Raw genomic sequence first — 118,340 nt, 5'->3', positions numbered from 1 at the left:
TCTGCAATATGATACATGATTTTAGCCTTTTGTTTTTATTTATTAAGTAAACATTTATTTGTAATATTTTAGATGCTAAACTTGATTGTATTTTGTAATTATAATGGGGTTTTTTTGCAGCACAATCAGAACAGAACAGTAAATCATTCACAATAAACAAGTGTATCGGTAACAGGTGAGGGATACTTTGGTATAAACAAGGATCGTATTAAGGATTAATCTTAACAGGCAAGAATGGGATGTGGCTCACCATTTTATGCCTTTTTTAATGCACAACTGCAAATAATTAAGGTTCCACTGTCAATCGTACATAATATTGTAATAAGATCCAAAGAAAATCTCAGTCTGTGTATAGAGCAAGACTGGAAATTATTGTTAAATGTGCATGACCTTTGAGCCCTCAAATGGCATAAGGAAAAATCATACTACTCTAGTAAACATATCCCATGGTCTCAGGAGTACCTAAAAAAAAAACATTGTTACTTAACATAGTACGTCTTTGCATCTGAAAATGCAACCAATATATCTATCATGCAAGTAGAAAATACATTAGTTCTATGCAGAAATGCTGCTGGGTTCTCTGGGCCCAAGCTCATCTCAAATTCCCAACTTGTTTTTGGGATGCATGGTTGTCAAGTTCTTTGTGCCAATGACAAAAAGGACCAGACAGACTGATACCAGCAAAAGGTGTAAAAGCAAACATCTGTCATGGTATAAGAGCTGCATCATTGCTCATGGCCTGGGTGACTTGCATATGAAGGTACTAATGACATTGATATGTATATTGGGAATTTAAAGACATTTGGTCCAATCAGTGTTATGTATTTTTTTTTTAGAAAGTCCATGTTTATTTCAACAAGACAATGCCAAGCTTCATTCTGGACATGTTGCAACACTGTGGCTTCATGGACACTGAGTGTGTGTGCTTTACTGGCCTGCCTGCAGTTCTAGTTCTATTTCCTATTGAAAATGTATGGCAAATCGTGAAGAGGAGAATCAGACAACAGCGACCACGAACTGTCGAGCAGTTGAAGTCTTGTATCAAACAAGAAAGGACAAAAATTACACTTGCATATCTGTAACAATTAGTATTAACAGTTCCCAAATTATCAATAAAGGGTCATTAAAAGGAAAGGTGATGTAACATAGTGTTAAACATGCCCCTGACCCAACTTTTTTGAGTGTTGCAGGCATTAAATTCTGAAAATTTTTTATATTTACAAAATACAATAAAGTTGTACATTCTTTCTTTATACTTTTCAGTTAAATACAATCACAATCACAAATTCTTGTTTTTACAAAATGTCCCAACTTTTCTGGTTTGTAATTTTAGTGGATATAAAACCTGCTGTTGAGTGGCTTTTGGCAGACTATTTTTTTGTGGTTCTTGGAATACATCTAACCAAATTTCCTCTTAGTATAAGGTGACAGTATGTTTTCTGTCCAACCATGCAGAAGAGACTAACAAGTCTATGTAAACTTTTAAATCAAACACTTCCAATACCTCAACAAAAGCCATTGCTGTTTTGCCAGGTGGTTCAAATTTGCCAGTTTATTTTTTTCTTGTGTAGATTTTTCAATTTGATCAGGCTAAATTACCAAAAGGCAAATTTCCAATAACCCTTTTTACTTTTCTACACAGCTTTTCCAGGTTTGCCAATAATTGCGGAGGGAACTGTAAGTCATTTACTGAGGGCAAAAAACATGTTAAGGATGGAATAAGAAGACAGACAACTCACAGACAAATCTGGACTAGATTTCTCAGTTCTTACGTGCTGAGATATATACTATTAGTCTTTTAGTCTCTATCTCATTTTCCTGCTCTCTGCTTTCTATCCATCAGCAACATCTGTGTCTTAGCCATTAGAGGTCATCACTGTTGCCTGGCTCTACATGGAACCTGCGGTGCATTCCTCAGATAGAAAATACATTAAAATTTGACATTTAAACAAAAAAAATACCTTCACATGTATGAATGAGTGTATTTATGTACACAATCAGATAACAGCATGACATCAGATTATGAAGTCTCTGAGTTTACATGTTTCAGTCAGTTATCTGATTTTTCAAGGTAACAATCTGTGCGGCTGTAATTAAAGCAAAAGGTGGTACTACAAAGTACTAAACCAGGGGACTGATTACTAGATATCTGTTTGGATGCCTCCCTACCAACTTTGCATACCTAGATCGGAAAATACTTGCCCATTCTTTCTTGCAGAATTGTTTGAGTTCAGTCATGTTTTGTGGTGACCGGTAACACACTGCTCTTTTCAAGTCCACCCAGAGCTTCTAGTGACTTTAGGCCAGGAATCACTTTTTGATTGTTTGGGAACTGTTACAAAAACATTACGGCAGCATTGCGATGTCTAGCAGAGGGCCACATGTTTTACTTAAGATTATGAATGTACACTGTAGCATCCATTTCCCTTACATCCTGGACAGTTGCCCAGTTTCCTCGGAAAAGAAACATCCCCATAACATAATGTTGCCACCACTATGCTTTAAGTTCAAGAGTTCAAGTGGCTGTTTTGTCATTTCAGCTATATACAAGACATATTGAAGCATAACATTCCTCCAGGACCATAGTGTAACACAGAACACAAGTGCAAAAAACACTATATACACAGTGCCAACAAAAAGGAGTGTAATAAATACAAGGACTGACAAAAAATACAAGACTTTGGGACTTTGGGACCAAAAGACAAGTGTGATGATTGGCCAGTACATGATACTAAATAAATGTACAGTAGAGTGAGGTCAATAATATATACCATTACTTGATATGCAAACAGCAATTTAGAGTATAGCAGCAGAAATATTTGAGAATAAAAAACAAAAATGTGATAGTGTGTAGTAATGCAAGTTATGTCAGTGCACCTGTATAATATACTGTACTTTTGGGGACAAATGTCAGACTAATGGGGACAAATATTTTCCCAGTCATTATTTATTTATTTATTTATTAGAATCTCCAATTTACCTCACTTGGATGTCTTTGGCTGTTTGAGGAAACCGGAGCTCCTGGAGGACACCCACACAGACACGGGGAGAACATGCAAACTCCACACACGGAAAGGACCCAGACCGGTTGCTGTGATGCAACAGTGTCACCCACTGAGCCACCGTGCCGCCACCCCCTCATCATAAAACACCATTGTGACTGACTGACTGAAATGTCACTTGTTCTCAATCTCAATTGTTGCCTGATTTACAAATAGTGACTGACAAGCACAACATCACAGAACACAGAGTGGTAGCAGAAAGAGAAGAGGCTACATCCCTCTAAGGTAAGTTCAATGCAGGCTACACATTGTTTCCATTTCAGAACACTAATGAATAATGGAGCTAAAATGTAAAAATCAAGCCAAATAACATGCTAAAAATGGATTTTTAACACTGAAACTGTTTGTTTGGCCCATGCAGAGTGCCTGATGCTAAAACAGGTTAGTGGTGCCCTGGTTCAGCTAGTCTTTGTTGTCCTGGAAATTTGTCAATGTGAGCCCCCTGGGTCCGGCCTGTTGTGGCAATGCATATGGGCTCCACCTGGGCGGGCAAGGGTTATAAAGGTGCCCTATAGCATTAGTTATTCTGTACTGATGTCAGTGTGATCCTTCTAGTTAATACCCCTTCATTTCAGTTCTTTTGTTCCCTTGCAGATGGCTACAAACCAGCAGAAAATAAGGCGTCGGCCCATAGATTTGCCATACATCGAAGTAGCTGGTAAAACATTGTGGAAAGGTATATAAAAAGTTGTAAGACAAACTTGCCGCTGTTTGTTAAAATGAAACTGTGGTTGCAGAGGTAATCATGCAACCCAGAACTTTCAAAGAATGCCAATTGCACTTATATCTACTCTGAAAGGAAATTTGCACACAATATAGAGGTAGCCTGAGACGTGTTTGAGATGATGGTTGCTTGTTCTCGGCCAACCCAAACAAAGACAGCAAAGGAGTTCATACACTGTATCTGCCAAGACAGTACACTAGGTCAAGACTTGAATAAAGGTTTAAAGGATGTTCTTAATTGCATGACCCGTGATGAAGTCTCTCTTATTGTGAAGAATGACAGATGCATTTTGCATCTGGGTGAACATTTATTAAGGTGAATAGGATCAGATCAAAGTAAACATGACTATATCCGGCCAAAGTTTAAAAAAGTGCCAGACCTCTCTAATAAACAAGAAAGAGGACCTCAGTATAGAGAGAGGTGAGCCAGAAGATCTGTTTTTGATGTTACAGAATACAGTCCAGTATGTTTCTTTATTACTGTTAACTTCTGTTCTAGGATATCTCAGTGCAACCAGTGTCCCCAGGGTTAGCTGGTCACCAGGCATAGGAATGTTTGCTAATATAGGGTAAGTGCCCCTTTATCTTTTGCTCTCCAGTAATACTAGGATGATAAAGCCCACTTTTAATTTTCAATTTTAAGATAGCAATTAAGTGTTGCCCATAGAACTCATACTTATGATATGAATATTTTCTAAACATAAGGAAATGAAGCAGACCAGATGGCAGATTTCTTAGGACATGGCATGTGTATCCACAGGGAATATTACAGGCTAAAGTTGGTAAATTACTGATGGTCACTGATGTTATTAATGCTGTGTTTATTGTGATAATAATGTTATTATTAAAACCTTTAATATCAGTACAGGGTGATGAAGCCACACAACCAAATGGAAACTGTTACCCATTAAAATCTTGTAATAATAATTTATTATACTCCTTTTGTGATTCAATTTTGGTACAACATTAATTCAGAAAAGTTAGGACAGTAACAACAATAATTTGCTAATCCTTTTGACCTGTATTTAATTAAATTAATTTGACTTTTTGCTCTCAAATTAAAGCATATGTGCCCCTTCACATAAAAACATGATGTGACAAGTTTGTTTTAAAAGAACTCCAGTGGCCTATGCAGTGCCCTTACCCTGAGATTGTAACGTCAATTGCAAACCACGCAAACATCAGTGCCCGATTTCACAAAAGCTCCTTTGAATGTATGGCCACAAAATCCCACAGACACGCTTCAAAATATTGTGGAAAGCCTTTGGTCATATTGGTAGTAGAGTGCTGCTCACTTTTGGTTGTTTTAGGGCAGAGAAAATGCGGGTACTTTTATGTAAATTTAGTATCATGTTGTGAGTACACACTTGAATTGCCTATCTAAATTAGTACGGCCTTTTATGTTCTCGTTGGACATGGTGAGGGTGGGAGGAGCAGTAATTGGTCGTGTCTAAGAGACTGAGAAAGAGCTTACAGTCCGGATTTAGTGCCATCTGATTTCCACCTTTTTGGATCGCTCAAAGAAGCTTTAAGGGGAAGATGATGTTCATGTGATGATGATGTGAAAGCAGGAGTGCATCAGTGGCTACACGCTCAACCAAAAACATTGCTGATGGCACTAAAATGTTGGTATGTGGCTGGAAAAATGCATCGGAAGGTGACTGTAGAAAAGTGATGTCATTTGATTTGACTTCCGAATAAAATATTCAAATTAGTCTGACAAGCAAAACCAGAGACAGAAATGCATACAGTCCCAAACGTGTAAGGACTTGTAAGTGTGCACATACATAATGGTAAAAAAAAGCAGTAATGTAATTTTACAGTGTAAACTGTAATTTTACAGTGTGCAGGTCACCTTTGACCCTTCAGACTTTCTCTCTTTCTGTAAAGATGAGCATGTCATCATGAAGTGTGTTACTAAGTACTTTCTTAGAAGTCCAAATGTTTTTACCAGCCACATTTTTAAGTTTATTAAATATAAGGGAACATTAGGTAATTACATATAAATAAGTAAATAAATAAATAAGATGCTTTAAAAAAGTACAGCCCAAACCCATGTTTTAGGTGATATTTTCTCAAACAGCTGGGCTTCATTATGTTATTCTGGTATTTGTACCTTATTTGTAAAAAGAAAAACAGTTGAAGAGAGACACAAATGCATACAATCCCAAATGTGTAATTACATATACAGTAAGTGTGCACAAGCTAGCAGAAAGCTCACCTTTGACCCTTCAGATCTTCTCTCTTGCTGTGATGATGAGCACGTCACCATGAAGGAGTAAAGGGTAAACAGCTGTCTTATCTTGTCAGGTGTGTGAGTTACATTAGCTGTGAGTTAAATAGCTTTGGCCTTGACCCAGTCAAATGTATATAGCATCTTCATACCACCATAAATCTATTAATGTGCCATCAGTTTAAAACACGTGTAGAGAGATAAGTCTTGTGGTTTGATGAATCTAAAGTGGAACAATTAGACTTGAATTCTTAGCAGTATGTGTGGAATGATTTTAACAAGGCAACCAGGCGAATGTAAATTGTAAATTGTAGTGTTAGCATTATGTTCTGGGAATCAGTGTTGCCACTCTTCATTTTAAAATTCCCAAGATCTTGCCACAGAAATCCCAAGATTGTACTAAAAATTCCAAGAAACTGAAAACTGAGAGAGTGTCCTGTCATTAATTGTTTCTGACTGCTGCTGCTGTCACTACACTACGACGATTGACACCGATTTATTCATACAATCTATCACAACAATGGCCAAAAAACAGAAGTAAAATGCACGGATGTCAACAGACGTGACGTCATGTTCTCGCGTCCGAGAAAATGTAAGTAAGTAACGAAGTAAATGTACAGTAGCCATAGAAATGGCCAGGGACAACCAAAGGTTATTATTTAGTAGTAGTACGCTTTGCCATTCCGTATTTATCACTGTAGACCATAAAATCGCATGCAGATTTTAATTGCTTGAGTGCAAATTAAAAATCGCAAGATTACTTGGCAAAGTCTCCAAATCCCAAGTCAATCCCCTGGCAATGATAAATAATAAATAATGCACATTACAATGAAATCGTGTATTAGACCTGTATTTCATTTAACAAAGTCTGTCTTAAAGCAAGCCAACAGCCCAAAGCACCCTGCCAAGCAACATTAGGTTTAATTAAGTGTAATTTAAAAAAAAAGATTCATTCAGATTATGCTTGTAAACTTAAACAGATTATAAAAATACAAATTATATGTGAGACGATGTCTCCACATTTTTTAGGTTTGTTAAATATAAGGGAACATTTGCCAAATAAAAATTAACTAAGTAAATAAATAAATAAAGTGTTTGCTACAGAGGTTGTTAACTTCTCTTCACCTATAAAACGTACAAAAATTTGGCAAGGGGTGCCCAATATTTTGCATACAAATGTATACATATATTGTGATTGCCTAAATAAATAGAAATGCTTCTAAAAAGTACAGGCCAGACAACTGGGCTTGATTATGTTTTTTCAGTTACAGTATTTGCACCTTATTTGTAATAGATGACTCTTAGATATTTTAAGTGTCTATATACTTATAGTGCTGAACTATTTGACTTGTTTTGTCTATAGAAGTGATTTTAGGCTGCACCTAATAATAATAATAATAATAATAATAATAATAATAATAATAAAAATAATAAAATGAAGAAAAGGAAGAAAAGGAAGAAAAACATAGTAAAAAACTAACCATTGCACCTTCACCAACTAGATGTTATATTTATTCACTTATTTCAGTTGATTCAGGTCGATTTTTACCTAGAATGCAACAATTCTGTAACAGCCACTTGGAATTTTTAACTCAGCCCCCACTAAAATCCCTCAATGCTCTTGTTAGGCCATGCTGTGCGAACTGTGGTTAATCCATTTTAACCTTCCATAGGGACTATTAATGACTGACAGGTTATGGAAAAGCCCAGACACATTTTTCCCAACATAATTCGACCTGTCATTTCATAGTATAGATTTCATAGTCATCTATGGGGAATATTACTTCCTGTTTCTTTTAACACTTCAGGGATTCTTTTACAATATTTTACTATTTTAAAGAAGCAATGACTATTGTAATATAAAATCATTTTAGGGTAATAAAGATAAACTAGGGCAGATAGAATGCCTTTATTTGTCATATATACTGTACATATACACATGTAGTACAGTGCAGTAAAATTATTTTTCCGCAGCTTCTTTGAAAGCTGGGGTCAGAGCGCATTTTTATATCTACAGTATATTGTCCATCTAGAGATTTAAATGACATTCGTCTTCCTTTACTGGCCTATCTTGGGATATGACTGTAACCTTGTAATGAAGAAAAGGCAATGAAATGAAAGTTCTCTTGGCAGTCCTCTTGAAACTTTATGAAATTATCACAGGAGAAATATTAAACATGACTATTTGGCATACTAATACTGAGCACATCACACAAAGTATAGTTGCCATTTGCTAAAGCTTCATGTGAAAACCCAAATCCTGAATGCACAAATGCATGAATTTATATTCAAAAAGTCAAGAGGACTAAACACTTTCTGAATCCATGGACAGATAAACAGACAGGTTACAGCAATTCTGTCACAATAACCAGGCATATCAATTCACCAACAAACACCTTTACCCACAAGTGTCATTAAATACGTATACAGCTTGAGCAGGTAATACCAGATGAGCATTTCCAAAGCAGAGGTAAAGGGTTAATAAAGAGTACCAGCATGAGTAAAAGCCAAAGTCTGCATAGACTTAAATGTGGTATAACGTGCAATCACACAAAACCCTAACTCCCCACCCTTCACTCTGGCTGTTGCTTTTCTTAGGATGAAAAATTATGTTTTTACAGATGTAGTGCAATGCGGATGCTGTCCCTGCCTGGCTGGAAATCACATACATCCTTTTCTTTATGTAACTTTTTTAATGTAGGCCTCACTGCAGTCATTCAGAAGCTAGCAGTCTGGTCATAATGACCTGTGAAGCCAACATATAAGCCTTTCCATCGCCAACTCTTTAAGTTGGATTTAATGACTGGTCTGGGTTTCAGGATGTGTTGACTCTTGTGTTGAGTCTGAGTGGCTGAAATGCTAAGCAGACCCTAGGTAATCCGTGTGCCTCAGACAAGGGAATTACATTCAGGATACATTCAGACTAATTGCATGACACTTAAAGGCCTGCGAAAAGGCTTGGAATTTTCTCACACAGTCACTCTCCATTAGACGTACCTACCGGTGTTCATACAGTAAGCTTCTTTTTAAAGCAGCAGAAGAAAAGGTTGAGACAGAATAGAGAGAAAGACGGATAGGGAGAAGGATAACAGCTGTTCGGCCGTTTACTCCTCCAACGTTGCTGCTTCTCCAGATGTTTTGAAACACACACACACACACACACACACACAGGAATGGCAAGCAGGAAGGGGAGTGGCTTTGCCAGGACGGGATCATCATAGAATTTATTTTATGTTTTTCACATGTGCTATGCAGACAGGGACGAAGGATCGTCACTCAAGCTCCTCATAATTAACAAACAACAATCAGCCTTGACTTCTATACATAAATAACTTTTATTATTGTCTAGATAATAAATTATATTGTCTAAATAATAATTTAAGACAAGCAATAAACCTTAGGGAATGCTTAAAGCAACCAGTAAACAACCACTACAACCTATCGCACACATCTGCAAGAGTCAGTATAGATCTAGATCTAGATAGTGTATAGATCTAATTAGATTTAACTGATAAACCTTTCAGAAAAGCACACACTCAGAGCTGCCCAGTCTCTATAACACAGCATCTTTCTGACCCTTCAACCATAGTAGCCTAGCAGCTTTGTTTATGCTCCTTGTCACCTACATCAGGATGTTTCCCTATAGCTGCACTTAATGTTCTAATTTCTGCCCAGTTAACTCTTTGTTTGAGATATCAAATATGTCAAAGATCATGTTTATTTAAGTAAAGGGGTATATCACACAAGACATTCCACAAATGAGAAAATGAGGAAATAAAGTCCTATACCAAGCTAAGTTATTTTAAGATGGTCATGATTCCATCAATTTAGTACAAATCCAAATCAGAAGATTGGTACAGTCTGGCAAATGCAATTGTGTCCAGAAATGTCCATGACATCCAGCAATTCCACTTTATCAGCGTTGGTGGTATGGCATTTTCAACTCGAGTCCAAGTCGCATGTAAGTCACACACACAGCGACTTCAGACCCGACACGAACTTGTTTCAAATGACTCGGCCTCGATTTGTGACTTGCAAAAAATTACTTGTATACAACCAAAGTCAGAATGTGTTAACATTAGTTACGTGTGACAATTATATATATATATATATATATATATATATATATATATATATATATATATATATATATATATATACAGTGGGGGAAATAAGTATTTGATCCCCTGCTGATTTTGTAAGTTTACCCCCTTACAAAGACTTGAACAGTCTATAACTTTTATGGAAGGTTTATTTTAACAGAGACAGACAGAATATCAACAAAAAATCCAGAAAAAAAACATTAAATAGAAGTTATAAATTAATTTGTATTTAATTAAGGAAAATAAGTATTTGATCCCCTACCAACCAGCAAGAATTCTGACCCCCACAGACCGGTTATGTGCCCATGAGGCACACAAATTAGTCCTGTCCCTGTATAAAAGACTCCTGTCACAGAATCAGTTTCTTTCGTTCAAATCTCTCGACCACCATGGGCAAGACCAAAGAGCTATCTAAGGACGTCAGGAACAAGATTGTAGACCTGCACAAGGCTGGAATGGGCTACAAGACCATCAGCAAGAAGCTTGGTGAGAAAGAGACCCCTGTTGGTGCGATAATTCGAAAATGGAAGAAATACAAGATCACAGTCAATCATCCTCACTCTGGAGCTCCATGCAAGATCTCACCTGGTGGGGTAAGAATGATTCTGAGAAAGGTGAGGTCAGTCCAGAATTACATGGGAGGAGCTTGTCAATGATCTCAAGGGAGCTGGGAGCAGAGAAATGCTGGATATGACCCCAAGAACACCATCCTCACCGGGCATTTCTCTGCCTCCAAACACGGCGAGTGGATTTGATGCCAAAGAGCTCAATTTTGGTCTCATCTGACCATATCACATTCTCCCAAGCTTTCTCTGAATCATTCAGGTGTTCATTGGCAAACTTCAGACGGGCCTGTACATGAGCCTTCTTGAGCAAAGGGACTTTGCGGGCACTGCAGGATCTCAATCCATTACGGCGAAGTGTGTTACTAATGGTTTTCTTGGTGACTGTGCTCCCAGCTCCCTTGAGATCATTGACAAGCTCCTCCCATGTAATTCTGGACTGATCTCACCTTTCTCAGAATCATTCTTACCCCACCAGGTGAGATCTTGCATGGAGCTCCAGAGTGAGGGTGATTGACTGTGATCTTTCTCACCAAGCTTCTTGCTGATGGTCTTGTAGCCCATTCCAGCCTTGTGCAGGTCTACAATCTTGTCCCTGACGTCCTTTGATAGCTCTTTTGTCTTGCCCATGGTGGTCGAGAGATTTGAACGGAAGAAACTGATTCTGTGACAGGAGTCTTTTATACAGGGACAGGACTAATTTGTGTGCCTTTTGTGCACATAACCGGTCTGTGGGGGTCAGAATTCTTGCTGGTTGGTAGGGGATCAAATACTTATTCCCCTTAATTAAATACAAATTAATTTATAACTTTTATTTAATGTTTTTTTTCTGGATTTTTTGTTGATATTCTGTCTCTCTCTGTTAAAATAAACCTTCCATAAAAATTATAGACTGTTCAAGTCTTTGTAAGGGGGTAAACTTACAAAATCAGCAGGGGATCGAATACTTATTTCCCCCACTGTATATACAGTATATACAGTATATACTGTATATATATGATCCAACATTATTCTGATCGTGTCATTTTCTGCTCTTTAATAACACTCCAGCCAATTTAACCTGCTACGCATGCAATGGGTAAATGTTACAGCCAGCTTCCGACTTGATTGGCTTCTAACGGGTTTGTGTTTTACTTCACAAAAGGGAAAAGTTTGGAGGTTTTTAATTATAAGCACACATTTACAAAATAATGGATTATATTCCTAATGGTACAACACACGGTTATAAATTTAATAGCATCTGGAAGAACATAAGCTAAGGTAAGCAGTGGTTATGGATTTTTTTTGCTGGGTTTTGGATTTTGGCCGCTGTGCCGTGATTTATCGCGCGCTTTTGTTTTGTGATGAAAACAAAATGTTATCAGTTTAAGCTTTTAACTGGTACCTTCTTGTTATGGAAATTACAATCATTTGCGCAATGACTCGGAAAGTAAAGGCATTAGGTAAAACGGCAAAATACAGTTGCTCTTCTGTTGTTGTTTTTTATCTGAACTTACATATTATTTGTTTATTTCTATGCTGCATTTCCAATATATGTTTTGTGTAGATTATATTGACTCGTGACTTGACTCGGACTCTAGCCTAAAGACTCATGACTTGACTCAGACTCGTATTTTGTGACTTGTGAACATCTCTGTTTTCAACCCCCTCAATTTAGCCTAAGTTGTGTGAAAAGGTATAAATCATAACCACCAAAGAGTAAAAAAAAAAAAGCATTTAAAATATGATTTGTGCAACATAAACAATAAGAGAGCACCAGAAGACGCCACAGCCACAAAGGCTCTCTCGGGACATTTGTGCCCTCATCTTCTATTGTCAACAAACCTGAGTAATTATAAGTGAGAGTCAGAATGACAGCAACCCAACATCCCTGTTTACTGCAAATTTCTATGATTATAAACCCCTAAGTTTTGTGTCTTCTTCCAAAGCTGGGGTGAACATTGCATTAAAACAGCCCAGCAGGTGAAACTCTAGACAATTACTTAACTAATGCATTGTCTGGAATACACACAGTCATGTTCTCAATCTTTAGTACCTTTCCAAAAAGTGTTATTATAGTCCCAGAGAAGACACCAATTTCATAGTAATGGACATAGTTAACGGACAAACACCACATATGGACACAGTTACCATAATCTCCCAGTGGGTGGTCCCATGTATCCTTACTGGATCTAAGCAGCATTCTGATTTTCCAAAACATTAAGTACTGTAAAAAATTTTAATGAGCACCCACTTCCTCTGCAACTGGGCTTGCTGTCACTATATTTCAATGTAGCTACTGTATCCCACAGACTTTCCATTTACAGTGTATCACAAAAGTGAGTACACCCCTCACATTTCTGCAGATATTTAAGTATATCTTTTCATGGGACAACACTGACAAAATTACACTTTGACACAATGAAAAGTAGTCTGTGTGCAGCTTATATAACAGTGTAAATTTATTCTTCCCTCAAAATAACTCAATATACAGTCATTAATGTCTAAACCACCGGCAACAAAAGTGAGTACACCCCTAAGAGACTACACCCCTAAATGTCCAAATTGAGCGCTGCTTGTCATTTTCCCTCCAAAATGTCATGTGATTTGTTAGTGTTACTAGGTCTCAGGTGTGCATAGGGAGCAGGTGTGTTCAATTTAGTAGTACAGCTCTCACACTCTCTCATACTGGTCACTGAAAGTTCCAACATGGCACCTCATGGCAAAGAACTCTCTGAGGATCTTAAAAGACGAATTGTTGCGCTACATGAAGATGGCCAAGGCTACAAGAAGATTGCCAACACCCTGAAACTGAGCTGCAGCACAGTGGCCAAGATCATCCAGCGTTTTAAAAGAGCAGGGTCCACTCAGAACAGACCTCGCGTTGGTCGTCCAAAGAAGCTGAGTGCATGTGCTCAGCGTCACATCCAACTGCTGTCTTTGAAAGATAGGCGCAGGAGTGCTGTCAGCATTGCTGCAGAGATTGAAAAGGTGGGGGGTCAGCCTGTCAGTGCTCAGACCATACGCCGCACACTACATCAAATTGGTCTGCATGGCTGTCACCCCAGAAGGAAGCCTCTTCTGAAGTCTCTACACAAGAAAGCCCGCAAACAGTTTGCTGAAGACATGTCAACAAAGGACATGGATTACTGGAACCATGTCCTATGGTCTGATGAGACCAAGATTAATTTGTTTGGTTCAGATGGTCTCAAGCATGTGTGGCGGCAGTCGGGTGAGGAGTACAAAGATAAGTGTGTCATGCCTACAGTCAAGCATGGTGGTGGGAATGCCATGGTCTGGGGCTGCATGAGTGCAGCAGGTGTTGGGGAGTTACATTTCATTGAGGGACACATGAACTCCAATATGTACTGTGAAATACTGAAGCAGAGCATGATCCCCTCCCTCCGGAAACTGGGTCGCAGGGCAGTGTTCCAGCATGATAATGACCCCAAACACACCTCTAAGACGACCACTGCTTTATTGAAGAGGCTGAGGGTAAAGGTGATGGACTGGCCAAGCATGTCTCCAGACCTAAACCCAATAGAACATCTTTGGGGCATCCTCAAGCGGAAGGTGGAGGAGCGCAAAGTCTCGAATATCCGCCAGCTCCGTGATGTCGTCATGGAGGAGTGGAAAAGCATTCCAGTGGCAACCTGTGAAGCTCTGGTAAACTCCATGCCCAGGAGAGTTAAGGCAGTTCTGGGAAATAAAGGTGGCCACACAAAATATTGACAATTCAGGAACTTTCACTAAGGGGTGTACTCACTTTTGTTGCCGGTGGTTTAGACATTAATGGCTGTATATTGAGTTATTTTGAGGGAAGAATAAATTTACACTGTTATATAAGCTGCACACAGACTACTTTTCATTGTGCCAAAGTGTCATTTTGTCAGTGTTGTCCCATGAAAAGATATACTTAAATATCTGCAGAAATGTGAGGGGTGTACTCACTTTTGTGATACACTGTATCTCCAGCCAATTACATGAGACAGAAGATGAGGAAGATGAAGAAGCTAGCCAGGAGTGAACAGATATTAAAACTTTCCTATGTAGCCAAGCTTCAAAAAAGGTGGTTTAATATTCCAGGAATATCTCTCTCTCTTGTTTGTATTATTGAAACAATGTCCGTGTAACCATGAGGTTAATATATTTAGATATTTATAGAGGTGGTTGAGTGAGTATAATTACTTAAATTACTAAGCAGCTATAAATGAGAGTTCATCAAACTTGATGTACGATGACAAGGGGTGTCATTAGAAAATAAGCAAATCAAATCCAATCAGTTGTTTTTTCATTTATCTTCTCTTTCCTTTCCGTGACTATTGAAGCCATCCCTTGGATTTCCCCCATCCTCTCTGTAATCTACTCATTACATTTGCACATGTCCCCCCTTTTTAAAAACATGCTAACAGGCTGATGAATAAGTGCAACTGATCAAGCAGTGCAGGACATGATGCTCTTGAGGAATATTAAAGAGCATTTTATCCTTTCCAAAAGAACTACAGGAAAGAAGGGGAAAGAGATGAGGTGAAGGAAAAGAGGAAAAATGGAGGCCTGGCAAAATGATTAGATTAGCACTTTTAAAACATCTGTGGATTTGTCTGGTCCAAACAACTGCTTCTTTGCAGATTACTACATCTCACAATTCCTTAACACCCTCATCTCTCATCAGCGTTAGCTTGATCATTTTTTATCCTTGCTTTTAAGTTTTAGCATCTATTTATCCATTTTAAACTAATGATACTGAAATCCAAAAATCCAAAAATAACATTGTTGGTATTAATGTGGTTTTATCTTAAGGAAAGAAAATATGTGACAATTTATTATTCTCTCTCAGTTAATATTATAATATTAAATATTAAAATGCTTAGTCTGGTTTCTGGTTCTGTCAGGTTATTTTTGGTTCTTTCAGTTTAAGGTTTGCATAATATAGGTTCATTCCTTGATGCAGCAGTGGACTGTGTTAAGTACTCCCAAGCCCATGTGGATATATTTATCACAGTAGCATGGTGGTTTCTCAAAAAGTCATACAAATTCAGCGGTGGACTCCAGCCTTGCTATTACCAGTTTTTTTTTTTTCTGAGCATGTTCCCATATTGTGACAACACATTTTTATTTCTACTCTATTCCTTTTCTATCCACTGTCTCCATTGGTGGCTGCAGATGTATTTTTTGTTAATTTGTTTACATTATTTTAGCTACCTCTTTATTTTCCAGTACCCTTTTGTTTATGTCTTTTCAGCCACAATATTGTTTCACCTTGGTTCAGCATCCTGCAAATGTGGTTCATTTTTCAATTCTTGTAGGTTTACTTGCTTTTGCATCTTCGCTGGCTCTTGCATTGAAAACTCTGGTAATTAAAATTAGATTTTGCTTGGAAGTCACTGCAAATTCACATTCAATCAAGTTTGACAGTAGATGATGTGTAACACTGGATAATAGCCATATCTATTGGCTTTGTGACAAATGTGGCTGATATAACTCTGTTCAACATGGACATTGGCACAAACCAGCTACAGCTTATTGCCACAACATCGCTTTACATAGCAGCTAAAATGGGGGTAAGTAAATTATTTTGCCATTGTTTGTAATGGATTTTAAGTAAATGTGAAACCAACTCTTAATTCTCTTAATTTCAGGACACCAGGAATTTATGCATTTGCGATGGCGTCTGTAACGAGAGTGAGATACGGGACATGAAATGTGTAATTCTAAAGGCACTAAACTGGCATCTGTTTGCACAAACAGCTGTCTCCTGGTTAAAACTGTACACACAAGTGGATGCTCTGAGGGACTGCCATAGCTTCCTTGTGTGTCACTAATTACAGTGCTGTGTAGCCAGTGTTCTTAATGGAATCCTCTCTTTACAGTTGCTGGATCTGTGTATACTGGACACCAACTCCTGGACATCAACTCCAACTACTAGTACTAGAGTTCTGGCTGCTGCAGCATTTTATTACTTCACATCAACTGAAACAGTGGAGAGAGTAACTGGTACGTTCATCAACCTTTACTATTACAATAAAAGATAGCATCCAGCTCCTAAATAGTATTCTGTACTGTCATAAATACAGCACACAAGGGACTGTAGTCAAGACCACTTTTGACCACTTAAAATCAATTTTAAAATCATTTTTTTTAATTGCCAGAATTTTGCCAGAGTAAAGAAGAATCACACATGATAGAACTGGACAATCAATAGGCTATTAGCATACTGGAGATTTCTTGTAATGTCATGTAGATCTATTTTACACTGCCTGTAGTCTATGTTGGGTCTTGGAGAGTGGACATATATTTGATTTGCCCACAGAAGTGCAAAGATCAAGCGACTACGAAAGATGCCGGTTCCGTGTTTGATGCAGATCACAACACATTTTGTCATCTTTGCTGAAAGCTTAACAATAATAACACAAGGGGGTCTAAGAGAAAAAAAAGGTTGAGAACCGCTGCCCTAAACTGTTGCTTCACACTCCATTAACCTGCAAAGAATGTTTAGTTTTACTGTATCTATATTATTGTATTTCTGCATTTTTTTCTGAGCCAGTATGTTACCTAGCTATGTTGTGTCATTGAAGAAAACACTAGGTGGCTAAGGCTAGTTAGCTTGCTACCAAGCTTAATTACATCTAAATAATCTGAAATATTCACCCTATCTTCTCGGAACTCTTGTCTGACTCCAGAAAAGACATAAAGTTCTTTTTTAGTTTTTTTCCAGTGACAATAACAGACCAAAGGTACATGTACCAAAAACACACCAGCAAATTTCCAGTCACACCAACAAATGTAAAAACACGACAGCCAATTTAACCACACCAGCAAATTTAAACAAAGCAACAAATTTAAAAAACAGTCCAACAAATTCAAAAACACACTCACAAATTTGAACACACCAGCAGATTTAAACAAAGCAACTTCGTGGCTATGGTTCCTATCTGGTTTGTGTTGTGGTTTCTTAATGCTACCACTCACAGTTGATGGTGAAATATTAAGAAGAAGAAAAAATCACAAACTGATTTATTGCAACAGTGGCATTCTGTTGCAGTATCACACTTTGTTGCAATGACACTCAACGAAACTCCTGAATTAGTAATATGTGTCCCCAATTCCATATAATGTTTGTTAACAACAAAATATGACCTAATGGTGCATTACAGTTTTTCAGTTGTTCTTTTACTTGTACATGAGGGCTGACCTACAGGCAAGTAAAATTCAGAAATCAAAGAGGTGAATTCACTGAAAATACTCTGAACCAGAGCTGGAAAATGCATTATAAGCATTATCGCACCTTTCCTTAGTATTACTATGTAACATAATATTTGGACTGCTGAAAAATGGCCTGGCGTTTCCTCTTTACCGCAGTACCACAAGTGGGGGAAACCACATTAACCTGGCTGAAATGCTTTTCATTTGGATCTCTAAATCTTAATATTACAGGATATTGCAAAAAAAAAAATCCCAGGGTAACTGCTGAGGATCTTCCAGCTTGTCCGTTACTGATGTTTATATGAGCATGAGCAAAAAAGCAATAAATAAATACAAAGAAATTGTAATAAAGTTGGTGTAAGGTCAGATTTTCAATGTTCTAACAGTTACATTGACCTCAAATCTTAAATGTCCAGGAGACCTGCTAGTCACCAGCCAAGCAGTAGCAATTGGAAGTATATTCAGGTTTAGTGTGTATTTACTGATTATTAAATTTCAACCAAATAGATACCTCTAGGCAGTAGATTATTCAAAAAGAAATAAAGAGAATGTGTGGAGAATTTTGTGGAGATGTGTGGAGAAAAAAAATGTGTCAATGACAACCCTGTACCGCGGCACACCTTACGACATGTCAAGGATCGTCAAGGTACGTAATGCATTCTCCATCAGCCTCTCAAAAGTGGCTGGGCTCGAATGGAAGAGCATTGAACTCCCATAGCCCTTTCCCAGTGGTGGTAATCTTGGGTGCAGCATCAGGGGACAGAAGTACCTGCAACTCAGATCCAATAAAGAACTGAATGACTAGAGACCAATAGCACTGAAATCACATGTGATAAAGTCAGTGGAAAGGCTTGTGTTAGGTCACCTTAGGACACAGGTGGGAACTGCACTGGAACCCTTGCAATTTGCCTATCAGTCACACATAGGGGGTAAGAATAGTGTTATCTACCTGCTGCATACACTTTACTCGCAGCTGAAGATAGCAGGGAGCACTGTGAGAATCATGTTCTTTGTCTGTTCCACTGCTCTTGTTGAGGGACAAGCTGAGTGTGGCACAGTCAGATCCAGCCCTGGTGTCCTGGATCACTAACTACTTGACTGGCAGGCCCCAGGATGTGAGAAGTGTTTGTCAGAGCAGACTGTGGGGACTGTTCTTGTTCCCTTTCTTTTCACGTTTTACACCTCCAGTTTCAAGTATGCATCAGATACGTGTCATCTACAATAGTTCTCAGATGACACTGCTGTTGTGGGATGCAGTAGTGAGGGGAATAAGGAGAAATACAGGAGCCTGATGAAAGAGCAACCATCTCCAACTTAATGCCAGGAAGACTAAGAAGCTGATGGTGGATTCCAGAAGAAGAAATCTTCTCCAGCACCAGTCACCATCCAGGATGGGAACAATGAGGTAGTTAACACCTGCAAGTATGTGGGTTTCCACCTGAGTGACAGGTTGGGATAGGAGGAGAAGGTTGATAGGCTGTATAAGAAGTGCTAGCGCCAACATTACATTTAGGACCTCTCAGGTGGCACAGCGGTAAAAACACACGCTGGAACCAGAGCTGGGATCTCGAATACATCATATCGAATCCTAGCTCTGCCTGCCGGCTAGGCTGAGCGGCCACATGAACAACGATTGGCCTGTTGTTCAGATGGGCGGGACTAAGCCGGATGGGGTCTCTCTCTCTCATAACTAATGCAATTACAACCTCTGCTGGCTGATTGATGGCGCCTGCACAGAGATGAGAAAAGAGTGCTTTCAGGGTGTGTCTCTCTGTACACAGTGCTGAGCTGCACTGCACTCGTCAAAGTGTAGGTGATAAGATGCATACGGCATGCTGCCCACGTGTCGGAGGGGGCGTGGGTTAGCTTCGTTCTCCTCAATCAGAGCAGGGATCGGCATTGGTGGAGAGGAAGCATGACGCAATCGGGCAATTGGATGCGCTAAAAGGGAGGAAAAAGGGAAGAAAATGCATAAATATACACTGTATATATAAAGACAATTACATTTACAGTATATATATATATATATATATATACTGTATATATATATATATACTGTATATACTGTATATACAGTGTATCACAAAAGTGAGTACACCCCTCACATTTCTGCAAATATTTCATTATATCTTTACATGGGACAACACTATAGACATGAAACTTGGATATAACTTAGAGTAGTCCGTGTACAACTTGTATAGCAGTGTAGATTTACTGTCTTCTGAAAATAACTCAACACACAGCCATTAATGTCTAAATAGCTGGCAACATAAGTGAGTACACCCCACAGTGAACATGTCCAAATTGTGCCCAAATGTGTCGTTGTCCCTCCCTGGTGTCATGTGTCAAGGTCCCAGGTGTAAATGGGGAGCAGGGCTGTTAAATTTGATGTTTTGGGTACAATTCTCTCATACTGGCCACTGGATATTCAACATGGCACCTCATGGCAAAGAACTCTCTGAGGATGTGAGAAATAGAATTGTTGCTCTCCACAAAGATGGCCTGGGCTATAAGAAGATTGCTAACACCCTGAAACTGAGCTACAGCATGGTGGCCAAGGTCATACAGCGGTTTTCCAGGACAGGTTCCACTCGGAACAGGCTTCGCCAGGGTCGACCAAAGAAGTTGAGTCCACGTGTTCGGCGTCATATTCAGAGGTTGGCTTTAAAAAATAGACACATGAGTGCTGCCAGCATTGCTGCAGAGGTTGAAGACGTGGGAGGTCAGCCTGTCAGTGCTCAGACCATACGCCGCACACTGCATCAACTCGGTCTGCATGGTCGTCATCCCAGAAGGAAGCTGACGCACAAGAAAGCTCGCAAACAGTTTGCTGAAGACAAGCAGTCCAAGAACATGGATTACTGGAATGCCCTGTGGTCTGACGAGACCAAGATAAACTTGTTTGGCTCAGATGGTGTCCAGCATGTGTGGCGGTGCCCTGGTGAGAAGTACCAAGACAACTGTATCTTGCCTACAGTCAAGCATGGTGGTGGTAGCATCATGGTCTTGGGCTGCATGAGTGTTGCTGGCACTGGGGAGCTGCAGTTCATTGAGGGAAACATGAATTCCAACATGTACTGTGACATTCTGAAACAGAGCATGATCCCCTCCCTTCGAAAACTGGGCCTCATGGCAGTTTTCCAACAGGATAACGACCCCAAACACAACCTCCAAGATGACAACTGCCTTGCTGAGGAAGCTGAAGGTAAAGGTGATGGACTAAACCCAATTGAGCACCTGTGGCGCATCCTCAAGTGGAAGGTGGAGGAGTTCAAGGTGTCTAACATCCACCAGCTCCGTGATGTCATCATGGAGGAGTGGAAGAGGATTCCAGTAGCAACCTGTGCAGCTCTGGTGAATTCCATGCCCAGGAGGGTTAAGGCAGTGCTGGATAATAATGGTGGTCACACAAAATATTGACACTTTGGGCACAATTTGGACATGTTCACTGTGGGGTGTACTCACTTATGTTGCCAGCCATTTAGACATTAGTGGCTGTGTGTTGAGTTCTTTTCAGAAGACAGTAAATCTACACTGCTATACAAGCTGTACACTGACTACTCTAAGTTATATCCAAGTTTCATGTCTATAGTGTTGTCCCATGAAAAGATATAATAAAATATTTGCAGAAATGTGAGGGGTGTACTCACTTTTGTGATACACTGTATATACTGTATATAGTATATACTGTATATATATACTGTATAAAGACATTTACTGTGTATATATACAGTATATATATATATATATATATATATAAAGACATTTACATTTACGGCATTTAGTAGACGCTTTTATCCAAAGCAACTTACAGTACTGTGACAGTATACAATCTAAGCAATTGAGGGTTAAAGGCCTTGCTCAAGGACCCAACTGTGGCAACCTGGCAGTGGTGGGGCTTGAACCAGCGACCTTTCAGTTACTAGTCCAGTACCTTATTCACTAGGCAACATCTGCCCACGTTCAATGAGTCTGTGGTGTCAAGTTTTTCCTTTAAGCTATTGGGTGCTGGGGCAGCAGTATCACATCTACAGACACCAATAGACCATTAGGAAGGTTGGCTTTGTACGGAGTGTGAAACTGGACAGTGGAGATTGTGGTGGAGAGGTAGATTATGGCAAAGGTGCCAACAATCATGAAGAACCCTTCTTACCCTCTTAGGAAAAATGAATTAGCTCTGGTAAAAGAAGTGCTGACGTAGGACCAATGCAATTTGCATAATATTCAGCGTGTTAACATTTATACACATGACGTTTTGTTAAAGAATAATAGCATTATTTATTTATTAGGATTTTAATGTCATGTTAAAATGTTTGACACACTGGTTACATTCATAACAGGACAGGTAGTAACTCGTTACACAAGATTCATCAGTTCACAAGTTTATTGTCAAACACAGTCAAGGACAATTTAGTATGTCCTCGCTTGCATGTCTTTAGACTGTGTGAGAAAACCGGAGCTTCTGTAGGAAACCCACACAGACACGGGAAGAACATGCAAAGTCTACACAAAAAGGACCCGGACTGCCCCACCTGGGGATGAAACCCAGGACCTTCTTGCTGTGAGGCAATAGTGCTACCCACTGAGCCACCCTGCTGCCATAAGAATAATATTAAATCGTAAGATGTATATTATGACAGTGTAAAACCATGTATATTTATACAAGAAAAGGAAAATCAGTCTGATAAAAACTGGCCTCTCTTTAGCCAAAAACCTGCCAAAACAAAATAATTTTGGTCTGGCTAACCAGACAGTAACAACATACTCAGAGTGTTTTATATCAGTAGCTGAACGTCTGAGAGCAAGTAATCAACGACCTTCCTTCCGTTTTTGGATACAACAACACCACAAGATAAATCACAGAAGATCCATCAGCACAATGAGAAAACCAAACAAGTACTTCTAGACCAGATCACACACACACACACACACACACACACACACACACACACACACCACTCCTCAGACAGATTCTAACTCACTCTTTCATGGATGTCTTTTGCTCTCTAAACCACAAACACATTGATGCATCTGTGGACCTTGGACTGTCAGCAAGATATCTTTGTTTGCACTGAAAGTTATTTTTAAACCCGAAGAGGCGGGGGAACATGAGCCATCCCAATTACCATGGTGACCTGGGACATTTGAAATAAACCTCCACATGGCTGCTCAAAGTAGCTTTGCAGTCCTTCCTGTCAGTCTCTTTATTTTCCCTCCACCTTTCTCTTAGCTGGATGGACCACCTGGGAGAGGATGCACTATGGCTACAGCACATGTAGCATAGCAACAAAAATAAACTGTTTAGTATGGCAGATACATGAAGGCAGTCACCTGCAGCATTAGATGTGCCAGTGTTTTCTTTGATTCGGGTACAGCCCTGAATTTATAAACAGTAGAAATGTCACTGAAAAACAAGCTCCAGTAAATCTGTTTATTCCTCACAGCAATATTAAATATTTCTTCATTTATTCATTCATTCATTTATTTTTATGTTTTACCACCACATTATCTCGATCAGGGTCATGGTGGGTCCAGCTTCCGCAAAAGCACTGGGCGCAGTTCAGTAACACACACTGGGCAGGATGCCATTCCAGCACAGGGCCTCAACCACCTTCCCAGACACAGCCAATCATGTCTGTATGTAGATGTCCAACTGGCCAACAGCATCTCTGGGGATTCAAACTTTGGACCAACTTTTGATCAATTACATTCATCTTATTTTCTGACCTTAAATGATATCTGAGTTTGATATTTGATAATTAATAATAAGCAGTTGTGGCTCAGCGGTTAAGATACGGGACTAGTAATCAGAAGGTTGTCGGTTCAAACCTCACCACTTCTAAGTTGCCACTGTTGGGCCCTTAATTGCTTGATCTGTATTCAATCAGAATTGTAAGTCGCTTTGGATAAACGCGTCTGCTAAAAAGCTTGTAAAATATGAGGCGGTCCTAGCAATCATACGGCAATTAAGTTAACAGACTTGTCTGGGGTGTAGTGTGCTTACAATGTTTGATGTATGTGTTTACGTATTAAGTGTATTATGTCCCTTTGAGGATTCCATAATCAATGGAAAAGTGTGCTTCTCTACACACGTGACAAATTTTCCTGTGAATTTAGTAGGGCCCTACTTATAAATTATTTAACACACTTTTGTGATGTCAGAAGTTAGAAAATAATTCTTATAAAACGTATAGTCCTAAAATCTGATTGGCTGAGCCGCGTTCGAAGCCGTTGTAAAATCCCCGATAAACGCACACCTATGACCACCTCACATCATTCCATATTAATACGCCACTGAAAAGAAAAAGTGAATGTTATGTTCGCCCTCATGTTGCCTAGCAACACTGTTAACAGACTACGTGATTTCGCGGAAGAATGCTTTTTGTAAGTGTTTTTGTAAATAAAAACATTTATTTATTGAACATTGTTGTATTTTATTATAAATAAAATTGCAGTCTCTCGTGGCTTATTGCTGTAATATTCATGTTTTGCTGAAACATGTAATTCATGTTTTGCTGCATTGTGATTTATTTTCAGCCAAATTAACGGCATTCACCAGACACTATATACAAAGCATCTTGCAATTGTGACAAAATGCAAGCTATTAAGGGTTTAGGCCCTTGGTAAGGGAACAAACAGTCCAGTGACTTAACTGCAGAGTTACCACTGAGCTCAAAATAAGGAGGGGTGTCCATTTACTTTTGCCTGTGAAGTGTATAATCAGTTTCCCTGCCGTTTTTAAAAATAATTAATAATCACCACAAGTGCTGACACAAGCTTTAAGATTATTATTTATATTTATTTTAGTCCCTTGCTTGAGAAATATAGTATGTATAGTAGACAAGCATTTTGGACCCAACACCAAACACTAGAATCTCAAAAACATCAAGCATGGTGAGCTGCTGAGGTTGTGGTTGCTGTAAATGTAAAATACTTAGATAAATCCAAAAACCACAGCAGCAAAGGCAAACCATCTTTATGAGAGAAATCTCTCATTAATCTGAAAATCAAAACCTCCACCTTCTTTCTCTGGCTTTATTTTAACTGCACTTGAGGCAAAAGCAGACAGCAGATCGCATGGACAAGGTCCCATGTAAGCATGTCTGGTAGAGTCAGGAGCACTAATGATGGCAGTAATGAGACTGTGATGATGGTGAAAGGTAGGTGGTGGCGGATAAGTTGCACTGTGCTGTAGCCCCCGAATGACACATATCTTCCTACAAGCATTTCCCATAAGAGCCACTGAGACCAGTACAAAACGTACTATGCAATCTAAGACAGAAATCTAAGCTAAACCCCTAATATTTTGTGTTAGAATAACCCACTTAAAATAGTACTAAAACTGAAAGAATATTTAACAGATTTTTATGTTCAAAAATTTAATAGCTTAACTGGTATCCTTCTTAACAAAACGTAAGAAAGTCATTTTTAATCAGGTAAGTAGTTTCCCATCAATTAACAGCTATTGTTTAAAAATCATTTAGCTATTACTATTATAATAGCTATTATTAATATAGTTATTATTCAACTCGGGTTGAAGTATCCATCCATCCATCCATCCATCCATCCATCCATCCATCCATCCATCCATCCATCCATCCACCCACCCATCCACCCACCCACCCATCCATCCATCCATCCATCCATCCATCCATCTGTCTATCTGCTTTGACATTTTTGGTCAGGATTCCAGCCCAACTATAGACTGAAACCACTGAGACTATTGCTTGATTCTTTATTCATTCATTGTCTGTTTTACCACTGCTTTGTCCTATTCAGGGTTGCTTTGGGTACAATTTACCAGACAAAAGGCAAGAAACACCCTGGACAGGTTGACAGTCCATCACAGGGCAAACACACACACACACACACACACACACACATTTACACCTAGGGCAATTTTAGTAACTTCAATTAATGTGACTGCATGTCCTTGGACTGTGGGAGAAAACCAGAGCTCCCAGAGAAAACCTACGCAGACACGGGGAGAACATGCAAACTCCACACAAAAAGAATGCAGGACCGCTCCACCTGGAAATTGAACCTTTTTGATGTGAGGTGACAGTGCTACCCACCAATCCACTGTGGCACCAATTCTTTTCTTTTTTTTTTCCCTTTTTCTCCCACTTTAACACATCCAATTTCTACCTGTCAATCATCCTCTTACTAATGCTGGCCCCTGCTCCAGATTGGGGAGGACGAGGCTGCTCCATGCCCCCTCCGACACATGCACAGCAATCGAACATCTTATCACCTACACTTGACGAGTGCAGTGCGGTACAGTGCTGTGCACGGAGGGCCACACCCTCTACCGCACTCCTTCCCCATCTCTGTGCAGGCGCCACCAACCAGCCAGCAAAGGTAGTAATTGCACTAGAGAGTCCCCATCCGGCTTAGTCCTGCCCCTTATCTGAACAACAGGCCAATCGTTGTTCATGTAGCCGCTCAGCCTTAGCTGACAAGGCAGAGCTGAGATTCGATACGATGTATATGTGGTGAACAGCGTGTGTTTTACCGCTGTGCCACCTGAGCGGCGTGGCGCCAATTCTTCATTTTTAATGAACAAAACATCTAATTCAGCACTTGACTCCACTGATTATTAAATACTTGAAGTAGATTAGACATTCAGTCATTCTTACAGAACAGAGAAATTGACCTACTTTGTGGATACAGACAAATATGTACTCAATATGACCAAAAGTATGTGGACAACTGACCATGAGCTTGTTGGAAATCCTATTTTAAAACAAAGGGCATAAATAGCTCTCAGAGACATAATTGCTTTTTATAGAACTACAAAACAACCGCTCCCATGCAGGACTGTTCTGATCTCGATCCTCCCCAATCCATGACCACTGTCCTTTTAGTTTATCTAGCCACCATGCCTAAGAAAGTGGGGTCCTTACCACCCTAAATATCAGTATGTATGTTAGTTTGTTAGTCCAAGTTGTAAAGTTTTATGAACATATCAATATGTCCCCATAATTATTGTTTCCACTATAACAAACTTTACTCTGCTGGTAGAGCTTTCTACAAGATGTTGGACTGTGACTGTGACTGTGAGAATCTGTGCCCATGCAGTCAAAATAACATGTCAGATCAGGCACTGTGGTTTTATATAAACACCTGGATCCATCAGATGTTTCAAAGTTAGAAGCATGTATTTATTTTATAACATTTTTAATTAACAATTGCTGTGGCTAAACCCTTGAGCTTAATAATTAGAAGGGGTGTCCACATACTTTTGACCCTATTGTGTACCAGAATACCCTAAGGGTTAAAATATAAATGCCTTGACAAAAGGAATGGGTGGAATGAGTCAAGGGCAAAACCTCTGTTTTTCGTTTTGTTATGGACACTGGTAGTATCAGTAAAATAAGACAGAGAGAGAAGATGAAAACAGATGGTCAGGAGGAAAGGGGGCCGACGAGCACAGGTGGAATGGGTGTGCGGACGGCGAGAAGAAGAAGAGGAGGAAAAATGAGCCCTTCCTCTTTGAAGGACGTGGCAGAGGAACAGAAAGCTGGCCAATTCTCATCAATCCCCACACACAGGTGCTTAGTGACAGATTGTATCTGCGTCCGCCTTTTATATCTCCCCGGGTCCTCAGTGCTGCTACTGCTGCTGCTGCTGCTGCTACTTTTCCAATGTTTTAAGAAGGAGCAACATTTGTTTGATTAGAAAACCTTGCAACCATATGGAAGCTATCAGACCAGGGCTGGCCTGTCACTTCTTCCCCTTCCAATCACCCCCATGCTGTCTAAGGGCTGCAGCCTTCCTGTTTCCTGCCCTCCCCAAAACCAGAAAATAGGGGAGAATATTAAAGGGAGGACAAAATATGAACATGGATTAATGCCCAAAAGTGCCAAAAGCTGCATGGACACTTCCTAAAGGTGCTTTCCCACACGGACGCTTGGCACCAGGATGCAGATAAACGTGGTAAAAATAAAAGGATAGGTGGGTTAGAAAGGGTGACAAAATGTGTGGAAGTGTTATCAGTTCTTAAATGTGTGATTGATGCCTGAGTTTGTCATGTTGGTGATTAATCGTGAGCCTCACTGAAAAACAAGTTCTGGGTACTTTATTTTACACACACACAACACAACACATTACAACAAAATGCCACATGTGCTCGCTTCAGATATACTGTACAACACTATATACAACCCCAAATCAGAAAAAGTTGGGACAGCATGGAAAATGCAAATAATAAAAAAACACACATACACACACTTAAGGCAATTTTATCTTCAATAAGGCGGCATGGTGGCTCAGTGGGTAGCACTGTCACCTCACAGCAAGAAGGTCCTGGGTTTGATTCCCAGGTGGGGCGGTCTGGGTCCTTTATGTGAGGAGTTTGCATGTTCTCCTCGTGTCTGCATGGGTTTCCTCCGGGAGCTCCGATTTCCTTCCACAGTCCAAGGACATGCAAGTGAGGTGAACTGGAGATACGAAATTGTCCATGACTGTGTTTGACATTAAAGACTTGAACTAATGCATCTTGTGTAACCAGTAACTACCTGTCCTGTCATGATGTTAAAATCCTAATAAATAAGGCGCCCAGGTGGCGCAGCGGGATATTCCGCTTGCACAACAGAACCGAGTTTCTGAACTCCCCGGTTCGAAACTCAGTGTTACCACCGGACAGCTGGGCGCCATCTAGCGGGCATAATTGGAAGTGCCTGCAGCAGATACTAATTGGCCACCGTATCTGCAGGGTGGGGGCCGGACTATGTGACTGGGTGGGTCTTCATACGCTGTGTAAGGACCATGATTGGCATTTTGGCATGATTGACCATCTGGCATTTCTCAGCAGCGGAAGACAAAATTGAGTGCGCTAAATCAGGAGGAAAATGCATTAAAAAAAAAATACAATAAAAAAAAATCCTAATAAATAAATGTTTCCAATTAACTTGACTGCATGTCTTTGGACTGTGGGAGGAACTGAAGCTGAAGAAACCCAAGCAGACACGGGAAGAACATGCAAACTCCACAAAGAAAGGACCAGATTGCTCCCCCTGGGAATCGAACCCAGGACCTTTTTGATGTGAGGCAACAGTGCTACCCACCAAGTCACTATGCCACCCGAAACCAAACTTTTTTTTCTTTTGTTACAGGTAACGGGCATCCGGGCAACTGGATTGGTTAAGGCTTGGATAAAAATTGCTACTAGTACTGTTAGCCAGCTTGTTGGGCCAAGGAGAAGAAGGAGAAGGTGAGGGGGAAGGCATGTTAGATTTATGGATGTGGTGAGGGAGGACATGTGGGTAGTTGGTGTGACAGAAGCGGATGTTCAGGACACTGCAAGATGGAGATGAATCATCTGCTGTGGCGACCCCTAACAGGAGCAGCCAAAAGTGGATAAAAACGTTATTATTAATAGATATTTTTAAATGTACACTGTACTGTTATTCTGGAATATTTCTTCTTTAGACTGCAGCTTGCTCAAATCTGGAGAAAAAGCCATCATTCAACATATATTTCGAAGCACTCCACAGAAGCACTCTCCACTGTGTGAAAACATCAACGACTGCCGTTTGGATCCAGTTTATTTAGAAGATTAATTCCCTCCAAGGGACCTAACGCTAGCTCCTCAAGCCTCTCCCTGACGTCGCCATAAAACAGAGAAAATAAAATAGAGCAGATGCGAAAGGAACAGTGAAATCCTCTAAGTCGACATGTTTGTGGATTTACAACACTACAGAGAATAAAGACTAATAATACTGGAATGGGTAAAGAACTCACACCATGATGTTGCAACTGCTAAAATGCACCTGCACACACACACACACATAAACACCTTGACAGTGCCATGAACCATTCTAATGCCAAATCTTAGTCCTCCTTGTTTCTACACTCACTGTCCATTTTATCAGCTCCACTTACCATATAGAAGCACTTTGTAGTTCTACAATTACTGACTGTCGTCCATCTGTTTCTCTGCATACTTTTTTAACCTGCTTTCACCCTGTTCTTCAATGATCAGGACCCCCACATGACCACTACAGAGCAGGTATTATTTAGGTGGTGGATCATTCTCAGCACTGCAGTGACACTGACATGGTGGTGGTGTGTTAGTGTGTGTTGTGCTGGTATGAGTGGATCAGACACAGCAGCACTGCTGGAGTTTTTAAATACCATGTCCACTTACTGTCCACTCTATTAGACACTCCTACCCAGTTGGTCCACCTTGTAGATGTAAAGTCAGAGACGATCGCTCATCTATTGCTGCTGTTTGAGTTGGTCATCTTTGAGATCTTTATCAGTGGTCACAGGACGCTGCACACAGGGCGCTGTTGGCTGGATATTTTTGATTGGTGGACTATTCTCAGTCCAGCAGTGACAGTGAGGTGTTTAAAAACTCCATCAGCATTGCTGTGTCTTATCCACTCATACCAACACCATGTCAGTGTCACTGCAGTGCTGAGAATGATCCACCACCCAAATAATACCTGCTCTGTAGTGGTCCTGGGAGAGTCCTGACCATTGAAGAACAGCATGAAAGGGGGCTAACAAAGCATGCAGAGAAACAGATGGACTACAGTAACTGTAGAACTACTAGAAGTTCTAAATGGTAAGTGGAGCTGATCAAATTGACAGTGAGTGTAGAAACAAGGAGGTGGTTTTAATGTTATGGCTGATCAGTGTATGAAGAACATCTTTTTTTGCCAGGTAGTGTAATTTCTCAGGACTGCCAGTATAAAGAGATGTTTTTGATTACGAGCTTCACCAAACAGCTTTAAACTCCACACATTAGTATCATGTCTTATCTTTCACCACGCAACAGATACATCCCAGAAACCTTCAGGCCATTGTCAGCAAATGGATCTCCTGAGAAGAGCAAAAAAGCAATGGACCCAAGATAACCTGAAGCAGATCATGGTCAGATCCGCTTTCTTTTCTTGTGGCACGAAAAATAAATCAGGCCTGGATGATGTAGACTGTGGGATACACTCTGGGAACTCCTCGGCCCACCTAACAGGAAGTTCATTCATATCTGCACCTACATATTTTCCTCTTGATGGTGTAAGCAGTCAGGTAGAAGTAATAGGATTTGAGAGTCATAATATTCAAAATGGTATTTCAATGAACAGTGAACGTAAACTCAACCCCCAATGCAACACTTGACCTTAGTTCCTTGATCTTAGTTTCTGACTCATCTCAGTCTCTTTATTTGGAGGAAAAGAAAAAGCAGGAAGGAAACTGTTTTATTTTGTACTTGGCATCATGGAGACTGGACACAATAAAACGAGCTATTAATAATCATGAAGGAAATGCAGAAGATTTTTTGTTAAGATATTTTTAAAAGGTGCTGGTTTTGTTAGGATTCTTTTTTAAGGGTCCAAGCACCAACAATGCCGGAACCCTATTGTTTTTGTTAGGATTTTCTCTTCTTTATTACTTGTTCTCACAAATCTTTACACAAATTCTTGAGCACGAACTAGTCTTTGGATTTTCACCCCAGATACACAAATGTTGTATCAAAGGAACCCTAACAACTTCAACTGTAATAATTATCAAACAGTGTTGAAATTTTTAGAGGGTCTTTGCCAGATGCCAAACAAAAACATGGGTAAAGCAAGCCATACATAAAGCACACATACACCGATCAGCCATAACATTAAAACCACCCCCCTTTCTACACTCACTGTCCATTTTATCAGCTCCACTTACCATATAGAAGCACTTTGTAGTTCTACAATTACTAACTGCAATCCATCTGTTTCTCTACATACTTTTTTTAGCTTGCTTTCACTCTGTTCTTTAATGGTCAGGACCACCACAGAGCAGGTATTATTTAGGTGTTGGATCATTCTCAGCACTGCAGTGATAATAACATGGTGGTGGTGTGTTAGTGTGTGTTGTGCTGATATGAGTGGATCAGACACAGCAGCGCTCCACTCTATTAGACACTCCTACCTGGTTGGTCCATCTTGTGGATGTAAAGTCAGAGACGATCGCTCATCTATTGCTGCTGTTTGAGTTGGTCATCTTCTAGACCTTCATCAGCCAACTGCCCACAGGGCGCTGTTGGCTGGATATTTTTGGTTGGTGGACTATTCTCAGTCCCGCAGTGACAGTGAGGTGTTTAAAAACTCCAGCAGCATTGCTGTCTTATCCACTCATACCAGCACAACACACTCTAACACACCACCACCATGTCACTACAGTGCTGAGAATGATCCACCACCCAAATAATACCTGCTCTGTAGTGGTCCTGGGAGAGTCCTGACCATTGAAGAACAGCATGAAAGGGGGCTAACAAAGCATGCAGAGAAACAGATGGACTACAGTCAGTCACTGTAGAACTACAAAGTGCTTCTATATGGTAAGTGGAGCTGATAAAATGGACAGTGAGTGTAGAAACAAGGAGGTGGTTTTAATGTTATGGCTGATCAGCAGAGGCGATTTAACCTGTCTGTGGGACCAGGGTGTACAGCTGGTTGTGGGCCCCCACATATAGTTTTCATAAAATCAGTACACAACGCAAGACAACAGAGTTCAGTGGCGTAACTAGAAGCTCATGGGCCTGGGGCCCTATACAGTGTATCACAAAAGTGAGTACACCCCTCACATTTCTGCAAATATTTCATTATATCTTTTCATGGGACAACACTATAGACATGAAACTTGGATATAACTTAGAGTAGTCAGTGTACAGCTTGTATAGCAGTGTAGATTTACTGTCTTCTGAAAATAACTCAACACACAGCCATTAATGTCTAAATAGCTGGCAACATAAGTGAGTACACCCCACAGTGAACATGTCCAAATTGTGCCCAAATGTGTCGTTGTCCCTCCCTGGTGTCATGTGTCAAGGTCCCAGGTGTAAATGGGGAGCAGGGCTGTTAAATTTGGTGTTTTGGGTACAATTCTCTCATACTGGCCACTGGATATTCAACATGGCACCTCATGGCAAAGAACTCTCTGAGGATGTGAGAAATAGAATTGTTGCTCTCCACAAAGATGGCCTGGGCTATAAGAAGATTGCTAACACCCTGAAACTGAGCTACAGCATGGTGGCCAAGGTCATACAGCGGTTTTCCAGGACAGGTTCCACTCGGAACAGGCTTCGCCAGGGTCGACCAAAGAAGTTGAGTCCACGTGTTCGGCATCATATCCAGAGGTTGGCTTTAAAAAATAGACACACGAGTGCTGCCAGCATGAAGAAAGAAAGCCTGCAAACAGTTTGCTGAAGACAAGCAGTCCAAGAACATGGATTACTGGAATGCCCTGTGGTCTGACGAGACCAAGATAAACTTGTTTGGCTCAGATGGTGTCCAGCATGTGTGGCGGCGCCCTGGTGAGAAGTACCAAGGCAACTGTATCTTGCCTACAGTCAAGCATGGTGGTGGTAGCATCATGGTCTTGGGCTGCATGAGTGTTGCTGGCACTGGGGAGCTGCAGTTCATTGAGGGAAACATGAATTCCAACATGTACTGTGACATTCTGAAACAGAGCATGATCCCCTCCCTTCGAAAACTGGGCCTCATGGCAGTTTTCCAACAGGATAACGACCCCAAACACAACCTCCAAGATGACAACTGCCTTGCTGAGGAAGCTGAAGGTAAAGGTGATGGACTAAACCCAATTGAGCACCTGTGGCGCATCCTCAAGTGGAAGGTGGAGGAGTTCAAGGTGTCTAACATCCACCAGCTCCGTGATGTCATCATGGAGGAGTGGAAGAGGATTCCAGTAGCAACCTGTGCAGCTCTGGTGAATTCCATGCCAAGGAGGGTTAAGGCAGTGCTACATAATAATGGTGGTCACACAAAATATTGACACTTTGGGCACAATTTGGACATGTTCACTGTGGGGTGTACTCACTTATGTTGCCAGCTATTTAGACATTAATGGCTGTGTGTTGAGTTATTTTCAGAAGACAGTAAATCTACACTGCTATACAAGTTGTACACTGACTACTCTAAGTTATATCCAAGTTTTATTTCTGTAGTGTTGTCCCATGAAAAGATATAATAAAATATTTGCAGAAATGTGAGGGGTGTACTCACTTTTGTGATACACTGTATATACGTGTATATATATATATATATATATATATATATATATATATATATATATATATATATATAGAGAGAGAGAGAGAGAGAGAGAGAGAGGTTACACAGATTCCCAAAATCTTTTGCTGTGCACTCACTGTGTATTGTGATTACAAGGGCGGCATGGTGGCTCAGTGGGTAGCACTGTCGCCTCACAGCAAGAAGGTCCTGGGTTCGATCCTCAGGTGGGGCGGTCCGGGTCCTTTCTGTGTGGAGTTTGCATGTTCTCCCTGTGTCTGTGTGGGTTTGCTCCGGGTGCTCCGGTTTCCTCCCACAGTCCAAAGACATGCAAATGAGGTAAATTGGAGATACAAAAAAAAACTGTGTTTAAAACATGATGTTAAAATCCTAATAAACAAACAAACAAACATGTATTCTGATATTTCATTGTCTTTTAGTTATTTTTATATAATATAAATATTGTCGTGTTTTTACTCTAACACGTTGCTTAACTGAAACCACCAATCAGAATTACAGCAGCTCGTTAGAGGCCAATGAACTGTCTGAAATATGAATAACGTGTAAATGATTTACAAAATCATTGGTTTGTAAGCTTCCCCGTTCTTATTAACCAAAATAACTGACAAAATAAATACAAAATAAAACAGCCAATCCGGGGCCCTCAATTATTCAGGGCCCCTGGGCTGAAGCCCAGGTAAGCCCGTGCATTAAATCGCCCCTGCTGATCAGAGTATACTGCTCTAACTCACAAAGCAAACAGCACAGGAGGTTCATAAGCTATGGGAAAAATATGGTGTCACTGTAGTGCTAGGTGGCGCTATAAAATATAAGATGTTGTTACACAAACAAAGATTGCCAGATTGACATCAAATTTGGCACAGTGCTTCTGTGTCGTATCCTCACATCATATTCGGAAAAAAAGGCTGCAATTGACCAATCAGATTACAGGAAGTAAATGACTGCCAAAAAACTGGCCTATCACCACAGAACTTAAAACCATCTCCAACTATGAACCCTCTGAAAGCCTTCTAATAGTTTTTTTTAATATATATATTTTTTTTTTTTGTTTATGCATTTTCTCCCCTTTTTCTTTTAGTGTATCCAGTTACCCAATCGCATTACGCTTCCTCTCTACTGATGCCGATCCCCACCTTGATTTAGGAGAGTGAGACTGACACCCCCCCCTCAGTTGCCTCAGTTATGAGGAGTTCCCTCTCCGGCTCCCACCCTGTATGAACAACAGTCAATCGGCCAAACAGCCAGATAGCAGAGCTGAGTTTTAAACCGACAAGTTCAAAATGTCAGCTCTGGTGTGCTAGCGTGTTTTACCGCTGTGCCACCTGAGCGCCAAAGCCTTCTAATAGTTTGAAAGACATCAGCCTCTGAGAGCGCTACACATTTTTTCAAACACTAAAACATATCTTATATCTTTGATTGCATACTCATGCAGTTACACTCTACCAATGTATCACTTAGAGCTTGACAAATAGTCAATAAAAGTCACTTTGTAATGTTTACCATTTTCCTGCTGTCACTTAATGTAAAAAAAATAAATAACCAATAAATAAATACTCCTAGAGTTAATATTCTATCATTCTAAATGTCATCTAAAATTAATACATGGACAATGCAGGTCGATATTTATTTAAAATATATCTATATATCACTTTTAAAGTAAGTGTAGCTTTAGTAAGTCAAGCTTTAGTAACTTCTAAAATTCTATAGGTAATAACTCAGCCATACTTTGTCCAATTGTGACCAAATTTAAGACTTAAAAAGATTGTCACTTAAAAATATGAATCTGAGATGGTTTGGCAAATTTGGACTGTATTGGTGCTCATTGTGCTAATTGTGCTTGGATTCCAGTAATCGCCACTTGTGGCTATAATTATTATTATTTCTAAAACAGGAGTTGTGAGATTAAAGGCATGATGCCAAAGATGTTCAAAGGGTTAATATTTATCTGAGCAAGCCAGTAGAGTTTTTCTACACCATACTTGGTAAACCATGTCTTTATAGACTTCCATTTATGCACAGTGGGCATAGTCATGCTGGAACAGGAAAGGGCCGAAGTTGGAAGCTTGCAATTTATATTTATGATTGATTTTGTACACCATACCTGTTAGCAGTTGTAACACCAGTAGGTAGGGTTAGTGGGGGAGGGGGTGATAGTAAAGCTATGTGCTAATGTTAGTTATATAAAACCTGTTGTATTTTGATATGGTGGTATTAAATAAATAACAGAGAATATGAATGAAATAAACCACAAATTACCACTAAAATATTTACCTGTAAGCTAGCTGACTTGTTGCATGGCTAATAAACTATTAGCTAAAACAATTACATATAAGTTAAGTAGTTATAATGGCAGGCAGTGACCAAACTTTTATCATTGTTGCAGTTACTGTTCTTCTTCTTCTTCTTCTGTTTGATTTAATGGCGGTTGGCAAACCAATGTAAAGATGCATTTACCGCCACCAACTGGACTGTGTAATACGAGATATCGGGAAAACATTTTTAAAAAAATTTTATAAATAAAATAAAATACATTAAAAAAAAAATATATATATATATATTTCTATTTCTTTTAAAAACTTGATAATTAAATGATATAGCTGCTCCATCTTTATGGAATGCTCTCCCCAAACACCTACGAGATTGTCCTGACCTGTCCAAATTCAAGTCACTTCTCAAAACTCATCTATTCAAAATGGCATTTAACTTGTAACAACACGAAATAAATGCTTTTATTTTTGCTATTCTTTTTAATAGTTTTTATACTTAGATCACGACAGAAATGTGAAGTCCTAGATCCTAAAACTTGTAAAGTTTTCAGTTTCCTGATTGCATGTGAATCTGTCCTGTTTCTGTCTAATTTTAAGAAATTGTTCTATATTTGTTGTTCTCTCTCATAATTTAGCTAATTTTTAATGAACTGTCTTATGCTGCTCTCTTTGTTTTTATCTTAATTATTCTTGATGTTGATGTACTATTTTGATTTTGTACTATGATTTGTATGGTGTATGTATTTGTTTTGATTATTTGTCTTATGTAAAGCGTCTTTGAGTATCTTGAAAAGCGCTATATAAATAAAATGTATTATTATTATTATTATATATATTACTTGGTGTTTTCCCTAATAATCCAGCTAGTGTTAAACTGTGTTGTTGAGCCATTTCCAAGGATTGCAAAAGGTTATTTCTTTCTTGTTCATATTTTTTACAATGTAGTAGTACATGTTCTACAGTTTCTTCCTGTGTACAGTGTATGCAATTTCCTGTACTATGTTTATTGATTATCTTTAGTGTGTGATTTAGACCTGAGTGCCCTATTCTTAGACGTGTTATTATGGTTTCCTCCCTCCGTCTCCTGCCTGTCCTTCTACCTGAGTCTATCTTTTTTTGTATTCTGTATAAATGTCTTCCTGTTTCACTTCTATCCCAATATTCTTGCCAGGCTGTTTTGCCATACTTTTTAATGTAGACCTTTGCCTCAGTTTTGTTCAGTGGAATATGTAGATCTATGTGTTTGTGTTTTAAAGTTTGTTTTGCTATTTTATCTACCTGTTCATTCCCCTCTAACCCAACATGAGCAGGAACCCAAAGAAAACTTACTGACCTACCTTTGATATCTATTTTATGTAATATGATATAAATTTGATTTAAAATATCTGTTCTTAGTGATCTGCCTGACTGAATGCTACTAAGTGCTGAGTAGCTATCTGAAATGATGACATTGTTACTTAACTCCTGTAACCACTGTAGTGCCAGTAATATTGCCATTAATTCTGCGGAGTATACTGACAAGTGATTTGATAACCTTTTCTTAATATCATTGCTTGCTGAGACATAAACCGCTGAACCTACTTTTTCTTTCTCAGGATCCTTTGAGCCATCTGTAAATATATGAACAGAATTCAAAAAGTGTTTATCTATATATTTCTGTACTATGTCTTTTTTAACCAATTAATTTGATTTATTCTCCAATATATTTCGTATACTTAAATCCACATCTGGCATAGAAAATAACCATGGGGGGGTTGAAGATAATGGGATTGTATGGCAGTACTGGAGTTCGTGTAATCCTACACTTTCAGCTTTAGCATTACCTATCCACCCAAAACTTTTTATATTTGAGCCATAATGTTCCCAGCAGTCTAGTAGTACCTTTTTGGTAGGATGAGTATTATCTTGTCCCTGAAGATTGACCCAATATGTTAACATTAGTTGTACCCTTCTGATCCTTAAAGGCATTTCTCCCATTTCTACCTGCATTGCTGATACTGGAGAAGTTTTAAAGGCCCCACTACATGTTCTTAATGCTTGAGCTTGCAGCACATCTAAGATTTTCAAATTTGATTCTGCTGCAGACATATAGGCTATGCTACCATAATCAAATACTGATCTCATAAGTGCCCAATAAATGCTTAGTAGTGTCATCCTGTTTGCTTCCCATTCTTGACCAGATAGACAACGAAGAATATTAACAATCTTTTTGCATTTGTTTTTAACTTTTTCTAGGTGAACCTTCCATGTTAATTTTTCATCAAACCAGATCCCAAGAAACTTTACTGCCTTGACTTGTTCAAGAGGTTTTTCATACAATTTTAAAAGGATAGGTGTATTTTTCTGCGTTCTAGAAAAACAAATCACTTGTGTTTTTGCTACAGATAATTAAAATCCCCATTTGTTTGCCCATTTCTCAACTGTTGCAGTTACTGTCTGTGTGGAGTTTATTATGTTCTCTGTAAGGTTTTCTCCATGTACCATGGTTTCTATCCTTTTATAAGCAATCCAGTAATAAATAATAACAAAGTAATAGATATAGTACTTTTTTGTTTTGGTTTATATTTTACGATTCTTTGAAATGATTATTTTAAAAAGAAAAAACGTTTTTACACTTGCATTGTGTAGTGATCTACTGCCCTCTACTGGTAAGGGGTAGCACAAACATCCAAAAATATTTTAAAATAATATATTGTTAATCGTTTTAATGCATTTTCCCAAAATTTCCTCCCAATTTAGACATGTCAAATTCCTGATTACGTTTTGACCTCCACTCCTGACCAAGAAAGTAGGGGTGGGCGGATCGATCCAAATATCGATATTATCAATACCAACGTTGGTATTGGAATCGGATCGATACTAGTGTGATGGGATCAATGATTTACTTTTACTTTTCTCCGCAACATTCAGTACGTTTCTCCCGTTTCATCAGAAAGTAAAGATCATGTGTGTACAGACAGTTGCAGCTCCTCTCACATCTTACATGCGCACTCTGCTCCTCCCCTCCTGCTCTGCTTTGTTGTGGTACCATCATGTTGTTATGTTGTTAAAATCCTAACAGACATCAGTATGTTGGTAGCGATTGGAAGATTGTAAGTTTTTGAATACTTTGCTTTGCACATACAGGAATAGGAGCAATTTTATGGAGATAATAGTGTAATCTATACGTACGTAAAGTACGGACGCACCTTACGCAAATGAAGCGCATGCGTAGTGAGGCTCTTATCCCGCGTGTTTGTGTTTTGATGAATAAGAGCTCTTTTCTTTTGACGTTGTGCTTATAAATGTAAACAGAATAGCATCTATTTTTATTTTAAATGAACAAGGACACATGTATTTGGTCACTATTAAAAATGTACACATTTATTCACCCAGCAAACACAACTACAACTACAGCTAACAATAGCGACTAAGCTAACAACTCACAGCTGTAATGTATTTCGTATAGGTAGTGTACTGCACACAGTGCACAAGTCTTTATCTTTCATAATAATAATAGTTATGGTGTATGAGTTATTTTGGGTTTTAATCAGTATCTCAGCTGTGAACTGAACAATATTGTACGGCAGTAAATAAAAAAAGAAAGTTTAAAACATTTGTTCTCCAGTGATATTTTGTTTACTTTATTTTTGTAAGTATTTAGACTTAATGTAATGGTTGAGCAGACCATTAAAGGGCTAAAAGTACCACACATTTTGTTAAACTTTTGAGTTTTGCTTTAAAGTAATTTCGCCAAAATTCAGTGGTTATAGGATGTTAATAAATATATATATATATATATATATATATATATATATATATATATATATATATATATATATATATATATATATTATATTGATATTAATAATTACTTGAATGTACCACCCAAATGAGAAAAAATTGGGACAGTATAGAAAATGCAAATAATATAGACACACTGTTTCTTACATTCACAATGAATCTTATTCTATCTTATATGAACCCAGTATATTTTATGTTTTGTCTGGTCAACTTCATTTCAACTGTTAACATACATATTAGGGGTTGGCGATATGGCCTTTAAATAATATCACGATATTTTGGGATATTTTTGCGATAACGAAATTCACTAGCGATATATAAGAACACTTCTTTAAAAAGTTTATTTTAAAAACACTTTTGTTTAGCAGACAGTCAGGAAATCTAAGGTACAAATGTTACTAAATGTACATTAAATTATGCATCACTTCCTGTACAGTAACCTTCAAATGAAATAGAATATTCCCTGCTAAACAAAACCCTATAACATCAATGCCAAAACTAAATACAATGTGTACATTGAGTGCAAATGAAAATGTATCCTTTAAGCGTGGAGTGGAAACGAAATTGAGTCGATATTTATACAAGTAAACACTTTTGTTTTTACAACAGCAGCAATTTCTTTGTCTAATCAACAAATCTTCAATAACAGTCAACAGGAAAATATTTGTACCTTCAAATCTGTTTCAACTGTAACTTAAAATTAAATAGAATTTTCCCTGCTAAATAAGCCCCTAATTGTAAACTCAATGCCAAAAGTGAAAATTCTGTATACATTTAGTGCAAATAAATATTACATATACATGCCTTTTAGGCCTACAACCCATTCCAAAATAGTTGTAACAAGAGCAATTTAGGGCTAGTAATGAGATTTTAAAAAACTAAATAATGACGTGATATCAAACAGGTAATGTCACCTGCTGATTATATTCAGAGGGAAGGAAGGAAGGAAATGTATTTTGTTCTGTAATTTCTTATATTGTGAAGACCTCATTTTTCTGTATATGTACTGTAAGGTCGGCGTTATTGTTAAGGTGGTTTACAGGCTTAAAAGAACAATCTTTTGTGCTTGCATTTTTATTAGCAGCATTTACTTGTACTTTTACTTTTCATACTTAAGTACATTTCATATTACTTTTGATAATTAAGTACATTAAACATCAGATACTTTAAGACTTTTACTCAAGTAATATTCTAAAAGGTGACTTTTACTTCTATCAAAGTAAATTTCTAGTAAGATACTTGTACTTTTACTCAGTTATGACTTTCAGGTACTTTATACACCACTGGTTTCTTGTGCTCACCTTCACTGTTCTATTTGACAATGAAACGCTTCTTTTCCAAGATCCACATGGAAACGTTTCAAGATCCACATGATGGCGCAGAAACACCACAAAACATTCCATTAACGGTAAATTTGGTCAAATTTCCATTTATTATCAAAATTATTATCTTCATATATGGAATTGCAATAAATTATTTCATTTAAATGTAAATAAGTAAATAATATTATAATATGCATTCAAATGAATGATGTGTTGGTTTAGTCAGTGATTCATTAGTGCATTACTAGTTGCTCATAGGTCTTTTTCAGTCACGTGTGTTTAGCGAGGTGACGTCAACCACGCGCCACTGTGTAAGTATCGTTTTGTCAAGACTGCGTCCGGAATCGCACACTTACAGAGTACATACTAGATTGGAGGAAGTATGCACTACTCGGCCGGTAAAAAAGTACATACTTTCAGTACAGAAGTATGCAGTATGCACTAAACACCGCTACGTACTACATGCGCCATCTTGCCAACGTCAAGTGATGACGTGAGGACGTGATGACGTGATATCACCATAGTTACAGACTCATTACAACCTCCACTCACCAAATTTTTGGATATTTATCGTCTTTTTGTTATTTATTTGTCTTTAAAAAAATTAATTTTATTTATCTTACTTACACTTGTGAACAGAGGACTCCGTTTTCCGCTATTTTTCTTGTTTCTTATTCCGCTTTGAACGCCTACGCAGCTCCAGTTGCATTATGGGATACATTAGCGAACCGCAAGTGTGCATCGCTTGCATACTCAAACATGGCTGCCCAATAAGTACGTCATCCGGGTACTTCTCGCGTACCTCTTTATTTATACTATGTATTCGGACATACTAACTGCTCTCGCGTACTCATTTCGCGTACTATTGAGTATGGAAGTATGCGATTCCGGACGCAGCTAAGATGTTCTATGGGAAATAAAACAGTTGGTAACTAGCGTAATAAAATCAGGGACAAGTATAGCATTAAGTGTTGTGCCGAATTCCCACTCCCCTGCAGAATCCGGCTCCCATTCGCGTCCAACGGCCAAACACACTTTCACTGCTTTTATAGCTAAGACAAATCTAGAAATGAGGGTACACTGTACTTCATAAAAAAAGTTGGCTATAGTTGAACATGGTACTAACAACAATTGTAGTAATGAGTATTTTAATTATATATAATAATTAATATAATAACTATCAGATTAATATGGGTGGAAATGTCAGCAGCTTTTATATAGTCAGAAGGAGTATTTTATATGTCTCTATTTGTGGAGTATGAGTTCGTCTGTTATTATGTTATTATGACGCCTGCCGAAATCATACGTCCTTACTAAATCCCCCCTGTTAAATGTAGGGCAAAATGCTTTTCAGGACACAAAATACATACCAAGACATGCTAGAAAAATAAATGAGATGTGATTCAGACTCTGCATTGCTGAGATCATGGGGGAAGTATGATTTCGGCAGGCGAATGGGAGTCGGATTCTGATGGGGAGTGGGAATTCGGCACAACAAGTGTAACAGGCAATGAGTGTGCAGACAAATATACAAAGCAAGCAGCAGGAAAGGATAAGATAGAAGTTGAGATAAAATATAGTAAAGCAGAAATTACAAGTATTATTAAAGCTAAAATCAAAGAGAAATGGCAAGAGTTATGGGACACAGCACGGACAGGAAGACAATTCTATAATATTCAAAGAAGAGTGAAAGGAAGAAAGGGCAGGAACACAAGCAGAGGAAAGCAAGAGGAAGAGTTGTTTTCAAGAATGAGATTTGGACACACAGGGCTAAATAGCACACTGGTATTAATTAGTAGAAGTATGAGGATGGTAACTGTGAAAACTGCAATAGTCCTGATACTGTAGAACATGTACAGTAACTCTTCAGTCCTAGGTATCATCGCTACATACACAGACTAATTCAGCAACTTGAAGAAAATAAGCTTACAGGACAGTACAGGAAAAAGGGTCAGGGGAAATTGGTTTTAAGTTTCTTTTTTTTCTTTTTGAAGGATACAGGGTTAGTGAACAGAGTACAGTAGACCTTTGAGTTACGAACGGTTTACCATACGAACATTTCGGGTTACGTGTGATCTGTTTCAACTTATCGTATGAACAAATTTCGGATTACGAACCGAAATTCGCAAAACACATGATGTCACGAACACGTTGACTCTGACTGTCTCTATATATACAGTATATATATACAGTGAGCGAACATTTGGACAGCAGACAGTGTTTTTCTGGTGTTTTCTTTATATTTTGTAAAATTCAATATTAAAATGTCCCCAAAGAAGGTGCAGAGAAAGCGTAGTGGTGAGAAAATAAATCTATTACTATTTGGTGTGTTGTATAATTACTCCTGCCAAGTAGCTGTCACTGTGTATCAGACAGAGGGGACAGTGAGTGAGAGAAGAAGGAACTCGTAAAGTATTTTTTCTTTCGTGCAGTTACACCTACAAAATGCAACACTATATAATAAAGGAAATAATAGAGAAATGTGAGTTATTGTTGTTTCTGGTAGATACATTTTATAAAAAAAAGGAAATTTATTATGGTGTATGATACAGAACACGTACTGTACTGAATGTGTTTTTTATGTACAGTATTACTGTGAATTGTTTAGTATTGTTTATTACATGAATGACTATTCTATTATTTAAGATTTAAGGGAAAATATACTTGTTATGTAACAAAAAAGACCATTTAAGACATTAGAAAGGTTAGGTAAGGGGGGTGGTGTGTGAGGTCTGGCACGGATTCATTGTGTTTACATTATTTCTTATGGGAAAAATAGGTTTAACTAACGAACATTTTGACTTAAGCGAAATAAGAGGAAACCATACAGAGGCAAACTCAGCTAGGATGCCAGGGATCGTTGTTTGTATAAATGATAATTTAATCACAGCATTGATAAGCTAAGTTGGTTGCAAGCGTGTGGAACAGTGACCATGTTGCGGTTGTAGTGGTAAATGTTTGTATTGTTCATGCTGCTTATTTTGCACAAAGAGTGTTTAGTTTTTGTCTGTGTCTGTTTACAAGTACAAATAAAGTACATATATTTGAAATTGTACATAACTGTTCTTGATTACTGTCCTGATTTGCACACACTGGTTCTTTACAACAATGGTTCTTTAGTCGAGACGATGGTTCATTTGTATAATTAAAGGCTTCTGTGCAGTATGAAATGTAGCCTAATTATCATCAGAAACACAGATAATGCAAACCACATTTAATGTTAGTCCATGATTTTGTTTTTGTCTCCTTGATGCCACTTAAAGCTAGCTAAAGCATGTATCAATCTCCCTGCTGAAACTTTCTCTTGGATCTAATTAATATATAATAATTAAATTAATATTTTTTTATTTCTGACAAGATTGTGAGTTTTTGAATACTTTTCTTTGCACATACAGAAATAGGGGCAATTTTATGGAAATTATAGTGTAAATTACACATAGATAAAGAACAAACACACCTTACGTACTTTGCGCAGCTTACGCAAATTCACGAAACTATCCTGACACGTAGGTCAGTTTCGTGAATCGGAGCATGCGTAGTGAGGCTCTCGTTCCGTGTTTGTGTTTTGATGAATAAGAGCTCTTTTCTTTTGACCTTGTGCTTATAAATGTAAACAGAATAGCATCTATATTTTATTTTAAATGAACAAGGATACATGTATTCGGTCACTATTAAAAATGTACATATTTATTCACCCAGCAAACACAACTACGAGTTAGCCACTTGGTGATAGATACTTTACTTATCCCGAGGGAAATTACACCATGATGGTAACGTTGTGAGAAAGCGAAGCACCCAAAAACAAGAAATCTGAATAAATGTATGTATTACAATATTAATATGATGAAGAGTTATAAATACAGAGTGCTTATAGAAACAGAAATCACTGCAATTAGCGTAGCAGCTAACACTAGCGACTAAGCTAACAAGTACCTGTATTGTTTACCTTGGATATTCTCACAACTGTAATGTCTTTTGTATAGTTAGTGTGCTACACACGGTGCACAAGTCTTTATTGTAGATCTTTCATAATAATAGTTATGATGTATGAGTTATTTGGGTTTTAGTCAGTATCTCAGCTGTGAACTAGTTGGCTAGGCTAGGTATTGACACATTCACATGGCTATTCTAACCTTATTACTAGGGATGGGCAGATCGATCCAAATATCGATAGTATCGATACTTCAGTTTTACTTTTTCTCCGCAACATTCAGTACATTTCTCCTGTTTCATAAGAAAGAAGAAACCATGTTTGTAGACGCAGCTCCTCTCACATCTTACATACACACCTCACTGCTCCTGCTCTGCTGTGTTTTGTTGTGGTACCGTCACGTGACTAAGGGCACTGAGAGACCTAACTCGGATGTGCTGTGTGGGTTATTTTCAGAAAAGTGCAATGAAAGGGATAAATTATGTTTTGATATTATATAATTGGTTCTGAACAAAAACCTCAGACTTAGTTCATTATAGTAATAAATGCCCTACTCATAAATGATAACACACTGCTCTCCCCTACATAAAAGTAAACAAACTGCTTTTATAAGTGAAAAGTATCTGTATGGGTATCAGCGATACTGGCCCTGTATTTACTTGGTATCGGATCGATACCAGATTTTGCAGTATCGCACACCACTATAAGAAAGCCAAGCATGAGGTGGGTTCGTATGGAGATCTGTATCACACACGAGAGTCATGCACCATTCCGCAGGCACCATGGATCCGCCAGCAGAGGTAGTAACTGCAGCAGTCATGAGGAATCCCCTTCAGCATTCCCACACTCGCATAAACCAATAATGTTCAGTATAGGAGCCTGGTCTGCCGGTAGCAGAACTGAGATCTATTTTGAGCTTGCATGTTTTACCGCTGCACTACCTGAACACCCATCTTTGGTAAATCTAATGTATAAATAACTCACAATTATCTATTCTTTATATGTTTCACCACTTATCTGTCTACCTATATGTATAAAGTTGAAGTCAACATTTACATAAATACATTTTGGGATTTAAGTAATTTTTGCAGCTGCCGTTTTTTATGACTTCTATGAACAAATGGAAAGTTGATAAAAAATGTTTGATATTATTGTGGTTTGGAAATAAGACAAGATCCTCTGGGTCAAAAATCTACAGGGGATCTTCAAAAAAATGTTTTAAATTTTGGTTGGAAACAGTGAGGGCGGGAGGAGTAGTAATTGGTAATGTCTGAGAGAGAGCTTATAGTCCAGATTTAGCACCATCTGATTTCCACCTTTTTTGGACCGCTCAAAGAAGCTTTAAGGGGAAGAAGATTTTCATGTGATGATGAGGGAAAAATGCATCTAACTATGTAGAAAAGTGATGTAATTTGTTTTTGAAATTCTTAATAAATAGACTTTTAGACAAGTGCGGAAACTTTTTGAAGAACCCTCATACATATAGCATATACAGAAAGGTCTTTAATTTCATTCAACTTCTCTCTGCCACACTGAAACACTGGTATCACTGTCCACAGTCAACAACTTTACATCATGAGCCCCAAAAGCTGCCACTCAAGAAAGGAGCACTTGCTCAAAAAACAACACTCTACATTTTTGCTGATCACATTGACAAAAAAGCAAGAGCAAGCACTTTCTTATTGCACAGCAGCCTCTAAGTCCATAGTCAATTTGAAGCACCCTGACAGTGGACACTGACATCTATCTATCTACTTACCTTCCGTTTGGGTCAGGAGTTTGAGGCCACTACAAGTGTAATGTAATGTTTATCAATACAAATCACAAAATCTGCATAACAAATTAAGTGAAAAGGTAAATCTTGATGTCTAAATATTTGCACCCCTGACAAAAATCAAATACTTTATTTAAGAAGTTCCATTAAAAACATTACTAAAAATTATTTGTTAAAATTCAAATAATTAAAAGAGGTCACATTTACATGTCTTGCAGTTACATGCACCATTAGAAGTGAAATTTAAGATTGGTTCATTCATTAATTCATTAATTTTCATGTTTTACAACCATTCTATTCTGGCAAGGATTCTGGTGTGTCCGGCTTCTGTGGAATCAGTGGGCGCAAGGCAGCTACACATCACGGACAGGACACCAATCCATCACCAAACATTAGTATCTTCACTTTTTATTTTTACAAGTAGGAACATAAAAATGGTCAGCCTTGACTTCCTATTTAACTGGGTTAAAATATAACAGAGGGCTAACTATTGTACTCATTTTACTAATTTCTATTAATTTTTTATGTTTGTCGATTTGTAACAATTATTCATTTTCTTCACTTTTATACCATTATTTATTAATTTTGTTCAATAACAAACTTTTCTTGTCATCTCCATTTTTTTATTATTCATCAAAGGTTTTCAAAATAAATGTGTAAAGTCCTTAAACATGCTAATTACACATGCAGCAGAGTACACCATTGCTTTATACAAATCAAAAGGGTCAAATTTAAGTAAGTCTTTGGCTTTACTGATTTCCCAACCCACCTGGGCTGAGCTTCTAAAGTTCTTTAGGTAAATTAGCCATACTTTGTCCAATTGTGACCAAATTTTAGACTTATGACTTAAGTGATGGTATGGCACATTTGGACTGTATTGGTCCTCATTGGGCTAATTGTGCTTGGACCCCAGTAATTGCCATTTGCGGCCATGGTGTGATTTCCCAACTGGGTGGCCTTTCTGTGTAGAGTATGCATGTTCTCCCTGTGTCCGTGTGGGTTTTCTGCGGATGCTCCAGTTTCCTCCAGCCAAAGACATGCAGTCAGGCTGCATGCAGTCAAGTGGAGCTACTAAAAATGCCCTTAGTGTGTGTGTGTGTGTGTGTGTGTGCCCTGTGATTGACTGGGAACCTGTTCCTGCCTGAATAAGACCCACCGCGACACTGACCATAGTAAAGCGGTGGTAAAATAATGAAAAATAAGATGAATTATTTATTTACTTATATTTTTTACAGTCCATTTTGGTTATAATTTTCCGTTTTGGCCAATACGTATTAAAGGCACTGTACATAAAATACCAAACGTTTTTTTTAATTATTATTATTTTGTTTGTTTTTTCCTGTCGAAAAACTGTGCAAACTGACAGCAGTTTCGATAGTCATCAAGTCATTGCAGTAGACATGAATCATCAGACAAAAATCAAAAATCATTGTTGTGTCCCGAAGGTGACTGCTTTAAATCTCTGTTTATTATATAAATACCTTTTTTTTTGTCATGGCTTTTGTATCAGAGGTTTAGTTATATTTTTATGAAGTGTCAAAGAGATTGTACACCGCGAATGTGCTTTACTGAAACATCACCTGCACTTAAAAATCCTCATTCGATGTGATGACGTTTCGGCGAATAAACAACAAAACACTGGTCGGGTTCACTCCTAAACAGATCTTCCTTGGAAACGAAGTGCAGCAGTTACAGTTTAGAAGCTATTATATTACGCCCTAGGTAGTGAGCTTATATAGGGAGTGGACTGTTATTTGAGCTTTAACCTTAGACTTGAGTAAGCAGTACAGGTAGAATTTGTGCTGGCTGGCTGGCTATACGTTCACGGCGTACGGTGTCGAAGTTAACCGGAATATTTTTCTTCCTCTGGGAACAAAATACGGCGTTAATTTGAGTAATTGTGTAGTTTGAACAGTGGTTAGTGTCGTTTGAAGTAAGTGTTAGCCGGATAGCTTGTAGACGTTAGCAGGTCTGTAGCACTGCACTGAAGTAACGACCTTAAGACGCCCGTATTTTTTCTGTACTATGCGACGCGTCTCGATAAGGCAAAGTAACAGATTATTGTCGTTTTAGAAGCGGACAGAGTCGAATTAAAACATTTTGTAAACCCATGTATTGTGGCGTGAGCTTTTTCGGCTCATATGGATTGTTTATTCAGTACTTTCCATGCAAATTAAATGGTGCTGGTGCAAGCTAGCTATAGCTAGTGTTAACGCAATGGAAGCACCCTGACTCCTTACTTCCCGATATACCGACCTATCTATTATCGTGGATAGTTTATCTGTTGTAATACTTTATCCCGTTCTATTTCATGCCTGACAAGAGTTAAGGCAAGTCTTTGAAAAACATTATATGATGTTAAATTAAATGTAGTTTTTTCATGCACCCGGCAGAATATAATTGCTATTCGGGGTGTGCTGGGTGTGTTTATTTCTCAGTTCGATTCCAGTTATCAATATTAATGTATTTGCACATCGAGGAATAGACAAAACATCTCTGTTTCTATTTTGAGTGGCTGGTGAACTTGCCTGCGTGGTCTACAGTTCAATACAGAATCTCATTAAAGCAGCAGTACGTAACTTTTAAGGTGTTTGAAAAATGTTAACCAAAGCAGATCAAGGATAAATACACAATCTAGTAGTGTTTCAGTAGTGTCTAACTTGTGGAGTCTTTCTGTGATAAATTGTGATTTATAAAACTGGGGAAAATTTTAAATCCAATCCAAAACCACAGCTCCAAATTGTTAGACTTTGTAGACAGAAACACAAGATATTTGTTTTCTTAAATCTTACTCAATGTAATAATTCTACTTAGCAAATAATTTGCAAAAAAAAGTTATATACTGCAGCTTTAAATCTCACATAAGAATCCAAGAGTCTTTATAGAGAAAATATTTTAAAATGTTGCTCTTATACGCAAGTCTCTGAACTGTTTTACCTAGATTGAGAAATTGCACTAGTATTTATTTATATAGTTAGTGTTGCATCCGTTAAGCACCAGTCAGGGTTGTACGGCGGCTTTAATGAGATGTGAAGATGAACAGTGAGAATCAAGCACTAGATTTATGCAAGGATGCCCAAACTGCAGCACTCACCACAGAGGAAATTATTCCACGTAATAGTAGTCTTCAATTCATGGACAGGGAAGCAGGTAAGGTGGACGATATGGATATTGAAGCTACTGACAATGCTGTTCCAGCAGGACTAACGGACTGTCAAGCAGGACACAAAGATAAGGAAGGCCTGTTTAGTCAGAACAACAATGGAACCGCCGTTGCACCTGCAACAACTGTTCCGAACATTTCTGCAAAGCAAAATACCACAGTGCTGGAAATGCAGGGATCACGTTTTTCTCTTCGTAACGCAGCAGACGACGAGGACATGGACATTGGTGTGGACTTGAGTTTGGATGAAAGCGGAGTTCTGGAGCCAGATCCAGCGGCCGTGCAAGAGGACTGTGTTTCTGGCTGTGCCAGTGCGAAGTTAACCTTCCACACACACAAAGATTTGGGCAGGTCTTTAGAAACAGGTGCTGATGGGATGCACTTGAGTTTTACAAGCGCAGAGTTGCCATCCCCAGCTCAGGAAGCAGCAGCAGTACATAAACCGGGAACCAAGAGGGTCACATTTCCCTCGGATGAGGATATTGTGTCTGGATCGGTTGAGCCGAAGGACCCCTGGAGACATGGTAGGTTTTACTTTTGTGTTTTACATAATACGCCATTGTGTCTAGCTTTTCATGCTGTGATGGGGTTTAGAACATCATGCAGTCTGGTAGGGTTGTACAAAAGAACCAAAATCCTCTTACAGTGTATGCAGTTGTTTGTAGAAATGTTATAAAAAGCTGCTTGTGTTATAATTTTTGCCTGGTGTCAAATTTGGCTCTGTAGTAACATTAGGGATGGGCTGTCAGTGTTCGAAATGTACTTGCTTGGTGGAAAAATGACTCAGTAGGCAGCTGTATAGAGTGACCATTCAGAAATATCTGCTCCTTATTGGCTTAACCAGCTTAATATAGATTCAGATGTATTTACTATTGTATGTTTTGCATGGCAGTGGCTTTACATAAAAGCCTTTACTAAAAGCCATAAATTTAAATATATGATGCGTTTGAACAGTTGGTTTACAACCTGGATATAAACTAGCACACTGGAGGGTTCTGCTCGTGTGCTGGCTGTTAAATTTGTTATTTGTTTATTTTAAGCATTCATATAAAATGTATTATTTAAAAAAATATCCAGGATTCATTTAGTAAATCATTACCAGTGACTACTGTCCTTAATCACATGGCTTTTAGAGGACAAGTGGGTACCACCCTATCAAAAAACACACCCCAAGGCTATCATCCTTTTCAGCATCAAAATAAACAGAATCTCCAATCTAAATGTGCAGCCTTAACAATGGCTTCAAATTCACTAAAACAAAACAAAAAAAATCATGCACTTGCCAAAGAACCCTGCGCCCAGAATCGGAACTATTTCTAGGAAAAGGCCTGATCCACAATTTCTTGGACTTATCATGGACAACAAATTATTCTTCATGCCACACATAAAAGGCAAAAAAAAACAAATACCTCAAAACATTTGACATTATCAAACTATTAGCAAGCACCAATAGGGAGCGGACTATGATATTCTTTTCAAACTATACAGAACCCCGATAAGATCTCATGTGTCCCCAGCATAATTTACGGAGCTTCCCGAAAATCCTACATCTTAACACTGTATCCCATCCATCACCTCGGTCTCCGTCTAGCCCTGGTAGACTTCAGAACCTCCGCAGTCCATAGCTTCTACTGCGAAGCCAACGAGCCGCGTCAAGAAAACAGACTCCTTGAGCTGGCTATTAAATATGTGGTCATCGGACAAACACAACCCATAATACCTACCTACTCTGCCCCAAAATATAGCCACTTTCATGCATTAAACCCTTTTGCATTAAACACCTTATGCATTAACTTATGGATAGACCACAATCTCAGGAAAATAAACTGCAACAACCAGCTTTTTAATGTCAGCTAGAATTTAATGATTGAGACAGGTATATATATACAGGGGTTGGACAAAATAACTGAAACACCTGTCATTTTAGTGTGGGAGGTTTCATGGCTAAATTGGACCAGTCTGGTGGCCAATCTTCATTAATTGCACATTGCACCAGTAAGAGCAGAGTGTGAAGGTTCAATTAGCAGGGTAAGAGCACAGTTTTGCTCAAAATATTGCAATGCACACAACATTATGGGTGACATACCAGAGTTCAAAAGAGGACAAATTGTTGGTGCACGTCTTGCTGGCGCATCTGTGACCAAGACAGCAAGTCTTTGTGATGTATCAAGAGCCACGGTATCCAGGGTAATGTCAGCATACCACCAAGAAGGACAAACCACATCCAACAGGATTAACTGTGGACGCAAGAGGAAGCTGTCTGAAAGGGATGTTCGGGTGCTAACCCGGATTGTATCCAAAAAACATAAAACCACGGGTGCCCAAATCACGGCAGAATTAAATGTGCACCTCGACTCTCCTGTTTCCACCAGAACTGTCCGTCGGGAGCTCCACAGGGTCGATATACACGGCCGGGCTGCTATAGCCAAACCTTTGGTCACTCGTGCCGATGCCAAACGTTGGTTTCAATGGTACAAGGAGCGCAAATCTTGGGCTGTGGACAATGTGAAACATGTATTGTTCTCTGAAGAGTCCACCTTTACTGTTTTCCCCACATCCGGGAGAGTTACGGTGTGGAGAAGCCCCAAAGAAGCGTACCACCCAGACTGTTGCATGCCCAGAGTGAAGCATGGGGGTGGATCAGTGATGGTTTGGGCTGCCATATCATGGCATTCCCTCGGCCCAATACTTGTGCTAGATGGGCTCGTCACTGCCAAGGACTACCGAACCATTCTGGAGGACCATGTGCATCCAATGGCGGTGCCGTGTATCAGGATGACAATGCACCAATACACACAGCAAGACTGGTGAAAGATTGGTTTGATGAACATGAAAGTGAAGTTGAACATCTCCCATGGCCTGCACAGTCACCAGATCTAAATATTATTGAGCCACTTTGGGGTGTTTTGGAGAAGCGAGTCAGGAAACGTTTTCCTCCACCAGCATCACGTAGTGACCTGGCCACTATCCTGCAAGAAGAATGGCTTAAAATCCCTCTGACCACTGTGCAGGACTTGTATATGTCATTTCCAAGGCGAACTGACGCTGTATTGGCCGCAAAAGGAGGCCCTACACCATACTAATAAATTATTGTGGTCTAAAACCAGGTGTTTCAGTTATTTTGTCCAACCCCTGTACACTGTAAGTCAAAAAAGGATCTCTGTACCTTTGCCCAAATTTTGGCAAGTGTTGATAAATTTTCTAAATTCTTTTATTGTTGTAGTGCCAGATCATATTGAATAATTAGGACTGACAAAGTCAGGTTTTCATGTAAATTTGACATGTTGACCAATAGATTTGAGGTTTGTCCTCCTGACTTGCACTATTCTATCATAGGTTCACACGCTCTTGGTTGCCGCTTCTCTTTTATATTTTGAAGCTACTAGTTTCTCATCTTATGCAACAATTTTTAAGTCCCCCTTTTTTTCTGGAAATTCAGCAAGTAATCTCAAACCTTTTTTTATTACCTTTAAGTTATACAATTCTGTCTTCAGTGGTAAAATTTTATCTAGTGTTACGATGTTGTTTGCTGCTGGTGAGCAGAAACACAAATTGTTTTTATGATAACTAATATTTTAAATAAGTAAAATGACCTCAGTGTGTCCAATAGTGAACGAATATTGAATGTTGGTTTGATTTGAAGTTATGGGCAAAGGTACAAAGGTTCCTATTTTTTGACTCAGTATGCACATCAGTGGAGGACGTTTTCAGGAAAATGCAGCCTGTAGCCTGATTTAACTTGAGGCTGTGTGGTTTGTTTAGGCCCATAACATTATGCTGACTCACAGACAGCGAAAAAAAAGGGGAATTTTCCATGCATTATCTGTGTAGCTCTAGGTTTTGTTTTCTTAAGGGTTGTCTGCTCTTTCACTCCTTAAATTGGGACATGACTGTAAGAGTCTGTGAAACTCCAGACCTGATTTCTTAGCTTTGAGACACTTGGCTATCTGCCAGTAACAGGATGTTCTTTACAAACTCTGACAAAACAATTTCTGCAGTTTAACATAATTTGTTCATTATTGCTGGTAAATGCTTTGAACTTTTATTTTGAGTCTGAAACGTTAAGCCTGATAGTCAGTGTGCTTTTGTTGTCTTGCGTGCCCAGTTCCTCTGAAAGACACATGGGAATAGGTTTAATAGTTTATGCAAGTATTAGCCCCAAGGTAGAGCAGATGACTCTGTTGGAAGCTGGTTCGTAAATCACGTGGTTGGACTACAGACTTGTTTGTGTTTGCTCCAAGGTCAGATTTTGAGAGTTGATGCATTAGTGTTCTGTACTTCTCTTGTCAGACAGTAGCAAATAAATGGACTGTTCTTTCTTGAGTTTTTTGAGTTGTACTATTCAGCCAAAAATATTTAGACACCCCCCCTAATAACTGACTTTAAGTGTTTTAGCCACTAGGGATGTAACGATACACTCTACCCATTAGGGCTGAAACAATTCCTCGAGTAAATCGATTACTAAAAATCATCGATTCAAATTTTTTGCATCGAGGAATCGTTTAATCCGCACAACCATATACAGCTCACGGTGTTTTACACGGACGACTTTCACTTTTGCGCAGCGTGTTTAACGCTGTGTGCAGGTGACGTGAAGAATCTGAGGGCTGCGTCCCAAATATCTTAAACATAAACAGAACTTAACAGGACTTAATCCGGGTTCTTTTTGCGGACAGTTTAATGAACACTACGTATTTGGACACGTTCGCCGCTCCTGCGAACTGAACGTATCAGTTTAGGACGCAGCCGAGATTTGATAGCGCGGACTGCAAAATATAGAGAGAAAATAGCGAACAGGAGGAGACTGGACAGAGAAAACCACAGAAAGTTTGAGATCATTTTAAGCTGATAAAACTAAAACTCAGTATAACATCCACACCATCAGAGCGTCGTGTTTACTTTACTCATGTTTACTGACTTTACTTCGTTTCAACCACCACAGGCTTTTATGAAGATTTAGGCAAACACACACACACACACACAAACACCAGATCTACCTCATCTAGAGACACAATCCTGACAGATTTTTATCCCCCTACAAACACCACAAAACCTCCCAACAAAATATTAAAGCTTTATGTTCTGCGTGAGCTGTAGCTGAAACTTTAAGTTTTGAAAGTTGCACAAATTACAGGCTTATGTTCATGTATTTTTGTTTATTATTATTTATGACTTGATGACCTGATGTTTCAGGTTGCCTGTTTACATTTTAAAAGTAAATTGATTTATTTTTTATTTATTTATTTTTGCATTTAAAAAATGTTAAACTGTCCTGTATGCAAGGAATACAAATGTACAGTTTGGTTTAAGAAACATGTCTTATTTAATCTAATATGTATTTGTTTTTGCTCTTTGTTAAAGCAAAAGTATTTCTTATCCGATTACTCGATTAATCGCTGGAATAATCGATAGAATACTCAATTACAAAAATAATCGATAGTTGCAGCCCTACTACCCATGATGCAATGCGATTCTTAATACTGGCTTCACGATACGATTTCCCCCCGATTTTTTAAAGCAAAAAAATCCTTTATTATTTCTCTTTTAAAAAATTAAATAAAATACTGTATTTGTGATTATCTTTTATTTATCTAAATTATGAATGCCCCTTATATCTAAGGTAGGTACAAACTATGCAAAACAATTCTGCACATTTCCTTTTTTGTGTAAAAAAAAAAAAAAAAAAAATGAAGTGAAATTTTAAAACAAATCCCACATCATATGAATGAATAATACAAATAAAGAAAGTATCCTCACATGAATAAATTTGGCTGAAAAACTCAGAACCTGGCAACTCTGTGTAGTGCCGTCAGTCAGGCGAGTTGAATAGCGCCAGTTCCCTCTGCTGTTTAAAGTTAATATCGATTCATTGTACATGTAAACCGATTTGAATCTTTCCACATGTGAATCGATTTGTAACTGTCCTGTGGTGCATCATTACATTCCTATCAGCCACTCATCCCTGCGTCTGCGGTGGTTTCCTCCGGGAGCTCTGGTTTCGTCCCACAGCCCAAAAACATGCAAATGAGGTGAACTGGAGAATCAACATTGTCCATGACTGTGTTTGACATTAATGACTTAAAATGATGAATCTCGTGTATCCAGTAATTACCTGTCCAGTCATGAATGTAACTAAAGTGTGTTCAACATGATGTCATAATCCCAATACATAAATAAATATATAAAATTCACAAATGTATAAAATGATCCTTATAAATAATTTAGATGCTTCGGCACTTGTGGCAACTCTTTCATATCATTTTTAACAGTTTGGGAAATGCCAGTTTATCATATAGCATGATTGCTTCTTTGCAGACCTATAAAGTGAGACATTAAAAACATTGTTTGATGTTTGATGTGGAGGAACTTCAGTGGCTTGCACAAAGCCTTGACCTTAACCCCATTGTTCACCTTTGGGGAAAAAATAGACCATTGTTTTCTTGCCAAGTCTTCTTATCCAACATTAATGCCTAATCTTACAAATGCCTCATGGGGAAATTCCATGGAAACACTTCAAATTCTTCTAGAAAACCTTAGCAGAGTAGTGGAGGGGGCAACTCCATATTAATGCATGTGATACATTTTGTTAGAATATAATGGAATGCCATTATTTGTCATTTATACATATACAGGTGTACAGTACAACGATTTTTTTCTCATGTCCCAGCTTGTTTGGAAGCCGGGGTGAGAGCGCAGTGTAAGCCATTGTACTGTGCTCCTGGAGCAGAGAGGGTTAAGGGCCTTGCTTAGGGGCCCAACAGTGGCTGCGTGGAATTCGAATCCAAAACCTTTAAATTAATACTCCAAAGCTCAATCCACTAGGCTACCACTGTCCCTATATACTACAAACATTATATAAACAATAATATAAACAATAATAATAATGTGGTGTATATAAGCTTTATTTTGCCTCAAAGTCAAGACCAAACTACTTTATTCATAGAAAGTAGTAATGCATGCGCTTGTGTTGTACGGTCGGATGACAAGTCTTGGGGGACCACTGGCCTGATGTGGTGCTCCACAGTCATGATTGGCTTTGTCTGAGGGGATAAAGGCTGTATAGATATGCCAACTGACTGGTCTAGTAGCAGAAGACAGCCTGGCATGATCCTCTGTATGTTTTGAATCTTTCTGATGCAAAGACGTGGACTGCAGCTGCACACATGTTAAAGGAGGCACGTGCTAGCCTGCGGCCCTCCTCAGTCACAGTGGGTGTTGTGTATGTGCTTGGGGTTGTGAGTGCAATTGGGAAATAAGTATGTCTTAATTAAAAGAAAAAATATATTGAAGTTATTGAACTTCACTTTTTTGTAGAAATTTTACTACAAAATAGTATACACTACCATACCATGCCAGATGTTGGCTTTTGCTGATAACATTGTGGAAGATCCTTTTTGTCTTTTGCATGCAGAATTCAGTCAGTTTGTTCTAAGAACAAGCTGAAGTGTCGACTCATTTGACCACAGCACATGTTTTCACAGGATTTTGGTCTTAGATGACCTTAAACCCCGAAAACTTGGCTGTGTTTCTGCTTAGACTTGATGTATGGGTGCAACTGCAGACAGTGTTAAGTGACACACATCTTGCATTAAAAAATGCTCTTTTTGAGCTGATTGTCAATTCTCGATGAGCCATCTTTTCTTGCTTATGCCTGGTTCACACTACACGATTTTTGCCCAGGTCACCGCTAGATGTGGTAGCTCGGAGGCACATCGGTATTCGCTCGGGGCTCGAAAATTGGCTCTCGATCACTGTGTGAACTGTTCAACAGCTTGGTCCAAGCGACTCGCTAATCGCTCACAGACTCGAGAAAAATATCTAGCATGCTAAATATCTGGACCTGTCAGTGACTCAGACATGTATCCTGAATACTCTAGATACTTTTCACTCTTATTTGACCCCATTTGACCTCAACTTTTCAAGATTACTGCAGACATGAAATTCAAATTCCAACACCAACTGGGCCTGTGTGTAAAACATATTACTTTTCTAGTTACTCAATCAACCAGTCACTTTATTGATGTCCAGAAGTTGAACGACCTGCTGGTAATGTCCTGGTACCAGATACCACAGACTTCCTTCAGCTGCCTTGTAGAGTTCTCGTCTCAGCTCAGGTTATAGCATATTAGGCAGGTTGTTAAATTCATATTTATTAAACTTTCAATAAATTCATCTAGTTTGTGTGGCACATTCTAAGCACCCACTTAGCTTTTTGAGCGGTATTTAATTAGGATTGTTTGCCAAAGTGAATCTGTGCCCCACATGATGGGATTTGTCAGGATCTGGACATTACTTTATCACCTATTAATAACAGTAGGGGGATCAGATCAGATAGAGAAGTAGTTATTTGTAATCTTTTTTTTTTTTCATTTTTACTTATATCTGTATTGAATTTTGATGACTATCCATATTGCCTACATGAATGTAGGTCAAATGCAAAACAAAGACAGAACAAGTGTTAGCTGATGTCTGTTGATCACTTTTTTTTTTTGCAAAATGTTTTCCATATTCGTCCTGACACACTGAATCACCGGGTTCGATGGTGCTTGTGCTTATACAGCAAAAAGTTACTTCTGTTTTCCCAAGTATCATGCAAACCTTCAGTCTGACCCGATCTTTCACTCTCATTTTGGCTATAGTGAGGAATGTTGTTTATAAAAGGAGCACATACTTTTGGCATGGATGTCACTGACTTTAAGTGAGAGGATACAAGTTTGTACTTTACCATATTAACTGGCTTAGTGTTCATGAGTACTACAGTACGGGAGCCTATGCCATACTTATAGAGAATCATGCACACTAGTACACCCTGTTATTAATAACATACAAAGATTAATCAACAAACTTATCAGATCTGGAATATGATATAAAGGTATGCTGGGTACCAGGACACAGCAAGATGGCTGGGAACAAAAAAGCAGATCAACTAGCCAGCAAAAAAAAAAACCCAAGACAAAATATAAAATCAAAATTCCAACATATATTAAACCACTAATAAATATCTACATTAAGGAAAAATGACAAACTGAATGGAACACTCAGACCACCAACATACTCTGTGAAATGCACCCAAACATCAATGTTAAACCAGGAACACACCAAGGACTTGGTAAACCAAGTCATACACACCATTTTACCTAAACTTTTTATGGTAGACCAAGTCATACACACAGGGTGCAGAATTGGCCACACCAAAGTAACCCAGCAACATCTGATAAAGGATACCTGTGAAATCTGCCAAACACCTGTTACGATAAAGTACATTTTGATAGAATGCCAAGGAAAGACAATAAATGAAATAAAAGTGAACAAATTCGTAGATTATGAACGCAAATACATTTAACTGGTATAAAAGTGGACAGTAAGGCAATCCTCAGACTGTCAGCTTGATTCATCCATTGTCCTTGTATTTGACAGCAATTGAGAGTAAATAAGCACACATTAGAATTTCAGCGGTGTATTTTAAGAAGTTTTAGTCATTGTTTTAGTCATTGTCTTCATGGTAATGTCTCCTCAAATATCATGACTTGCCTCTGTCATTTCAGTATCTTCTCTGTGCTGCTCCCATTTTCAGATCCTTCCACAGCAGACAGGCCATGTTTGTTATTCAAGTGTTTATAGATGTGGTTTGCACAACTTCGGACAGTAAAATCACACTGCAGTTGGCTGTTGATTTTGATTCATGTACTCAAGATCAAATTCACCTCTCAGTTGATCTCTTTCTTATTAAGATGTTAAACTTCTTCTTAGTCCTTGTTCCACCCATCATTACTCATCTTACTCAGTGCAGCATGCATTCATCTTTTTAAGGCGTAAACACTGCAGAGCCTTAAGCTTTTAAGGCTTCCAAAGAGGCATTAATTTAATTTAATTAATGAATCAGAATCTTTATTATTCGCCAAGTACCTGATGTACAAGGAATTTCTCTTGGTGTCAACATATACACTGATCAGCCATAACATTAAAACCACCTCCTTGTTTCTACACTCGCTGTTAATTTTATTAGAAGCACTTTGTAGTTCTACAATTACTGACTGTAGTCCACCTGTTTCTCTAAATACCTTTTTAACCTGCTTTCACCCTGTTCTTCAATGGTCAGGACCCCCACTGGACCACTACAGAGCAGGTATTATTTAGGTGGTTGATCATTCTCAAGCACTCCAGTGACACTGACGTGGTGGTGGTGTGTTAGTGTGTGTTGTGCTGGTATGAGTGGATCAGACACAGCAGCGCTGCTGGAGTTTTTAAATACCGTGTCCACTCACTGTCCACTCTATTAGGCACTTCTACCTAGTCCACTTACCTGGTCCACCTTGTGGATGTAAAGTCAGAGACGATCGCTCATCTATTGCTGCTGTTTGAGTTGGTCATCTTCTAGACCTTCGTCAGTGGTCACAGGACGCTGCTCACTGGGCACTGTTGGATGGATATTTTTGGTTGGTGGATTATTCTCAGTCCATCAGTGACAGCACTGCTGTGTCTTATCCGCTCATACCAGCACAACACACACTAACACACCACCACCATGTCAGTGTCACTGCAGTGCTGAGAATGATCCACCACCCAAATAATACCTGCTCTGTAGTGGCAGTAAATGAAGTATATCAAACAACAACATCAGACATATTTCATTAGTCTAACTGACCACACACACACGCAGGTTTATTGTTATCCAGTTCAGTCTGAAAAAACCTTAAAAAGAGCCTCACAGTGAAGATAAACCGGAGCAGTGTGTGTGTGTTTGTGCCTTTAAGAGAAATGATCTGTTCACTGTATCGCTTAAAGTGATTCACGAGTCGATTCATTTTCCGCGAAGTGTAAGTTTCTCTTCTCAGTCATCTCTCCGTGTTTACTGTTATTAATTAATGTCGTGGTTTTCAATAAACACCAACTACTACAGAACATTTTGTGTGATTCTCTTACATTAAAAAGCTTAATTAAAAAGCTTAATTAAACTGCTATTACCACAGATCTGTAACCGAGTCAGACTCGTTCCGTCTAAGGAGCTAAAAGTTTTCTGATGATCCTAAAAGTTCAGCAGATGATCCTGAACTAACGAATTTGGTAATGAATAAACTTTTGCCTCGGATTGGCTCTGTAACGTTTTCTGTTCTCATCTACATCACAAGCAAGAACCGCTTCCGATTTACCAAAGTGAACCACGAGTTTATATAACGTGCTGATAGAATCGACTCAGATTTGACCGTGTTGAATTATCTTTTTAAAGTAAATATTTCAATCAGCAAAATTACATCGTATGTATGATGCACAACGTTAATGATGTTATTTTAGGTCATGAAGAGCTTTCACGATGGTTTCTGTACGATTGTTGACGAATTTTGCGATGGTTGGTGCTTTGTAGCTCAAAGTCTGGATCAATCCACTGAGCTGTTAAGCTTAACGTGATCTTTTATATATCACACGATCGGATCGGCTACATTTAGGAAATATCGGCCGATCGCCGATAGCATATTTTGATTAAAAATCGGCCGATACCGATTCATAGCCTATCGATCGTTCCATCTCTAGTAAAAACACATGCTGTAGTCCATGTTTCAGCTTGTTTTTTGGGGGAAATGTTGAGTTCTGCATACCCAAGATAAAAAGGACCATCCAGATAAGTGAAAGGTGCAAAAGCCAACATCTGTCATGATATTCGCATGCATCAGTGCCTACTGCATGGGTGAGTTGCATATGTATAAATGCAACATTAGAGGTGTATATAGGGTAGGGTTAGACTTTTCTGTTTTGTTTTTTTAAATGTATTGTTTTATTTTGTTTGTGCATTGTTCCCACAATTTTTTGTAATAATCTAATTGCAGAATTTGTATTTTTGCCTCTACCGCTGCAGACCTCCACCCGTGACCTTGAATGCACTGAACTAATCCATGACACATGCGCAGTAGGCGACCACTTCTTTTCACAAGATGTGTTTGTATGGGGATATGTTATGCGCATGCAGGGGTCATGCACCAATCCCCATTACTAAATTGTATCAAGCAAAAATTTCACTTGCAATAATTAGTATCCTCAGCTCACAAAAAATACGAAAATGTGGAAATTAGAGTCCCAGTAGCATTGTACATAAATCAAATACACACTATAAACAAAATTACAACAATATAATTTCGAAAAAGTACAAACACTTCCACAGATTGAAGGTAACCTGAGTTTTACATATATTGCATAACTACAGAGCAGTTATTTATTTATGATGTGGATGGATTAAGTGTAAATAAACAAATGGAATGGAATTAAAAGTGCAGGAAGGTGCAGTTCCAAGTATACAGTACATGGTCCAGATTGAATATAGATTAAATATTAAATAGAAAGTGATGAGTATTGCACATTGGATTGGGCCAATATAGCCATATATACATTAGCATACATATGCGTGTGTAAACACAGTTGATGAAACACAGTAGGCAATATTTTTCTGTTGCAGTTTTTTGTGTGTGCAGGCATGAAATTCTAAATTAGTTTATATTTACAAAATACAATTGTACTTGAATGTAGAGCTGGGTGGTATGACAGTACATTCGGTATACCGTCTTTGATTCCTCGTACCGTATGGATTTTTGATTTACCGCCATGCCGTAGCATAGTTCATTTTTAACAGCTGTAGGCTTCAATAGGACGTCATATAATCATATAATATTGTTTGCCGATAAAAACACAATGCAGGATTGTGCAGATTAGATACATCTCACATTAACCAGGTAGAGTTAGCATAACAGTGTTTACAGATGAGAGAGGTTTTCTTGATATGGTGGGAAAAAAAAAAAAAAACAGCAAGGAAATGAGCTGTTGGTAGTTTAGAAGTTTTTTTTGTTCCAACACAGATTTGTCGGGGCACAATAGTTGCAAAAAAGCAAACGGTGGAGCGACATTACTACCGGGGTGAAATTTTAATTGCTATACCAACGTTATTCCAACAACACCGAAGCAATCTGGAAGCGTAGATGTATCAAGTCGTCCTCTTTTCTACAACAGACCTGTGATCAAGTTGTACAATCAGTGCAGTCATACCTCAGTATAACTGCACTTTATCAGTGGTGACTAGGAGACTGCAAATGTCATTATATTTGTTAAAGGGAGAGCTATCGGTAATTGTACAATACTTAAATATTATACTGTATTATTAATAAACATTGTATATTTTGCAACTGTTTCACACTTACTGATTTAATCACATATTGTCATTTTGTGGGGACCAAGCAAAGCTTATAGTACTTAAAACCTTCATTATATACATGGTGAAATGTAAATGATTTATATTCTATGTACTCATGACAGTAAAATCAGCCACAGACATATAAAAAGTCCCAGTCATACAAACAATAAAACACATAATGATAAACCGTGAAACCATCAGAATCTTAAAAAATACTGTGGTATACATTTTAAAAATGATAACATGCTGCAAATGGCCCGCGGGCCTTAATTTGGACATCCCTGTTATAAACAGTAACTCCTATTGTTAAAACCCAGGTATGGCAGCAGTTTTTAAGGTTTTCTTAAACTTTTTCATGACACATCACTGCAAAATAAGAGCTAAATTGAGCAAGAGATTGAAGCTGTAAAGCTAGGGAGAGCTATCGGTAATTGTACAATACTTAAATATTATACTGTATTATTAATAAACATTGTATATTTTGCAACTGTTTCACACTTACTGATTTAATCACATATTGTCATTTTGTGGGGACCAAGCAAAGCTTATAGTACTTAAAACCTTCATTATATACATGGTGAAATGTAAATGATTTATATTCTATGTACTCATGACAGTAAAATCAGCCACAGACATATAAAAAGTCCCAGTCATACAAACAATAAAACACATCATGATAAACCGTGAAACCATCAGAATCTTAAAAAATACTGTGGTATACATTTTTTGTCATACCGCCCAGCCCTACTTGAATGCATTTTCTTTTTTGAGTAATGGTCATAAAGCTGTTAAAGTTGGTATCAGCATGTAAATGGTGCACTGTTTCTCCCTCCTTTGAGCTGAGAACACAGGACAAACACACACACAACATTAACATCAAACAGCCAGCCAATCCCTGTTTTTATTGTTCTGTTTAACATCTGGAGACCTGTCTTTGTTCCAGAGTCTTGTCTTATCTCTGTAGGTTTTTGTAGTCTTCCGTTTGTTGCTCTTACACTAAGTCTATGAGAGGTAAAAATATAATTGATCATAGACTGAGAGAGATTGGAACAGGTGCTACTCTTTGGGCTCTGAACCCATAAAGTAGACTTATTGATTAAGACTGAGGCTGCTTTCTTATAATCCACTGCAAAACTGCTTTTAAGCTGGCTCTGCCAGTGTTTCCTATGGAGTAAGGCGGTGCTGCTTACCTTCCCGCTGCGCTACCTTGAGTGTTATGCACCTGAGTTTACCTCCTGCACAGGTTTTACCGCTTATCACTGCTTTCAAAGTTAAATATTGATGAACTTTGAGCTAATTTGCAGGTGACCTATTCAAAGTGCTGCCAATGAGGCAGATTGTTTATATGACCCACATAACAACCAGAAACTAATTCTCATCATTTCACAAAACCCTGAACTGTGTCATTTAACCTTAAATAAAGCATGTGAGGAAAAGCTAGTGAGCTGTGAAATGTGGAGACTGGATTTGCATTATAGATGGCAAGTTAACTCATACTGGAGGAGTGTGATTTGTAGCTTTTCAATAACGTTTAATTTGCTCTTAGATTAACGACACAATAAGGTTTCATTAACCCATATTATTCTTTTGCTGTTTTTCTTTCATACAAAACTACATAAAAATAAACTGTCAATACCGTCATTGCTATTTTTTATTTGATGTTATAAACCAGGGGTGTCCAAACTTTTTTAGTTGGGGGCCAGATGGAGTAAAAAATGTTCAAACACAGGCAACAAACTCTTGTAATAAAAAAAAAAAAACAGACCTACTTGATTACTAAGAGTTACACTTCCTTTTTATTTGAGTGACTAGTTATCTGTCTGACAGTGTTGTCCAAACTAAGATTTTGCCAATTTCACGCAATAGTTGATAATCCTAATCGGAAGATTATTATACATATTTAAATTAAACTCTAAACTCAGTAAAATAAAATAAAATTCCCAGCATGCCTGAAATCTTCAGCATTCGCTGTCTAGTTTTCGTTTCTTTAGAGCCACCATGTTTATCCAAAAATTCATGAACATTAATGTAGGTGTAATGTAATGTTTTGCGTTGGGGAAAAGATGATGTGGAGCTTTTTAGATTTAGAGTGTTTAATGTGATAGCAACACCAGAGTTCAGACAGTTCAAGCTGTTTTTTTTTTTTTTTACTCCTGTTTTATAGCAGGTCAGCTATAATTTTGTTTCTAAAATACCTCGTGAGCCGTTTAAAAAAAAAAAGATAACATGCTGCAAATGGCCCGCGGGCCGTAATTTGGACATCCCTGTTATAAACAGTAACTCCTATTGTTAAAACCCAGGTATGGCAGCAGTTTTTAAGGTTTTCTTAAACTTTTTCATGACAAATCACTGCAAAATAAGAGCTAAATTGAGCAAGAGATTGAAGCTGTAAAGGGATAACTTGCTTGTGTCATCTACCAGTCACTAAAAGTTTTCACTATTAAACTCTATTAAACCCTTGCAACTCATTCAAAATGCAGCTGCTGGCCTGGTTTTTAACCAACCTAAACACTGCCACATCACCCCACTGCTGCGTTCTCTTCACTGGCTTCCTGTAGCTGCACGCAATCAGTTAAAAATACTGATTCTCGCCTACAAGGCCAAAAATGGACCAGCCACAAGCTACCTTCGATGTCTAATAAAACCCCGCTCTCTACCACGCAACCTCAGAGCCACTAGTCTTGTTCGACTTGATCCTCCACCCAGAACTTGAGGAAGACAAGCATCAAGGCTCTTCTCTGTTCTAGCACCCAAGGGTGGAACGAGCTTCCATTGTCTGTCTGAACGTCCGAGTCTGTCAATGTCTTCAAAAGACAATTAAAAACCTTCATCACCTCTTTACTAAACACTTCAGTTTACATGTACTTACTAATGCTCTTATTTATTTGTTGCATTAATAAAAAAAAGGGTTTCAGCAGATTTGTATTCTTTAACTGTTCTCTACTTAAACTAGAGTAAGGTAATGTTTACTATGAAAGCACTTCTGTAAGTCGCTCTGGATAAGAGCGTCTGCTAAATGCCAAAAATGTAAATGTCACTTAACTATTTATGCCTAATGTAAGTGCATTTGGAAAAATCTGAATAGTGCCACATGTTGATTTCACTTGATTGCAACTGTGTCTTGCTTTAAGACTAAACAGGAGATGATTGGTCTGTGGAATCTGTGGGGTAGTTTTGACTTGGTGTATGGGAACGAAGACTTTTCAGGGAGAAAAGAATTGTGTAAGTTAGTGTGTGCCTCCTAAAGGCTAAGCTGAATGTTTTATTTACAATAACTACGTTTAAAGTGGTTTTCCAAATGACACACACTTGTACTAAATATTGAGGCTAATTAGTGACACACTGTGTGTGTTTGTTTGTGTGTGTGTGTGTGTGTGTGTGTGTGTGTGTGTGTGTTTTGCAATGGATTGGCTTCCTTTTCGAGGTGTGTTACTGCATTGCTCCCAGTAATTTTAGGGAAACCAGACCTATCATGACACCACCCAGGATGAAGTAGTGTTAAAGCATGACAATGAGATCAAATTTGTATATACAGGGGTTGGACAAAATAACTGAAACACCTGTCATTTTAGTGTGGTAGGTTTCATGGCTAAATTGGACCAGTCTGGTGGCCAATCTTCATTAATTGCACATTGCACCAGTAAGAGCAGAGTGTGAAGGTTCAATTAGCAGGGTAAGAGCACAGTTTTGCTCAAAATATTGCAATGCACACAACATTATGGGTGACATACCAGAGTTCAAAAGAGGACAAATTGTTGGTGCACGTCTTGCTGGCGCATCTGTGACCAAGACAGCAAGTCTTTGTGATGTATCAAGAGCCATGGTATCCAGGGTAATGTCAGCATACCACCAAGAAGGACAAACCACATCCAACAGGATTAACTGTGGACGCAAGAGGAAGCTGTCTGAAAGGGATGTTCGGGTGCTAACCCGGATTGTATCCAAAAAACATAAAACCACGGCTGCCCAAATCACGGCAGAATTAAATGTGCACCTCAACTCTCCTGTTTCCACCAGAACTGTCCGTCGGGAGCTCCACAGGGTCAATATACACGGCCGGGCTGCTATAGCCAAACCTTTGGTCACTCGTGCCAATGCCAAACGTCGGTTTCAATGGTGCAAGGAGCGCAAATCTTGGGCTGTGGACAATGTGAAACATGTATTGTTCTCTGATGAGTCCACCTTTACTGTTTTCCCCACATCCGGGAGAGTTACGGTGTGGAGAAGCCCCAAAGAAGCGTACCACCCAGACTGTTGCATGCCCAGAGTGAAGCATGGGGGTGGATCAGTGATGGTTTGGGCTGCCATATCATGGCATTCCCTTGGCCCAATACTTGTGCTAGATGGGCGCGTCACTGCCAAGGACTACCGAACCATTCTGGAGGACCATGTGCATCCAGTGGCGGTGCCGTGTATCAGGATGACAATGCACCAATACACACAGCAAGACTGGTGAAAGATTGGTTTGATGAACATGAAAGTGAAGTTGAACATCTCCCATGGCCTGCACAGTCACCAGATCTAAATATTATTGAGCCACTTTGGGGTGTTTTGGAGAAGCGAGTCAGGAAACGTTTTCCTCCACCAGCATCACGTAGTGACCTGGCCACTATCCTGCAAGAAGAATGGCTTAAAATCCCTCTGACCACTGTGCAGGACTTGTATATGTCATTTCCAAGACGAATTGACGCTGTATTGGCCGCAAAAGGAGGCCCTACACCATACTAATAAATTATTGTTTCAGTTATTTTGTCCAACCACTGTATATTAGGGCTGTCAAACGATTAAAATTTTTAATCACGATATAGCTCAGAATTTCATAAAGTTAATCGCGATTAATCGCATTAAAAAAAAAAAAAGGAGGTGGTTTTATTGTTATGGCTGATCGGTGTACATACACTAACATACACAAAAACTCATTCGCAATCAACACAGTCTTGTTCCCTGGGTTCTGACAACTCATACTAGTGACTATATTACTTGCATCTTTGCACAATATTGCATTGTTTTTGCTCCTTATTCTCACCTTATTCTACCTGCTGCTATATAAACCCTACGCTGCTAACTGGATATCACAATACGTTTTTATTAGGGCTGTCAAAGTTAACGCGATAATAATAATGCGTTCCAGTGTTGCCAGATTGGGCGGTTATCCACCAAATTGGGCGGATTTTGTTGGAAAACAATTTAATAGCATTTAAATAACACTTCTGTTTAAAAGAAAATATTCAGTTTTAAGAAGCACCAGCATTGTAGAAGGCTATTAAAAGTAAAGTCAATTTTCAATGCTGATTTGGCTTAATAGTGTTGGTCAGTCTGTATCATATTCTTGAAATGATAAAGTATTGCAAAGGAATATCTTTGAAATTCTTCCTCATAATGTTAAGGTTGCTATATTTTGGTTTTTCACTTGTCAGGGAAAATTAAGAGAGAAAAAAGCTTATTATTATCATGCGTGTGATATATATCATTTACGTGATCTGCGTATCACGTTACCACTGTGTGTTGTACGTCACTGAGCTGATATGTGTATCAGGTGACCAGCGGGTAACGGCGTGTTATGTTTAAGTGTGATGCTCCAAGTTGTGGATTAAGCAATAAAGACAACACGTTCTCCACATAACTAGTGTCATTTGTATTTCGTGGTTAAGTACAAAACATAACAATGCGGGTCTTCGTGATGTAATTCTACATGGCACTCACTGCCTGTATAGGTAAATTTTTCCTGTATAGAATTTGCGTTAATGGCACTTTTTTTTTTATCGCGTTAAATTGAGATCGCGTTAATGCGTTATTATCGCGTTAACTTCGACAGCCCTAATTTATATATATCCGACAAGCATATATTGTCCCGTTGCAATATAAACACAGTACAGGGACAGTGGTAGCCTAGTGGGTAGAGCTTTGGGCTATCAATTGAAAGGTTAAGGCCATGCTGCCACTGTTGGGCCCTTGAGCAAGCCCCTTAACCCTCTCGGCTCCAGGGGCACCGTACAATGGCTGACCGTGGCTGACCCTGCTCACAGATTACACTCTAATTATTGCCTTATCATCCACTTAAACCAGTTATCAATTAAAAAGCATTTTAGTCCATTGTCATATATGTATTTGTTTTACTTTTAATGTCTTAAACTAAGTGGTGTTCATATTCAGAAATCTTGGCTACTATAGTTTATTGGATAAAAGAAAACAAGCCTCGTTGACCTGCTTTTTAATGCAGATTATTTGTCTAACACTAACAATCACATATTTACCTGCTTTCATTATGCATGCGTATAAAAAAGGATGGACGATTGTAATCACAGAGGATCTTTAAAATATTTATAGAGATGCCAATTTCTTTTGATTGATAACCGACCAGCCTATACCATTCAGTCAAAATACTGTATAATCTCAGCTCTGCTACCAGTCGGCTGGACGCCCCCTAGCAGGCACAAATGTGAGTGCTTGCAGCAGGCCAAATTGGCCACTAGTCTGCTGGGTGGGAAAAGACCAAATAAAAAAAAGTGGGTGGGGTCTTTGACATTGTGTATAGATTCTGGTTAAGAGCTTGTACAGAGGTGAGAGACTGGCAAGACTGGCCTCATGTGCAAATCAAAAAAGGCATGGTGAATAGGATGTGGTCATGGAGGGAGCATGTGTCAGACAAATATACTCTCCGTGAATACAGTCAGGGTCCCCAGCAGCAGAATACTGATTGGGAATGCTAAATTGGGAGAAAAAGGCAAAATATGCATAAATAAAAAGGTAAATGTAAAAAATCTGATACAAATGTTTTATAATGAAGTCTTGTCTTGTATCAATAAGGGTTTCTTTTTATTTTTCAGCAGTTTATTCTGTCTGCTTAATTAAGAATTATTTATCGTTTAACAAATGAAGTAAAGCATTTACTTTAATTAAACATGCTGAGCTGTTCTATAAGCAAGTGTTGGAACCAGTGAAAGTAAAAATATACTGTAAACACATTAAGCCCCAGAGCGAACCTAAGTGAAATGCATTGTGGGAGTCACTGGAACTGTATTCCCATCTGGAGATGTTTGTTTGTGGGAATGTTTACTCATGCTGATGGTCTGTAGGCTCTCATAAATAATGCTTTTACAAGGACACAGTATTTGTATGCTTATCGCATCCTCTTTAGCTCTGTGTAGACTAGACTGTTTTTACTCAACGTACACCCATTACCAGAGTTTTGTCTCCTGGGTTTTTGTTACCCTTTTGGCCTTTCATCGCTTGGCAAGTTTTGTTTAGCTTTGTGCTGGAGGCAGTTTCATGTTTAAAAGTCTGCTGTAAACAAAGAGGTGATGCAAGCAAAGAAGGCTAAACAGAGCAGCACATGAAATGCATTTATGACCAGAATTGCAAACAAGTTTTAAAAACCAGTGTATGGCTTTAACACTAATCAGCAAAATGTTTATAGACAGTTTATAGACACCACTTTTATTTCTGTTTTAGTCACAACCATTGCTAATGTTTATAAATACACTGATCAGTCATAACACTAAAACCACCTTTCTACACTCACTGTCCATTTTATCAGCTCCACTTTGTAGTTCTGCAATTACTGACTGTAGTCCATCTATTTCTCTACATACCTTTTTAGCCTGCTTTCACCCTGTTATTCAATGGTCAGGACCACCACAGAGCAGGTATTATTTAGGTGGTGGATCATTCTCAGCACTGCAGTGACAATGACATGGTGGTAGTGTGTTAGTGTGTGTGGTGCTGGTATAAGTGGATCAGACACAGTAGCGCTGCTGGAGTATTTAAATACCGTGTCCACTCACTGTCCACTCTATTAGACACTCCTACCTGGTTGGTCCACCTTGTAGATGTAAGGTCAGAGATGATAGCTCATCTATTGCTGCTGTTTGAGTTGGTCATCTTCTAGACCTTCATCAGTGGTCAGAGGGTGCTGTTGGCTGGATGTTTTTAGTTGGTGGACTATTCTCAGTCCAGCAGTGACAGTGAGGTGTTTAAAAACTCTATCAGCATTGCTGTGTCTTATCCACTCATACCAGCACAACACACACCAACACACCATCACCATGTCAGTATCACTGCAGTGCTGAGAATCATCCACCACCCAAATAATACCTGCTCTGTAGTGGTCCTGGGAGAGTCCTGACCATTGAAGAACAGCATGAAAGGGGCCTAACAAAGCATGCAGAGAAACAGATGGACTACAGTCAGTAATTGTAGAACTAAAAAGTGCTTCTATATGGTTAGTGGAGCTGATAAAATGGACAGTGAGTTATGCTGATCATTGTTGGGAAAGGCTTGTCAAAGTGCAGTAGATGTTGATATGGTTCGATGAGTTTGGTCTGGAGAACCCTTATTGAATCATGAGCCAAGCCTTCCTGTCTAGTATCTCAAACATAGCAAAGCTTTTCCAACAGTCTGGACGCTGTTGTTGCAAAATTGTATACTTAACAAGCTCATGGTCCACATACTGTTGACTGCAAACTATTTTTATCAATAATTAATTGGACTGTGAGCTGGTTTAGATTAACATGTAAAAAATGGTATGATGTTTAAGGTTCAAAAGGTTAAAATAGAAATAACATACAAAAATAACATCCCTTACAACATTACGCAATCGCTGGGGGACTAAACTATTAGCTAAAAGGTATTGGGTCAATGGATTCAGTGTTTATGCCAAATTCTGACCCAACAATGTGCATGTGGAAAATCCAAGATTGATCAGACAAGACTCTTTTTAAGAGTTACTTTCTTATTAACACCATGTTTTTGCAGACAGAAGTACTCTTTTTATTTTATTATTTATGATTTTTATGAATATATATGTTTTTTAATGTAAAAGAATTGCTTAAAAACCTTACTTACTTAAGAAAATAAATAGTGACTGCATACTAACGCAAAAAAAAGTGTTGTCTGTGTATACAATTCTGTGTATAAAAGCATGTACTACTTTTGCCATCTCCTTAATAACCAGTTAGAAACCATAGTTAGTTTATAGTTTTTCATTTTTGTCCTTCAGCTCTGGATGGTTGAACCTAGCTCCATGTTTTCCGTGATGAGGTTGTGGTAGCTGGCCTTGGTGCTGGCTTTTTCTTTGATGGTGTTCCAGGTTTCCTGATGGCCTATCATCACAGTTCTCCTGCTCCACCTAAAAGCTCCACCAACTGAGATGTTGAGGAGAAAGGTTGGGGCTGATGTCTCCAGTGTTTTTGCTCTTTAGCCGCCTAAGAAAGAGATATTCACTTTAAATCAGTAGAAGCGTTTGATGCCCATGAATTGAGGGACATGCAGTGTCCAAGAGACAAAACTCTTTAGTGCTAAAGTCTTCAAAATTGAAGATTGAACCCAGGACCTTCTTGCTGTGAGGCGACAGTGCTAGCCACCGTGCCGCCCTACAAGTGGGAGAAAGAAAAGAAGATGAGTGATTAAGATACACGACCAGCAGGCATCATCTGTTCTGTTCTGCTGACAAATAATTTTGCAATTAAAATGTGGATATTATGGTTTGGGATGGACGATAAGGTTACAAATACTTTACAGCTTGTATGTATCCTACTGTATTCTTTATATATATAGAATATTTGTTTATGCATTTTCTCCCCTTTCTCTCCCGACTTTTTTTAGCGCGTCCAATTGCTCTATTGCGTCACGCTTCCTCTCCACTAATGCCGACCCCAGCTCAGATTTGAGGAGAACAAAGCTAACCCACGCCTTCTCCGACATGTGGGCAGCAGCAGTATGCATTTCGTCACCCACACTAGGCGAGTACATACTGTATATGTGAATCAGCCTTGTGTACGGAGAGACACACCCTGATCCACACTCTTTCCCCACCTCTGTGCAGGCGTTATCAATCAGCCAGCAGAGGTCGTAGTGCATCAGTTACGAGGAGTCCCTATCCAGCTTATTACCCCACCCCCTCATATGAACAACAGTCCAATCATTGTTCATGTGGCTGCTCAGCCCAGCCGGATGGCAGAGCTGAGATTCGATACGATGTATTCGAAATCCCAGCTCTGGTGCACTAGCATGTGTTTTTACCCTATTCTACTGTATTCTGACTGTATTTAAAATTTTTCTGTAGCCATGCTTGTTGACGTTTATATACGTAGCTCCTCCCTGAGGTTTCCCCTCACTCCGTATCTTGCGTTCTCATTGGCTGTAGCTCAACATCGCACTACCACAGTTGTAACCTTTTCACTTAACACTTTTTACAGCACAGGACTTGGAGTTGCCAACAGGTCCAAATATTCAGCATGCTAGATGTTTTGCAGAAGTCTGCGAGTGATCGGCGAGCCTTTTCGGATTGTGTCTTTGAACAATTTACACATAGCAATTAAAAGACTATTTTGGAGCCCTAAGCGAGGGTTGATTTGGCTCCAAGTTGCCGCATCTGTCAGCAACCTTTTGATTTTTTTTGTGCAATTATTACCATGACCTAATTTGGAATTAAAAGTGAAAATGTTATTTAAGCAATAGAACACGAGAGGGAGTGTGTTATCGCCAATAACATCACGGCTGTGATTTGGTCGCAGGCACGAGCCGAAGGCTTTTATACAACAGTTTTTACAAAATAAAGAAAGAAAATAAATCAAAGAAGCCCTGAATTTCATATTAAATATGCTTTAATATTGACAATACCTTCCGCCAAAAAGTAGTTCCACAACGAATATAAAGTTTAACACTACAAAGCAGATATCCCAAGTTGCAAAAACTCATTTCAGGGAGGTAAGAAGAACAAGAAGAAGAAGGCAAGAACCTCCGAAGGGAAAAAAAGAAATAAAAAACATCTCACACACACACCAAAGGTTTTGGGTGATAACAGAACTCTTAGGAGCTGCTAACTGGGCTATTAAGCTAACTGTTCGCGTTACAAACACATTACAGTTCCCTACATAGTGCACTAGATTGTGTATCAGATCACGGATATATGTTCCCTACATAGTGCACTAGATAGTGAATTAGACAATTGATTTATGTTCCCTACACAGTGCGCTAGATTGTATATCAGATAACGGATTTATTACACGATCGGGAATAAAGTCTGTAGGGGTGGGTTTATAAAATCGATTTTTCGATTTTAATCGATCTTTATTTGAACGATCCGATATCGATTCATATAAATGCGAGATCGATTTTTTAAATACGCCCCTTTTTACGGTGCACACGGAAATCTATTACTATTGTTACCCCCTTTAATTTCGCGTGACCAGCCAGTGTTTTTTCATGCAACGAGATCTGACCTGCACATCAGTTTAGCATGGCAGAAGCTCAAGTTATGACCACTACACAACTTTTTGCACTGATTTTCGCTCGGCTCTGGATTCGGGAGGAACTCGGTGTTCGCTCTGCGATCAAAACTCGGCTCTCAATCAATGTGAGTAACAGCGAGGGGAAACACAGGGGAGAGGTTGGAAACAGGTGGAGCGCAATATAGTTTCTATCAGAATACATCAGCACACGCGAGTTTTACAGTATTTCTGATCGTTCTCTACAAAACAAAATATTTATTAACCTCCAACTCACTATAGAACAATCCATGCTGCTCGTGTTGCCAAATCCACTCAGATTCATTTATTTCATCAGCGCACAAACTTTGATTGCTCGCTACTTGTTGATGTGCATGTTTGGACGTGGTATCATTAAACCTTTCATCACTTCTCACGTGTGTTTTCGTGACAAAACGTAGTTTTGGAGAGCAGAGAAGCTCGCCTGTGATTCCCCCTGGTGATAGATGGTGTAGTGTAAAACTCCCCATCGCCGATCAGTCGTGTAGTGTGAACATTACAGCGACCAGGTGTTAATCAGAGTGTCGTGTAGTGTAAACTTGGCATAAGCTGTTCAACAGCCAGGTGTATGTTTACATTACATTTACAATGTTGTAGCATGTCAGACAAATGAAAGAAAACAGTAACATTCATTTTTTATTATTATTTCATTTGTCTGACATGCTACAACATTGTAAATGTAATGTAAACATACACCTGGCTGTTGAATGTTACTGTTTTCTGTTTTGGATTAATTATTTATGTAAACAAAATACACAAATATTTTTAATAATAAATGTTCTTTGTACAATTATCACATTCGTTCTCTGAACATCTTTACATATTTAAACAAAACCTGTTAATGTAACTCAAATATGCCTAAATGTGTTGAATCGAAATTGAATCGAAAATCGAAGATCGAATCGAATCGGGACCTTGTGAATCGGAATCGAATCGATCCAGGAAATTAGTGGCGATACCCAGCCCTAAAAGTCTGTGTCGCCTGCGTGCGCGTTTGTGTGCATGAAGCTTGTCGTTACTGGCAACGCGTCAGCGGAGTAATACAGTTGTGGTGTGAAAAGGCCGTGCTGTTATCACAAATATCAGCACAGTTAGAACGCTTCTCAACCAATCAGATTGTAAGGTCGGAACTAACTGTTGTATAAATTTGGTTAAGGCATGCCGGCAGCTATTTTTTCTTTTTTTGTTAAACACTGCACAGTTTTGTGGAGGTCCTTTTTTTTATTACTGTTCTTTAAATTTCTGCTATTATTTTTGTGTTTTTTTTTTTACATAGCTTTCCTTTGTTTTACGTAGCTGTTGTTTTTATCTGTCTTTCAAAAATGTGATGTTCTTTGCAGATAATGTCCAATTAGTTCCATGGGGGGGGGTCTCCTTCGGGGGGTTAAAACTTACATCAAATTGACACACATGGTTAAAGTTTGTCACTGTTTTTGGTGGGACAGTGAGACACTTGGACATAACATTTCAGAACCTTGGGAATTTGGGTCTATTTAATCAAAGTGCCTTTGTGAAGTCAGGCACTGATTTTGGACATGAAGACTTGGCTTGCAATACGTTCCATTCCATCCTGAGCAGAGTTAAGGGCAGGGTTCTGTGCAGTCCATTGAAGTTTTGTGTCAGTCTTGTCAAACCATGGTATTTATGAAGCTTGCTTTGTGCACAGAGGTGCGGTCATGATGCAGTGTGCCTATGTGGTTATGATTACTGGTGGATCTTGAGCTTTTCACATGTGAAGAATCGGACGAGTTAGGGATGTTTAAAATGTTTAGCTAGAATTAAATAAATTGTATGTCTCTCTTTATTTATAGGTGAACTTAAACCTAAAACATCACCTAACTAGCCATTCTCACTGTCATGCAAATTTCTTTTAAAGGAACTTGTGAATCGATTAAATACTTTTGTGACGGTAAATGTACGTTGTGTGTTGTCATAATGATTGTTGACGTTAAGCCTGTTTTGTTTTGTTTCTCTTCAGCCATGAATGTGACAGTGGAGGAGATTTTAAATGCCTACAGACAAGCCTGCCAGAAACTCAGCTGCAAGCCCAATCCTAAAGTGCTCCAGCAGATTCAGGTATATATTATATAAACTATATTAATGATCAAATTGCAAAGTGAATAAACAAAAGAGAAATCTTAAATCAATACTTGGTGTGACCACCCTTTGTCTTCAAAACAGCATCAGTTCTTCTAGGTACAGGGATTTTGTAGGATTATAGTCAGGTTTATGTTTAACCATGTATACCAAACAGGTGATAATGATCATCATTTGTAGGTTGAAACACAGTCATAGAGATTGTGGATCATTGCAATGACACTAACATGGTATTGGCAAGGTAAATCAGGTGCAGCAGTTTGCTGGGATTCTTAAATTCTGTTTAAATTGACTGGCCTCTTTATTAGGAACACATAAGCAGTTAGTACTGGTAGTTGGTGTATAGTTGAAAACTAGAGCTGTATTTTGTAAATTCAGACAGCACTAATGCAGCTGCTACACTTATCTCAATACAACACACACTACCATGGAATTACCATGTTTGGGTCATTGCAGTGCTAAAATGCTTCACTGCCAAAAGGTTGTAGTGTGGCAAAGATGGGCTACAGTCAGTAATGGCACACCCACACAGTTCAGCTGTATAGTAGGTCTAGCTTATGAAATAAGCAATGAAGATGACCTGATAGGTGTCCCTAATAAAGTGCTCAGTGAGTATATTATAATATAAATTATACATCTGCCACCACTCTGATCAACCATAACATTAAAACCATCTCCCTGTTTCTACACTCACTGTGCATTTTATCAGCTCCACTTACCATATAGAAGCACTTTGTAGTTCTACAATTACTGACTGTAGTCCATGTATTTCTTTACATACTTTTTTAGCCTGCTTTCATGCTGTTCTTCAATGGTCAGGACCACCACAGAGCAGGTATTATTTAGGTGGTGGATCATTCTCAGTGCTGCAGTGACAATGACATGGTGGTAGTGTGTTAGTGTGTGTTGTGCTGGTATGAGTGGATCAGACACAACAGCGCTGCTGGAGTATTTAAATACCGTGTCCACTCACTGTCCACTCTTAGACACTCCTACCTGGTTGGTCCACCTTGTGGATGTAAAGTCAGAGACGATCGCTCATCTATTGCTGCTGTTTGAGTTGGTCATCTTCTAGACCTTCATCAGTGGTCACAGGACGCTGCCCTTGGGGCGCTGTTGGCTGGGCATTTTTGGTTGGTGGACTATTCTCAGCGCTGCTGTGTCTTATCCACTCATACCAGCACAACACACTCTGTAGTGGTCCTGGGAGAGTCCTGACCATTGAAGAACAGCATGAAAGGAGGCTAACAAAGTGTGCAAAGAAACAGATGGACTACAGTCAGTAATTGTAACTTCTATATGGTAAGTGGAGCTGATAAAATGAACAGTGAGTGTAGAAACAAGGAGGTGGTTTTAATGTTATGGCTTATCAGTGTATATTAAGCTTTTTCCACATACATTTAATGCAAAAGCAGTGGTTGAGACATAGTATGCTGCATTTTTATACTGCTGAGAGCAAAGTGCCTTGTTTGCATCTTGCTGAGCCACAGAAAGATTTGTCAGGATAAGAAAACAAATGAAAGAAAAGCGAGGGTGATGAAGAGCATGTTATCACTGCCTGCTGTTTGCACAGAGTGACACATGCCAGCTAACACCCACTGTTACACGCCAACCAGCACATGATTTCATTTACCACCCCCTCTCAGACTTTCCTCTTTTAACCCACAACATTCTGTATTGTTATTGCGACACCATGTTTTTCCCACTCTAAACATCTCTTTCATCACCAGCCATTGGATGCAGGAATGCGATACCGTTAGCTAGTCAGACAGGTGATTGGGTTTGTGTTAGATAGAGCTCTGTGTGTGTATGTGTGTGTAAACCAGTCGTTGAAAAGAATGTTGTGGATTCCTCTTGGCTACTTTGCTGATTCATCACGCGTGATGTTGTGTTGTTATGAGTAACATCACAGCTCCCTACTAAATCATAGCTGTGAAGTTTAATCTTGTGCTTATGTGCAGTATATTGGAAACACCCTAAACTACAAACCCCATTTCCAGGAACGTTGGGACGTTTTGTAAAACACAATAAAAAGAAAAATCTGTAATTTGTTTATTGTCTTGAATCTTTATTTAACTGATAAGTAGAAACACTTTTACAATTTGATGCTTGCAACACACATCAGAGGCGGCACAGTGACTCAGTGGGTAATACTGTCACCTCACAGCAAGAAGTTCCTGGGTTTGATTCCCAGGTGGATCGTTTTGGGTCTATTCTGTGTGGAGTTTGCATGTTCTCCCTGTGTCTGGGCGTGTTTCCTCCGGGAGCTCCGTTTTCCTCCCACAGTGCAAAGACATGCAAGTGAGGTGAATTGGAGATAAAAAATTATCCATGACTGTGTTTGACATCAGAGGACTTGAATTGATGAAACTACCTGTCCTGTCATTAATGTAACCAAAGTGTGTAAAACATGATGTTTAAATCCTAATAAATACATAAAGTACACACTCCAGAAAATTAGGACAGAGGTGTGTTTACTCTGTGTTCCATCACCTTTCCTGTTAATTAGGACATTTAATGGTTTGGGAACTGGGGACACAAATTGTTGCAGTTTTGCAAGTGGAATTTTTGTCCGTTCTTGCTTGATACTTCACATTCTGTGTCTGTGGTTGTTGCACATACAAAATGACGCCTAACATTGTCTTGCTGAAATAATAATTGACTTCCCAGGAAAAGACGCCGCCTTGGTGACGGCATGTCTCTCTAAAATCCCGATATACGCCTCCTCATCAATGGTATCTTTACATATGCTAGTCACCAATGCCATGGACACTGATGCACCTCCATACCAGACACTGGCTTTTGAGTTTCAGTTTACATTGCTTAATGCAGTGATAGACTGTGTTAAGTGACAAAGGTTTTCCGAAGTACTAACCAAGCCCATGTGGCTATATTTATCACAGTAGCATAATGGTTTCTCATGCAGTGCTGTGTGAAAGCTTACAGGTCACACACATTCATCAGTGGTTTTTGGCTTTGCCCAACATGAACTGAGATCTTTCCAATTTTGCTAAACCTTTTCAGTGTTAAAAATTGTAAAGGACTAAATTATTTGCGATTGGGTAATATACATTATTTTCTGTACAATATACATTTTTGTCCACCAACACCAGCATGCACTTTGAACTTTTCTACAGGCTCTTTTGTATATTCTAGACTTTTCCTGTGGTGTGTGTGGGACACTGTAGATCACATTCAGTTGTGGAAAGAAACATCGGTCTGTTAAAGTTCCACGGTGGCTCATGGTAAATTTCCACTATGATCCTGATGGAGTGTGTGTGTGAGAACATAGTTTTTTTTTTTTTTGTGCACCCCCCACCTTTCCCGCTTGTTTACTTTTGTGTGGTTTTCCATACCGTCTTAATCACATTGGAAACATGACTTCACCAGTTACCTCTGATCTTGCGGGAGGTGGCAGAGATGGTGAGAGGGAGGGCCTGGAGGTTGTGACTATCCAGCTAAATGCTCTCTTTATTTTTCCTTACCTAGCCCATGCCTACAGCTAGTACGAGATGCATGCTGAGTATGAAGGCCATGTATTTATTCTCTGGACGTGATTACTTATTTAATTACACTTAGCCTAAACGTTCTGGTCTCTTGCTTTTGTTTGTAGTTTTTTCTCTTGTGACTGTAGGCACCTGTGAGGAACGGTGGTGCAGCGTGTAGTATTCGTACTTTACATATCTAAAGTGCTAGGGACCTGGGTTTGACATCAGTGTCTAAGAGGAGTTAATATTCAGTTGTGTATGTGGATTTACTTCAGGTACTCTGTTTTCTTCCCACCTTTTAACATCATGTCGACAGTTTATTGGGTTTTTTATACTTTATTAAATAAGTAGAGCGTAACGTAAATGTGACAGTAAAGGCCTAATGCCAAGTTCACACTATATGACTTTCAAGTTGTTCAGATTGCTGTACAGTTCACAATACACAACTGGATCTCTTGTAATCGGGAGTCTTAAGTTGTTGTGGATTTTACACCACACGACTGATTGGCGAGTCTATCTCGTCTCCCAAACTACATTTTGTCACAAACACACGTTCAGTTGGTTCAGTTGGTTCAATTATTAACAACCTAAAACACAATCCTGATCAGAATAATGCAGCAGCATCAGCATTTTTCCTGATAAGTTTAATTTACATCAGAAGCAAAAATAACTGGTTATTAATCCGATACTCTGTATTGGTATGGGTCCGATATTGGCCCAAATCACTGGATCAGATATCGGAAGGAAAAAAACGTGTAATCCGATCCGATACTGTTGCTTAATGTTAATAACACTTAATGTAAATAAGGCCATTGTTTGTGTGTAAAGCAAATAAAACACGAAGATACGTTCCAACAGAGTGTTGTAAAATAATTCAATGTTCAAACATTCGAGTGGGGTTTCACGAGAACGCTACTTTAATATCACAAACGCTCAGTGCAAACACAGAACAGCATAGCACAGCCGGAGACTATCATTTTCTAATTTCTTCCCTACACACTCGCTCCCTATACCCTAGCATTGTACACTTAACATTCTTAAAGGGCCAGACAGTATATATGTAATTTACATTACATGACAAGTGTCGTTTATTGCCACTCACTCTCGATGACATTATTAACATGCGCCACTGATCTGCAACAGCCATTCAGAAATTAAAACACACTGATCTACTTCAACTTTTAGCATTTTAAAAAATCATCTACTACGGCCACAACTAAAAACACAATTTTTTGTTTAAACACAATAAAAATCTCTTTATAAATGATAAATCGCTCACCTGAGATAAAGTCTCTTGTCCCGGTTTGGAGATCTCTCACATCCTCAGCGATTAATCCATTAGTGATATGAAATAAAACAAACTACACCGTTTCCCGTTTAGCCACAGACGTCCTCTTCAAAATCCAGCAGGGTTTTTTTAATAAGTGCGCTTTGGTTTTTAATCATCTAAAAACGTGACGGAACCAAGCACTGCGTCAATTCTAATTGGTCTAACGCATTTGACTGACATTCACATTTACATCTTCCAATTTTGTTAAACAAGCCAAACATGCTGCTAAATGTTCTGTGTGTAAAAGTTAAAATAAAAACAGCAGTTTTGTATAAGTGTGATGTTGTAGGTTCTGTATTTATTTCTTTAGAATATTTGTTTCACAGTCTGAGCATTGTTATTTAGATAGCTAGATTAACCATGGTGCATTGAGACATGTATTATTACTGCTTAGTTGTTTGAGAGGAGAAATGACGGTATCGGATTGGTATTGGTATCGATAGATACTCAATTTGCGATATCGGTATCGGACATAAAGTGGTATCGAGCCAGCCCTAGTTATTAATGGTTATTGAAATATTTCTATTCAGGAATTGCTCTGCTGTTTAATTTAATGTTTGTTTTTTTATTTTGTACCCTAGTTTCCATTTACAATGCACAATATCTGCATTTATGGCATTTAGCAGTCGCTTTATCCAAAATGACTTCTTAAGGAGACACACCTCCCGACTTAAAAATAGTTTTTTTTCCAAGTGCCATTGTTGCTTTAAATAAATAATGCTCTCTACCCCTCCCACCTACCTTAATATCATTGTAAACTGAAGTACAATAACTTTACAAGTCGTGCAATAATACTGTTATTTGTACATGTGCAATACTGCTACACTTCTACATATATATATTTTTTATATGCTTTTTCTTTTTATATGTTTTAGACCTTAATATTTAAGGACAATTAATTTTGTGTATTTTTTCACCTTTTTAGTGTGTATATTTGTGACAGCGAATGGTTCATGTTTCTTGTTTCTTTTTTTTTTCAAGAAGTTGCACAGAAAATTTTGTTGTATTTTTTTAATACAATGACAATAAAGGCATTCATTTATTCATTCATTCATTTGTGACCATTTACAATGTATATCATATTTAAATACAAACTTTATTTCCAGAAAAGTTGGAACAGCCACACTAATGGTCAGGTGTCCACATACTTTTGGCCATATAGTTAAGTTAGATTTTGACTCCAATTGTACATTTATTTCTGTGTTTAGCAACAATGAACTGACTGTAGCATTTAATAAAACAAATCACAGATAAACAAAGTGCATATTAATTCCTACAGATTTTACTACATGTGCTACATATATTGCAGAAAGAGCTTCTGCATTTGTTGGCTTAATAACACTTTCTGGGTCATATGATCAATGCTAACTGTAGGTCCTTTCAAAAGGATGCCGGGTGTATTTGGCAGTTGTGTGTTGTATGTCTTGGCGTCAGTAGCATTGAGGCGTGTGCCCCGATTAGACTAGCAGCTATTTGTCACATAGCTGCACAAACAGTAGCTTGTGAGGTGTACTTGCTTAATATCGGAGCTACGTAGACTTCATACTTCCACATTGTGGACATCAGCAACATTCTTACTTACGCACACTGCCAGAGTTTTCCTTCTACAAGCCCACACTGACCTGGCTCACACAGACCAGCAGGCAAACTGCCAAGCCTGTTTAATTTTGCAATATTACGTCTGTAAAGTACAGAGCATTTTTTCCTTCTCCTAAAATGACTAATGCTGAAGTCATCTGCCCTCGCTGTCAGTCCAGAATGTTCCTGGTGGAGGGAGACTTGCTCTGCTCAGCCATTACTGACAGATTGCTTGATTCGCTTGGTATGTGTTTGTGTTAGCTGCTATTCCACATAGATTCCACAGATACCTGAATCTACCTGTCATTAATCCCCTGAAGCATGCATTTTTGAGTTCATCTTTCTTTTTGTCTCTGTACGATCTTTCTTTTTGACTCTGTATGATGTTATGCACCAAAACACCTTCTTATGTCATCATTAGGGCTGGTTACACTTATATTTTCAGCATTTACAAGATGCTCCCATCCAGAGCGACTTACAGAAGTTCATTTTCCTTCTCAAGTTTAAGTAAACAACAGTACAAAGATACAAATCGTCAGAAACCTTGTTAGAACGAAGGTTTTTTTTAATAAGATGCTATAGAAGGTTATTAAATGCATGTTATTGCTTAGCCTATAAGTGCTTAGTAAAGAGGCAGGTCTTTAATCTGGCACTTGGGTGCCAGGGTACATAAATTGAATTCAGGTTGGCAATAACACGGAAGATTAGAGCACGACAGCATTCTTAGGTCATTTCTGAATGTCAGACAGAAACTCTTAAGGACAGAAGTCTGTGAAGTCCAGTCAAAGTTTGTCAAAGGCAGCTTGTTTATATGCTTGTCCCTTTTCAGCAGACGGTGCAATGTGTGTGAATTAAAAAGTCTATGTGCAGACTAAGGGTGTCTTGTGATATGAATTTACAATGGTGTACTGTTAAATTGCAAGATAAAAGTGGTCATAGGGTTCATAATGAACAATGGAATCTCTTTTATCTGTCCCCACTAGGCTGGGCGATATGACTAAAAAACGTATACAGTATCTCAATATGCTTTTGAGAAGTAGCGATATACGATATGATACGATATAATGTAAACTTAACAAAGTACAATGGCAGGCCACTGCAATTTTACTTCAAATAAATGAGCATCAAAAAAATCCCGAAAAAGTTCAATAATTGATGATGCTTTGCTATCACTGCAAAATGAAAACGCACGGTAAACAGCAGCACCGCAACCCAGATCAACCACACAGCAGCATAAAATCATATCCGCTGCTTACCTGAGCTTTTTCAAATTGAGATCAAATCTATACCCGTGTGTTGTTCCATTAGGGATAAAATGCACTTTTTTGTAAATGTTTTCCCTTGTGTTTCCAGAATATTTCCAGAATATATAAATCCATATCCAACGGATAATTTATTCTCTTGGCTTTTGCGGTTAAAAGCTGAAACTCTAAAACATGACGTTAAAATCCTAATAAACAAACAAACCCTTTGTCTACGAAGCCATGCTTTTGTAGCCCATGCTGATTAATGCTCGGCATTGTCTTGCTGAAATAACCATGGACTTTCTAGGAAAAGATGTTGGCCTTTTGGACTTTGTAACCGTTTGGGTGGTCTTTTTTGATATAAGATATAAGATATAATTTCACAGACCAGCGGGGGTGGAAGGATTTCAAATAAAATTATACAACAAGCATAATAAAAAACACAAAGTGCATAAAGATACTACTCACCAATGATGGAAAATCAGTGGGAACCCTGAGCTTTTTTTTTACTGAAATGAGACGCTCCCACCTAGTGGTGATAGGAGACAATAACACTCGAAGTGTGTTCCTTATGTCCAGTCTAATCCGTAACTTTGTTTTGATTTGACTGTAGAAAATCCCACTTCACAACGATAGGATGTTGGAAATGAAAGCAATGTTTTCATTGCTTTTGTAGCAATCTCGAATTATTTATTAGGGCCAGTGATAGCTCAGTGGTTAAGGTACTGGACTAGTAAACAGAAGGTTGCCGGTTCAAACCCCGCCACCACCAAGTTGCCACTGTTGGGTCCCTGAGCAAGACCCTTAACCCTCAATTGCTCATTGTGTAAGTCGCTTTGGATAAAAGCGTCTGCTAAATGCTGAAAATGTAAATGTAAAATGTATTCTTTCTGTGCAGCCGGTTATAAATTGGCCCGGTGGTTGGGGACCACTGGGTTAACGGTTAACTGTAGACTAAGAACGGTTGGTTAGTCGTTAAAAGAAATGGGTGAAAATCCAGCTTTTATTTAATTAAAGCACCAGCATTCAGAATCAAAATGTCCTTTTTTAACTGAAAGCATTACTTGTATGTGAGTTATTTGTCCATTATCGGGTGTTTGATTATTCTTTGACATTTTTCCTTATTTTTATCTATCGCTTTATCCTGGTCAGGGTCAAAGCAGGTCCTGTGTCATTGGAAAACACTAAACACAAGACAGGAAAGTGGTTGATTTGCTCTGAAACTGGGTGCAACTGCTGCTGTCTTATCTGCCTAATTGAACCGCACCAAGTGTAAAACACACCTAGGTTTGATTCCGATGCTTTAAATCTGGTGTGTGTGCGCCAGTGTCTTACGACATAGCTCTTGCATAGTGGTGTCATCATGAAAATAAAAATGACAGTGAGCAGTTTCGCTATGTGTTTGTGAAATATTTAGAGCGGCTACGAGCTTTGCTGTCCGAACATAGAGACCGTTATGCAACTGTGAAGTTGTGAACATTTTTGCTGTGCAGCTATAATACCAGCCTTAGGATCAGCCCAGGGCTTGGCTGTCTGAGTTTAATCTCCCTGGTGTGTGGCATGTTGGAGCTTGATGGAGCTCTGACCAGTTTTCACCAGTAATCCCACTGCACCTGAACACACACAAACATGTGCATGATGTACTCTGGACATTTCCCTTTCACACATTCTACTTGTTGATTCATGCATTTACATTTTGCACGTTCACAATGTACCAGCTGTTGGCACATGCACACTTTCACGCAACCATAACACACCCTGAGCTATATGTAGCATCATGGCAAACTTGACTGACTGGCTTGTCGGATTTGAAGTCCTCTGTTCAACAATGTGGTGTCATGCTGTGGTATTATTAGCTATATCTTATAGTGACCTCACCCTAATTGCTTTGTTTTTTTGTCTTTATTGCAGAACTTGACAGACCTGACTCAACGAAATGAGTGCTTGAACCTTAAAGGTGAGATCGATAGATGCACGCAGCATTTCCTGCATTTTTTTTTTTTTTAACATTTAAACCTGGTTCATGTTTGTGAAGTTGGCATTATGGATATGGGAAGATTATGGATTGTGTACACTAACCCCACTTGACCCCAAACTTTAATTTGCAATATCTGTATCATTAAGGTTTAGTTCATTTAATTTTCATCAGCCTCTTTATTCTTGTTAGTGTCATGGTGGGTCCGGTTTCATCAGGAAACTGTGGGCACAAGACAGGAAAACCTTGAACAGCGTGCCAACCCATCATATGGCCCATTCATTCCGAAACTGCTAACGGCACAAATGAATTTAATTGTACACATGAATTTTTGCATTAATAAGCTGGTGTGTCTCAGGGCTAAACATGGTTAAAAACGTAAATAAATATTTTCATACTTAATATTTTAACCAAAAAATTAAGCCTTTTTTTTTTTTTTTTTGCAATTAAAGATAAAAGCTGTGTACTTTCATGCTAGCATCAAAAAAGTGGGTCTACAACAGTGGCAGCTGCTGGTCTTTCAAAGAGGGAAAGCTCATTGTCGGCTTACATCATAAAATTTGTCAATTTATTTATACATTACTTCTGCCCTCCGTTCCTTTTCAAGAAAATGGCCTGTGATCCTATCGAAGAAATGGGTTGCAGCAGTTTGTCTTTCGACTTCACTCGCAAAATCCGCGATGGGACTGAAGCTCCCAGTGATTAAGTGATGGTGTAGATCTCAAAATAGCTGTCAATCAAAACGGGATTCAGCCTTTCGACTGATCCTCCAATCATCTTGCTGAAGCTCCACGTCCAGACAGCTCCATTCACCCCAGAGACGCTCAGCGTCCGGGGGTGGGACAAAATCGTGGCATTTATCCAATGACCGGCGAGTTTCGAAGCAATGAAAAACGCCGTTCCATGCAGTCCCGTTGAAGTGAAGAGACGCTCAGCTTCTGCGGGCAAATGCATTGATGCTACGGGAATGTATGAGAAGTTAACAAAATCGAGTCAGTCTATTTGTGATACGTAGCTGATTCTGAACAAACTCGTCTTCGAGACGAACGTGTTCTAACGCATTTGTAGTCAATGAAATGTTAACACAACTGTACATATTTAACAATTTAATTTTTGACATTTTAGGGGAAGCTGAGCTTCCCTTGCAGTCTTAGAGAAATCGCCACTGGTCTACAAGGGTCCAAAACCTGTACAGCATTGTCACCCAAGCCATTAAATCCAACTGTTGATGTCCACGATCGAATTGTGACAAGGATCTAAGACTTTAAATGTTTCAAACACATAGTAGCTTCAGAATTTTTTTAATATAAGAAGCATGAAGGGAGCTATAGAAACTCCTGATGTCCTGGGAAAATAGTGGAGAACCAGTTGGATTTGCAGCATTCCATAAGTCAGGTGTTCATGCAAGAGTGGCAAGACAGAATCCACTGTTGAGTGAAATGCATACAGTAAGGTGGCTCACGTTTGCTGAACAGCATGTAAAGGACTCAGGAGGAAAATTATTCTCTAGTCTGATGAGATGAAAACTGAACCCTTTGAGCAGAATGGCAATTACTATGTCTGGCAAAACATAGATAGAATGCTAGATAGCCAGTGATAGCTCAGTGGTTAAGGTACTGGACTAGTAAACAGAAGGTTCCCGGTTCAAGCCCCGCCACCACCAAGTTGCCGCTGTTGGGTCCCTGAGCAAGGCCCTTAACCCTCAATTGCTCATCGTGTTCAGCTCATTGTGTAAGTCGCTTTGGATAAAAGCGTCTGCTAAATGCTGAAAATGTAAATGTAAATGTAGATAGAATGCCTTTATTTGTCATTTATACATATACAGGTGTACAGTACAATGAAATTCTTTCTTTGCATATCCCAGCTTGTTTGGAAGCTGGGGTCAAAGTGCAGGGTCAGCCATTGGACGGTGCCCCTGGAGTAGAGAGTTTTAACCCTCAATTGCTCAGATTGTATAATGTAATAGTAATGTTAGTCGCTTTGGATAAAGGTGTCTGCTAAATGCTGGGTCCTTCCACACATCCTGTCATACACACTATCTTCAGTGTTGTCATGTTAGTGCCTCATCTCATACCCAAATTAATGTAACTTGCGGGACTTAATGTGATTCAGTAGCTCTCTTTCTGTTCTGGCCATCTTGTAAATGTGCTCAGTGGTCATCATCTTTCTCTTTGAGATCGTCAGCAATTACAACTGTATAGGCTAATTTATTAACGGTTAACATTGCTAAATTAAATACTTAATTCCCACCCCCCCACTATATTTACCAACTATTGATTTGCTTTATAAATGATCACACAGCTTGTTTACTTTAAATGTGTATAATAATTGGGATGTAGCATATGCCTTATTCATAAATTAATCATTTGATGTGCTGAATTATTCAAATAATTAAAAAATGATCCCATACTGTGTCTGGTTTGGAACTCAGTTCATTCTCTCAAAAAACCATTTGTGTGTTTGCTTGTTGCTTTTACCCTTTTCAGGAGAGAAGCTGGACTACAAGACATGTGAGTCTCTAGAGGAGATCTTTAAAAGAGTGCAGTTTAAAATGGTGAACCTGGAACAGACCAACTTGGATGAAGATGTGAGTTTTATTTCTGTTTCATTTCAGTTTGTCATTTTCTAACTCTGACAAAATTCACTATCGGTCTGAATCGTTCGGTACTTTCTTACACCCCCTGGAGAGACCATGGTATTTTATCCACCTACATCGAGCTTTGATAACAATAGGGTGAAGGGGGGTGTACAACTGAAGTCAGTCGATTGTTCTCAGTATACTGACCACAGTGGTCACATTACAAATACATTGGACTATTGTGTGGTGAAGGTTGTTTAGCTCTGTGTTTTCAGAAGGACTTGCTTTGGAAAGTAAACACGTCTGAGTTTTATTATGGCACAATATACAGTAGTAGTTACTCAAGACTTTGCACAAGAATAGGCCATTAAATGCTAAGATCCAGACACTGGGCAAGCTCAAAGGTCTCTGGCTCACTCCCATTTGTTTACTGAGTAATTTCTCTTTCCTGGTAACTTTGGCTCACCAGTTCTGTCCAGGATCTGCACCGTTCATGCTTTGTGAAGTACAGTTGTTGTAAAGTAATATTTTCCAGTCAGACTCCTGCCTCTGTAATTTGACCCTAAAATAAGGATTTTTGTTACAGTGCATGTTTAGTGCCACTTCACCTTATCTTTATGTATATTCTAGGGTTTATAGGTCACCACAATGAATCATTTATCTGTTTATTTGATTTGATACAATTTTTACACTGAATGCCCGTCCTGACGCAATACTCCTTTTTATCTAGGCTAGGCTAGGTTCACGTATTGTCACGCGCCTTCGTGAAATCAGTCATCAGCAAGTTGATAAAATATGGCATTATCGATAACTGAACCGCCCTCTAAAATTGATTAAACGACAAAAGGACACCTGGTCTGGGCACCTGCCAAAAGGTCTACATCAACATTAAAGGAGCTGCAGGAATTTCTGGCTAGTACTAATTTTGTGCTACATCTCCCATATTCTTTAAATGGCTAGGCTTTGGGGTAGGTCAAGAGAAACATCCAAGCCCGGTTACATTTTGGAGAAAAAGACCAGGGGTTAACTTTTTTGGCCATAATTCCAAAAGATATGTTTGGAGCAAAAACAACACTGTGACTCACCAGAAGTACACCATACCCCAGTAAAGCATGGTGGTGGCAGCATTATGCTTTGGGTCTGTTTTTCTTTAGCCGTAACTGGGGCTTTTGTCAGGGTTGAGGGGAATTATGAATTGTTTTAAATATCAGTCAATTTTGTCACAAAACCTTAGAGCCTCTGCAAAAAATCAGTTCAAAGCATATTTAAGATCTAATCACAGATAATAAAACGTATACAATAGAAAACACACACGTGTATCATGAATGACCTAAAAAATGACTTTTGATGGCTTTTTAAGATGATGTTTGTACAAGCAGTACTTTTGCCAAAAACATTTGATAATTGTTGACAGTTTATAATACATGCTACAATTACTGTTACAAATTTAATGTGTTCTCATTTTCATATACACTGCTCAAGAAACTCACTTTAATTACACACTGGAGCTTGATAAACGAATGATGCAAGTCTTTAGAGGGGTATTTTATAACGGGACAGAAAACAGCTTTCTAAAAAATGTACAAGATCACATTAGAGCAGGGGTCACCAACCTTTTTGAGACCAAGAGCTGCATCAAGAGTACTGAATAATACGAAGGGCTACTTGTTTGATACAAACTTCCTGAATTACATACAGTTGCACGGTTCACCTTTAATTATTTTATTATTATTAATATTATTATTATTATAAATATTCATAAAATGAAGAGACTGTCTGATCATATGTTAATAATTTTTCAGAAAAATTATTAACAATGATTTACCATGGTAGGAAACATATATTTCAACATGTAACATTATTGATCTCTATTAATCTAAATCTGTTTCAGTATTCGAAAGTCAGAGCTTTCTCATTTTTGTAAATATCTTTCTTGACAGGTTTGTATGAATGAGCACCTTTTTTTTTTTTTTTTTTTTTTTTTTTTTTTTTTTTTATACAAATGATCACTTCTGTAGCATTTTTTTTTAGGAAATCATTAAACTGTCACATCTTCGAATCATGTCCCTTATCTCTTCCTTTGCTACTTTTTTGAACAAATCATGAACTCGATCCCATGTTTGTACAAATGATCAGTTATGTACGATTTCAAAAAAAGCTGCGATGTACATGAACGTTTTTGTGACACGCACTGAAGTGTTTCTCCACATTCCTCACAATCATTGTGAAAATATTAAGTTTTCTTTCGCTTTTCTTGTATGTTTTTCATTATTATTTTTTCGGGGGAGCGCTTGTCTCAGCGTTATGCGCACAATATAAAACTCAGCACCCAGACCAGATCAGAGCTCATATAAACATCAAACATTTTTGTTTTTAAAGAATGTTATATATTCAGTGTTGTTATTTTCAAATATACATCAATGCAGATGTTATTGATTCAAAAAGAACAGCAACACAAATAAAATTTTTAGACGGAGCTCTATAGTCACTAGTGCTATTTTAGAACATGCCCTGTGGGCGACTCACGTGGTCCCTGCGGGCACCGCGTTGGTGACTCCTGCATTAGAGAAACATTGAATAATCCCTGATTAAACTATGTGTTGTCTTAATGTATATTATTATTAATAGCAAATTATAGCTACAGTTTGTCTCATTCATATTTACGCTTTCAGATTTCAAATGAAGGCAGAGAAAACACTAACATTGTCTCACATTCTCTTACTTGTTCTGCCTATTTGTTATTACAGGGGGCCTCTGCATTATTCGATATGATTGAGTATTATGAGTCTGCAACTCACCTCAACATTTCTTGCAACAAGCACATGGGCACACGGGGCTGGCAGGCTGCCGCGCACATGATGAGGAAGGTGGGTGACCAAACAATCATCTCATTAATTTCTCCTTGCTTTTAATGAATTACTTATACAGAAGTCACTTTGAAAACTGCAGTAATCTGGAAGCCAATGTATCATTTCATGTATTAATTGCTAACTTGGATGAATGCAGAGGTGTCCGGCAGAAGTAGATTTTCAATCAACAAAGGAAAAATGATTTAAACAGATGTGCCTTGCTAGTCTTTCAGCTGCTGATTATGCAGTTGTTATGGTTACTTCTTCACATTTCTTTAGCAGATCCTTTTTTTAAATGTCCTTTTTTTTCTTCTCTAGAAACTTTTTGAATTGGAGATTGCTAGTGGACTGAGTAGCTGGTTGAGTTTCACTCAGTTGTTCTTTTGTTTGTTTTTCACACTTTCTCTTTGCCTTCTGTGTTTCTTCTTAAGTTTTTTTTTTTTCCTTTATTTTCTCTTTTGGGCTTATCTAGGTTTCTTTCCCATGCCTTGGTTCATACTCCAACTAGTGCGATTAGGTGGACACTTGACAGTTTTCATTATCTTTTTCTACTTTTAGTATTTTTAATTCTTTTATTATAATTTTTTTTTCTTTTATTTCGTCTTGCACATCTGGTTTTCAGTTTGTGGTGCTTACCATCCTGATACACTAAGAGTGCTACAGTGGCTGGTGGGTTTAGATAACCCACTGACTACATGATTTTATAAATATGCACTTTTGCTGTTCTCTTTGAACTAATGTTGACTTGCGTATTACATACTAAAGAGGGTGCACAGTTTTCATGTTTATTTCTTTAATATTTCTTTATTATGCTAATAAAACAATTTTTAATTTATCATAATGCAAAAATAAATAAAATTCCATTTAAGCTCCAAAAGGTTTACTTTTAATGACAGTTGTGCTTTACATAGTGTCTTACTGTTCCACAGTCTATACCGTAGAGGCTTAAAAGCACTAAAAATCACAAAAAACCTGTTTGGTTCAATTCAGATATTGGATAGGTGTGTGTGTGAGTGGATGGGAATTGTTGCCCTACAATAAACTGCAGTCACTTTGCTAATAGAGTCAGTTTGTTTGTGTGTGTGTGTGTGTGTGTGTGTGTGTGTGTGTGTGTGTGTGTGTGTGTGTGTACAAACACAGACAAGTTCACTACAGTATCTGGATGCAAAGAACACTCCACTGCTGGACTACTCTGCTCCATTTGTAGCCCGAGCTCTGCGCATCAGCGGCAGCCTCACAATTCTACACCTGGAGACCACTGGCCTATCTGGACGCCCACTTATGCTACTGGGTATGAGAATTAAAATAAATCACTTAATAAAAGAGAAAAGAGGATGTATTTAAATTATTTTTTAAGAAAGGTAAAGAGCCTGATTGATTTATAAAAGAAATTAATTAAAAAACTGGGAGAGGGCATATACAGTGCATCACAAAAGTGAGTACGCCCCTCACATTTCTGCAAATATTTCGTTATATCTTTTCATGGGACAACACTATAGACATGAAACTTGGATATAACTTAGAGTAGTCAGTGTACAACTTGTATAGCAGTGTATATTTACTGTCTTCTGAAAATAACTCAACACACAGCCATTAATGTCTAAATAGCTGGCAACATAAGTGAGTACACCCCACAGTGAACATGTCCAAATTGTGCCCAAATGTGTCGTTGTCCCTCCCTGGTGTCATGTGTCAAGGTCCCAGGTGTAAATGGGGAGCAGGGCTGTTAAATTTGGTGTTTTGGGTACAATTCTCTCATACTGGCCACTGGATATTCAACATGGCACCTCATGGCAAAGAACTCTCTGAGGATGTGAGAAATAGAATTGTTGCTCTCCACAAAGATGGCCTGGGCTATAAGAAGATTGCCAACACCCTGAAACTGAGCTACAGCATGGTGGCCAAGGTCATACAGCGGTTTTCCAGGACAGGTTCCACTCGGAACAGGCTTTGCCAGGGTCGACCAAAGAAGTTGAGTCCACGTGTTCGGCGTCATATCCAGAGGTTGGCTTTAAAAAATAGACACATGGGCCGCTCAGGTGGCGCAGCGGTAAAAAGAAACGCGCTGCAACCAGGGCTGGATTCTGAGAAGCGTCGTATCGAATCCAGCCTTGCTTTACCGGTTCGAAGCTGAGTGGCTATATGAGCAACGATTGGCCGGTTGCTCATGTGGGGGGTGGGACAAAGAACCGGATGTGGGTCTCTCTCTGTCAGAATGCGATTGCGTTCTCTGCCGGCTGATTGGAGGCGCTTACACAGAGATGGGAGGGGGTGCCCTTTGGGAGGGTGTGTCTCTCCGCATGCAACGCTGGGTGGCGCCAAAACTCGTCAATGTGTGGGTGGCAAAGATGCATCTGGCTGCTGCTCGTGTTTCGGAGGGGATACGGGTTAGCTTCAATCACCTCCGTCAGGGCAGGGTTCGGCATAGACAGAGAGGAAGCACGATGCTAATTGAACAATTGGATGTGCTAAAAGGGGAGAAAAAGGGGTAAACATTTATTAAAAAAAAAAAAAAAAAAAAAAAAAAAAAAAAAATAGACACATGAGTGCTGCCAGCATTGCTGCAGAGGTTGAAGACGTGGGAGGTCAGCCTGTCAGTGCTCAGACCATACGCCGCACACTGCATCAACTCGGTCTGCATGGTCGTCATCCCAGAAGGAAGCTGACGCACAAGAAAGCCCGCAAACAGTTTGCTGAAGACAAGCAGTCCAAGAACATGGATTACTGGAATGCCCTGTGGTCTGACGAGACCAAGATAAACTTGTTTGGCTCAGATGGTGTCCAGCATGTGTGGCGGCGCCCTGGTGAGAAGTACCAAGACAACTGTATCTTGCCTACAGTCAAGCATGGTGGTGGTAGCATCATGGTCTTGGGCTGCATGAGTGTTGCTGGCACTGGGGAGCTGCAGTTCATTGAGGGAAACATGAATTCCAACATGTACTGTGACATTCTGAAACAGAGCATGATCCCCTCCCTTCGAAAACTGGGCCTCATGGCAGTTTTCCAACAGGATAACGACCCCAAACACAACCTCCAAGATGACAACTGCCTTGCTGAGGAAGCTGAAGGTAAAGGTGATGGACTAAACCCAATTGAGCACCTGTGGCGCATCCTCAAGTGGAAGGTGGAGGAGTTCAAGGTGTCTAACATCCACCAGCTCCGTGATGTCATCATGGAGGAGTGGAAGAGGATTCCAGTAGCAACCTGTGCAGCTCTGGTGAATTCCATGCCCAGGAGGGTTAAGGCAGTGCTGGATAATAATGGTGGTCACACAAAATATTGACACTTTGGGCACAATTTGGACATGTTCACTGTGGGGTGTACTCACTTATGTTGCAGCTATTTAGACATTAATGGCTGTGTGTTGAGTTATTTTCAGAAGACAGTAAATCTACACTGCTATACAAGTTGTACACTGACTACTCTAAGTTATATCCAAGTTTTATTTCTATAGTGTTGTTCCATGAAAAGATATAATAAAATATTTGCAGAAATGTGAGGGGTGTACTCACTTTTGTGATACATTGTATATACAGTACCAGTCAAAAGTTTGGACACACTTTTTCATTCCTGTGGTTTTTCTTGATTTTTTAATTTTCAACATTGTAGATTAATAATGAAGACATCCAAACTATGAAGGAACACATATGGGATTATGTAGTAAACAAAAAAGTGTTAAACAAGTAGAATATGTTATATTTTATATTCTTTAAAGTAGCCATCTTTTGCTTTGATGACAGCTTTGCACACTTTTTGGCATTTTCTCAATCAGCTTCATGAGGTAGCCACCTGGAATGGTTTTCAATTAATGTTTGTGCTTTGTCTAGAGTTAATTTCTGGAATTTCTTGCTTTTTTAATGTGTTCCTTCATAGTTTGGATGTCTTCAGTATTAACCTACAATGTAGAAAATAAAAATAATCAAGAAAAACCGCTGAAGAGAAGGTGTGTCCAAACTTTTGACTGGTACTGTGTATATATACACACGAGGGTTCTTCAAAAAGTTTCCACAACTTTTTAACTGTATTAAGAATTTTAAAAAACAAATGACATCACTTTTCTACATAGTCACCTTCTGATGTATTTTTCCCAGCGTCGTGCCAACTTTTTAATGCCATCAGCAAAAAATATTTTTGGCACCGCTGCTTTTACATCATCACATGAAAATCTTCCTCCCCTTAAAGCTTGTTTAAGAGGTCCAAAAAGGTGGAAATCAGATAGCGCTAAATCCAGACTGTATGCTCTTAGTTTTTCAGACACGACCAATTACTACTCCTTCCACCTCCTACCTATTATTCCTTCTCATCATTTCCAACAAAAATATGAAAGTGTGGAAGATTCTTCATATATGTGTGCTTAATCTGAACAGCATTTTACATTCAGTACATGAAATCATCATATAAACAGCATTTTGTGTTTGTTGATGATGATGTCTCACACATGCCTAAATGTTTCAGATTAACAAAATACACAAAAGGCTTTTTATATAATCATTTTGTATTGAATGTTTTTCAGCCCTGCCTGGTCTAATGTGTGGTCACAGTGTTTCCCAGTGAAACCGTACCCGCCACAACCCTGATCAGGATTAAGTGGTTGATGGAAATAAATGAAATGCAAGCCTGTCTAGTGCAGGCACAGCCTAACTCAGAAACTTACTAGCATATATGGGGAACTTTATTGTGCAATACATTTGGTCCAGACAAAATTTTGTCAGCATTGTGTTTTGCAAAATGTACTTATTTTGCATAACCAGAATCAGCTGCAGTTGATCTAGTTGCTCTCAAGAATTGGTTGTGTTATTTTTTTATTGTGTTAGGTATGCAGTTAGATTTAATAATGGAAATAATTATGGTGGTGCTATTTGGTTTGCCATTTGACCAAACTGTAATGCTTCTGTTATGGCAGTGTAATAAAGAGGTGATGTTGCCTGGATGTTTGGACTCCTTAGTAATTTTGCTGACGACAGCTCTCTGAGATTAAATAGAGATGTCATCACTTAGGCAGACTTCTCAAATGCTAATAATAAACTAATTTTACATTGTTGGACTTTATTAACCAGTTGAATTAAAGGGAAAAATATGTGAAAGTGATTAAAGTGAATTTGTTTATTACTGTTTGTCAGGAAATTAGTAGTTGATAAAGCATTAATGTTCACAGTTTAAATTAAAATGCTGTCAGAATCATGCACACAAGTAAAACTTTTAAATGTAGACGGCTGTTGATCAGCAAAAAAAATAATTAATTTGTAAAAGGGCGCTTTAACCTTAAGATAAACGATTTGTGTTCTTTTTTTAATAAATATATCTTTTAAATGGGTGCTGAGGTGGTGCAGCGGTAAATTACGCTAGCCCACTACTGCTGAGATGCAGGGTTTGAACCCCCAGTGGTGTTATCGACTTTAGTAGGTCTGGGTGGCTGAACCCACTTTGACTCTGGCCAGGATAAAGAGGTGGTAAAAAGGTCAAATTAAATTTTAAAATGACAAACTTAATAGTGTTTTTTTTTTTATCTTATAGTTTTAATTGGTTGTTAGAATTGTAAGTAGTTAGAGGTTACTTGTCTGTTTATTTAAAAAAAAAAGTTTTCTCTAATTTATTGGCTGTAAAAGGATTTTGCCAGTTAACAGGCAAGATAAAAAGGTTTGGCTGTACTGAGGAACATGTATGTTATTATAGTCTTTTTTGTGACTTAATGATGGAAACAATGTTCTTTGTCCGAAAAACCTAATAAATGTCATGACCAGGGCTCAAAATTAGGCTCTGGGAATGGTTGGCATTGTGTTATACAGTATATTAAAAAGTGTTTTTTGTGCATGTGTGTGCATCTCTCCACAGCTACTGCTCTAAAGATGAACATGAACCTGCGTGAACTCTACCTAGCTGAGAACAAGCTGAATGGGCAGCATGACTCAGCTCAACTGGGCAACTTGCTGAAATTCAACTACAACATTCAGATCCTGGACCTGAGGAACAATCATATAGTCGACTCAGGTTTGATTTTTATCTCCCTACAAGCTTCGAAGCTTGTTGTTTTATATCTGCTGATCAAACTGGTTAGACAGGATAGTTCTTTTAGGTACCTTTATGTCTACTTTTAATGCCAAAGATGGCATGGGCAGAAGTATTAATTAATCTGCCTTCGGTAAACATGATGAGAAGTAAACTCGCTCAGATTTTCCAAAAGATAACCCAAACCGACTTGGCAAGGTCAAACAGGGTCTCTATTTGCTGCCACTGTGAGTTGCGATATGCGATCTCCGGGACTGGTTTGGGTGCTTGCATAAGTGGGTGGGAGAGCCACGTGGAGCTAGGTTGGCTGTCTGTATGAGATACGGCTTTGTTTGCAAACCCATCACTGGCAGATGATAAGAAGCAGCTGCAGATTGGAGACATGTCAGAATATATGGTGATCTGACTGTTTGTTATTAGACTAGGGGTTGGCTTTGCCAGTTAATGTTTTATGCCCATGCCTCAGTAATGCCTTGTTCCAATGTAAAATGTCAGTTAGTTAAATAAAAGTGCAGTAGAAGATAAATAAATAAAACAAACAGCTGCAAGTAGCATTTAAGTTTTTACAGTAAAGTACTATACTTTAAGTAGCAAGCAGAAGTTCTGGACATGGTATATGGTCTGTGTTTATCAGCCACAAACATAACCCTCGTGCACAGAAATAAAAGAAAACTAAGAACTTGTAACTAAAATGGCAATATTTTCCAACTACAGCTTTTCAAATCAATCAAATCAGATCTTTTACTATTAAATCTTCCAAATGAATCCTGATGTTACTCTCCCTCTCTCTGTCTTTGTGTTTGTGTGCAGGGTTGGCATATATATGTGAAGGACTGAGGGAGCAGAGGAAAGGTTTGGTGACGCTAGTTCTCTGGAACAACCAGCTAACACATAATGGCATGAGTTACCTCGCTGCTGCATTGGTAAAATAACTCACCATCTTCCCATCATTACATTCACTATTTGATTCTATATGCAGTTGCAACTGGAAATATTCAACCCCCCTCATGTTAAAAGGTGTTTTGGTGATGAGTATAGAAGTAAATAGAAATACAGTGGTACCTTGAAACTCAACGTCAGTTGGTTCAGGGAGTGGCAGTGAGTTTAAAAGGCATTGAGTTTCGAGGGTTTTTTTTTTTTCCATAATGTATGGGAAATTTGATTGGCTTTCTATATGAATCAGGAAGCTGTGCTCTTATCTATGGCAAAGATTCAGTCGTTTCATTATGGTGTTGTGAGTAAACAACTCCATGGATCAGCTGTATAAACCAATCAGACCTTCAGAATTCAGATTTTGTGTCATTTGGGTGAGCTGACAATGACAAACTCTCCCTTTATCTCTTTATAATTACCAGTTTCAATTTTTTACCGCAAAAGCTGAGAGAATAAATTATCCCACTAAGATGGTTTTCGTTAGTTAGGTGGATAAACACAGTTAGATATGGATTTTTATATTCTGGAAACATACAAGATGGCCACCAAGAACAAAAACAAGTGGATTATATTTAAGCAATAGAACACGAGAGGGAGTGTGTTATCACGAATAACATCACGGCTGTGATTCGGTCGCAGGAACGAGCCGAAGGCGAGTGCCGTAGATCATCACAGCCGTGATGTTATTCGTGATAACACACGACCTCAAGTGTTCTATTGCTTTTATACAACAGTTTTCACAAAATAAAGAAAGAAAATAAATCAAAGAAGCCCTAAATTTAATAATAAATATGCTTTAATATTGACAATACCTTCCGCCAAAAAGTAGTTCCACAACCAATATAAAGTTTAACACTACAAAGCAGACATTCCAAGTTGCAAAAACTCATTTCAGGGAGGTAAGAACAACAACAAGAAAAAGGTAAGAACCTCCGAAGGGAAAAGGAAATAAAAAAACCTCTTGCACACACCAGAGGATATACGGGTGATAACAGAACCCTTAGAAGCTGCTAACTGGGCTATTATGCTAACTGTTCGCGTTACAAACACATTAAAGTTCCCTACATAGTGCACTAGAATGTGTATCAAATCATGGATTTATGTTCGCTACACCGTGCACTAGATAGTGAATTAGACAATTGGTTATGTTCCCTATACAGTGCGATAGATTGTATATCAGATCACGGATTTAAAATGTGATCGGGAGCTGTGTCGCCTGTGTGCACGTTTGTGTGTGAAGTATTATTGGAAAGAAATACAGGAGATAAACTGTTCAGTAGAGCTTTGTTTTATTGCATCCTTAAACTGAACCCACGCATGCGTATACGGCATCAAGCGTAACTCCGTATTCTGTGTTAACCCTTTAACGTCTTAAAGGCATATTACAACAGTGTGCATGCAGCTTGTCGTTACTGGCAACGCGTCAGCGGAGTAATACCGTTGTGGTGTGAAAAGCCCGTGCTGTTGTCACGAATATCAGCACGGTTAGAAGGCTTCTCAACCAATCAGATTGTACGGTCGGAACTAACTGTTGTATAATCCTAATGGAACAATACATTGTGTATATAGATTTGGTTTTCATTTGAAGAAGAGAAGCTCAGGTAAGCAGCGGTAATGACTTTATGCTGCTGTGTGGTTGATCTGGGTCGCGGTGCTGCTGTTTACCATGCGCTTTTATTTTGCAATGATAGCAAAGCATCAATTATTGAACTTTTTCAGAAATTTTTTAAGCTTATTTATTTAAAGTAAATCGGACAGCATGAATGTGAACAAAGCAACAGTCACACACACTTCGAGTGTAAGGTAAAAGTTGCGTTTAAAGGTACAAATTTCTGAATGAAGGGCGTCGAGTTCCAAAGATTTTGAGTTTAGGGGACGTCGAGATACAAGGTACCACTGTATATAACTGGAAGAATATTTGGTGATACGTACAAGAAGTTTTAATAACATGAGTTGACGTAATTTGGAACTGAAATGAAAAACATCTATTGACAAATGTCCATGTGCACTATTATTCAACCCCTAACCTCAGTACTTGGTGGAACATCCTTTTACTTTGATTTATGATTTATCTATTGATCAATCTTTGCTCATTCATCTTTTGCAAAAGCTTCTAGCTTATTGAGATTCAACAGCTTTCGTGCTGCAACTGCTTTCTTCCAATACTGCTAAAGATTTTCTATGGTATTTTAATGTGGAGACTGAAAATGCCATTCCACCATAATCTAGTACTGATTTCTTAACCAAGCTTTGGTAGAATTGCAAGTATGCTTGGAATTACTGTCTTGCTGAAAAGTTCAATTATGCTTTACGATTGAATTTTACCACAGAAGGCATAACATTCCTCTTCAAAATGACATGGCATTTCTGTGAATCCATGATGCCAGTTACATGATTAGGATTGCAAGTTTCACATTGGGGTCCCAATACCAACAGAGCATTTAAGTGTCTTGCTGCTTGTGAATTCCTTCAAAACACAAATTCCAGCACCATTATGTTACACAGTCATGTCTAACTGGTTCCTTAAACATTACTATACTGTAAGTTCACTGTACTTTATTGGCCATCCCAGTTACTAAAACAGAGCACCATTGGAATGTGGTGGAATTAAAGATTTGCAGTATAAATGTGCACGCTTACCTGATGCAATTATGTTGGCATGGATCAAAATCTTTTGAAGATTATGTGTGGAATGGGTGTGGGTTTGGAAAAATGGGTGTGGAAATCCATACCCAGTATTACAATGGTGTAAAATGGCCATAGCGTGTATCTGTGTCCTATTGCCCTTTTAATACATTTGGCAGTTTTTGCCTGAACATGCTCCCTCATGTATTGGCTTCCTGTAAATAATTAAGCAGTGTGGGAAGATTAAGACAGATGAAGATGGAGATGAATGCACTCTTTCATGCAGTGGAGTGCTGAAGGAGTAAAGCTGTTTCAGCAGCTCCAGAGAACACTTTGTATGGAAATTAGTGAATGATTGCACAAGAACAAGAGTTTGTGTATACTGGTGTGATTTGCCTTACTCCGACACTCATCTTGAACCTGCTTCTGTGAGCAGAAAGCTATTTGTGAGAGCAAATACTTTGGAAAAGTTTAAGATTTAATTCCGGGTGCAGGTTGTGTTGCTACCAGCAGTTTCACATTTTCTTTTAGCATCCTTAGCTCGTTGGTTTAGGAACAATTTTGTATTTCATAATTTACTTACCCTTCCCAGTACCTGCCTTTCAGTACCTGCTAGTTGGGTTGTTTTTGATCCAGAACATCCAATGTATGTCCAATAACATATGTCCAATGTAACAACACTGCCTAAGCCTGGGCCCCAAACTTGCAGGGCTTTAGTACATGTAAGAAAGTACAGTATGGTTCCAAATGTGACTGGCTTACATTGTTACACTCAGTGGCATAATGATCTTAGTCAAAGGTCCACCAAACTGTGGAGACCATTTGACATAATTAACATATAAAAAAGCAAAGTGAGAAGGGCTACAACACAGCTCTTGCTGTGGGGCCAGAAGATGTAATGATATTGAAGGGATTTTGATAGTGAGTGATCAACAACCATCATAGACAAAGATAACTGGCCTAGACATAAAGGCGACAGAACTCCTTTTCAATTGAACCATTGTAGTTAAACCTAGGGTGATGTTTCCATACTAACTGTACTAACATTGGTCCTAAACAACTGGTGTCAAATTCATTACAGGAGGAGCTTAGGTGTGAGGCGGTATTTTCAAATGTATATATGGTGTTTTTTTATTTTTTTTTATTACTGGGTCATCAGTCTAGCATTGTTGAATCTATAGTACTTAATTTTACTTAACTACTGCTTATTGGAATACAAATCTACCATTTTCCATCAATATCAGAGAGACATCTTTTTCTTATGCATAATTGGCTACCATGACACCAACTGTCACTTGCAAAATGCAAGAAGTCACTTAGTTGGAAAACAGTTCCCACCAAAGTGACAGAATGTCTTGAGACTGAACAGTATCTAACAAGGCAGGGAATTCAATTCTTTCTGTAAAATATGGTGGTGGTAGCACCGTAAATCAGAAATGCTCCCCTCTGCTAGAAATCGTGACTGGGTTAGTTTTTAAGGGCAGTGACTTAAAACACACTGCCGAAGAAGCACGTTAGTAGTGTACATATAGAATAGTTTATGTCCTTGAGTGGCCCAGTGTCAAACATCTGTGGTAAACATCTGTGATGTGACCTCAATATTGCCGGACATACACTGTTTTTCTTGCTCACTTTATATATTTGTCAATCTCTCTCTCTCTCTCTCTCTCTTTCCCTCTCTCTCTCTCTCACTAGCCATGCACTCAGAGTCTGGAGACTCTGATCCTCGGGCATAATGCAATTGGCACAGAAGGGGTGCTCAAACTGAAGGAAGGGCTGATAGCAAACCGCTCCATCCTCCGCCTTGACCTGACATCAACCAAGCTTACGTGTGAAGGTAGATACCCATGACATTAAGCTACTTGCTGTTTTAAATCTTTTGGCATAGGCAGAGTTGTCACCCATAAACAGTTTATTAAATACATAAATAATATATAAAAAAACATTTTTAAAAAAAAAGGTAACACTTTAATACAGTCTAATCCAGAATTGTTAATAGTTCAGAGTCATTTTCTATTGTAGTAAATTAGTCATTATGATGTGCATGTTTTCATACAAACCCTATTACTGGAAAAGTATTCTGGAAATGACATTTTGTAAAATGCAATAAAAACAAGAATTTGTTTTCAAAATGTCCCAACTTTTCTGGAAATTTGGTATGTGTATTTATATCCCCAGAGGATCCAAAACATTTTTAATAAACAATTTAAATATTGGTGATGATTGGTGCGTAGAACCCTTCTTTGTCAAGTGCCAATGCTTACTCTTCTCCACTGTCTAAGATCAAATGATTGACTGGGCAGATGTGCATCACAGACCAGATGGGACTGGGATGCGTTGTATGATGATCCCACTTATAACGTAAAGAAATTGAAAAACCTGCCGATAATGTCTTGGTACCAGAAGATACTACAGGACATAGGGTTTATCAGCTATGCTATTTTAAAAGCATATTGGGCAGATGGTCCTAATATTTTGGCTCATTATTTTATAGTGGATTCAGAAATGTATCCCAACAATGTCATTTGTTTTGGATTTAATCTTAAGTGAATATAATTTCCAATTTTATTCATCAATCTAAATTAAAATGCCCTAAATGATAAAAGAAAATGTTTTTTAAACAAATTAACAATCTCTTATTCACAAGTTTATTTAGAGGTTTTTTTATATATATAAGTCTCTATAGCTGTGTCCGGAATCGCATACTTAGAGAGTACATACTAGATTGGAGGAAGTATGCACTACTCGGCCGGTAAAAAAGTATGCAGTATGCAGTATGCACACAACACCGCTACGTACTACGTCCGCCATTTTACCAACGTCAAGTGATGACGTGAGGACGTGATATCACCATAGTTACAGACTCGTTACAAACCCCACTCGCCAACTTTTTGTTATTTATTTGTCTTTAAAAAATTTTATTTATCTTACTTACACTTGAGAACAGAGGACTCCGTTTTCCGCTATCTTTCTTGTTTCTTATTCCGCTTCGAACGCCTACGCAGCTCCAGTTGCATTATGGGATACATTAGCGGACCGCAAGTGTGCATCGCTTGCATACTCAAACATGGCTGCCCAATAAGTGGGTCATCCGGGTACTTCTCGCATACCTCTTTATTTATACTATGTATTCGGACATACTAACCGCTCTCGCGTCCTCATTTCGCGTACTATTGAGTATGGAAGTATGCGATTCCGGACGCAGATTATATCAGTAATTACAGCTGCAAGTCTTCTTCAGTACATCTCTCAACAAGCTCTGCACTTTTGGATTCAGGCAGTTTATCCCATTAATCATGTAAGATATCATTAAAGCTCAGATTGGATGGCCAGCATATGAGAGTTGCCGTCTTTAAGTCTTTCTATCGAAGTCTTGATGGGTTTTAAGTTTGGCCTTTTTACGTACCAATCAAGAACATTCAGAGGCTTGTCTGTAGCCACTCATTTCTCCTTTAAATGTCATCATATGCATTTTACCCATATTCTGCAGTTCTGCAGTGATGGTCCAAAAGGTCAGTCCAACAGCTTCTCCCATGACTGCACAGGAGCTTTTTAGAGTGACCGTTTGGTTCTTTTATAGTGACACTTGCATTTACTTCTCTGACCCAGGGATTATGTTAATTGCCTGTATACTTAATGTATGAATGTTTACAGCTGTTTATCGCCTTTCTTTTTATTAACAATTTTTCAAAATATCTTTAGCTGCTTAACACTCCAGGTTTTCTGTTGTCCTATACTGTGCTTAATGGTGCTCCACATGTTTTCAGTAGTTCTTGGCTGCAGACAGGCCAGTCTAGCATCTGAACTCTTTTACTACAAAGCTACACACGCAGATTGTGGTTTGGCATTGTCTTGCTGGAACAAGCAGAGACGCCCCTGAAAAAGACATTGTTTAGAGTATGTCCAAAATGCATATATCCTTCTCACAACAGAAGCTGGCTTTTAAACTGGCTATTACAGAAAGCAAAGGGTGTTTCTCTGTGTGTGTCTTATAAATAGAACGTTTTAATGGTGCTTAGATTTTGGACCCCACTGGCTCACTAATGGAAGGTTTACAAGGATGATCTGCATTTTTATTGTTTTTATCCGTGTTTTCCAGGGGCCATTGCTGTAGCGGAGTTTATTGCAGAGAGCCCACGGCTAATACGCCTGAATCTGCAGGAAAATGACATTAAGACCGGTGGACTTATGGCCCTCTCATTAGCCTTAAAGGTTAACACCTCGCTACTCCGCCTTGACCTTGACCGAGAACCCAAGAAAGAGACGGTAAGAAAGAAGTGGAGCAGGGGAATAGATCAACTTTTTTTTTTACCTTTTAGACTGGCTGCTGTAATAATTTAGGCCTTATAAGACAGCAATCCTTGTTGTTTTACTAGAGCAGTGGAAGCTCAGTGGTTAAGGTACTGTATTGTTGATCAGTAGGTCTCTGGTTCAAGCCCCACCACTGCCAGGTGGCCCTTGGCCCTTACACGTTAACACTGTATGCATTACCAATTGTTAGTCTCTGTGTAGACATGATTGGCCATGTATAAGGGGTTGGCTGATCCTGGTCCTGATCCTGACTTACACTTATCACTGAATACAATAAAGCAAATGAGGTTTACGGACCTTGTTAAGGGTCCTAACAGGGGCAACCTGGCGATGGTGTGGCTTAAACTGGTAACCTTACTTACACTTATCACTGAATACAATTAAAGCAATTGTGGTTTACGGACCTTGCTAAGGGTCCTAACAGTGGCAATCTGGCGATGGTGGGGCTTGAACTGGCAATCTTACGACCACTAGTCCAGTACCTTAACCTGCTGAGCTTCCATTGAACCATAAGTCTTTATTTGTGTAGAATGCTCATGATTGTGCTATTACAAATGCTCATTTTTTATTTTGTACTAGTGCACAAATGCCCATATACCCGTATACAAATTTGCCCGTATACAAATTTGCATGATGAAGATGTGCTTCAGTGCTGTACTGCTCACTCACCCTGGTGTTCTGTGCAAAAGCAGAACCATGATAACCCAACCATTCATAGCTCCATGTGACGGACTAAAGCCAGCTCTGTTTGTCCATACTGAGATTTAAACCCTGGATCACAGCAGTAGTGCACTTGGGTGATTGACTCTCGAGCACTTAGCCTATTTCAGGATTATAGGATTAATATAGGTTATTTATATCCTAAAAACACATCAACTTAATAATTAGTATGTAACCTGGATTTAGTGACTTGCTTTAGTGAGGTTTCTCTTTTCAAAAATCATAAGCAGTAACCTAACTGTCTCTATCACTGTCTTTCATCTTCAGTTAAAGAGTTTTATTGAGACCCAGCGCAACCTCTTGACCGAGATCCAGAACGGGTGTAAGCGGAATTTCGCCCTGGCTAAAGAGAAGGAAGACTCGCAGCAGCAGATGAGGCAGTCAGTCTCCATGGCTGAAATTGCCACAGAGGACCCAGCTCCTGTGGAAGAGGAGGAAGAGCCAGCAGCAGCTAAGGAAGTAACTAGATGTGAAGATGGTGATCAAGAGGAGGGTGAGAAGCCAGCCCAAAGCCAGGAGGACAAAGATAATACCACAGCCTTGCAGGATGATTCGGATACGGATTCTGATACTGACGATGAAAACGATGCCGAAGAGTCAAAATCATTGGACCAGTCATCAGCACTTAACCAAACCGTACCCCAGGTATCAGCTGTAACCCCAGTCCTCAGTGCCTCTCAGACTCCGCCTCCTCCATCAACTAACTCCACCACCGAGGCAACAAACAAAGGGATTGCAGTAACTAAGGCAAATGAGCCCACAGGCTCACCAGCGTCACCCCGGCGCTGCATATCTGTATCCAGCCCTGGCAGGGGGCATAAAATCTTCATGGTAACCCGTGTTGAGAGTCCCCCTGAACAGCAGCCTGTGGGTCTTCAGGAGTTTAAACCTAAATCACAATTTGAATCGTGTTCTCAAACGGCTAAAGAAAACATTGTAGCCTCTTCACCCCTAATAGCCCAGCAGACTACAGAGAATTCTACTTCAGCTCAACAGACCTCACAAATATGCAACATCACAGAGTCTAAACTGACAACGCTAGCAGAACCTGCATCACAGTCAGATGATCCACATCAGCAAGCACTAGGACCAACACAGACCACCACAGAGCAGGAGTCTTCTACTATTAGCAATACTGAGGCAACAGTACAGGAGGTACGGCCACTGAAAGTGCAATCCCATGAGGAAAACTCAGAAATACTCAAAAAGCATGCTACAGTCCCCACTGAGCACCTTAACCAGCATACCTGTACACCAGAAGCCACACCTACAGTGGAGAACACCTCTACGGTTGGGCCTTTTATAGACAGCACTGAGAATGAACCAGACCAGGAGGAACATTGTAGCTATAAGGCAGCTCAGCCTGTCCCTTCTTTTTCCGAGCAGCAATCTGAAATCAACGGTGAAGTACAAGAAGTAAGTGGTGGCTGTAGCATAGAGCCACAAGCATCAGACCAACCAGACCTAACAGGAGATACTGAGCCACACACAGAGGTAGAACATGACAGTACAGAGCAGATGGATATAGAAGACTCACTGGAACAGGATTTGCACACAGAGCAGCCAGAACCAGCTTCAACAAACAGCTTTTCTTCGTCTCCACAGCTTTTAACAGATGAGGCTGAGAGTTTTGCCACGCAATCAACAGCGGGTCTCACATTGCCTAATGGCCTCAAGCCAGAGTTCGCCCTGCACCTGCTGGAGCCAGAAGCACCCAAAGCGGCCTGCTGCGTCATGGAACACAGTGAGTTCTAGCCAAACACAGAGATTAAATCAATTATTGGTCTAGAATAGTACCAGATTGTTGATGTTGACACTGATACCAAATGAAGGAGCAGTACTGAGTCAGAAGTGCATAACAGGGGCACTTGGGTGGCACAGAAGTCTAATTTGCTAGCACACCACAATGGAAAGTTTTAGCACCCTAGTTCAAGTCTCAATGGTGCTGTCAGTGTAACTCAGTTCTCAACAGATGTAATTGGCTGTGTTTAAGAGAAGAAAGGTTGTTTATGCTGCTGATTGGGGCACTAGCAAGAGTAGTGGATGAACGCGTAAGTTGTAATGTTACTGTTTGTATGCGATACAGCTGTCTATGAGAATCCAGTGCTGGCTAGTATTAAAAAGAGGCAGGTAGCTTCGTACATTGGAGGAGGCAGGTGCTAGTCTGTGGCCCTCCCTAGCCAGTGTTGGGCTGATGCCAGCTAGAGAGTAATTGTAGTAATGAATCGAAAATAGGGGAAATGCAAAAGAAAACAAAGTGCATTAGTAAGCCCCTTTCAAATCAGAAACATTTTGCCCACAGTTAATATTGGCATAGGGCGGCATGGTGGCTTGATGGGTAGCACTGTCGCCTTACAGCAAGGTCCTGGGTTCGATTCCCAGGTGGAGTGGTAACAAAAGTGTGTAAAACATGACATTAAAATCCTAATAAACTAATAATAAATAAAATAACAACTGGAAATAAAATGTGTGTGGCTTTTGAAAGTCTGCTAAAGACCAAAGTTTATGATCAGTAAGCCCCTTACAAATAAGAATTGGATTATTTAAGGAGGGATGCATCAGGAAAGGCATCCTGCATAAAACAATACCAAATGAGGTATGTGATCCATAATTATCAGTTGTGGCGACCTCTAAATACGGGAGCAGCTGAAAGAAAAAAGAAAAAAATTTGCCAGCTTTGCAAACGTCTCCCTCACTTGCCAGCCTATCCAACATGCGTGTAGGCCTCCTGACTGACTGCAGACCATGTCACTATCAGTTATAGAACTATAACTGGTCGAGTTGGATAATAGTGTGAAATCTCAGCCAGTACCAGCACTTCCCCATCAGAGGTTAGATTTGGAAATTAAACTTCACATTTGCTTTTAAATTTGCATCAGAAGTTGTGATTAAACATCCGCTTTAAATCACATTTTGCTAACCTTTAATTAATAAATAAATGGCATATCATATTTTCTCTATCTATATTCCATATAACACTTATTAGAAAACTTTTAGCTAAATGCATTAGAGGATGTGTTTTTATGCTTGTATTTTGTTGTGTTCACAGTGAGTGTGACAGCGGAGCTGAGTTGTGGACAGGATCTGGAGGAGCTGCTCCTAGAGGCCAGTCTGGATACAAGCAGAGATGCACCTTAGTGCTGTAGCTATGGTAACCCTAAATCTCTTCTGAATTTTAAAGCACTGATAAGCCAAAACATTAGGAACACCACCTAAACGATGTTTATGGCAAAGGATTTATTAAATGTTGGGCTGATAACTGTTATTCATAGTTTACGTGTTGAATACGGCAGATATGATCAGACCTAAGTGGTGACGACTGAGTGATGCCAAAGGAAATTAAAGGTATGGTGTCCAGCATAGTCCAACAGGAAAGCAGCAATGGTTCAGATTGGAAATAATTTTAATAATAGTGATGAGGTGAACGTGTCACAACAAACGGTGCATCAGACTCTTCTATGTATGGGGCTGAATAATCACAGGCCAGTCACAGTGCCCATAACTCCTGTCCACAATCAGTGGACATGCAAGCATCTAAACTGGACATGGGAGCAATGTCAAACGAACCCTGTTTTTCCAAGATCACATAAATGGCCAGGCACATGTGCATTGTTTACCCATGAAACATGTGCATTGTTTACCAGGGTGCACTGTAGGAAGAGCCACCTCATAACATACAGAAGTTGAAGGAACTGTCTTGGTACTAGAAACCACAGGACCCCTTCAGATTATTCTTCTTTTAGAGGCCATATCATACCATACGAGTGGTCCTAATGATTTAGTTCATCGCTGTATGTTCTGTTGTGTTTTTGTACTTCTATGCATCATGTAGGACATTATGTAGAACATGTATTTACAAAGCTTTACCAGCAGATGGTGCCAGAAATCCACATAGTACTTAACAGGTGAGCGTGACATCTGCTGGTCAAACTGTCAAATCACATGTCTTTAATTCTTCTAATCTGGTGACGTCCTTAAAAATAAATTTGGATTACCATAAATTCATTATGGACCATTAATGAAGCTAATAACTTTTATCATTCAGTATTTTATCTTTTTTTTAATCTAAAATTGCATTAGTAAAAAATAGTATTTAGGGTGAGCTGTTTGTGCTGATGTAGTTTTACTCAGTTTGGATACAACATTGATGTTTGTTAGTTTTATCATGCAGGTATATTTGTATACAATAACAGAAGCCATGTTACAAACCTCGTACTCTGTACTAGAAAGAATTTCGAAATAATTTGACTTGGGAGTTTTGGAGTTGTGGTACTTTTATATATACGCTCACCAGCCACTTAATCAGGTACACCTGCTTACTGGTGTAAATATTCAGCCAGACAGGTGACATCTGTGCTTAAATTCATATGGATACTGGTCAAGAACTTTAGTTAATGGTTACATCAAACATTAAACTAAGAAAAATGGGATCCAAGTGGCTTTGACCATGACATGGTTGGTGGTGATTGTCAGGTGGGTTTAAGTATGCCAGGAAATGCTTTTTTTTTTTTTATATATATATTTCATACACAACAGCCAGTAGAGTTTGTACAGAATGGTGATAGAGTCCTGGGTTAAAGTCTGCATAGTTACAGGTCTGGTAAGGCACTACTCAGATACTATTGGTCAAGTCTAAGACAGGGAAGGTTGGATGTGGATCGACCTCTTTGGCACTGTAACAGCAAAGGTGCATTCGAATCGCCCCAGTAGTTCCCTGTAAAGTGGACTACCCAGGGAATTCAGACATTTTAAGTAAGGTTCCAACCCAAAGGGTGTGGAAGAGTTCAGTTTGAAGGGAACTTTATACATCTTTAATTTGTGCTGCTTCAAAAGATCGATGTGTCTGACTTTAGCTTCTGGCTTCAGAGGTTGTTCATGTGGTGCCTCCTGGTGGGAAACTCATTTTTCCCATAAAACCAGCACCACTTAGAAGTAGGGAGAGACTGGGTTAGTGTTTGGTGGGAAGAAAACTGTAGCTGATATTATTTAGCCAGTATTTAGTCAAGTGTATGTGTTTGTTCATGCAATTCAGTTAATCCATTTCTTACTCCATTTATATTATGATTAGGTGCATCTAAGTTAAGGATAAGTGTTTGTTGTGCTTGCACAGTGATTATGAACATTTGCTGTGATTATTCTCTTATAGTGTTAATTTATTGTACTGTTAAATGTTTGTGAGTGTATTATAGACAAGGTTTACTTTGTAAACTCTGTAATTATTAGTAGTTAATCAAGCACAGTTCATATTTATGAGTCATTAGTCTGTATAGTTCAGTTCATTCACTTAAGCTACACATGTAAATGGATGATATCATTACATGATGACATTTCAGGGCATTCAGAAAGAAGGGATTGAACCAACTTAAGTTCCCTTAGCTGATATCACATGATTAGTGTGTAGGGAGTTCAAGAGCACCGCTTAGGGACCCTGTGGAATATAATGCAGCGTTACTGCCTGGTCATGAAACTGATACACGCATCGAACTTCATATTAATGCCCATGGTTTTGAGACAGAGCGTCCAGCAAGCTCATAGTCAGGTGTCCACATACTTTTATAGAAGATTTGGTGAATGTAAAGTGATAGTATTGAATATTTTGCTTCTATGGCCTCTAAAACCTATGTTGTGTGTTTTCTTATAGGATCCACTCGAGAGATGAATGAGTCTGTATGCACCACTGGGTCTGGAATATCCCACTCCCATACCTACTGTACTACAACATTCACAGCCATTTCCCACCAATCCAAACTCTTACAAATGATTCAGACACAAAGATAAAAAATATAAATAAACAATCTAGATATCAGATAATCGTATGAAACATAAATGTTTAACAGCGTTTTCTTTTAGCCACTCTGATAATCTGATCAAAGGATCATTTCAGGCTGAACTTATGTTCCTACATTCCTCTCTATCTTAATTCCTTTGGAATTGAAAAGAACAGGAGCCAGGCAGAAACCAAAGACAGACACACGTGCACCGACTCTCCTGTTCCACCACGTCCAGCTTTCTGGTGCCGTCATGTGGACTCCTCCATCTACAGCAGGATAAAGGCCGTCCTTTCTGAATGGTTCCAAACCATCCTACCAGTATCGGATTTAGTGGGACATTGAATCAGTTTCATCAGACTGCAGTTTCACTGGAATGATTGGGAAGCAGGAATGTTGATGCTGGCTCAGTGTGTTTGCAGACGTGTCTCATATCAGTCTGTTTATGAGGGGGTGAACCTGCCGTAGGTTCCCTGCTGTTCCCCTGTTCCTGCTGACTTGGGTCCCTCCCAGAAACCGTTTTGGAGTCTGCCTAGCTGTGTATTATGGTTTTTTTTCTTTTCACATTATGATCTTCCGTGCTTCATTTCTAACCTCTAAAGCCTTCTGGAAATCCAGGTGAATGTTAAGGGGTTCAGCTTTCTTTTGCGCTCTGGCAGGATTTCTGAATATTCGTAGCGAAACTGCTGAATTTTCTGGATACTTTAACCATTAGTTATATTTTCCATCAGTGAATTTTATTTTCTGGTTCACTTATATGAAGAAAACAACACAAAGGATTTCAAAGGGTTACAGAAACGTGTTCGTAGCTCGTGTTTTAGACTTTCCTGCCTTCCTGCCTTTCACCCTGTGTGCCACCACAGTTCCACCCGACGTCAGGTTCCAAATCATTGCCTTTAAGCGTTCTTCTCTTTAATTTTGCTGCTTTGAGAAATCATTAGTTTCTATTTATTTTATTGATATATAAACGTATGAGCATTTTTTTTTTTTTGAGTAATTCAACCTATTTTTTTCTTGTCTTTTATCATTTGTTACTGAGGGGTTTGTTTTTTTAAAGGTTCCCCATATTGGTGTATATTTTCAGATCATATAAAGAAAAAATTCTAATTTTTTAAGGCTAGGGTGGATTTTTTCGGTTTAAGTTGATTATAAATATGTATAAATGGGAAATTGAACTTACGGGAAAGTGCAGTTTTTGAAAGACAATACAGAAATTTTGGGGAGACTGGAAAAGCTTTGCACTTGTAAGGACAAGGCTAAATAAATTATAAAGCAAACACTACTTTGGGCTGACACTACAGCCAACAGAGGCCAGAGACCAAAATAATCCCCAAAAAGATGGTTAGTGCTGGTATACTTTATAATTTATTTCTCTAGTCTTTGACAGGCGTATGTCTTGATGTCTTGGCTGCTATGAGTGTGTAGTATGAATGAGATGTGACTGATGTATTCAGGAATCTTGCACCACAATAGGTTGACTTCTATATCAAGATCATTATTCCAAAAGAAATAAATGATGCTTCTTTCTTGCCCCACCCAATGTTTGTTATACCTTCATTTTTAATAGTTTTTAAATGACCTGTTCATTTACTCAGACATGTGCTGATAATCACAAACAGATGTGTATGACGACTTTTGTTTGTTTCTCAAATAAATGCATGTAATTACAAAATTAAAATGCTTTGGAGATGCTTTCCTGATTTTAATAACCTCTCTTTCTGAGATTTGGTTAGTACAGGTAGTGTCATGAGAATGTATACAGATCAGCCATAACATTAAAACCACCTGCTTGTTTCTACACTCACTGTCCATGTTATCAGCTCCACTTACCATATAGAAGCACTTTGTAGTTCTACAATTACTGACTGTAGTCCATCTGTTTCTCTACATACTTTTTTAGCCTGCTTTCACCCTGTTCTTCAATGGTCAGGACCCCCCACAGAGTAGGTATTATTTGGGTGGTGGATCATTCTCAGCACTGCAGTGACACTGACATGGTGATGGTGTGTTAGTGTGTGTTGTGCTGGTATGAGTGGATCAGACACAGCAGTGCTGATGGAGTTTTAAACACCTCACTGTCACTGCTGGACTGAGAATAGTCCACCAACCAAAAACATCCAGCCAACAGCGCCCTGTGGGTTGCATCCCATGACCAGTGATGAAGGTCTTGAAGATGACCAACTCAAACAGCAGCAATAGATGAGTGATCGTCTCTGACTTTACATCTACAAGGTGGACCAACTAGGTAGGAGTGTCTAATAGAGTGGACACTATAAAAACTCAAGCAGCGCTGCTGTGTCTGATCCACTCATACCAGCACAACACACACTAACACACCACCACCATGTCAGTGTCACTGCAGTGCTGAGAATGATTCACCACCTAAATAATACCTACTCTGTGGTGGTGCTGTTGGGGTCCTGACCATTGAAGAACAGGGTGAAAGCAGGCAAATAAGGAATGAAATGTTCACTATGGAAGCACTTCTGTAAGTCGCTCTGGATAAGAGCGTCTGCTAAATGCTGAAAATGTAAATGTAAAAAAGTATGTAGAGAAACAGATGGAAAGTAATTAAGTAAGTGGAGCTGATAAAATAGACAGTGAGTGTAGAAACAAGGAGGTGGTGTTAATGTTATGGCTGATCGGTGTATAATTTTACTTCTACTAAAAGTACTCTCCTCTCTCTGTGTTATGGCGGCAACCCAAGAATCCAGTGGTGGACATCAGTGGTAAGAGAAGGATGGTTTCTGAGCTTGGCTAGCTCAGGAAACTCCAGTTTCAGTGGATGGGTACAAAAAGTCTGCAGTTTTGGCATTCTCAGAACTTAAATCTAGAGTGTAAGAGGAGTTTTTGGCTGTGCTTAGCAAAGATGGTGAACTTTACTGAATGTACTGTTGAGCAGTGGAAGGAGCACTTTGAAAAACTCTTAAACTTGAAAGAGAGTTCTGGAAAGGAGAATTTGTCCCATAGTCGATATCCTGTGGGTGGTGCTCTGTGAGTGGAGTCAGGCTTCTTAACTGTGGACACTGGACTGCACGCATCATTGGACAGGGTGGCAAATGTTACATTTGCTAGAGTAATAACTGTTCACTATCTTTCCAATACACACACAAATACATATATACATAAATATATGCATACTACATCATACGCTACATGCTATACAACGACTGAGCTTGTCCAAGTAGGACTGTATGACATTTTATCAGCTACAAGCAATTAGGACCATGTATTATATTTGTAATAGGATTAAAAAAAAACACCTGTTTTGAGACTTTCCACAGTGAAACCTAATAAAAATAACAGGCAACACAATAACAGGTGATTGGATATAATGTTGCTCAAAGGATGTGTGCCTCATTGCTGTTTGTATTTATTTTACAACCCCAAAAAAATCTGAAAAAGTTGGGACAGCATGGAAAATGCAAATAATAAAAAGTTTCTTACATTCACTTTGACTTTTATTTCATTGCAGACAGGATGAGCCTAAAATATTTCATGTTTTATCTGCTCAACTTCATTTCATTTATTAATAAACATCCATTCCTGCATTTCAGGCCTGCAACACATTCCAAAAAAAAAAGTTGGGACAGTAAAGCATTTACCACTTTGTAATGCTGCCATTCCTTTTCACCACACTTAAAATACATTTTGGCACCGAGGATACCAAGTGATTTAGTGTTTCTTTTGTCCCATTCTTCCTGCAAACACGTCTTAAGATGTGGCGTTGTGGCATTTTTCTTTTCAAATTCTCCACACATTCTCTATTGGGGACAGGTCAGGACTGCAGGCAGGACAGTCCAGTACCCGTACCCTCTTCTTTCACAGCCATGCTTTGTAATGTGTGCAGCATGTGGTTTTGCATTGTCTTGTTGAAAAATGCATGAACGTCCTTGGAAAAGATGACGTCTTGAAGGCAGCATATGTTGCTCTAAGGACTCAATGTACTTTTCTGCATTAATGCTGCCATCACAGAAGTGTTAATGACCTTCGCCAAGGGCACTGAGACAGCCCCATACCATGACAGACCCTGGCTTTTGGACTTGTTGATGATAACAGTTCGGATAGTCATTTTGTCTTTGGTCCGGAGCACACGGCGTCCATTTTTTTCAAGAAAGACCTGGAATGCTGATTTATCTGACCACAATACATGTTTCCACTGTGTGATGGTCCATCCTAGATGCCTCCGAGCCCAGAGAAGTCGACGCCGCTTCTGGACATGGTTAACATAAGGCTTCTTTTTTGCACAGTAAAGTTGTAAGTGGCATTTGTGCATGTAACTCTGTATTGTAGTGCTTGATAAAGGTTTGCTAAAGTAATCCCTCACCCATGTGCTTATATCAGCTATTGTTGAGTGGTGGTTCTTGATGCAGTGCCGTCTGAGGGATCGAAGATCACAGTTGTTCAGCTTAAGCTTGCACCCTTGGCCCTTACACACTGAAATTCTTCCTGATTCCTTGAATTGTTTAATGATATTATGCACTGTGGAGGGAGAAATATGCAAATCCCTTCCATTCTTTCTTTGAGGTAAATTGTTTTTAAACATTTCAATAATTTTCTCACGCATTTGTTGACAAACTGGAGATCCTCTGATCATCTTTGCTCATCAAAGACTCAGCCTTTCCTGGATGCTGCTTTCGTACCAAACCATGATTACAATCACCTCTTGACATCACCTGTTTAGAATCACATCATTATTTAGTTTTTTTACCTCATTATTAGCCCTAAATTGCCCCGTCCCAACTTTTTTTGGAATGTGTTGCAGGCCTGAAATGCAGGAATGGAGGTATATTAACAAATGAAATAAAGTTGAGTGGATAAAACATGAAATATCTTGGGTTCAAACTGTCTGCAATCAAATAAAAGTCAAAGTAAATGTGAGGAACACTGCATTTATTATTTTTTTTATTTTTTTTGCATTTTCAATACTGTCCCAACTTTTTCTGATTTGGGGTTGTACATTTCTATTACTGTCCTAGTCTGGTTTGGGACAGTTCAAAGTGGATATTTTTAATGGCAATCCAAACTGTATATGGGAATCATGGAGTGATGAAATATTAGCAGAATTATGTATCACTGATCAAATAGCCGGATAGATAAACATTATTGTTCTCATGAACTACTCATGCCAGTCATATTTCACTAACCCAGAACCTCCAGAAAAATCCTCTCATTTTTAAAATCAATGTGAGAGGTAAATGAAAACAGGCTTTTGAGCAATGAGTGCATGGTACTGCAGTTGAAGAGTACTGTGCCACATCTTGTTGGCTAATCAAAAAGTAGTGTACATGTTCATACACTGTAAGGGCAAAAAAAAATGAGGATACCTCCTAATTTGGTTTAATGTTTGGTGTAGAAAAACTCCGACCTAAGATCCTATTAGAAACCTTGATTTATACACCCGACTTTCTCGTCCAGCATTTCCCACAGACACAGCCTGTGGAAGAAAGAAGGCTCTTATTGTTTACTGGTGCTTGAAAACATCATGGTGCTTTGAAAAAGTGAAAAGAGGGTCTACTGTTCATTGAGGTCCTGTGATCTTAAATGTTCTACCCAGAGCTATCAGTACTGATCATGTGTTTGTACGAATGAACTGTTTTTATGTGATTGTCCTTTGACCTTTGTCCTTGTCAAATAAAATTAAAGCTACATTCTAATCTACAGTATAATGGTCAAATGAGCACTTCTGGTCATCTAACAAGACAGCACTTTATTGAAATGTCTCCTGAAGTCTGTTACAATTACGATTTTGGAGTGTTTCTGTGGAAACGTGTCGTTTCACGTCAGTTTCAAGTCAGGCACTGGTCTTGATTGTCAGCCAGCCTGAATGTCATTGGCTAGGTCTGGAGGGATGGATGGCTGGCTGAACAGCCTACATTTACATTTACATTTTTGGCATTTAGCTGATGCTTTTATCCAAAGCAACTTACAGTACACAGTCTGAGCAATTGAGGGTTAAGGGCCTTGCTCAAGGGCCCAACAGTGGCAACCTGGCAGTGGTGGGTTTGAACCAGCAACCTTCATCTTACTAGTCCAGAACCTTAACCGCTAGGCTACAGCTGCCCTAGCCACTGGTGTGTGCACTTGTCAGTGTGCTCTCAGGCTGATCCCAATAAGAGAGTTGTCACGAAAGACGAACTGTGCCAGATCAGGAATGGGGACTAGAATGATCCACTATGCTGGGAGCAGCCGAAAGAAAAAAGGCCTAGATCCAACCTTTTTTGTGTGTGTGATTAAATGATTACATTAAT

At 38.9% G+C, this 118,340-nt stretch overlaps 1 protein-coding gene across 3 annotated transcripts; it reads left to right on the top strand.

The window, feature by feature from the left end:
- Nucleotides 1–49,828: 49,828 nt before the first annotated feature.
- ppp1r37 (protein phosphatase 1, regulatory subunit 37) lies at nt 49,829–113,767 on the top strand. 3 transcript variants are annotated; one of them, XM_063005264.1, is made up of 14 exons: nt 49,829–50,670; nt 76,566–76,663; nt 86,236–86,281; nt 88,786–88,886; nt 91,625–91,744; nt 92,867–93,017; nt 97,559–97,714; nt 98,543–98,655; nt 102,986–103,127; nt 105,390–105,556; nt 106,589–107,815; nt 107,927–108,065; nt 109,371–109,472; nt 111,963–113,767. In XM_063005264.1, exons 1-13 carry the CDS (start codon nt 50,019–50,021, stop codon nt 109,457–109,459), a joined length of 3,201 nt encoding a protein of 1,066 aa, XP_062861334.1. In that variant the 5' UTR covers nt 49,829–50,018; the 3' UTR covers nt 109,460–109,472; nt 111,963–113,767. The 3 variants fall into 3 exon arrangements, with proteins under 3 accessions (XP_062861334.1, XP_062861332.1, XP_062861335.1); XM_063005262.1 differs by having other exon boundaries at nt 106,589–108,065; XM_063005265.1 differs by lacking the exon at nt 49,829–50,670 and adding an exon at nt 75,631–75,705 and having other exon boundaries at nt 106,589–108,065.
- The last annotated feature ends 4,573 nt before the right edge of the window (nt 113,768–118,340 follow it).

This window comes from Trichomycterus rosablanca, chromosome 11 (assembly GCF_030014385.1).
Source record: "Trichomycterus rosablanca isolate fTriRos1 chromosome 11, fTriRos1.hap1, whole genome shotgun sequence".
In the NCBI taxonomy this organism is placed as follows: Eukaryota; Metazoa; Chordata; class Actinopteri; order Siluriformes; family Trichomycteridae; genus Trichomycterus; species Trichomycterus rosablanca.
The sequence above is the reverse complement of the archived record's forward strand: the minus strand, read 5'-3'. Positions and strand labels throughout refer to the sequence as shown.

Coding starts and splice junctions, on each gene's coding strand:
- ppp1r37 (XM_063005262.1), top strand. CDS start 50,019: ATGAACAGTGAGAATCAAGCACTAGATTTATGCAAGGATGCCCAAACT. Junction 76,664..86,235: donor AAGTGCTCCAGCAGATTCAG/GTATATATTATA, acceptor TCTTTATTGCAG/AACTTGACAGACCTGACTCA. Junction 103,128..105,389: donor AACCAAGCTTACGTGTGAAG/GTAGATACCCAT, acceptor CGTGTTTTCCAG/GGGCCATTGCTGTAGCGGAG.